At 42.7% G+C, this 144179-nt stretch overlaps 4 protein-coding genes and 2 non-coding genes across 6 annotated transcripts in view; 2 read left to right on the plus strand and 4 right to left on the minus strand.

Moving 5' to 3' along the window:
- Positions 1 to 5347: 5347 nt before the first annotated feature.
- APEX2 (apurinic/apyrimidinic endodeoxyribonuclease 2) lies at positions 5348 to 21957 on the minus strand. The gene is made up of 7 exons (XM_063431499.1): positions 21783 to 21957; positions 20627 to 20757; positions 19380 to 19463; positions 11957 to 12137; positions 10161 to 10307; positions 10001 to 10070; positions 5348 to 6715 (listed from the first exon to the last, which is right to left on the minus strand). Exons 1-7 carry the CDS (start codon positions 21809 to 21811, stop codon positions 5753 to 5755), a joined length of 1605 nt encoding a protein of 534 aa, XP_063287569.1. The 5' UTR covers positions 21812 to 21957; the 3' UTR covers positions 5348 to 5752.
- Positions 21958 to 32991: 11034 nt separating this feature from the next.
- Positions 32992 to 51086, plus strand: PFKFB1 (6-phosphofructo-2-kinase/fructose-2,6-biphosphatase 1). Its single transcript, XM_063432731.1, has 14 exons — positions 32992 to 33281; positions 34787 to 34912; positions 36926 to 37022; positions 38887 to 38953; positions 40393 to 40467; positions 40604 to 40660; positions 40743 to 40864; positions 43759 to 43966; positions 44852 to 44998; positions 46558 to 46662; positions 47836 to 47965; positions 48245 to 48307; positions 48819 to 48883; positions 50853 to 51086. The coding sequence occupies exons 1-14, from the start codon at positions 33122 to 33124 to the stop codon at positions 50910 to 50912; spliced, it is 1482 nt and encodes a 493-aa protein (XP_063288801.1). The 5' UTR covers positions 32992 to 33121; the 3' UTR covers positions 50913 to 51086.
- Positions 51087 to 65760: 14674 nt separating this feature from the next.
- On the minus strand, positions 65761 to 77072 carry LOC134572501 (non-structural maintenance of chromosomes element 3 homolog). Its single transcript, XM_063431500.1, has 10 exons — positions 76654 to 77072; positions 74176 to 74280; positions 72215 to 72278; positions 70937 to 71016; positions 70430 to 70524; positions 68813 to 68892; positions 68570 to 68612; positions 68226 to 68288; positions 67692 to 67806; positions 65761 to 65977 (listed from the first exon to the last, which is right to left on the minus strand). The coding sequence occupies exons 1-10, from the start codon at positions 76711 to 76713 to the stop codon at positions 65885 to 65887; spliced, it is 798 nt and encodes a 265-aa protein (XP_063287570.1). The 5' UTR covers positions 76714 to 77072; the 3' UTR covers positions 65761 to 65884.
- On the minus strand, positions 68039 to 68164 carry LOC134573816 (small nucleolar RNA SNORA11). Its single transcript, XR_010085374.1, has one exon. It is a non-coding gene; the product is annotated as a small nucleolar RNA SNORA11 (small nucleolar RNA).
- On the minus strand, positions 75298 to 75432 carry LOC134573817 (small nucleolar RNA SNORA11). The gene has a single exon (XR_010085375.1). It is a non-coding gene; the product is annotated as a small nucleolar RNA SNORA11 (small nucleolar RNA).
- A 33427-nt stretch (positions 77073 to 110499) lies between the features above and the next one.
- The window catches only part of ITIH6 (inter-alpha-trypsin inhibitor heavy chain family member 6), a 71244-nt gene continuing 37564 nt past the window's right edge, over positions 110500 to 144179 (plus strand). Inside the window, exons 1-5 of the mRNA XM_063432714.1 lie at positions 110500 to 110755; positions 119648 to 119683; positions 134846 to 135000; positions 141825 to 141935; positions 142779 to 143026. Coding sequence (XP_063288784.1) covers positions 110612 to 110755; positions 119648 to 119683; positions 134846 to 135000; positions 141825 to 141935; positions 142779 to 143026 — 694 coding nt within the window. The 5' untranslated portion in view covers positions 110500 to 110611. The remainder of the gene's footprint in view (positions 110756 to 119647; positions 119684 to 134845; positions 135001 to 141824; positions 141936 to 142778; positions 143027 to 144179) is intronic.

Raw genomic sequence — 144179 nt, forward strand, 5'->3', positions numbered from 1 at the left:
TGCAGCTTATTGTATTTGTGCTGATGAGTATAATCATTAACTTCAGGCTTTGGGCAGTAAACACTGTCTTTTTAGAGAAAATGCAGTTTTTACATTACAGCCTAGGAATACCTCCACTGGCTGCTAGAGGGCCTCCTGGGGCAGTGCTGCACAGTGCGCAGCAGTGCCATTCAGGGTCTCCACTCTCTGCATGGAGACACTGAACTTTACTCATAGAGATGCATTAATTCAATGTATCTCTATGAAGAGATGCTGATTGGCCAGGGCTGTGTTTGGCTTGTGCTGACTCTGCCCCCTGGTCTGCCTCCTTGACAGTCTCAGCCAATCCAATGTGAAAGCATTGCGATTGGCTGACAGAATCACTTCTGATGATGTCTGCCAAGCAGGAAGATCAGGGGCAGAGCCAAGAGCAGCAGACTGGGGTAAAGGTAAGATTTTGCTAGGTTTCAGGGGGCTAGATAGTGTTATGAATACATGTTTGTGTTCCTGTGGCTGTCAATCTGATAAAACATTTATCTGAAATAGTAATGCTTTACATTTTCAGTAAAAAAAGAAAAAAAGGGTATGTTGTATGCCAAAAAAACCAATACACAACTACATAACAATTAAGTGGTTTTGGTGTTTAGACTGTCCTTTCTTGTCCAAAACACTAAACAACACTGTTATTATTATTATTATTGCCATTTATATAGCGCCAACAGATTCCGTAGCGCTTTACAATATTATGAGAGGGGGGATGTAACAATAAATAAGACAATTACAAGAAAACTTACAGGAACAATAGGTTGAAGAGGACCCTGCTCAAATGAGCTTACAGTCTATAGGAGGTGGGGTATTAGAAACATTAGGATAGGAAATATCAAGTAGGAGTGATAAATGAAAAAACAAAACATATATATACACACACACACACACACCTTTTAGACTTCTTCCATTGTCCAACACAACTCAAACAAAGACAAAAAAGTTTGTCTGTGCTTTTCCCCATCAAGTGTTCCACAGGTTATCATCTAAGTGAATGACATACACAGCTGGATATCTTATGAAATGTACAAATGTTTAATCGAGAAATCACTGAATGCGGATCACCTGTGCAAAGAACTCAGATACAGAAATTTTCGTACATTTCCAATCAGCCTATGCACAGGGACTCATGTGAAACCTTAAGCTGTTCCATTAAAACACAAGGAAGGGCTGGGATTGCGTGGGGGAAAAAGGTCAGCTGTAAAAGAGGGATGTTCATCGGAATATTTAGTGTCCTTTTTAAAGACACACAAAAGTCCATAAAGGGAAAAACATCCAGTGACACCAAAGTGATCATAAATATATCTTAATACAACCCGACTGTGGTAGTCAAAATAGCAAAATTATCTGTAAAAAAAATACAAAGATATATAGTGTAGTAATCTAAGCACAGGGAATAGGCTGGGGATGGTAGAAAACTCACAAGAGAGATCAAAATTCAGGCATATCTCCCTTTAATTGGGGTATTGGATTGAAAGTTGTTCTTAATAGAATCTTCTTAATCTCTCAAATTAGAGCAGAGGGATTAACAGATAATTCCAACCAGACTTAATTACGGAGAGACCACTCAGGAATAAACGATTAGAACAAAATAAAAAAAATAATAGGAATGGGTTCTTAATTTCACAGTGAAACTTACACAAAATATGGACACAAAAAAAAACCATACGAAACAATTTTATTCATATTACATTTTTGTATAAAACAATTACATTTCTTTACATCTAGTAAATCTTCTACATCTTCAACATTTAACTGCTGCTGCAGCACAACCAAAGCTAATCTTGGATGGAAGTACTAAGTACTAAGAGTCAAGTTTTAAGTGCGTTTGCTATAAACCGTGAAAGGCGCAACATTTTAAATTAGATAATTAAGAGTCATTTTTTTTTTTTGAAAATGTAAAAAACAAAAAATGCATAGAAACACTAGACATGATTAAAGCTACAAGGCATTATATCAGTAAACTCTAAGAGCAAACGAGGAATATAGTCAGCGGCTGTCTCTTACTGTTAGGAGGGGGGGGGAGGGGTAGTCATTAAACCAATAACAGACCAGTAATTTAAGACCAGTATACACAAAATGAAAAATCAATGACTAAGTCAACTATTATTTCAATGTGGGATAAAATTTGGTTTAGTAAAATGTCCCGGTGTATAAATAAGCACTCAGGACTCGCCGTTGAAATAGTGGACGTTTTGCCCGGGGGAAGTGTGGAATTGCCCCTCACTGCCTGGGAAGACTCTGGCACACGACAAGGGGCCAATTGGCACATGGCCATCAGGTGTAAATGAATTAATGCTGACAATATGCAGTGAAGGGAATAGTTTGTGCATAATTTGATATTTAATATGCAGCTCTAGACTCTAAACCACCTCCTGCAGCCAACCAGGTGACATGGGGGTTGCTGCCCAGTAAAAGGTATTCTTTGCCGCCTCTTGCACAGGTACAACAAACACTAAAGGAGCAGCACTGTGGCAGGTGAGAGAACTGCAGGTAACTGACGTCTCCAGCAGTAATTTTCTAAGACACCAAGGCCAGCAGTTGACAGATTTACAGGAAGGCGAGATAGCAATTTTCTCTCTCTTGGCATTAAACACCTATAGACACACACTGTCAATTGTCAGTCACAATAGCATAAGAAAAAAGTGCATCGAGCACGAAATGCATTAGGTGAAAAATTGAAAGGACGCTCCATTGCCCAAATACAGAAAAAAAGTCACTGTTTAGTAGATATACCCCAAATGAAAACATGTATAGAGGGTATATCTTAAAATAGCTTGTGAAAACTGCATATCTCTTATCGGCTGCTTTTGCAAGCCCTCCCCTTCTAACCCCACCCAGATTTTCTGTGGCTGTCCAATCACAGACTTCCCAAAGCAGCTCAATGAGAAGGCAAGGCAGGTGTTCTAAGCAATTGCTGCCTCATGAGATTAGCTCCACTGAGCTAACCAAACCAGGAAGCAACAGGACCAGTTGTCTGATTGACAGCCTAAGGGGTGTAAAAAGGCTCATTTATAGAGTGACAATTTCTATTGAAATCTGCACCCCCTACCTTTAAAAAAAAAAAAAAAAATACAAGGACACACTCCTCACACAAAGCACCTTAGCAAGCTAAAGTGCTTTAGTGAGCTGGACTATCCCTTAAAGTCAGGATAAATTTCCTTTCCATTGGGGTTTTGAGCTAGACATTTGATTGAGATGAACATTTACATCTGGCAAGGATTTATGCCGCCCCCCATATGACATCACAATATCCCACCCATATGAGCCAATGCCAGTGCTGCACACAGTGTCTTTTCTCTGTGTTTACATTAAAAAGCCTACAGGGACAGGCTATGTACACCAGAACCACTATTAAGCTATACTGGTTCTGGTGACTACAGTGTCCCTTTAATGTAAATTAGAGAATAGTGAGACTATAATATACTGGATTGCCTACTTACCACCAGATGAGGACAAGAGTATGCCCCGTCAAGGCCCTTGCACTCTGCCGAAGACATATGTCTATCCTCTGTCCGTACTCCCACCTCTGATGCTCGCCTTCAAGACTTCTCCAGGGCTGCACCTTTTCTGTGGAACTCACTTCCCTTCTCCATTAGACTTTCAGCCAGTCTCCACTTTCTTTAAAAACACACCTTTTCAGGACAGCATATCATTTAAACTGTTAGCGGATTTTCATTCTCTCCCCTCCCGCCCCCCATGACTCTTCTCCTGCAACTGTCAAAAATAACCTACTAAGTTCCCAGTGAATACTTTTCTAGCAACCTATTTCATTACCTCTACGTATAACCTTTGTGTCACATTACTCCACTCCCTCTAGCATGGATGCTCATTGAGCAGGGCCCTCAACCCCTCTGTTCCTGTGCATCCATTTGTCTGGTTATAATTATGTGTCTGTTAGTCCACACAATTGTACAGCGCTACAGAATTTTGCTGGCGCTATATAAATAATAATAATGATGGGCTCAGGCTGCACTCTGTGTCTTACTCTTCCCAGCTCCTTGGTGTGTCTCTTTTCCCCCCCAGACCGCTCTGTGTGTCTCCCTCACAAGCGACTGTGTGTCTCTGTATCCCCTACCAGCCCTTCTGTGCTTCTCTTTCACCCCCTTTCCTCAGCCTCTCTGTGTCTTACACTCCCCCCGTCCCTTAATGATCTCCTTAATGGAGTCCCGCCCCCCCCTCCCCCTCGTGTCCCTTAGTGCCGTCTCTCCTCTCCCCAGTGTCCCTTAGTGCCATCTGCCCTCCCTTTCCCTGTGTGTCTCGTACCACTTTGTAGCGTGGCAGGGTAGTGCGGACCGCAGTACAGGAGCTTCAGTTTCCTGTACCCAGCCAGACTGACAGGAAATGCTCACTGAGAGAGCACTTCCTTTTAATCCGGCCTGATACAGGAAACAGAACTCCTGCACCGGGGTCCGCGCCGCCCGGCCACGCTACACTGAGTAACTGGTAGGAGGGAGCGCAGTACACGTCTCTCCTACCAGGTCTCTACAAATCTGGCACCCTCGGGCCAGTGCACCCTAGGTGACTGCCTACGTCGCATATAGGACACACCGGCCCTGCACCTGGCTCCTTCATGTTGTGAGCCTTAATATGTATACATAAGGATTTATTTACTCAATCGATAATTGTGGAAAACCGTTATGAAAATTTCACAAGAGTCCATGAAAAGAAATGCCATGCAATTTGAAAATGCACTTTTTTCCCCAAAATATTTTTATGCACATTTTAAAAATATTTTTTATGAAAGGGATAAATTAAGTTTTCAAGCTTTATTGGCTCTTTGAAGAGCATTTTTTCCCCAAATAATATCGTTATTTATTAAAGGGACACACGAGACACCATAACTTAATCTCACAAAAGTGGTTATAGTACCTGGAGTTAACAGTTCAATGTTAAGCTGTTTTCCAAGGGTCCCTGGCTGCCCCCAATCATGTACCTACTAGAGGTACAGCTAAAGTGGAGTTACACTCTGCCCTAGCCATGCCAACTGAAACCAGTGATGGGCAGCTGTCATAAACTGAGAGGGGTCAGCTGATGCTCTCGGGCAACGGGCTAATGCAGAAGGCCTGAGCACCCTCTTTTAAACCATTCAAAAACAGTTTAAAACCCATGAGCAGTTTGTCGAGTCACCATAAGCACTCTAATGAGATTAAGTGTATGATGCCTAAAACGTCTCTCTAAAATATCAGGTAGCCAAGAAAGAAACACACACACACACAGTGGACAAAGTGGGCTGTGGTCAAAAGGCTTTTTGAACTATACTTTATGTTATAAGTACATTTAATGGCAAATGACTTGCTCGAAAATATATATTTTAAAAAAATTATTATTATTAAACATGTCAACACAATTGGAGTATAAATGCCAAAACCATTATTAGAAATGCATATTGTATAGCAAGGATACTTGTATATAAAAAAAATTATTGCATTTTGGCCAGAAAAGGTATGACCAAAAGGTGGACCCCCTAAAACTACAGTTTAACACATTCTGGTAAAACCAAACGTCATCTGAATGTTTTTTTTTTATTAATTAGCACCCTATTCAGAGTTTGGTTCCAAATAGTATAATAGTCATCTCTATGCACAATATAGTGGGTTGTGGATCTCAAACTGTTGTCTGATAAAAGCAAGAGGATGTGGATGTAAACTTCAATTGTAAGATAGGTGGAGGTGATTGTAAGCTCTGCTCTCATTTTCACTTTGAACAGTTGGAATAATTACAATATTTAACTTGCATTCTCATGTCCAGTTTTCTTGTTAACCCAAAGGAAAAAGTTGCACCGTGCCTGTGGGTTGGATGAGTGACCGTCGGGTCTTGCACATGTGTAGAACTGACGGCCACAGTTGGGTCCAGCTTTCTTTACTGTTCGCAGGACACAGGGTTCACCATGGCCTTTACAATTGGGTGGGGGAGGTGGGCCCTTCAGCAAGGACTTCCAGAATGCTGCCTGTGGTTGAGTTCCTTTGGACATTATAGAAAGAGGTTCAGGATCCTGCTGGACTGGGTTTTTCGGTGTGTTCTGTTCAAAACAGGTTTTACTTTTTGTCTGCCCTTGTGATTGGTCTGGTTTGTGAACTACTGGCTTAAAAAATCCCAGGAGGCTTCCCTGTCCCCCCTTCACAGCTGGTTTGCTTTTTTTAACAATATTTCCATTAACCTTCTCTGAAGGCCGTTTCCGAACAAAAATTGATTCAGTTCCTTCCGTAGAAGATTGCGAATCTGGCAGTTCTTTGTTTTCTCCAAACTTGCCCCCCAAATCCTTGTCATTTCTTACCAGAAACTGAGAAAGCTTCTGCTGCTTACCTGCAAATTCTGGGAGATATTTGGTGCAGAGAGGAGGGCACTTGGATGCTGCCAAAGGATGGCATTTCAAAAATGCTTTAACAGGACAGTGGTCTGATCCTTCCACCTCTGGCATGATAATGGAATCCAAGAACTGCAGTTCAACAAGGCTTTTGTTTCCTAAAATGTAGTCTAGACGGGTTCCATAATTGGTTTTCCGTGCCCCAGACACTGAACACCAGCAGGTAAAGGCATTTCTCTGAGTGGGGTGAAAGTACCGGAAACTGTCCAAGAAGTAACCCATTTTAGATGGAGTTACAGGATTGGAATCCTCTCTTTGTACTGCTTTTGGCTCAACAAGAAATTGGTTCAACCACTGACGTCCTGGGTTCTCCTCAAAAGCTTCCTAAGTAAAAAGAGAATTGTACGCAAGATAAAAGTAACCTACAACAGATTGCAGAAAAATAAAATTATATGCAGCTTCTAAGAAATTCTGGTAAAGCCCTGGAGTTTTCAATTAAAGTGAAGTAAAGTGGTAAACCTTACAAAGACACTCCAGGCATGCTTTGGGCACCAACACAGCAAAGTGAATTTGATGGTTTTGGCCTCATATGTATATGTATTTTTTTCTCCAAATTAAAATCTCTTTAGTTTTACTAAAAAAAAACAAAAACAAAAAAAACATGTTTTGCTGCCTTCTGCAGCATATATCCAGCTCCTTAGCCTCACCTCCCCTTTTCATAAAACACAAAATATCTTATCAGAACCCTTCGTGCGTACTCAACTCAGCCAATGAAAGAGTAGAATGAGCCAAATTGCTGACATGACTCGCCCCAGAGCCAATCGCAACATTTCTTCTTTTTTTTTTTTTTTTTTTTTTTTTTTTTTTTAATTTTTTTTAAATTCTTTATTTTTCATGTGCATATAGTAACATAACATAGGGACCTGTAGCGCCACAATAGCGAGTACAGGCTTTTCAGTGTCAAACTTTGTGGCATGGATAAACAGCACATTTTTTATGAGATATAACAGTTATAGACATACTTTGTAGGATAAGATAAAATAGATTGGCCTAAGCTTTCACAGGTTAACATTATTTAGTCATGCTTCACCACTCAGGCTCTATCATATACATCGATATGAGTTGTAGTCGCAAGCTAATACTTAACAGACCCTAGAGTGAGTAGACTAACGGGCAGACAGAGAGTGTACTGACTAGCCATGCTTTACTACTCCAGCCCTGTCTAACATATTCATCAGTATGGGTTACATTTGCAAGCTAATACTTAAGGTTTCACAGGCACTAGAATGAGTGGACTAATAGGACAGCTAGCATACAGAGGTTTAACTTAGCTGTTCGCTGTAGGCTGAGTGGTGCGTGCTTAGTGAGTGGGGTTCGTGGGTTAACCACTATATTGTACCGATTGGCTCAATTTACTAGTGTAGCATATAAGTATCACTGGTATGCTAAACATATCGAGAAAAGGAGCATGGCTAACTAGCAGGTGGTCAGTCAAGTATTTAAACTATGTGCAATTGTCAAGCAATGAGAGTTAAACTAAAACGTAGGTCACATTGATCGTGTACCAGCTAATACATTATAACAGTGGTAAGAGTTTCCCCTTGCCATATACAGGCGAGTTCAGTGGTGCATGGGTTACCAATCCGACAAGGTATCTGGGTATTCCGGTAGCAGCTGTGACAGCCGAGGAGTGTGCTCACACGGAGCGGTTCCAGGTCAGTCAGCTGTGGGGCAGGGTGGAAGGCATTTCAGCCGATGCCCAGTGTGGGAATGTCTCGATTGTCGGCAATTGCCCCGATCAGGGGTCGAGCAGGGTGGGGTGGTGTGGGTGCCGTCGTTTTCCTCGGCCACCTGTCTTTACGCAGGTCTGTGCTGATGTTGCCGGTATACAGTGTTGTCGGTCGGGTGGATGGGGCGCTCTTTGGCAGTTGCTGTGCTCGATGCGGTGTGGTAGGCCCGCTTGCTGGTGGTAGCGTTGTGGTTCTCTGCCATGCCTTGGGTCCGGTGTGGGCTCGTTGGGGCTGTGCAGCTGCCCACCATGTGTTCCCATGCGGTGGTGTTTTGGTGCGACGGATCTCTGGACGTGATCGGAGTTGTCGAGGTGGGTCTTTGGGCCGGGGTATGGCTGCTCTCAGGGTGGAGGGTGCGCTTGGTTTCGGCGGCATTTTCAGTGTTGCCGTTCTGTGCCGGTAAGATGGCGGTTTGGTTCTCCGTCGCCTTCCCGCTTTTCTGGGTTGTTGCAGGGCTGTAGGTCTTTTCTGTGGGTCAGGCGGTGGGCGACAGGGTGTGCAGCTTGAGGCAGGCCTCATCGGTGTCCTCTGCCGAAGTTTGTGCTCCATTCTGCGCCAGAAGTCTGTGAGGATTTGCTCCAGGCTGATCAAGGAGCCCTGCCTTATTGCGTGGCAGCCGTCAGGCCGCATGGTCTCTGCCATCTTGGGCGGGTCTCTCGGCTCTCCGCCCGATTTCCCTTTCTCTGCTGCCCTATCTGGGAGGACTCCCAGGGGTGGACCGTGATCTCCCTCACAGGTCCCAAAGGGGGGGAAGCGGGGAACCCACTTGCAGCAGTCAGTCCCCGGGCTGCTCCAGGCTGGGAGCTCGGCCGCCGCTCCCATCCAGTGCGCTCCAGGCCTCATGCCTTCGCAGGTTCTGCCTGCAGTCTGTCGTCCACCCACGGTCCGCATTACCGGTTTACCGTGGGGGCTGATTGCCAGTAAGTCGTGTGGGGACATTATCTGTCGTTTTTAGTAGTTTAAGGGTGCCTTTAGAATCGTGTTTTCAGAAATTTTTAGAGAGCTTCAGTCAGGCACGTCTTCCCTCCATGACAGTCAGGCCCCGCCCCGCAACATTTCTTCTTATTCTCCCAAGTTCCGCTTAGCACAGCTTTGAAATACAATACAGATAAGAAGAAGAAAGTGATTTGCTGTGGGTTGGAGACACGTCAGCAACTCGGCTCTCACATTGGCTGAGCTAAACTGCTTACCTTCCAGTCCGAAAGTGGTTTTCTGAAAATAAGGTGTGGCTACTGGGTTGGAATTATGTGGCCGAAAGTGGCAACATTTTTCTGGGGGTAGTAGCACTAAAGCGTTTTGGAGTATGGAGAGAAACACATTAAGTATCCAAAACCTATCAAATGCACTAAAGTTATATTGATAGTGTACCCAGAGCCTCTTTAATGTTTTCCTGCTCTACAACGCAAGTTTACTTAAATGGAATAAAAAAAGGACAAAAGACAAGAGTCTGTGAATAGAGGATATTGTTTATGAAATAAACAAAGTTAGCTAGACGGCCTAGAAAGGAGTTGAGTAGTTGAAGGATAAAGAGAAGAGTCTAAAAAAAAAAGTCTAGGTTGCATTTCCCAGGACTAACATAGCATAGTACCCAATCTTAGTATAATTAAAAAGGTAAAACCGAGGCAATGTGCTAGATAAGCAGCATTAATAAAATTAAGGAACCTTTACAATGTATGCTACGACGGAGAATTTTTTTTTTACGTATGTCTTGGGGTAAAGATGGTATTACAGTACAATAGTACATTTTCAAAAATCAACCCCAGAAAAATAAAACAAATTGTTTCCCCGACTGGTAAAATAAATTGCAGTCAAGAGGTTTCAAAACAGGTCTATACACAGGAAACAGACATTGGATATCAGAAAAGGATTCCCAGCTCACCAGATCCGTTGGGTCACAGTGATCGAGAGGCCTGTGGGAGGTGTTCACATCTCCTAAGATAATGACATGGCTGCAACAGAGAGATCAGACATTTTTAGCCATTAAGATTTATTTCACTGCTATAATAGGTCTTAACATTTACACTAACCCAAAGTCTCACCTTCCCGACTTCAAAATGGCCTCTGCTCGTATCTGCAGCAAGCGATAGAAGCGCAGTTTGTAATTCTTCCGTTCTGGCTTCTCAGGGTCAGCCCGAGGGCAGTAAACATTGATCACAGTTAGTGTTTCATCTTTACCTTCGGAGGTTCTGAAACAGGAAGACTAGCATCAGATTTTAAAGACTAGGCCAGAATGGCAGATTTAGAGCCCTTTCTGATATTTCTAAGGTTAGGCTCCATACAAGCTAACTCTTCACTGCACTAGAATCACAAGAGATTATATGCCACCACACTGCACAATCTTGGTAAACTCCTGATAGCCCACTTGGAGAATTATACCAAGTCTTCTATTTACCCTAAAATCTGCAATCCCCTTGTAACGTCTCCACTACTGCAAACGTTCAAGCAAGGACCTTTCACCAGAGAGAAAAATTTCCCAACCAGCAAGACAAGATAAAAAAAAAAAAAACTTAAAAGAACTCTGTACATAGACAATTTATATACACATATATATTATTTTTTAACAATCTTAAATGTTTCTATACTTTTTTTTTACGTATGTCTTGGGGTAAAGATGGTATTACTGAATGCAGTACAATAGTACATTTTCAAAAATCAACCACAGAAAAATAAAAACAAATATGTTTCCTCGACTGGTAAAATAAATTGCAGTCCAGAGGTTTCAAAACAGGTCTATAGTTGTTGCACTAACCAGCTAAGCTAGCTACATATAACTATTGAATTGCACAAGCCGAATAAGAAAAAAAATATATATAAATTTTTTAAAAGGTATCAATGGCATATCTTAGAAAAGTGATGTGTAGTACAGCAACATACATTTAAAATTAATAAAAATACTCTTGGCAGCCAAACCATCAACCCATGTAACCAAGGCCTGCCTGGATGTGTATTGGCACTCGGAGCGACAGACTCACGTTCTGCCCCTAGGAAGATCCCAATTAAAAATGCCACAAACCTAACTAGGATAAAATGCTTTATTATACTATAAAGGCAACAATCAAATGAATGTGGTGCCCGGGAGCACTATATCGGGATTTGTACAGATGTTTTATGTCATGACAAAGCACTCTATCCACAGTGCTATCGTGTTTATGGTGCAAGGAGTGACCTGCCATCCCCATTGCTAGAGCTTCAGTTATTTTAGAACGGCCTGATTGCTTACCTGGAGTCTACCAGACGCCAATCCCTACCTCCACTATTTCCATGAAGAGACCAAAGTTTTCTAGGCACGACTTGGCTCAAAAGAGCTAAAGGAAGCTCTAAGTTCTCCATAGGAAATAGTGCTGGCGAAAAAGTCACATATTGACCACAGGTGCCATAAGCACTACAGCATGTTGTAGTGGTTATGGTGCTTGGAGTGTTATTTTAAGGAACAATGGCTTGCCAAAAATGATAAAGAATGATATGCCTACTCCTTGATTCTTAAAGACGTTCTATTCTAAAAGGACAATCCCTAATTGCTTCAAATGGGAAATGTAGGCTAAAATAGTCAACCTGTTACTATAACAGAGTTGGGGAATATTTCTAACTCGGCTGTTAATGGCGGAGTTTTACATTCCAGTTTACAATTCTTTGTGTGAATAAAATGCTATGATTAGAAACATGTAAAATCAAGACAATTTTGAAATAAACATCCCCCCCAAAAAATAAAAAAATAAAAATACATTTTGCACTGTCTTATATTGGATACATATTTTTTTGAAAGATATCGTTACCAGGAATCACACAAGAGTGGGATCAGAGAACTAGGATTATGCAGTTTATTCTGCAGGCTTACTGGATCCTGTGCTGTGTTATAACGGTTCTTCCTTCCTGGTCCAAGGAAAGCAGCTCCTCTTCCAAAAACTCCTCTGTGTTCCCATAGCAGCCAATGGATCCTTTGTGAGCAGTCAGCTGCCCGGAAAGTCCTTCCTCCGCTGCCCATGGCGTTGTTCTACACTTGCAGAAAGTCGAAACTCCTTGAATTAAAGGGAAAGTGATCAAGTGAGAAGGAGCTTAAAAAAAAACAACAACAAAATTTTTGTTTCACTAAAGTGAGAATTCAAAGTGAACTTTAAATTTAAGGCCAGAGTAGTCGAACTGAAAGCATGGCTGACTTAGAGAATATTTCCAGTTTGGCTAGTTTGACCTTAAATTTGAAATTCACTTTGAATTCTCTCTCACTTTAGCGACCAGTCCTGTAAATCTATTCTCTAAATTATATCAAACGATGCGTGGCAAAAAAAGAACATTAACAGAGGTAATGTAATTATTATTATTTTTACATAACGCCCGCATATTCTGCAGCACTTTGCAATTATACAAAGGGGATATTAGAGGTAAAGATGGCCCTGCTCAAATGGGCTTACAATCAATGAGGAGCAGAGATTACCCAAGGGCACCTACTGGTAAGGTGGTGTAATGACTGCGTTGATCTACAAGGTTTATGAAAATTATTTATGGTGCACAAAAAAAAAACACAACAAAATAAAAACACAGACTTTATAAACGTTTGCCAAACTCGACGTTGTCCATAAGTCAAAGAACACCCTACTTTGTGTTATGAGCACTTTTGAATCTGACGGACCTTCAATTAAATTCAAATGCAGTTACAAATATTATACCTTTATGAAATACTCACAACTGACAGTGCCAATTCAAAACATTCACATTTGATTTTTCTGTTGACTTTCTAAACTTTTGTAGGCTTTCCACCAGCACTTAAGTAAATAGAAAGGTCCTACAAAGTATTGTGTGATTCTTGATGGCGAAGGAAGCATATCTTAATACAATGTGTAATTGATTTCACCAGAGAGTCATACACAGATTAAAACTGCGAAGATCCTGAAGGTTAACGTATTACCCACATGATGGTATACAAACGGCTCATTTTAAAGGGACACTCCAGGATGCTAAAGCACTTTAGTTTGCTGAAAAGCTTCATGTGCGAAGAGTGAGGCCTATTTTGTTTTCCATTTTGTAGTAAGTTCAGATTTCAGTAGAACCTGACACTTTTATAAATTATACTGGTTACACCAGTATAGACAGCAGGTCCTGTTACTTACTTCCTGGTTTGGTTAGCATATTCTCACTCAAGAGTCAGCACCTGCCTTATAAAGACTTTGCATTGAGCTGCATTGGGAAGTCTTTGATTGGACAGCCACAGAAAGTCTGGGTGGAGTTACAAGGGGAGGGTTTCCAAAGGCAGCAAACAAGAGATCTGAAGTTTTTTGCAAGCTGTGTTTAGATACAACTCCAGTGCAAAATGCATAATTAAATGCATGCACATTTTAATTTGGGATATTACTAAAACAGTGATATTCATTTATTTGCTATTTTAGTGTAGCTCTGAATTATATGTAATTGTGTTTGGCAGAAAAACAATGGGGGTTATGTGTAATGTGAATTCACTTTCATGTATGTTTTGTGTGCATGCTCCATTTTGGTATGTATAAACCTGTTACTCCACCTTTATACGGTGATGACAATTTTCTGCATTCTCTATAATGCAGCAAAATAATCCGTCTTACTCATGCTTTGTAATCCTCTTTCAGAATTTTTTTTCTCTGATGATTTTACCATTGACTACATTCACAAAATAAGACTAATGAGTAATAATACTATGAAGAAAAAAAGAGGAAAAAAATGCATTTCGCAATTTAAAGGCTTTTTAAAGAATTTTTTATTATTTTTTTACAAAAACAGCAATTTTACTTACCGTAAATTCCTTTTTTCTTTGTATAGTGGCAGTACTCACAGTTGGGATGTTCCTTCCTATCTGGGACAAGAAGCTCCCCCTTCTTCCGGTTTTTATGCCTGTGCTCCGCCTGCTGCCTCCATAAATCCTGTATGCCCTGTACACTCGCCAGTAATAAAAAAGAACCCAAACGGAGACAGAATCATGCAAAATTCATTTAATCTATACAAAAAGTGGAGGGAAAGCCAGTACTGCCACTATACAAAGAAAAAAGGAATTTACGGTAAGTAAAATTGCTGTTTTTCCCTTCGTATAGTGGCAGTACTCACAGTTGGGATATATCAAGATCCCCGTAAAAAAGAAAGGGTGGGAACTCAGCAGGCCACAGCTTGCAACACCTTACGCCCAAATTCAGCCTCAGATGAAGAGAATATGTCCAGCCTATAATGCTTGATAAAGGTATGCAATGAAGACCAGGTAGCCGCTTTGCAGATGTCTTCAGGCGAAGCCGCAGCTCTTTCAGCCCATGAGGTAGCCATAGCCCTAGTCGAATGAGCCCTCAATGGAAATTTTAGGGGAATCCCTTTGGAGCGATAGGCCAACCTGATGGTATTGGTCAGCCATCTAGCTAATGAGGGTCCAGAGACAGCATTACCCACACCTTTGCCTTGAAAGTAGATGAAAAGATGATCTGAGGATCTAAACTCCCGAGTTTTATGAAGGTAACATTTCAGGGATCTCCTAACATCAAGGAAATGCAATTTCTCTTCCAGCTTAGACGTGGGCGATTGACAAAAGGCTGGCAGAACAATAGGCTGGTTGATTGCAGCACTTGAAATAACCTTAGGCAGAAAAGAAGGTCTGGGATGTAGAACTACTTTTTCTCGATGAAATATGGTGAATTCCGGCGAAGAAGATAGAGCTCGGATCTCACCAATTCTCCTAGCGGAGGTAATTGCCACCAGGAAGGCCGTCTTGAGGGTAAGGAATTTGATGGAGACTTGAAACAAAGGTTCAAAAGGAGGTTCACAAAGGGCTTGAAGAACCAGAGACAAGTCCCACGTAGGAAAGGAAACCAGCCTGGGAGGCCTCTTCAACCGTATGGACTTAATAAACCTTCGAACCAGAGGGTTAGAAGCAATATCCTGAACCAGGAAGTGACTAAGCGCAGAAATCTGGCCCTTGAGTGTGGATACCCCTAGGCCGGCTTCAAACCCATCTTGCAAAAAAGAAAGAATTTCCGGAACTGAGGCATTGGCCGGATCAGAATTCCGGGGACGACACCAGGTTCTGAACTTCATCCAAACCCTGAAATAGATTCTTGAAGTAGACGAGCGGACAGATGACAGCAAAACGTCACATAGACGGTCAGAAAGACCCTGACCTTGGAGTATCATCCTTGCAGCAACCATGCCGTCAGGTGAAACATTGACAGAGTTTCTTCTGGAAGCTTCACGTTCTCTAAAATGTGAGAAGAGACCGGGAGGTGCCAATGAGAGATGGCCATGTTTTCTACTTCCGAAAACCAACTTCTGTTCGGCCAGAAGGGCAGGACTGCCAGAATTCTTGCCTTCTCCCATCTTATTTTCTGAACAATTCTTGGGATAAGGGCTATAGGCGGGAAGACATAAGCCAGATCGAAAATCCAAGGGAACGATAGACCGTCTAGGACATCTGGGTAATCTTCTGAATGAAGTGACGCAAATCTCCGCACCTTTCTGTTCCTCCTTGTTGCCAACAAGTCCATCTCTGGCCTGCCGAAGCGTGCAACCAGCTCCAGAAAAACTTCGTTTGATAGAGCCCAGTCTGCTTGAGACCAATGTCTTCTGCTGAGGTCGTCTGCAATCACGTTTAGAGACCCTTTGATATGGGTAGCTGATATTGCGCGAAGATTCGCTTGGGCCCAAGACATTATGTGGTAGCAAAGATCTTGAAGAGCTTTGATCTTTGTGCCCCCTTGGTGATTCAAGTAGGCCACCGTAGTGGCGTTGTCCGACTGAATCCTCACCGACTGATTGGCGATGAGAGAACGGAAGGCAATTAGGGCTTCCCAGACCGCTTTTAACTCCCTGAAATTCGAGGAAGCGCATGCCTCTTCTTTGTTCCAAAGCCCTTGATGGAAATGAGAGCCTAGATGAGCGCCCCAACCCTTCTGGGAGGCATCTGTGGTTATTGTAATCCATCGTTTCAGAGCGAACGACAGGCCCTTTGAAATGTTGTCTCTTACTTTCCACCAGTTCAGCTGTCTTTTTACCGTGTCGGATAGACGGAATGGGGCGTCCAGATCTTCCTGTTTTCGCGTCCACTGGGACAGAATGTCCCACTGTAATGGTTTGGATTCCGCCTTTGCCCAGGCGACGGCCGGTATTGAAGACGTTAGGAGGCCTAGCAACCTCATAGCATCTCTGATTGAGCTTAGGTTTCTTTGCAGCTTTGATACTGCTTTGAAAATCCCCACCTGTTTCTTTTTTGGAAGAAAAAGAGATAGGGACTGGGAATCTATCCGAAGCCCCAGGAATACTAAACTCTGGGACGGGGTTAATTCGGACTTTTCCAGGTTCAGGATCCAACCGTGATCTTTTAAAACCTTCATTGCAATCTCTAGATGAAGTTCCAGCAGTTGCCTTGACTGTGCCTTCAGGAACCAATCGTCCAGGTATGGAACGATTGCAATACCTTTCAGACGCAAAACTGCTGCCACGGGTGCCAGAATTTTTGTAAAAACTAGAGGAGCCGAAGATAGGCCAAAGGGAAGCGCCTTGAACTGCAAATGGAGAATCCTTCGCCTTCTCGTTAGAACTGCAAATCTGAGAAACTTCCTGGAAGGTTCTGCCACTGGAATATGCAGATAGGCGTCTTTTAAATCCAACTTTGCCATGAAATCTCCCTTTTGTAATATGTGTGTTACAGACAGAATGCTCTCCATACGGAACTTCTGGTATGGTATGCAGGTGTTGACTTGCTTTAGGTCTAGGATCGGACGAAAGGATCCATCTGGTTTTTGCACCAGGAAAAGACGTGAGTAGACTCCTTGAAATTCCCAACCTTTGGGTACCTTCTCCACTACATTTTTTCTTAAAAGGATGAGTGCTTCCGTAAGCAGGGCCTCTGATTTTACCTTTGAAGGATAGCTTGACAGAAGGAAGGATGGTCGAGGACTTGAAGAAAACTTTATCCTGTAACCTTCTGAAACGGTTCTTAAAATCCACCCATTTGAAGAACTTTTTCTCCATTCGTGGGAGAAGAACCGAAGGCGTCCTCCCACTTTTTTGGCGTCAAAACTTCCTCTTTTTATCTTGTTTGTTGAATTCATGCCTAGACCACTGGCTGTTATTGCCACCCTGTTTGTGGAACCTGCGAAACCGCCCTTGGTAACGAAAGGACCGCTGGTTCTTGTACTGGAATCTCTTATATCCCTGGGCTCTTGGTTCCAGCGGAAGGGCTTTCTTCGTATCTGACATTTGTTTAATAATGTCTTCCAAAGGGGTACCAAACAGCTTGTTCCTCTCGAAGGGTAATTCACATAACGCTGCCTTCGATGCTGAATCAGCTGTCCATGTACGAAGCCAAAGGGCCCTCCTGGCTACTGATGATAACCCCATAATTCTTGCTGAGAAACGAAGACACTCTTCAGCAGTATCCGAAAGGAATTCATTGGATAGCTTCAGCAGGAACATGAGATGGGAAGGGTCCATATCGGATTTTCCCATAAGGGAATCTTCCAGTGCGTGAAGCCAAACACTCTGGGCTCTGAGCACTGCCGAACCCGCAATTTCAGCTCTGCACTGAAAGCCTGCGGCCTGGTATATTCGTCTACATGAAGTTTCGGCTCTTTTGTCCATAGGATCCTTGAGGCCAGAGACTTCGCCAATAGGTATAGTGGTCTTTTTAGATAGTTGGGCAATTTGAATATCTACCTTAGGAAGATCTTCCCACTTTTCCTCAGACTGTAGCTTGAACAGTAGTTTAAAATGTTTTGAAATGAACGCCCGCCTTTCAGGATTCTTCCATTCCCTGTGAAGGAGATCCAATATTTTTGGAGACATAGGGAAACCTTTAACCTTCACATTGGTAGGTTCCGTCTCTTGAAAAGCCGCACTCACTTCTTTAATGAATCTTTTCAATTCTTCTGGTGGAAAACCCTCCTCCACACTAGAAGTCAGGCTGGAAATATCCGAAGGGGAAGAAAGGGAACATTCTCCAGAAGAGACGTCCGACTCAGAAGGGGATCTATTCCTCCTACGTTTTTTAGGCAATTTCTCTTGAATTGCAGGGTCTTTCTTCATGGTATCCTTAAAGGACTCAAATGTCTGGGACAAATTTTCCTGAAACCAGCTCAGGAAGGATGTCATATCCGATTGTTTTGTTTTTTCAAGTAATTCAGAAGCGCACTGATTACACGTCTTTTTACGACATCCGTCAGGTAGAGGAACAGCACATTCCAGACAACTTAAGTGCTTAGACTTGCTTGTGGCTTTTTTGGGCACAGAAGTAGACATCTTGTCCTTATCTGCCTTGTCCGGAGCTATAGGGCTGGACATATCTGTAAACCAGAATAAGGAAGCAATTAATAAAAATTTAAAATTTAAAATTTACGCATGCAATTTAATAGGTATTGATAAAGAGGAGAGTTTAAAAAGTTAAACCTCACCTTTATCCACCTGAGATCCGTGCAGGAGGGCTGGTGACACGGAGAAACCGAACTGTACACCCACCTTTGGGGCCAGAAGGGTTTAGCACAGCTTATATACCGATTTTGAATTTCGCGCCAAAAACTCCGGATCGCGCATGCGCAGTAGCGCGATACCGGGTCTGGTGGAACGCAACGCCACCCGGGCGTGCGTTCCACTGCTGTGCGCATGCGCAAGTCCCACGAGGAGGACCGCCCGGGAACTCCAAAGGGGAAGCCACATAAAAAGTCCTACCTGGTCTGGTTCCGTAACGCCAGACCGGAAACCTCTCAGCCACTCAGCTCCCACCCGGGGAGCTATCGGGCGCACACCTCCTCGATCAGCAGCCTGTGCTGATCGCACCATCTCCACCAGCTGGGGAACCTGTCCGTCCCGTTATCGGGACAAGAAGAACTGGCGAGTGTACAGGGCATACAGGATTTATGGAGGCAGCAGGCGGAGCACAGGCATAAAAACCGGAAGAAGGGGGAGCTTCTTGTCCCAGATAGGAAGGAACATCCCAACTGTGAGTACTGCCACTATACGAAGGGAAAAAATGGAATTATTGTTTCCCGCAAATCCACCACACTGACCATAACTGAATATTTTTAGAAATAAAGGCGCACTCATGCACCTTTTTCCCCCCAAAAAATTTATTTGATAAGGGAGAAAAGTTAACTCCCCTTTTAACTCTACAGAAGGGGGGGAGGCTGCTTACCTAAACAGCAAGTTTAACACTATAGTGTTACTCTAAAGACCTGGAACAATCTACAAAAGGTTTAGGATTTTATTATTAATACATTATAAAACTCTTACATACACAAAAGGAAAAAAAAAACTGCCCGATATCTTACCAGAGTACCCGCTCCTCACACGGCAGAAGCTGAAGTATGAGTTATATCCTTCGACTATAGCAGTGGGTTCATCTAAAAGGTCTCCTAAACACAAACACAAGCATATTGTCCTGTTAGTTCTAATAAATTATAGAAAGGCAATGAATGCACAGGGAAGGTCCATTGGTGCCAAGAAGACCCCTAAAATCATGTCAAACCATTGTGAAAAGCTTTAATGTTAAACCAAGGATGACAACTTGGAGACTTAAATTAAAGGGTTACTACAGCCACCACGACCACGTCTGCTTTTTGAAGTAGTCATGGTGTTGGGAGTCTGGATGTGCAGTGTTCCAGCTTAAAACACTGCACATCTAGAGTTATCTGCCCTGGTGTGCTGGGGGCTAGTTGCACCACAAGCACACAACGCTGTTCTGGACAGCCGAGACGGTCAAAGGGACACGGTAGGCACCCAGACCACTTCAGCTAATTGAAGTGGTCTGGGTGCTGTGACCCTTTTGCACTTCGTGCTGCAATGACATTGACATTGCAGCTCTAAGTCTGCCCTATGTGGCAGTCTAACAGACAGCCACTGGGGGCGCTTCCGGATTCATAGCAGACTTTTGGTCCGTTATCTGACGCTGGATGTCCTCACGGACCTCGAGCGTCAGATTTTCCCCATAGGAAAGCATTGTAATGGTCTAATGCGGGTGCGGCCATTGCTGCGCATGCGCATTAGGTATTCCCCGCCGGTTTACGGCGGAGAGGAGCGTGGGCAGAGCCTGAACCAGTGCAGAGGGACATCGGCTCTGGATTCAGGTAAGTGGCAACATGGTATGAGGGGGCAGGAGGGAGGGGGGCACTCCAGGGTTCTCTAGTGCCAGGGAAACAGGTTTGTTTTCCTGGCACTGAAGAATCCCTTTAAATGGTTGTGTCAGATGAGAAGCCTTGACTGGAAGCCTATGAGAAGTATTTGATTGGATGGACCACTGTATGGCTCCTGTGACGTCAGGTGGGGGCTATCGAACAGCATCAGGAGCTTTGCCTGGCACTGGATTTAAGTAAATTTTACAGCTATTTTTAGAGTCGGGTGGGGGCTAAAGAATAATGTCCTATTAGTAACCTTTTAATATAAACAATACAGCAGTTATGTCATTAATCCAAAAAAAATCTAAACTTTAAGTCCTGTGGTTTTAACAATAGCTATTTCACCCCTGTTCCACATAAATTAAACTGCAGACACAATCTAACAATGCCTTTAAAGCACTCACTTGTCACTTTAGTCTCCTGCAAACAGATAATATCTGCATCAAGCGAGTCCAATACATCTTTAATGCCTGCACGGGTGGCTCGAATGCCATTAATATTCCAACTCACAATCCGCACGCCTCCAGCTGTGTTCCTGACATAAAAAAAAACCAACAACTTTTGTTTAATAAAATTGACTGCAGAACTGAAGAACAGATAAGTTAGCCAGATCTTTGTTTTCAAGGACAAACAATTTCTTCATGCAATATGCTGCAGGATCCCTCAATGACTAAGGGATAACTAACATTAAAATGTTGCTTGGTATCAAGTTGCATGTGACGTTAAATGTAAAGACCTTGAAAAAAGAAAAATCGAATGGAAATGTCTTGATGTCTGTCAAAATGTATGTTTTCATTGCTCAGCAATGTTTTTACACACGGCAAAAAGGGTAGTATATATAGGGCACAAAAAACAAACAAAAAACACAAGATGTAGTAGTTTTATTGCTAAGTGTCTGTTTAAAGGGATACACACACAAAAAAAAAAGCATTTTAACAAAACATTGTTTCAGGTTGCAGTAACCATTGGTGGCATGGTCCCCGCCTGCTAAAAAGAAAAATTTAGTCAAAAAACAACCTTGAGATCCAACATCCAAGTTCTCCCCGCAGCTCCACCCTCCTTTAATCATGTCCTAGCTGCAGCGAGAGGAACGCTCAGGAAGCTGGGCCAAGAGAGGACTTGGACGGCGGGGTGCGTCGCGCTTCCATTGGTCACCCGTCACCAGCATACAGACGCACACTTTTTGACATTAGCCTCTCGGAACTCTCATTACGGAGAGCTAACGAGACCGGCGGAAGTCCAGCCACAGCAAGCCTCTGTTTCTACGTACCTGCAGCATTTCTCACCGGAAAAGCACCATAACCACTTAAAAATCACTGAAGTGGTCATGGTGCTTGGAGTAACCATTTACTGAATATCCAACCTATAGCATTTTATTTATCAATATTTACAGATTATATTTGTCCATGAAAACACAGAACATCTGACTTGTTACATTTATGAGATATATATATATATATATATATATATATATATATTATTATTTTTATTATTATATAATTATTAATAGTATAAGAGGACTTTAGTGCTACGAAGTTGTCCTCCATAAACTTCACGGACCTACAGCTCTCCTCCGAGTCTCCCGACATCACCCTAACAAGTGTCAGATCAGATCAGACCTCCAACAAGAAACCTGAGCCATCAGCATGGCAGCTCCCACTGCCCGCCTCCTGGCAGGCTCCTCTGACCACGCTGCTGCGCGACAGCGGCGCGGCTAGAGCGCGTCACGGCGTGTGTGGGCGCGGCCTGCGAGCACGTGCAGCAGCAACAGCACAAACAGCGCCAGCAGCATCACGTGACCCGCCAGGGAACAGGGCACATGAACACGCTGCTTGTGGGAGGCTTCCGATGACGCGACGGGCTGTAACACATGCCAAGCGGCTCGCATTCAGCGGAGCAGTCCCGAGCTGTGTCTCAGTCATGCTGTACCAGCACCTTTGTCAATGTTCACATTCACATTGTAGCTTAAAACCAGCTGTCTGTGCATCACTTTATACCTGGTCCACAATATATTACATATGTTTATATCAGAAAAACAGTGCATTGAATACATTGTATTAGGGTTATTCACTAAAGTGAGAATTTAAGATTAATTTAAAGTTGTATTTTTAATTCAAAGGGATACTATAGTGCCAGGAATTTAAATCTGTATGCATGCGCATTAGACCTCCCCATAGGAAAGCATGGGGAAAAATCTCCAGCGTCAGATACCGCACCAAAGGTCCGTTTCAATCCAGGAAGCGACCCCAGTGGCTGTCTGGTAGAAAAAAATAGTTTCTCTGGAACTGCAATGTTTAACATTGCACCACTATGTGCAATTGGGACACAGCACCCAGACCACTTCAATGAGCTGAAGTAGTATGGGTACCTATAGTGTACCTTAAATATACATGATATTTCCATACCAGACAAAAAATATAAAAACTAATCAGATTTTAACATACAAATGAATAATAGCACCACCCATAAAGTGGGCAGTTCCGCTGTAAAGGAACACTCTAGTGTCAGGAATACAAACGTGTTCCTAACACGATAGTGTGAAACTAACTATTTAGGATTTCTGCCCCCCCTTTGATAGCATGGAATAGATGACTTTACTCACCTTTTCTCCCACACTGTGCCGGTCTCGCCGCTGCTGGCCCTGCTTACATGGCTGAGATCATCAAACTTGATGATCTCAGCCAATCCAATACTTTCCCATAGAAAAGCATTGGGAAGGGTATGGTGCATGTGCGGAAAAACGTCTTGTAGAGAAGCATCGATGCATCTCTATGGGGAATGTTTAGCGCCTCCATGCACAGCTTGGAGATGCTGAATGCCAATGCTGCACACTGTTTAACACTGGAGTAGGAAACACCTCTAGTGTCCGTCTGAGTGACTGCACATATAGCTGTTCCTAGGCTCCAATGTAAATGCCTGCAGGGACTGACTATAGATACCAGAACAACTACATTAAACTGTAGTGGCTCTGGTGACTATAGTGTCCCTCTAAAAAAAATGGGATTACTCCAAGCACCATAATCAAGGTGCCTTGAATCTTCATAGTGAAACGCTGCACATACAGAATTTAACCCCTTTGCTGCCAAGGTCTAACTCCACTTATGGTCATATCATTAGCCAGCCCGAAACAAGAGTTGAGGACTGGCCAATGCCAATTCTGTGCAAAGTTTCATGCACAGTGTGCCATTCATTAACTGAGAGTGGTCGGCTGACGCTTTCAACCAATGAATGGCGACTGGATTGGCACCAAAAGCACTGAAAGGATCCTCATACGGATTTGGATTCCGTACAATTCAGAGTTTAGTGACTGAAACCACTTTAAAATCCCAACATTTCACACTTTAGGGATTTATTCACTAAACACCGAATTGTGTTGAATTGAAAATCAAATTGTAAAATTTAGGCAAAGATTCTCCAAACTCACAGCTCGTATTCACAATTTGGTTATGTAGCCTAAATTTTACAATTTGGCTTTCAATTCACTACGATGTGGTGCTATATTGGTGAATAACTGTGCAAGTAGGTAAAATGTTTTTTCATGCTAAAATGATCTAAAATGGCCAGAGAGACCCGAATCTCGACAGAGTTATTGATAATAAATGTGTTGGATACTCCGAACTCATGTAAGTCATTAGCCATGATAGCGTGCGTCACTCTTTGATCTTTAAAGGGTCAGTAACACATTTCTACTTTAATTATCTGCTTATTGGGCTAAGTAGAATTTAACAGCATGCACCTGGCCTTGTCCTCCTGACTGGAGTCTCATTTGAGTAACTATTCTTATAATTAGTACAGGGGTGCAGTATGTCTGTTTTCAGTTAGTGAGAGATACTTCCATTATGGGGTCTTCTGAAGGTATGGGGGCTGTGATTCTCCTATATACGGTTTATTCTGAATTTGCTATTTTTTTACTCCCCTCTCCCCTACTGCTTTGTTATAACACAATTGTCTTTTGTGGAATAAGTGTGTCTGTGTATATATAGATCTCATTCATGTTGTCACCATGGGTCATTAATATATTGATTCTACTGCAGCCTGTGGTATGAAGTGCTCCCTAATCTTGTTTTAGATACAAATTATCACCTGAACTTCAATATTGACAGTGTACATTCACTCCAGATATCCTTGTCTGTAGGGATGAGGTGGGGGGACTCTAAACGTCTTGCTTTGATTTTTTTTTTTTTTTTTTTTTTTGTGATGTGCACTATTTGTTTAACGTTTGGAGAGACCTATCTGGAACCTCAATTGTGGAGCAAACTGGTCAATCCAACCTTTATGCATGTACCCACAAAAAAAAAATAATGCCTGGTTGGAGTGACCTTACAGCAACTCGTGTGACTGGGTAAATATTTATTGCTTTCCAGGCATTGCATAGAGCTGCAAGTCTGTTTGTATAAAAAAAAAAAAAAAAAAAAAAAAATGGAAGTCTGTGGCTGGCCAATATACCATAACTACTTCAAAAATAAGAAATCAAACACCAGACATGTAGGTGCATATCATATTAGTGCTACACTTACAATCTTAATGACTAGTTATTGTAGCTGTTATTCCTTCTAGTATACATTATCCACCATGTGAGTTAGGCATATATTAAACACATGTAGTGTTTGTTTTTCCTTGTAGCTATAGTCCATGCCTTTCTGTATACACGGCTATAAATCACTCCCATACCCAATGACTGTGACCTTGAGAGCCCATTTGCTGAAGGCCCAGGAGGGTGTGAGCAGCACTGGGGGGGCCCCCATTCTGGCTAGCTGGGCAATGCATGGGTTAAACTGGCAGGCATGCTGAGATGCCACTATCCCTGTGCAAGCTTGGCACACCGGATCTCAGGCCGGTATGGGAGTGGGTAGGTCCCCTGTAGGTTGCCAGAGGATTACTGCATGCTGCAAGGACAGCAGGTGCTGGGAGAGGCTCCTGAGCTCGCGTCAATAAGACCTAAAGGGCAGGCTCTGGTTTTATTTTTATTCCTCCTGGCTGGCCCTTCATGTCACTGCTGACCTTTCCCACTGCCTGAGCCCAAGGGAGCTGCAGCCTGTCTGTCCTGGGCCACCGGTCCCCAAGGCAAGGAAGCCACAAGATGTGGGAAGAGAAGACCAGCAGCAAAATCCCAGGTAAACACTGGGCCAAGAGGTAGACTTCCTCCTAAGCTGACTTGGAACTACAACTCCCATGATGCTTTGCCACCCCCAAGTGGCAGATCATCATGTGACCTGTAACAATAAAACAGCTTGGGTCTGCTTCCAGGAAACCTTGTCCTCTCTCAAGGTCTTTAGATGTGGTTTTGTGTGGGGGTGGCTGTTTTTTGTTTTGTCTGGTTTTTGTTTTCATCCTTTTTCCTCTAAACTCAGGAACACTCTCAATTGAGCTTTCTGCCTTGCAAGATTGTGATTTGTGTATAAATATTGGTTGTACATGTAGCCTGACACTGAACAAACTGGTACTAAAGAAACGATCACCATGGAAACGATAGAATGTCTAGCAACACTTTCCCCCCAGAATAGTATCAGTGTCTGTCAGCCTTGCTGAAATAAACCCTGACTTCAATGGCTTTTGGGGAAACTGTAGGAGGGCTGTACCTGTCTCTAACCCACAAGCCATCCTACTGCTAGAATTCATATGGAGGAAAGCCTGACCTCTTCCATGACTGGCAGGGTTATTGACAAAAGGGAGATTTTTAAAGTGAATGAAGACCAGAGTAGTTGCATAGATTTCTTGTTTTTTTTTTTTTTTTTTTTTCCAGTTTGACTAACTTGACATTCACTCTGAATTCTCACTTCAGTGAATAATCCCCGATGACCCTTCTGTGTCCTCCCCACACACTTTTAAAATGTCATAATCAAATGTTCGCTACAACCTGATGGGCATATGGGAGCTGTAGTCCCAAAATCATTCATATTTTGATAAATGGAGAAACTTGTAAAAGGTGACATTAAATACAAATAATATATTGTATTATATCTATCTCCCACACCTGCAGAACGGTTAAGGATTTGTGTGGGACCTGAAATTTAAACCGTAGTTCAATAATCTGGGTAGGGATGACACCGAATTGGGGTGGGGGCAGCCATTCATAATACAATCTGACTTGTGGAGCATACACGTATACCAGTTCCTAAACCTGTGGGTTCAATCAATGGCTGCCTGTAAACCAAGTCACATGATTATTCTAGGGATCTTGCTAACAAAGTAAGCTAGAGATTATTTGAAATTTTCCTCCGAACTAGTTTAATATACAATTTGGCAATGGAATGGTTAATGTAAAATAGTGCCGTGTTCACACGTCTAGCAATCTTTCCCAGAATTATTGTATGAATAAGCTTTCCTTAAATCTGGATTTCAAAACCTGTAGTACTTGTCTAGAACAGATATTTTGTAATAGCGCATAAGGCTCTTGTGCTCAAACATCACTCATCATTTATGAGCTGGAAGTGATTTCCACATTCTGTAATCCAGTTTCGAATCCTGTGTACTTGTATCTTGCCATAAGTGAATGGCTGCCAGAACATCTCAGACCGGGTTAGAGATGGAATTATTATATAAAGGTAAATCATTCGGGGTTCACAATGCTCAGATGGGTTCGCAAGCTTTGGTCTGATTTGGTTTAGGATTAAATGGCCTGCCTCCCTTTCCTATTGGTTCAGAGACAGGGTAAATCATGAAGCATACACCCCAGTCAGGGCAATTGGAGCAGAGTCTACAGGCCCTTACTTGACTGAGGCCTAAAGTAGCAACAATGTTTGTTACTAGGCACAGGGGGCGTATAGTTCCTTGTCTGTATGCGTGGAAGGAACTTGGGGATCAATGGTTCCTCCCTCAACTCTTCCTGGGTTTGGACTAATCCCTGGCTGAGCTGCCACAGTGCTTCCCTATTGGCTGGGAGTCAGGGAACTTTTGCCTTGCGCTGTCCATTTAAGCTATCTGGGAGGTAAATCTCAGACCGCCAAAAAAATCTATGCAGCTTTCCTCATGGGGGAGCTACTAATTGCATCTCAAAAATGGCTCTTGGCTGAGGATGGTTAGGACTGGCTCAGGCAATGTCCAGTGCCTGCAGTATTGCCTCCTTAGGTGGAGCATGGTTCAAAAACTGGTAAATCAAAAGGTTGCTTAAATATGTCTCTAGGCAACAAAGTGATGGTTAAAAAAAATGCAATTCTTATTAGGGCTATGTTGTTTTGTAGCTCGAGTTATGCCCATGGGCAGAGTAGTTTCTATAAACCTTGCAAGAGCTTTTGCAAAAAAACTGCAGCATTTTCATGTTTTGGGTTCAATGGGAATAAGACACGAAGGTCTGGGATATGTTCTCGGACACTTTCAATGGTTGCACTCTATGGCATAATGATGATCTAAACAATGAGTTAATTGGCTTTAATATGGACACTGCTGGTTCCAAAGGTATTGAATTGTTTTGGCACAACGAATGGGCATTGGGTAAATGGTCTCAAAATTGGTCTGCTGCAGGTTTGTTGAACATGGTTTTATTTAAAGCACCACTATAGGGTCTGGAACACAAACCTGTACTGTATTCCTGACCCCATAGTGTTAAAACAACCATCTAGCCCCCCTCCGATCTGATCTCAGCCAATCACAATACTTTGTTATAGGAAAGCATTGGATCCAACACAAACACAGCCCTGGGCAATCAGCATCTCCTCATAGTCTGTAAAATATAAACAAATACAAAAGGTAGGGGGGGCCTTACCTGTGAGCAGAGATCTAGCCCTGAAGATCTTGTCCAGAGTACTTTGATAAATAGCCTGTGACCTTACAATCTAAAGTTCTGTTCAAACTCTTTCCTATTGTAAACAAGATCCAAGTCAGCAGATGGAAGTATGCAGACTATCTGCCCACAAGCCTCCACTAAATCTATATGCCAGGGGGACACTCCAGAAGTGTCTCAGGGCCTAACCCAATAGAATTAATGAAACAAGAGAAGACCACAAGGTTTGAATGTTGCATTCTTAATTATACATAATATAAATAAACACAAGGCCACTTCTTTTATCCAACTTGTTTATTCAATACTTCAATATTACACCTTGGAGAATGGCTATGAACCTTTATTACGGATTTCATAATTCCACTTTAAACATAAAACCATAATTTTAAAACCAAACTGAAATATTAACCATTAAAACATTCCAAGCCTTCGCCCCGCTCCCCCTCCAAATCCACCCTCCAGTGATGCCCAGGAGGGCGACTTGTATCCCATAATAAGGTCACGGCAAGAAGGGTGGGAGCAGTAGCTCAGTTATATTTCAGAACTGCCAACCTTGATGGTTGTCTGGCACAAGCTGAGGTAAATAATTTGGCGCCTTTAAATTTATACTCCTTTTTCCGCCGCTGGTTATCTTGTGCTGTGATCCTGCTCTGCTAATAGCGCGTGCTACCCTGCACCTAATCCTCAGTGTGCTCTGCTGCTAACCTAAACTCACCAATACTTACCCAACAGCCTCTGCTCCCTCAAACCTCACAAGGCTTGCTCCTTATGCAGTCCGCGTGCCGACGTTACACTCACAACTGTGAGAGAAAATGTCACCTGGAGATAAAACCGTATCCTTGAATAAAAATAACTGATACTATAACATCGAAACATGACGAAAATATATATATAATTTTTTTTATTTTTTTTTATCCCTTCTCAATGTTATTTCTTGTTGCATAGTATCAGTTACTTCAAGGATACTTTCATCTCCAGGTAACATTTTCTCTCTGTGAGTAATTGTCGTCTTTTCTTCTTTCCTATTGTAGCATTGGAATTGCGGGTTAATCAGTTGGCTAATAAAAAAAGCTGCTATATAAATGTGATTACATGTGTAGTGTGGGTCATTGACACCTTGAAGGTAAAATCACAATCTGTCATTTGCTGAAACTGGTTCTTTATTACATATTGGGATAAATGCATGTCTTAACCCCAGTAAGAAAAATCAGACTCTCATGCTTTGGGGTGGGTTTTAAAAAAATAAATAAAAATAAACCGTATGTATGTATGATTAAAGTGCCAAACCATAAGGGGAACAACAATCAGTAGATGGCATATGGTTTTTGAACTTTTGAAGAACTCTCTCCTTGTCTACCTGGGCAGTTTATTTAGCTGCTTGGATGGTTTGGGTAGAATTTTGTCAGTCCACAACGTGACCCTTATGGTAATTCCTTACAGGCTGCTTTACCATTCATTTTAGACATAATGGCTAAAGGAACGATGGTCTTTATTTAGCAGAAATTTCTGGCCATTAAGCGAGTGATTTTTAAAGTGTTCCTATTTACAGCTACTGAAGGGTTAGGAACGTGGATTTGATACGCTGTAGTTTGTTTGGGGAAAAACAGGCATTCTGTAAAACAACTTTTTGTAATATTTCAAAATTGTTTTCTTTACAGAATGTCTACTGCATTTATTTTGGCCTTATTTTTGGTGCTTTTAAAAGGGGTGGGTGAACTGGCTTCCCACTTGAAAAGTATTAATCTGTGGCAACTTTGTGCAATCTTTTATTACCCTCTTCCAAAACAGATTTGGTAAAGGAAGCTGGCTTAGTTTAAACCGTGGGTAGTCAACCTGGTCCCTACTGCCCACTAGTGGGCGGTTTGGGATTTCAGGTGGGCGGTGGTGGGTTCGGCAGAAAACGCCCAGTGGGCCTCGATGGCCGTGGACCAATGCCGGCAGGGAAGATCCTTTAATCTCCCCTGCCAGTCCATGCAGAGTCGGCCTTGCTGTAAGACCTCTCGGGCTGGTGCGGAGCTCAAAGATCTCCCTCTCCGGCCCGCTGGCACTTAGTTCCAGCAGAGGGAGGGAAGGGCCTGGGGGGCTCTGTGTTACTCCCGCGAGCAGGCTGGTCAGAGCATTGCCATGTGCTGCGCTCGCAGGAGGACAGGAGTGTCAGCCTGCAGGCTAAAGTGAACATGCCACCACTGGACCACCAGGGCTTGCAGTATTATGTCCCCCCTGCCCTGGTAAAAGGTAAGAAGAAAGGAGGGGGGAGACATTAACATAGATTTTTACATCTCACCCACCCACACAAAGCATAGACCTTATGGACCCTTCACACAAACACACACACTGCCCCTTCACACATGTACTGCCCCTCTCACAAACACACAGCGCCTCACACACACTGCACCCTTCACCCACATACAGCACACCACACCCTACACCCTTCACACATAAACACACACAGCACCATTCACACACTTGGCACCTCAGACACACACATATAAAAAAGGGGGAAAAATAGATTAATGTAAGTACTTTAAAAAAAAAAAAACTCATTTCTAAAAAAAATGAACATGTTAAATTGCACCTGCGCTATAAAATTAGTTACTGTGCCCCTGGTGGGCGGTATGGAAATGTTACCATCCACATACAAAAGTGGGCAGTAGGTATTAAGAGGTTGACTACCCCTGTTTTAAACTCTATTTTGTTTGATTTGTAGGTATGAGATGACTTTCCTCACTCTTTCAGAGCCTACTGATGATGCTAAATTTGGATTTTTAAGACTAGATTTCTTTTATTCTGGACTAGTTTGAGGGGTATGCAAGTGACTCTTGTTTGTGTCTGACCATTATGGATTGTGCACATGGGTTGCCATGGCCTAATGCCATAGTGATTGACTCAGGGGAAAACTGTTGTATCCACTCACATTTTATTTGCTCTCAAATCAATGTTTGAGTTCATACCAGTTCAATCTCCAGGTGTTTTTATTAGTATGGTTCAGGGGTAGGCAACCTTCGGCTCTACAGATGTTTTGGACTACATCTCCCATAATGCTTTTACAGCCATATTGCTGGCAAAGCATCAAGGGAGATGTAGTCCACAACATCTGTAGAGCCGAAGGTTGCCTACCCCTGGCCTAGATAAATGGAGTGGTAACTTTTTTTTTTTTTTTTTTTTTTTTTTTTTTTTTTTTTTTTAAATATATGGTATTGTTGTACAGGTTATTAAACGCCAACCATGTTGTTATTCCATGGGTGTTGAATGCCAGGGATGTGTTACAAGTTATGATTGCTTGTAAAGTTCTGTAAATTTACTGGAAGTTTAATATTTTAAAATCCCTTTCAATAGAGGACCACAGCCTTTATCATTCTATTTAATACATTGAGATACAGGTTTAAGTTTCCTTTCCATAACACATCTGTACCGCCTGGTGGCTGTTTCCTGTCTGAACACAAACAGTTTTTTACGTCCATGTGGATCACTTTTGGATTTGCCATGCTGCTGTGACAAGTGAACTTACTTATAACTAGGCTAATTACTTTCAGTTTCAAGCCCATAACCTCTTAAATCCAGCCAGGCTATAATGGTCCTCATTTTGTCCCAGGGCCACAAGGAAGCAGTCCCCAGCAAATTACAAAAAAAAAAAAAAACTTAGAAGTGCTAGCTCTGTGCTCAAGCACAATGCTGTTTTTTTTTTGGGGGGGGGGGGGGCTTCCCCTTCCCCTTCCCCTTCCCCTTCCCCTTCCCCTTCCCCTTCCCCTTCCCCTTCCCCTTCCCCTTCCCCTTCCCCTTCCCCTTCCCCTTCCCCTTCCCCTTCATACAAAAACTGCAGATCTAAGGTTTCTTTAGGCCTTGCTGCTACAAGTGACATTGTGGAATCAGGCATGTTCCTGCTGACTATGCAACATCATTAAATGGCTGTTCTAAGCACCACAGTAAATTGGCCAATGGTGAATTTATAACTTCTACTATATGACCTGGTTTAAAACCAAATGCAGTAACTCCTTCAGGACAGGAGTTAGGACCATCTGGACAGGATCAGAACAGACTGCTGTTCTGGTGCCAACATGTCCTTAACATCTTTCCTTGGCTCGATCTAAGCAGTTTGATACAGAGGGTATATTGTCTTAATATTTTAGCTCCAATTCATTCTATGAGCAGGAAGGTGACCGAAGTCACTCAAACCATGATCCTACATGTTTCTATAGGACTGCGACATTGGTATTCTAACAATGTAATAAAGGCTACATAATGCTTTGGCGTTAAGCACAGTCTATGATGCCACGAACTAAACTTTTTCTCTTGTTTATCAGCTCTGAATAGACTGTCCTTGGGGCCCCTAGCAGGAATGTGGCCTTGCTAACCCCTGTGCTGCTGGTGTTGTGTTTCACCAGACTGCATGGGTCAGAATATTTAAAGTTTTATAGATTGTACAGCAGGGATGGCCAAATGTAGCTCTATCCATTATTGTAAATCTACAAGGTGCAATAATTACTCAGGTTGAGGGGGGAGAGGAGGGGGAGTGTTCAAAGTAAAACATATTGTAATACCTGGGCCACCACTATGTTAGAAACCCTAATTGGTGAATCCCAGCATGGCCATATGGGGTGATGACATCAGCTCCTCCCTCCAGGTCCCCCACCCTGCCTTGGGAATGTAGATTGAGATCTCATTGTTTAAACAAGGGATTTCAGCAGATCTATAGTTACATTGTATAACTCTCTATTCTGATTATGTATCCATTTACGGTCTGCACTTACTGTCCATTTATCTCTGCTTTGTGGGATTATTCGTTCCTTGTTTAGACTGATTTGAATTTTAAGAGTGCTAGTTATTCATAAATGGTGAATAAAACTCTCCTCTCTATTGTGAGGCTGGTAGGTGTAAAGCCTGCTGATCTGAGGAGCTTGCAATCTATGGATCTCTGGGATTGTCTCCACATGCAGTGACAGCTTGGAATATGCAGAGTATTTATTATTTTGTTAGCTTGGCTGGTTCTCCTGTCCCTCCCATCCTTTGGCTCAGTCTGATTTGGGGAGGGAGGGAGGAGGCCGAGTCCCCCAGTGTACACTCTCCCTGCAGGCTCCCCTTGGCTGGGCTGCCCTGCTCACAGCACGCGCTGAGCACACACTCGGCACACCGGGTCAGGTGACCTTCCCTGGTCATAGGGAGCCCGGGCACAGCGCCGACCATGCATTCTGAGGCAGACCAGGCGGCCGCAGCGCACACAGAGCCACCGGGAAGGAGCCCCAGGCAGCAGATGGCAGACAGGCTGAGAGAGCTCACCCAGACACGGTTGCAGAAGATATGGATTCCCCAACAGTGCGAGAGACTGCAGCAGAGGAGAGGATGTGAGTCATAGGGGGACAGTGACTGCTGCCCTTTGCACCCCAGGGGTTTCTTAACTACAATTCCCCTAATGCATTAAAGCTGTCTGGGCATTGTGATGAGGGTAGTTCATGGTTAACCATCAATGGTGGCTACTAGCTATATTGTGGACTAATGATTAACCTGTTGGAGGTGGCTGTGGATAGTGGGAGTTGCAGTCCCAAACTGTTGGCGTGCCAGTTAACGTTCCATGCTGTAGGTGCACACAATGTAATTTGTTTTGTTCTGAGCTTCCTTTACTGTGGGAAGAGCCTGGGAACCTGGCAGGACTCCATACTGATAGCATTACCCTGCTCAGCTCATACTGACCACTGCTCTCATGCAAGATCACTCCTCAATTCCTATATACATGACTGCACCCCTGAGAGTTAAACACTTTGTTGATAACTGCAAGGCCTTGATTAAAATCCATACATTTTTTTTTTATTCTAATTCAGAATGAATATTTGATGTTCTAGACCAGTAGTAGCCTTTGGAACTCCAGATGTGGACATCCCCCTGATGCTCTGCCAGCTGTAAGATCATGTTGGTAGCTGTAGTCCACCTCCTCTGGAGTGCACAGAGGCTGCCTACCTCTGCTCTAGACTGTAAACTGTCTGGCCCAGGGTCTCAAACTGCAGGAGTATTTAATCCTATAGAAGTTTATCAAATTTCCACGAATTGTTTAAAGTTCTAAGTTGGATCATCTGGCAACAATGTGGGGTTGTGTGGTTTGTTTGTTTGTAAGTGTGTTGTGTGTAAGTTTAGAAAAACAAACCGGATTACTTGGTAAGCATGTCGTGTCATGTGAAATGCAACATTTAAAAGACTAAACATTGTGGTAAATGTTGCGCGTTAACAAGAGTAAAGACTTGGTTTGCATGAGTGGCCAGAAACTCAAAACCTCTCCCACTAAACATGACCAGTCTGTGCCTCCAAAAAAAAAAACCTGGGAACTGGCCAGGACCTGAAGGCCATGACTAGAGGCGCCTAAACTTTGCAAGAAAAACACAATGTAATAATTGCAGACCTTGCTATAGAAGGTTTATCAATATCCTAGATTGTGTCTCATAGCTGTCCAATGTACTGATCCGGGAAGCAGAACTGCACAACCGCTGCTTTAACTTGAAATTTTATACTACTGATCAAAATTTGACTGTAGCTCCTTAAAGTCAAAATTAACATTGATCATAAAACTTTGCTGTTGGAGTGTTAATTTGGTAATTGACCCAGCATAGGCGTCAATAAAACCTTTTGTTATGCCTGAAGTGTACAGTTGCCTCTTTACCCAAAGCAGCAGGACATGTCCAAGGGAATATCTTTACTGTTTCTCTTATCTGGTGTGCAGTTCTGATCCATAAAGTCCTTCCTGGCTTTTAATATCCGTTGTTGCAGGTTGCTTCAGGAATCCTGTGTTAATGGTTTAGCAGCCTGTGTGCTATAGCTGTGCACATGCCTTGTCGTCATCTAAAATTCCTGTCTGTTTCAGCCTCCGTCCCCCAGTTCACCAACTCTCCAACTATGGTGATAATGGTTGGACTTCCTGCCCGTGGGAAAACCTACATCTCAAAAAAACTGACTCGCTACCTCAACTGGATCGGAACACCCACTAAAGGTAAGTGGTGCGCAACCTGTATTGGTATATGTATGCATAGAACTGGTCTTGGCAAAATTGCACCCAAGACACCCCTTCCAACACTAAAAGGAATATACATGGAGCTAGTACCAGCCGTCTCTGAAGGTTTTTTATTTTGTTTTTTGTTACACTATTGGCAGACAAAACACTTCTTCTGCCTGAATGGTGTTGGATAGTAAAGTGAAGGCCGTATATAATTCACCTTAGTTTTGCAGTCTAGTAATGTTGACATAGAGTGGTACTACCTGTCTGGACTCCCTGACTTTCTCTTGTACTAGAACTGTGTGTGTGTGTGTGTGTGTGTATATAGAGGATAACTGTTTTTTGGCCAGTCCCTGCAGAGTCTGGGCTGTAACATCGGTTAGTGACCTAATCTCTTTAAACATTAACTGCAGATAAGTTTAAATACAGATTCTATTGTAAACTCACCAGTAGAGTAGGCAAATCATTGCTTGTCTCAGATTTGGTTCATTTTTGTAGAAAACAACTTTCAGCTGGAGTCGAAGTTCTGTGACTTTAGAAACTTGCAGTTCTGCCCTATTGAGCCTACATCTTTAGCCTGGTTCACTGTTTAGTGATCTGAGCAGTATTGAATGGACACTCCACTTGTATAAAGCATTTTTAGCTTGCTAAAGTGCTTTGGGCAAATGGTGGGTCTTTTTATTTTTTGGTAAAAATAAATCTTGGGTGGGGGGTTAAATTTCAGTAGAAACTGGCAATTTTGCCAATTAACCTTGTTGCTCCCCCTGGCTGTCAGACAACCGGTCCTATGAATTCCTGGTTTGCTCAGTGAAGATAAACTTATGAGGCAGCAACTGCTCTTGCAAAGACTTTTCATTGGGAACACCACAAAGTATGGGCAGGGTTAGAAGGGGAGAGCTTGCAAAGGCTGCAGGAAAGATCTGCAGCTTTTGCCAATCTTATTTTATTCCCCCTCCAACTCCAACTTTCCATAGGGAAAGCATTGGGAGGCTATTGGCTGTGCAGCAAAACGCCATGCTGTACCAATCAGCATCTCGTCATAGAGGAGCACTGACACAAAGTGCCTCTAGTGGCCGTCTGAGTAACTGCCACTAGATGTGTTACTAGGCAGAGTTTGCATTAAGGTCTGCAGGGACAGGCTATAGACACCAGAACCATTGCATTAAACGCTAATGCTTTTGGTGACTACAGGGTCCCTTTAAGCCATTGGTGAGTTTCCAGCTCTGGGTTCGTATATCCCAGACTTTTTTCATATTGTGGATGGATTTGCGGTGAGAACTCTATTGTCTGGTTCTATGTGGCTGTCTGCATGCGTGCGTGTGTGTGTGTGTGTGTGTGTGTGTGTTTTTTTTTTTTTGTTTTTTTTTTTGTTTGTTTTTCTACATATAAGCACTTAATATTTGTGGGTATTTTATCTGACTGTATCAATAAAAAAATGTAATCTGAAAGGTGTGCTTGGAGTTTTTCTATATGACTTGGACCTGTAGGGGAACGGGTTATCTTATTTAGCACTTGGAAGGCTGCATGCGAAGCACACAAATACACAATTTTGTATGTATATAGTGTTGTTGTTTTTTTGTTTTTTATAAATGTATACAGTCCCCCTTCAGCTGTGCTGTCAATTAGCTAGCCAAAACTAAATGGCTTAGACCTGACCGATTTTAAAGTTATACTGCGGTGTTTCAAAATAGAATGTAACTTTCCTGATTTCTTAGGAGTTCCAATGACTGAAGTTATTGCACTTCAAACATCTGCCCATATACTGAGTGCACGGAACATTATTACACGCTTTAACAATGTAGTTATCGCTGCCATTACTGTCAATGAGTTTATATTGAGACGTTCCTGATTAACATTGTTACCAAGGCTCCTAAGGTTAAGAGCTGATTGCAATGTGCTCTGACCCAGTTTTACATGAGCAGTATAATCGATAAGTACAAACTAGGCTTGCATAAAATGAGGCATCAGAGCAACTGAACTACTAATTTAACTTTCTCTGTTCCCCCTCAGTGTTTAATGTGGGTCAGTACCGCCGTGAAGCTGTGCAGACTTACAAAAACTACGAGTTTTTCCGTCCGGATAATGAAGAAGCGATGAAGATCCGCAAGTGAGTCTTCACTTATGTGCAGTCTCTTATCTGACTGTTTACTTGCTGTAAGTTGACATACTTATTATATAATGTGTAGACTCTGGTAAAAAGACAAACTTGTATCTCAAAAGCCCACAGTTGGTCGATAGATCCCTTCAAACACTTACTGTAACCTCTCAATTATGGCTTCTTGCTTGATATATACCAAGGGATAACAAATGTTTGGTCCCCATTAAAGGGGCTCTCTAGGCACTGTGTACCAAGAAAACTAACACTGGGCCAAAACCAATTGGGTGCACAAAACTCTTCTCAAAATTAAAAGCTCTCTAGCTTTTTTTGTTCTATTGCAGTGTTAACAGACCTCTAGTGGCTGGCTATTCCGTTGAGAATCTAGTCAAAGGTTCTCAATCCAATGCTGTGTAGCATGTAACTGGCACAGTGTAGTAATTTGCTGTAAAAAATGTTGGTATAACCGATACCTGTTTGTCTGTTTTCTCCCGAACTGCCAGAGCATGAGTGATTATAGCTCTCAATTCGGGTATTGAAGTGAACGATTCTCCATACGAAATAACCGCCTCCCAAGTAGATTCTCCCACTAAAGCAGATGGGTACCCAAACATCAGCCGAAACTAGATGAAGGGTGTAACAGGACTGAATTTTAATGGTGCCACACTGGCTTTTGCGTAAGTCCCCATGCAAGGGGACCTCCCACGTGGACCTTGTGGGGGACAGACACAAAGCATACAGCCAATAATAATGCAGGGGAAACTGTGACACTCCTAGTACAAACCTTTAATCCCCTTCTCTCTGCCTGGAAATAATTGGGTCAGATAAAGTAATAACATAACTATCTCTAGGCAGAAAAATTAAAATTTCCCCAAAACTTGAAATGTGTACCCTAAAACACAATATTCCCACAAATGCCATATCCACTGATAGCCCTGACCTGGGTGACCAACATATCCAAAAATCACCCAGATCAGTTCAGGGGTTTTCGAATTCTATGGAAGTCTTTGGTGACCGGCCGCACACAAGGCTCCTGTCCAAAATGGTTCTATAAGTTTTGGTGGTTTGGCCGGTCTATTTCGTCAAGTCTGAAAAACTGAATAAATGCACAAACTGCTCCCCTTGGCTCATAGCAGCGATTGTTCTCCTAGTTCGTGGGAACAAAACTACCGAACAGAGCTCTCCTAACTGTTCGGGAAAATGAAGCAGGGGTTCGTACAGTTTGGACCGGTATTCGGGAAGTCGAGTGTCCGATTTTAGTTCCAGACACTTGACGACCAAGTCCCGCTGCCCCCTTTTCGTGCGAACAAGATGGCCGCCATTTTCTGATACACGTGGCGTTCAACTATACGAACGGCGGCCACACAGGGAGAGGGCTTAAACGACTGTTCTCTTTGAAGTTAATGAGCCAGGGGGATGGTCGGTGTTCGGTAGTTATAGCTACCAAATGGAATATAGTAAAATAAACGATTTCTTCAGTTGCAAATGTGCACTGATCCGATGCATCTCTACAGGGAAGCATTGGAGGAGATCATCCAGATCTCTGCCAAGGAGGTGGGATCAACAGCATGGCAGAGAGGGGGAAGTAGATCTTGCCTATCAAGTAAGCAAAGGGGCAGACACCTAAGCATCTTCAGGACACTTGACATTGTGAGAACCAGTTTCTATTAACTTTAGTGTTCCTTTTTAAGAACTCTGCAGATTTTTGCAGTGTAACCCATCCTTGGCCACACGCACTTCTCACAAAGCAACTTCTTAATTAGATATACTCTTGAGTACACACTTGGCCGATGACAGATCATTGTGAGCTGAGACTCACCTGATTGTCCCACAACAAATGACTTGTCTAACTATATAATCACTACTTACTTTGTAGGCAATGCGCCCTCAATGCTTTGAAAGATGTCAAGACTTACCTGTTGGAGGAGGGAGGCCACGTGGCGGTAAGATCTGCCGTCTTACCTGTGTACTGTTTCCTGACCTGTTTGTGGGGTACATGCATAAGCTCATTTGACCCAAAATGAATGAAGTCTGCTTTTCACACACATTGGCTGTCCATCGCTTTAAATGGAGTACACTTCAGAACTTGTCTTGTATAAAATAAGATGGCATATTGGAGTTCACTCTATTGCCACCTTTTCACAAACCTTCCATACAACCAAAGTTAATTTTTTTTTATTAAATATATATGCTCTTTAATTGAAGGGGTATCTACTGGTGCAGGACTGCCTTGCAGACCACAGCAAAGATTCTATATTGGAACTGGCTTGATATGTTCCCATGCCCAAACGTAGACTCTTACTTTTTTCAGGTCACTACTGAAGCAGCCAATTAGAAATGAATATACCGTTCCACTTGGTTTAAAAAGTCCCTATTTGGACATGGCTCCAGAAATGGTGGGCCAGATTCTACTGAATTCCTACGTTTGGGGCAGTCATTAAATTAGCCATCCCATTCTTTGAATTTCTGATCTGCAAAGGTCATTCTATTATGATGCAGAGCTTTTTATTCTTAAGCAGTGTGGTCTCTTAGGAGAAGGCAATGCTTGTTTAAACAGAATGCAAAAATAGCCTAGTTCTTCATGGAGAATAAAGTCTTCTGGATGAATCTTATTGCATTCTTGTCTGAAGACCTAATCGGGTCTAAAAGGTTCAAACAACCTATATGCAAATCTTACGAAGAACGAAGTGAAGAATGTGTTTCAAGCTAAACACTCTGTGGCCTCTGAAATACCCTGTTTCAGAAACCTTGGCTAGATAACAAGCCAAGCTGAAATGCACTCAAATATGCCATCGTATGTTCTACAAATACCAATCTGATATTGGGGAATTGGACAAGCCACCTGGACACTCCTCATGGTGGTGTGGTGAAGCGTTGGCCATGCACTATATGTAGAAATCCAGCTAATGGAATGTCTAGCAGGGGAAATGAACTGTATCACTCTCTCGGGTGATTGTCCAATCTGTAACCAAAAGGGGACCATGGAGCTCTAAAAATGAGATTGGAATTTATCCAAGCTATTGCAGTCTCGGTGTTGCTTATCATGGACCCTCCCTCCATATATACCATAAGAAGGGAACGTGTGCTGTACCTTTATGGAAAGATGCAGAGAAAATAAACAATCTGTGTATCAGACTAGGCCTTGCCTCAATATTTTAACCGGTAGCTGTCCCTAAAAGGGTGTGAAGGTGGTATAAAGAAATGCCAGGATAAAAGTGTTAAGCTATGATTAACTTGCAAATGTAGTGGTCATAGAATGCCAATATCTAGCATCTCCAATAGATATGTGGGTCTGTTATCTTGCAGCATAGACCACTTATAGACTTGTAGAAATAGGAATTTAAAAATTTATTTAATTTTTATTTATATTCCTTTGTTGCAGGTGTTTGATGCCACAAACACCACAAGAGAGAGACGGTCTATGATTCTGCAGTTTGCCCGGGAGAATGGTTTCAAGGTATCGATATAGTGTCTGGTAATCAGGGTATGAAGTGTTTTGGGGGTGGGGGATGGCTAAAACATGCTGCCTCTTGCTCTTCTCGGGCCTTTTTCCCATAAACACTTATTTTTTTTTTATTTTTTTTATTACAAAGGTATTTTTCATCGAGTCTGTATGTGATGACCCTGGTATAATCGCTGAAAATATCATGGTAAGGATTTCTGGAAACAATGAGTGTCTTGTTACCATGTGCGTGACATATTTAAATCTCTAAAGGTGTATTCTCCCCACAGCAAGTGAAACTGTCCAGCCCTGACTATAAGGACTGTGATCGCGAGAAAGTGGTGGAAGACTTCCTGAAGAGGATCGACTGTTATCAGATCACCTACGAGCCTCTACATGAGGAACACGACAGGTATCAAACATCCAGAGTTGTAGACGTTAAGACTTGCACGTTTTAAAACACAATATTGGGGGGGAAAACATTTTTTTATCATGGCAACACCAATCATGCAGGGTACTTATTAATTTTTTTTTTTTTGTACAAGGTAATTCCATACATGCGAACTAGTTTGCATAAACTGATGGACTTGCCTTGTTTGGCCGTTAGATGATCTCAAGGTATCCAGTGTTTACACAATCCTCTAAGTGACTGTATGGGTCACTTTGTCTGTATTCACAGTCCATGCATCACAGGACACTTTACGTTGAGAATCTCGCTATCACTTTAGTAAATAGCTTGTGTTTATCAGCTGAGTTAATAAACATCTCACCATTCCAATGATGGTAACATGTTTGCAAATAGCTGTCATTTTAATCCCCCCCCCCTGCCCAGCAGTACAAGAGTTACTCATTCCAGGTTAAGAACTGGCCCCTAGCCAGCTAGGGCTGGATTATAAAGGATGGGGGATGAGTTAATCCCCCTCCTTGTTATATTTCCCTGCTCCTGCGTCTAATTCCATAACCTTTCACACCTCATCCGATACTGCATGCAAAGCAAGACTGCGTTCTGCATCACTAGACTCAAAGTAAACCGTAAGTTGCTACAATTACCTTCTGGGCAATGTGTGATTATATCAGACTATTGATCTGTTTAGATATTACTTGAGTTGACCGGATAATGGTGTGTGTGTATAATTTTATTTTAATTTTTTTGCGCATGGGGCTCTGGACCTAATTAATAAAATCATAATAGACCATCTAATCTGTAATGTTATTAAAGTCTGGGCTCTGTTTTTACCAATTACCAAAATGCATACTTTGAAACCTCTTATTTCATTGTTTGAATTACGTTAAGTTGCAAATCTTGTGTTGTGTAGATAAGGGGATGTGTGACTAGGGCTGTATAAAATGACCACCTAATTTGGCAGTGAGACTGCATGGGCATGATTGCTACGCCCAAACCACTTGGACTAACTGGATTTTAATAGTTTTTGCACCAGTAGTCAATTTCTGTGTGGAGGTGCTTACTGACATTTAATGTTGCTGGATATTCTACAGTTATTTTTTAGCTATTGTGTTGAGTATACTACTCGTACTGCTGTTGAATAAACACTGTCCTAACTAGCTCTCCAGATCACGATTTGAGTAATGTAGATTCTGCCTGGTTACAATGAGCTTTCCTAGCTTGTATCAAAGTGCTCGAGGCAACATTGTACAATTAATATTGATGCATAAAGGTTGAACATTACTCCCACAAATTAACTAATCTGTATAGATCTGAAGCACTGTATTGCTGCTGGCTGATATGGGTTCCTCCCCCCTCACTTTTTAATTCTGATTACACTGCTAGAGCCATTAGTCTTTCTGCCATAAATTTGTTAAAGACCATTCTAGCTCTGGTTTAGAGACTAATAGAAAGATTCATTAAAGGGACACTATAGTCACCAGAGCTACAGCTTATTGAATTTGTTCTGGTGAGCAGAATCATTACCTTCAGGCTTTTTGCTGTAAACACTGTCTTTTCAGAGAAAATGCAGTGTTTACATTACAGCCTGGTGATAACTTCACTGGCCACTCCTCAGATGGCTGTTAGAGATCCTTCCTGGGTCATGGCTGCCTAAAATTCATCCAAACATTAATTATCTCCTCCCTCTGCATGCAGACACTGAACTTTCCTCATAGAGATTCATTGATTCAATTAATCTCTATGAGGAGATGCTGATTGGCCAGGGCTGTGTTTGAATTGTGCTGGCTCTGCCTCCTTGTCAGTCGCAGCCAATCCTATAGGGAAGCACTGTGATTGGATCAGGCCACCACTTCTGGTGTCAGCAGGCAATGGGCTGGTCTATAGGAAACTGGGACAATGCAAGCAACTCCAGACTTGGGTGAAAAAAGTAAGATTTCTATATTTAGGGAGGCATGAGGGGACCAGGGTGGCTAGATGGTGTTTTTAACCCTGTAGGGTCAGGAATACATGTTTGTTTTTCCTGACCCTATAGTGCTCCTTTAAGTCCGTATTCTGAATGGGAGTATAACCTTGCGTTTCAATGTTACAAAAGTGTCCAGTCTTAACCTCTTCTGCTCCGGATAATAAGACCATGCTCCTTTCAGAAAAGGCTGACCTGGGGACAATTTGTTCAGTCTTATTTAATCTATGGACTCTGCAAACAAAGTGTATCTACATGCCATTCCTCGGGGCTAAAAGGACTGAAGACCTCAAGACTTCTTTGGATTTATCTGAGATTACAGCGGATTGGTAGCAAAAATCCCTTTACGGCCTTCACATATTTACCTCTCTGATGAATCTGTTTACAAACTCTGGCCATATCTTGTATTGAAACTGGTAGTTTTGTTAGGATTTTTTTTTTTTTTTTTTTTTTTTACACCAATGAGCAGTGGTACAAAACCTTCAGACCTCCAGATGTTTTGTACCTCATCTGATGCTTTGCCAGAAATATTGCTGTTGGTGCAGAATGGGAAATGTAGCCCAACATCTTGAGTGCCAAGGGTTGTTTACACCTGCCCTAGAGGACTCTAAAGATCCTCAGCCCTCATCCTGCTTGGTCGTCTCCTCCCCCCCCCCCCCCCCCCTCCTCCAAGGTTTCCCAATTGCTTAACAAAAAGGTTTAAAGAAAAAAAAAAAACACTACACAAAAAGATTTATTCCACCTGTACAGAACTGGTAACATTTTGACCCAACCCAAAGGGCTAAAATTGTTAAATGTTGCAGCTGTTTGACAGTTCTAGCAATCTAACTTATTTTTTTTTTTTTTTTTTAATAGAGGTAACGTGTTTTTGTTAGGACAGTATAGTGACTCCATTACTGCAAAGACAAAGGTCCTTTACCTGTCTGCTTCTGTGTTCCAGGGCTCTGTCTTACATTAAAATATTTGACGTCGGGAACCGATACCTAGTGAACAAAGTACAGGACCACGTGCAGAGCCGTACCGTGTATTACCTCATGAATATACATGTCACCCCGCGTTCCATCTATCTGTGCAGACATGGAGAGAGTGAGCTCAACCTCCTGGGAAGAATTGGGGGGGACTCTGGACTCTCACAGCGTGGCAAGCAGGTGAGGCTGATATCGCCAAAGTAGTCAGTCACAAGCAGCATCTAGTGACCCATGTATATTTTTGTCTACTGAGTTTCTTTGCCACACTTTTCACACTCTTCTTGCTAATGTGGAGTCACTGTTTCAGACACACTGCTGACCGCGTGCGAATGAATAAAGATGGCCGCCGCCATGTTTGTTTGCACGAATGGCAGCCACCCAGCGGTCTGCAATTTACCTACAGCAGGCTCCCAGCCTGGGAGGTTAATTAGCTGCACGCTTCCACTTCTGGGTGGTCTGCCTGTGTGGTACTTGGTTCAGTAAGCCCCATTTACTGAACCAAGTGGGAGAAAGCCATGCACAAAGGATTTTAAAGGTCTGGGGGCATTGTCACACAAAGTCTCTATGTCCCCAGACTGTTCTTAAAGGGCCAGCACGGTCCAATATAAGTCCGTAAGCCCAAATGCTGTTCTTAAAGGGCCATAGTCCCAAGGCATGAGGCTGGCAATCAGTCCCCTCCAAAAACCAGTGGTGAGGCCGCTTTCGCCACGAGCTCTATAGACGATTGGTCAAGGCTTGCCTAAAAGTATAAACAATTGGTTAAAGCATAGCTAAAGGTGTAAACTACACTTCAAAGTCTCGTTCATTCAGTATGCAGACCCAGCAGTCACTCTCATGTGATGGCTAGATCTTGATTGACAACTAGTCTGTAATTCCTTGTAAAGACATTACTGACTTTTCTCCTATTGGAAGTTTAGTGCACCCTACATAACCCAATATCTGAATGAGCTGCAAAGCCATATTGGAGAACTTCGAATACACTCCTCTGCTGCACAACATCTGTACCTCTAGAGCTGCTGCAGTCAAACCACAGTTAACGCTTTCACCTTTGACTTTCATCTGCAGTTTTCAATTGCACTGGGTAACTTTGTAAAGTCTCAGAAGATTCCAGACCTGAAAGTGTGGACCAGTCACATGAAACGTACCATCCAAACGGCTGAAGCGCTGGGTGTCCCCTATGAGCAGTGGAAGGCACTAAACGAAATTGATGCGGTGGGTAGAGGACTGTCCTTGTATGTTTTCTGTAGACTCCTAGCTGGTTCATCTTATCCCTAAAGAGAGGCGTTGACTATAAAGCCAGATTGGCTTTAAGTGTGTGTGTGTGTGTGTGTGTGTGTGTGTGTGTGTGTGTGTGTGTGTCAGTCCTCATCCAGGACTTTCATCAGGAACATTAGCCATATGTACAAAGAATCAACATATATAGGGGAAACAATCATTCGAAAACTAGCTTACCCCAGGTGTATACATTCTCCGGTACCGCCGGCATTCTAAAGTGCCCCGTGCGCATGCGTGTACGTGCTTCGCCCATCAATAGCGTAACCACATGGTATACGTTGCCGTGACAACCGGACACAAGCCAAGTCACCACGGCAACCATTGCGATGCATATCATTAAAACAAAACCTAGACCGTGCATATTATGGTGTAGATTATAGTGTAAATCACGTGTCATTTACTGAAGTATTAGACGTGATAACCCAAATTGATAAGTATAGAATATATAAAAAACACAGCTACTAGTTCAAATTCCTTTAAAGGGGTCACATATCGATGTGAATAAAGTATTATTTAAAGTGACAATTGCCTATAGTCGATAATAATACATAGAGGACCGGGCAAAGTGTACAACCAACCATAAATATATATAAATTTTATGTGCAAATAGAAGTGCAAGGTAATTAGTAATACACTGCATTTAAATTCCAGTGTGCAAAATAGTGCAGAAATATCAATTTTAAAGTGCATGGAAAAAAGTATATTAAAGTGCATAGTGATAGCACCAATTAATAATTGAATTCTAATACCACTGTTTAGGTATACTCTAGATGTATAAGGCAGAAAAAGCATACCAAGTAAAGGCACAGGAGAAGGATGTTAATAGAAAAAAGATGAAAAAAACAGATACTATAGAATATTTGAGAAGTAAATTCTACAATATATGAAAAAAATATTAAAACAAATGTTACAAGCAATTCATATGAATGAATGAATGAATGATATGCGATCATATCATTCAGTCCTTTTGGGGCTATAGTGTCCAATGTAAAGATCCAGAATGTCTCTCGGTTCAGAAGACGTTTGACTGTGGGATATGGTCAATTGCCAAAAACTTGAGTGCTGAAAGTGGATGTTGAAAAGCAAGGGAAGTGCTTAGCAACTGGCTGGTCAGATGTACCATCCCGATAAGCCACCCGTATGCTTGATCTATGTCCCCTAATTCTTTCGCATAGGGGTGTCTCGGTTTTGCCAATATATGAATTGCTTGTAACATTTGTTATTATAATTTTTTCATATTTTTGATTAATTTTTTAATGTATTGTAGAATTTACTTCTCAAATATTCTATAGTATCTATTTGCTTCTTATTTGTGGTTTTTTTTTTTTTTTGTTTTTTTGTGTGTTTTTTCTTTCTTTGCTATCAAATCTCAAACTACGTTGTGTTCAAAGTTAAAACACAACTTTTATCCCCATTACTGGAGTTTCCTGAAGCGTGTTTTTTTTTTTTTTTTTTTTTTTTTTTTTTTTTTATATAAATGTGAATGTCTTTTGTAGGGAGTCTGTGAAGAGATGATGTATGAAGAGATACAAGTCAACTACCCTGAAGAATTTGCACTGAGAGATCAGGACAAATACCGTTATCGATATCCAAAGGGAGAGGCAAGTACTTGATAAGTTAGTAGGCTTTGGAATTGGGTTAAAAAAAACTAACTCAGATTGGAGTGACTAAACACTGGGAGAGCCATGGCTCGCAGAACACCAGGAGTGTAATGGTACATCTGTATGTCCTATGTACCTAGCTGGGAAGAACTCCACTGTATTGCTACAAAGTGCCAAAGGCGCACTACCCCAGCCATGTCTAAGTGACTTGCGTTAAACCTCCCCAAACATTACCAAATGTCCTCCCCTTGATTAACACCACTTAAATCACTGTAACGAAGTGGGGGTCTAGTGCAGGGATAGGCAACCTTTGACACTCCAAATGTTAGACTACATTTCCCACAATCCTGACAAAGCATCAGGGGAGATATAATCTGGAGTGCCAAAGGATGCCCAACACTCCCATATTGACCATGTGCTCGGGATTCTGCAAGTTGTGTTGTATTGTGATTGCCTGTGTTCTAGAACTAGTAAAGTCCGATGAATGGTTTGCTAGCCATGCCAACTTGATAATGCAAAGAGAGGAACAAATTCATATTGGCACAAATCCTGGTTGTGGTCAGAAAAGCCATACAGCCAAGCTGGTTTGCCAGGTACAAATACTCCAAGATGTGTTGCTCTGACTTAAAGGGAAACTCCGGTGCCAGGAAAACAATGAGTTTTCCTGGCACTGCAGGTCCCCCTCTCCCTCCCAATCTGTGGTAGCTGAAAACCCCTTCAGGTCACTTACCTGAGACCCTGCCGATTTCTTCTCGCCGCCGCTCCTCCCAGTCATTACATCGGCCGGTGGGCGAGATTGATACCGCATGCGTTAGGCTGGGTGACCTAATGCTTTCCTATGGGGAACTGAGCGACGCTAGAGGTCCTCACACAGCGTGAGGACGTCCAGCGACACTCTAGCACAGGTTTTCTGTGCTATAGAGCAGGAAGTGACCTCTAGTGGCTGTCTAGTAGACAACCACTAGAGGTGGAGTTAACCCTGCAAAGTAATTATTGCAGTGTGGGTCTAGTGCAGGGATAAAAAAAAAAACTGCAATAATTACACTTGCAGGGTTAAGGGTAGTGGGAGTTGGCACCCAGACCGATCCAATGGGCAGAAGTGGTTTGGGTGCCTGGAGTGTCCCTTTAAGAGAACAATTTGCTATGATGATGCTTATGTGAATCTTCCTTTAGTCCTACGAAGACTTGGTACAGAGACTGGAGCCAGTGATGATGGAGTTGGAACGTCAAGAAAATGTCCTAGTGGTTTGTCACCAAGCTGTCATGCGATGTCTCCTGGCCTACTTTCTGGACAAGAGTGCAGGTGACCACACACTTCAATTCACAAGTTAATCTGTTAACATTATCTTAAACACGTGTATTTGTATCACTGACCTGTATTTTAATCGCCAAGATAATTTTTTTTAATGTGGGGGGTGTGGGCGTCTGGATACAGGGAAAAGTCGAACTCTTTGGTACTATAGGTTCCCTTTTAAGTAAAAAAAAAAAAAAACAATGGTCAAATTTAGAATTCCCCTTGTATTCCAGCGTGGGATGTTTTATCTTGTCTGTCTAAATGGATAAATTTCTGTCTTTCCTCCAGAAGAACTGCCCTATTTGAAATGCCCCTTGCACACGGTGTTGAAACTGACCCCTGTGGCTTATGGTGAGTGGTGTTAATAGTTTTCTTGGGTACTTTGTTTTATTCCAGGGTCAGAAAATAAAATGTTCCATTGCAGCTATTCGTCTAAGAAAAAAAACACACAATGAGTTGATGCTTAATATCCCGTTAATTTATCAGATAACTGGGTCTAGCTGACAGTTTTATTAGCCTGCCTTATGACCTGTCGTGTAATTTGGATTGATCTACCGGCTGTTGGCTTCAATTATTGATCTATTCTATTGCTGACCATGGAAAATGCATGCTGCTTATCTAAAATACACAACGTAAATAAATGGATTCTAAAATATACCTCTGTTGAACTAACTTGCCAGCTGCTTCCAGTATTCCTTTCCTTAAGTTCTAGATCAGGGATGCCCAATGGTAGATCCCAGAATAGGTGAATCTGGATTCCTAGATTTTTATTTTTATTCTCTCCCTCCCTTATCTAGGCTTTGTGTTTAAACTGGTTGTGGATAATCCATTCAGACTAATCCCATGCATTCTCTCCATCTAGGCTGTAAGGTGGAATCAATTTACCTGAATATAGAAGCTGTGAACACCCATAGGGAGAGGCCTCTGGTGAGTAAACTCTTGTCTCAGCCATGGTTCTGTTCTTGGGAGACGTCGTGCAGCCATCTTGAATTACACTGTGCAGTAGACCTGTTTCGTGATATCTGCTGCACATTGTCTTGCCGATCTCCATGCAGTAGCTCTTGTCTTTACTTGACTGAGATGGCTGGCCTGTGCAATGTATAGGACTTCTGTATCCTGCCATATATTTCACTATTGCTCCTGCTTTTAGCATCTATCCAGAAAGCCCAGACAGGCACCACTGTATCGTCCCGATCATGCTGTACCCTTAGCCAGCCCAAAGCCCACCAAAACACCCTGTTTGAAGGACCTGGGTGTGGTAGAGTCCCAGTGCCTGCAGGTAAATGGGGTCTGAAATACTCACATGCACCAGCAGCACTGAGCATGCCAGGGTGGTGTCACCAACTAATGGCTTGCATTGTAACCTCTAATAGGTTTAAGTTGCCTTCTTGTCACATTTCAACCCACCGCTTGGCCTCACTAACCCGCTTTTTATTTTTATTTTTATATCTAACTTGTATCGAGGAACACGCTAGTCTTTCAGCACACTTTATGAATGGCTGCCATACTGTGACAGTCTTTGGCTGCACAGCTCCAAAGTTTGTAAACTAGGCCATTCTACCATCTTATCACCAGTATCTCCGTTTTCCTCCTAACTATCCAACATTCAATGTTCCTGCTGTAATCTAAAGTGGTCTACATGCATACCACTCTGATACGGCATTCTATGGAGTGTCCAATGCAGTATGCCAGACAGGAATTGACTTTACTGGATAGAAGCAGCTCCTCCTCCTGGTCAAATTGTGTATTACAGTTCTCACTTCACAGTGGCACAAATTGCATACTGCACTGACCATTCTCTTCTACGGGTTTTAATAGGTACCCACATTTTGTGAAACTCTGACCAGTGCCTGGTATACCTGGGTCTCATTTTATTTTTTATTTCCATTTCCCATACATAATTTCTTTCAGAGGCTGTTGCAATGTGGCTGTCATTTCACTGTTTAAATGAGGAATAATTCAACCCACTCTTTATTATATGAAAAGCCATTACATTTAAGTTAGAAATTGTAAAAGCTTTATTTGTGCTTAACATTGTCTTCCAGTTGGGCAACACATTGCATGGTTCCGTAAATAAGCATGCTGTATTTTTTTTTTATTTTGGTTGTGCAGGTATGCGGTTGACAATGTGTGTGAAACAAATGCACAATATCAGGCTGCAGTAAAACCTTAAATGTCATGAGTGGCTGCACTTAAATTAGCGTCTAAGCGACACCCAATAACCACATAAATAAAAAGGTGTACACGTCGGCATTATATAAAAATGCAGAATTTTTTTTTTTTTTTTTTTTTAAATACAAGTTAAGATTGGTAGTTATATGCCCCGTGATGTGTGGGATTCTGTTTACCAGAGTGTGGTGACCCATCTTGAGGATATGTCTAGGGTATGTTTTTTTTTTAGCGCCAGGTGTGCATGCTGTTTTATTTGTACTACACAAACTAGTCTTACATTTTGTTTTGGCTTCACCTTTTCTTGCGTGTTTAAAGTTTCAAACTTCTATTGGTCTCCAATCCCTTTTAATTTGTGCACATGCTTTTATTTGCCGATAGTTTCAAAGTCTCTAATGGGGAAACTGGGCGCCAAAGATGTTGGTGTGGGCGAATCATAAGGTTTTGAGACCAGCTTAATGGGCATTTGATGCAGAAATCTGTTCAAAACCAGCTGAACTGCAAAGATCCACTGCCTTGTGCAATAGAAAGGAACGTTGTGATCTTAGACTACTTGCTCAACACTGGCCAGATTGCTAAATCTATTCAGACACTGGCAAGATACAATTCAAGGCTTAGCCAAACATCCTATAGTACTGTAGACAGCCGATTCCTACTTTGCCAATTGTGATTTCTCGTGATTGAATTTCTCCGAAAATACTGACTAATCTCATGTCTGGCTTTTCAGAATGTGGAAGTGTCACGAGACCCAGAAGATGCACTGCTTACTGTACCTGAACACTTTTAACTGGACTGATTTCATTTTTTTTTTTTTTAACTGCAATGTGTGCATTTTTTTAAACTTCGTTTTGTTTTTAATCTGGTCAGTAACCTGAAGGAAGAGTAACTGGAGCAATCATGACAAGTTCAAATGCCTGCGAACACCTATTTTATCTGCATTAAACAGGGGTGTTTGCAAGAATCTCTGTCTCTATGCCAATCTGTTATCACTGGTTTATTCATAAGCTGGAAATGTCCAACCCATTGGAACATGGAAGTCTGCAAACTAGTTACAGTGCAGTCTGCTTCAATCAGAAATTACTCTTGCGCAGTGGGTGCAGCCAATTTTAAACAAAGGTAGAATTTATTTGCCAAGACCGCACTAAACTTGTGAATTTTTGCTTTTCATGAACTTGTGAGCTAGTTTCATACAAACAAGCTGGTACCTGAATGGTCTTTGGAGGGACGAGTGGTACTTCTGACCAAATCACTTTTAAAAGATGGCTGTCCCATTGGGCAAGATTAAACATTCCAATGGAACACTCCCAATGAATTGTGTGGTGTCATATTTTTTTTTTTTCTTCAATCTTCATTGGGGATATCCAAAAACTGCTTAAAAAGATGCAGTTCTCTTGTCTGCTGCTTTTTCAAGGCCTCCCCTTCTACACCACCCCAGACATACTGTGGCTGTCCAATCACACTTTACAATGCAGCTCAATGAGAAGTCTTTGCAAGGCAGGTGCTCTGGGCAACTGCTGCCTCTTCAGGTCGGCTTCACTGAGCTAAATAAGGGGACGGTTTTGACAACTGGGGGTGTAAGGTGAGTTGACACTTTCTGTTGTAAATCTGCACTCCTTGTAAAATGACTCTTCAAACAAAGCATGTCAGCAAACTAGAGTTGTTTAGACCACTCCTTAGTGTATTTTTATTTATTTATTATTGCTATTTTTAAAGCGCACACAGATTCCGCAGCGCTGTACAATTAGTTGAGAAACGTACAATATACACATACAAATACAAGGGGTAAGAGAGCCCTGCCCGTAAGCTGATATCTAGCCATTGGAGCTCTTTTATACAAAGTGCTTGGCTAGATGGCCCGTGTAGAAGAGTCACAGAAGACGACTATATATTACATGTGACCTCTTATGCTAACCATTGAAAGGACGCACTGGTAGACCTCCATTTGTGATGGGAAAGAATGCAAAGTATTTGATCAGGAGGAATATTCCTGCCAACTGCCCCAGACTTTTCATGACCATAAATAAAAATTAAAGGGACACTATAGTCATCAGAACTACAACTTAATGTAGTTCTGGAGAGTAGAATTGCCTTCAGGCATTTTCATGCATATTGTCTTCTCAGAGAAAAGGGAGTGTTTACATTGCCCACTAGACACCTTCTGTGGCCACTGGAGGAGCTTCCTGGGGGCAGTGCTGTTCATGGAGATGCTGAAATTTTCTTAGATGCATTAAATCAATGCAGCTCTGAGGAAGTGGTGATTGGACAAAATGGCATTTGGCCAGACCCCATCCCACCTCCTTGCTGATTTCAGCCAATCCAATGCTTTCCCTATGGAAAAAGCATTGGGCTAAAAATCATTGGATTGTGTGTATTTTTTTTTTTTTTATTCTTTTACCTGTTTTAAAGACATGCCTGCCAATAAATCCAAACCAAAACATGGAAAGCAAGCTTTGTCCTACGCAGCCCTCCTGTTGCCATAAATGGCTGTAAAGTCATCTGACCAATGACAACCTAGCAAGATTGTGCTAGAAAGCAGGTCTATTTTGTGATTTACACCTCTCCCTCCCACGATTCATAGAGTGGTCTGGGTGACTTTATTGGTCCCCCAGTGGCCAGCTTTCATCAAACTAACTTTCAATCTCCCTTGTAATAGTGTGGTTATTTTTCCCACATGCTGCAAGTATATGGGGGGGGGGGGTATATGCCAAACTGAGGTTGCTGTCGGCATAGTAAGCCCTTGATTGGCAGGCACCCTGAAATGTATGCATGCAAAGCTGACTTAATTCATCAGGCAGATAATTTTCTTTATTTTTTTTGGTATGTTCGCCCCTTTGGGTGCTTCTGGTTACATGATTTGTGTCAGTGGCCCACTCTCCTACCCCACCCACCGAAATCCTGCTTCACTGGACACTACGGTCGGTGGGGGGGAGAGGGAGAAGAGATAATGGTCTTGCATGAGAGACTAGCAGAGGGTATGTTTTCTGATGGCTATATCCTGAGTTTCTCTCCAGCAACACCTCCACCAGGATTGGTAAGGAATGACTTTGCGTTTTTACAATTGGGCCCATCACTTTCAAAACCAGGCCCACTGGGCTCTTAATCTAGCCCTGCACATGGAGTCTTGTGCAGAACCTGTTCTAGATAACTTGCTTTCATAATCCTATGCTGCAAGTAGGTTTATCAAATATCCTAGTTAAACACTAATAAAGGGTTGAAAAGTACAAAATACTACAATCACATGGTCTAGGTCACCCAAACCACACCAGAATAGTAATTAAAAATACAAAATGTCTGAGCGCACACAACCTACACATGCAATATTACCATAAATGGGTAGAAACCTAGACAAAAAAAAACGGTAGACCATAGTGAAATCTGTATGTACAATAAAAAAATATACAAATTTGTCTCACTCACATGGCTCAGACTCTAAGCACCTTGGAATAAATAAGGTTGTTGAGATACGGTACTGGCACCAAAAGTAGGATGCTCCAGAGTGCTGGAGACTGAATCTTCCCTTTGGGTTACCAAGATGCAAAAACTGAACGTATATTTGAGATTTTTTTTTCCTGGTTACTTTCCATTCAGTTTTTGGCTTCCTGGTAACCCAAAGGGAAGATTCAGTATCCAGCACTCTGGAGCATCCTACTTTTGGTGCCAGTACCGGATCTCAACAACCTTATTCCAAGGCGCTTAAAGTCTGAGCCCACTTTAGCCGGCTCAGCAATGTGAGTGAGACAAATTTGTATATATTTATTGTACATACAGATTTCACTATTGTCTTTTTAGGTTTCTACCTATTTATAGTAATATCGCAAGTCATATGTACACCACTAGTGTGCTCTCACCGACATTTTGTATTCTCTATCTTGAACTTGACTGAAAATGATACTTCGACTGATTTAAAATTGAGTTTCTGAATTGGCTTTTTTTTTTTAATATTCATGAAATGGTGTGGCTTTCACTTTTAGGTGACTTAATATCTGAGCAGGTGGGCTTTCTGCAGGGATCTGAATTATGTTTTCCCTCACCTGCTTTAAACCCCCATCCCAACTAAATCCCCCTCCATGCAGCAGGTAAGATTAATAAGCTGCACTAGAATAAGTAAAAATCTGTAAATCCCATACCCTGTGCACATGCTTTTATTTGCCGATGATTGATTTTAAAGTCTCTAATGGGGAAACTGGGCGCCACATGTGAAATTTGAGAAATGGCCAGGTCTAAAGCTGCAAGGCATGAAATGGGTTAATTAGTTCTTGCCTTCGATCACACTGAATGCAAATCGATCGAGGTAGTTTTTCTCCTATTCTAGTAACAATGTTAGTCCACAATATTAACACTGGTTTGCAGCACTGTTGGCCTTGGCATAACCTGCTATGCTTCTTCCTTATTGATTTACACAGGTGCTAATTGATTGTCCAATGCCATGAGATGTTGGACTCAATGTATTGTCAATCTGATGTCTCCTAGAGTGCTGGTCTCCTTGCTTAAGATTTATTTTTGATGTAGTGGTTTTAGATTGACGTTGGTACCGTAAGGAGCAAATGGCATGCTGGCTTGCAACATCTTATCACATTTTATGAGAAGGGTGCTCCCAGCAGTTGCAAGAGTGAGCACTCCTAGCATTGCATTCTTACAGAATTCTACACAATGCAGTATTGACACTTGAGGTTCTATGTGCATACAGCTTATGTATTCATGGTCATTTCAGTATAAATACAGACTGGCACTGCCATACAGGATGGAGACTAGCTTAAAGGGAAACTCCAGTGCCAGGAAAATAGTTTTCCTGGCACTGGAGGTTCCCTCTCCCTCCCAATCACCAGTTACTGAAGGGGTGAAAACCCCTTCAGTCACTTACCTGATTCTGTGGTTAATGACATTTACTGTCCACACAGGAAAAGTTGGGCCGAGCAGCAACCTAATCCACAGAAGGGTTAATGCTGAGCAGCAATTATGCAAATGAAACCTGGTAACTGAATTTGGGGTCAAAGGCCGGTTACAGCCTATCAGAACTAGAGGAGGGGTATTTAGGCCCAGTTCTCATCTTGCTCAGTGCCCTGTCGTGGTTTCCCTTGTGGTTGTCTGAGAGCGCGTTCCTGTTTATAGTTTTCTACCTGGTTTTTGACTTTGGCTTTGTTTATTGACTTTTCTGTATTCTGGTATCCTGACTCCTGGCTTTCCTCATCGCTGTTACTCTTTCTGTGTTCCCTAACCTCGGCTAGTATTTTTGACTATTCTTTGTATGTTACATCCGGCCATTCTAAGGACCGGTAATACGTTACTTATTTGTCATCCGTGCTATACAGTTCTACGTGCTGGATCAAACAGTAATCCTGACATTACGACATAGATCCTGTAGAACTGTGTCAGCACATAGCTGCTTGCGAGAGGAAATTAGAGGACAATGATCACCGCATGGATCAATTCGCTCATGCTTTCAGTACGCTTCTTGCTAGAACGGCGGATCTGCAGCGTCTCCTCCTATAGCACCTCTACCCTGTGTACCTCCACCCACTGTAATAGGACTCCAAGCATCTCCTTATCTCCATCCCTACAGTTTGATGGCAATATCCAGGAATGCAGGGGTTTTCTTAATCAGGTGGAGTACCATTTTGAGGCCTTACCAGGGTCGTTCCCCCACGGACAGAGCAAAAATTGGTTATCTAATGAATCAATTAAAGGGCAAGGCCCTTGCCTGGGCTAATCCGTTGTGGGAGAGTAATCGGAGCATTGCTCATAATTACCAGGAATTCCTTGCCGAATTTAAGCTCACGTTTGAGCCATTGGGTAGAGAGGACGACGCCTCCACTGCCCTAATGCACATCAGACAAGGTAACCAGTCTATCTCGGATTATGCTATTGAATTCCGTACCTTAGCTTCTGATGGGTTAATCTCAGCATTCAAAAAGGGTCTCTCAATAAATTTAACGAATTTATTACGTTTGTCATGCATATTGATAATAGGTTAAGTCTCAGAGAAGTCACCAGAAGCAAGACCAGATGTACGGCTATGTCCCTAGCACCTCGATTCTCTAAACCTGTTTTGTCTAACCTCCCTGTACAGTCCGAACCTGAACCTATGCAGTTGGGGGTCACTAGACTGTCGGAGGCTGAAAAACAGTATAGGAGAAGGGAGGGGTCATGCCTATATTGCAGTAGAAAGGGACATATGATAACTAAAAAACGTCCGCACCTAAGAACCATAAGGGGACAGATCTTAGGTGTGATGGAGTTGTCCTCTAACAAAAACAAAAGTAGATTCCTCCTTGAGGTATCTATTTCCCTTGATAACAATAAGTTTTCTTGCAGTGATCCCCAACCCCCGGGCCGCGGACCGGTACCGGTCCGTGGATCAAACGGTACCGGGCCGCCCAGGGGTGTTCGAGCCTGCCGGCTAATGCAGGGCTGACATTGCCCAAGTGCCAGCCCTGCAATGTGCCTGCGGACCGGAGGGGAGATCCGAGATCTCCCTCCCCGGTCTGCAGGCACTGTGCTGACAGCCGGCAGCGGAGGGAATGAGAGAGGACCCGGGAGCTCTTACCTGCAGCTCCTCCGGGTCCTCCTCTCGCGAAATTTGGAGCGTTGCCGCGGTAACCACGGCAACGCTCCAAATCTCGCGAGAGTGAACTCTAACCCTGTAACTGGGCTAGAGTTCACCTCACCACCACCGGACCACCAGGGAATCCCCACCGGACCACCAGGGACTAAGAAATGTCCCCCCTCCTCCCAGTAAAGGTAAGAGGGGGGAGAGGAGGGAGGGGGGACATGAATATTTTAAGTTCAATTAAATAAATTTAAAAAAAAATCCTCCCTACCCTTCTTACCCCCCATACACACACTGCCCCACAAACACTGCCCCATACACACACTACACACACTGCCCCACAAACACTGCCCCATACACACACTACACAACATGCCCCATCCACACACTACACACACTGCCCCACAAACACTGCCCCATACACACTACACACACTACATACACTGCCCCACAAACACTGCCCCATACACACACTACACACACTGCCCCATACACACACTGCCCCACAAACACTGCCCACATACACACACTTCCCCGCAAACACTGACCCATACACACACTGCCCCACAAACACTGCCCCCCATACACACACCGCCCCAAACACACACACACTGCAACTCTCACACACACTGCCACCCTCACATACACACTGCACCGCTCACACACACATACACACAATTTTGAGTCTATGTCTTTATGTGACTGTGTTTGTGATTTTCTGACTATGTATGTGTCTGCGTGTTTTTTAATATATGTGACTGGTTTTTTTTTGTCTTATTAAATCAAAACAAGCGGGCCACGGAAAAATTATCAAACGTTTGCCGGTCCGCGGCGATAAAAAGGTTGGGGAGCACTGCCCTAATGGACTCAGGTGCTGCTGGACATTTTATTGATGTCCACTTTATTAGGGGTAATGAGATACCGGTCAGGGAGAGACCTACGCCGCTAGCTGTAGAGGTTATTGATGGTAGACCACTCACACAACCGCTTATAACCCACGAAACTGTCCCTATTACGATCTCTATTGGGGCCTCCTATAGGGAGGAGATGACGTTTCAGGTTATTACTTCTCCATCATGTCCTATCATATTAGGGTTTCCGTGGCTGAGTAAGCACAATCCCTATATTGACTGGGCTAATGGGGAGATATTCGAATGGGGTAAAGAGTGTATGGGGAGATGTATAAAACCAGTACTAAAGAGATTGGGTACTATTGACCTACCCACTACCACTCCCCACACTCCTAGAGTTCCCATACAATACCGAGAACTTCAGGAGGTGTTTAACAAGGCTCAGTCTGATGTATTGCCTCCCCCCAGAGCATATGACAGTGCCATTAACCTGTTTCCAGGCCCTATGCCACCTAAGGGGGCAGTTTATGCCTTGTCTCCCCAGGAGAGTAAAATAATAGAGGAATACATCACAGAATCCTTGAGCAAAGGGCACATAAAGTCATCCTCACCAGCTGGAGCAGGATTCTTTTTTGTTGAGAAAAAGGGTGGTGAGTTACACCCTTGCATAGACTACAGGGCACTTAATAAAATCACTGTAAAAAATGCATACCCTATCCCACTCATTTCCGAATTGTTCGATAGACTTCAGGGAGCTAAAGTATTTACTAAACTTGACCTTAGGAGCGCTTACAATTTGGTTAGAATTAAAGAGAATCATGAGTGGAAGACGGCATTTAATACCCGTAGTGGACACTATGAATATCTGGTAATGCCATTTGGGTTATGCAACGCCCCGGCCGTATTCCAAGACTTTATAAATGATGTACTCAGGGAATTCATTTACTCATTTGTCTTGGTTTATTTGGACGATATTTTGGTGTATTCCCCTGATCTTCAAACTCACCACTCCCATGTGAAACAGGTTCTGCAGACGTTGTTGAAAAATAAACTTTATTGTAAATTAAAAAAAGTGCATATTTGACCAGCCTGAAGTCCACTTTTTGGGTTACAACATCTCTGCATCGGGATTTCAAATGGATCCTAAAAAACTAGAGGCTGTACTACACTGGCCATTACCCTCTAGTTTAAAAGCCATTCAAAGGTTTATTGGTTTTTCCAACTATTACAGAAGATTCATCAAGGGATTTTCGTCTGTAATAGCCCCCATCACTAATATGACTCGCAAAGGGGTCAGTAGCACGGTATGGTCCAAAGAGGCTATGAATGCTTTTGAGACTCTTAAACAAAGATTTGCCTCTGCGGACATACTAAAACATCCCGACACCAGTAAACCTTTTATATTGGAGGTTGATGCATCCGAGACAGGGGTAGGGGCTGTTCTCTCTCAGAGAGAAAGCCAGGGAACACCATTGCATCCTTGTGGCTACTTCTCCAGAAAGATGTCTCCTGCTGAGCGCAACTACGATATTGGCAATAGAGAACTGTTGGCCATTATTCTTGCCCTTAAGGAGTGGCGACATCTTTTGGAGGGTTCCAAGGACCCCTGTTGATCATAACTGACCACAAAAATCTGGCATATATAGGGGATGCCAAACGTTTGTCTTCCAGACAGGCTAGATGGTCACTCTTCCTTTCACGTTTTAACTTCCTCATTACTTATAGACCTGGTTCTAAAAATACCAAGGCTGATGCCTTGTCCAGGCAATTTGATAATGAGTCAGCTCCAGAACAGGTGACATTTCCTATTATTCCACCAGAGTGTATTATTGCTACTACTGTCCTCTCCACTGCTTGGCACCATACTGGAGGCCCAGCCTCAGGCGCCCAGTGGTAAACCGTGTGATAAACTGTTCATTCCCCTATGTGAAAGGGTTAATATCATGAAAGTGTTCCATGACAATATAACTGCTGGACAGCCGGGCATCAATAAGTCCACTGCCGCAATCACTAGATCATTTTGGTGGGATTCACTCAGGAAAGATGTAAAGGAGTATGTGCAGGCATGTTCTGTGTGTGCAGCTTCTAAGGTGACTCATGCACTTCCTTTGGGCCTATTGCAGCCTCTTCCAGTTCCTGAGATTCCATGGTCCCACTTATCCATGGACTTTATTGGTGAGCTTCCTAGCTCTGCTGGGTTCACTACTATTCTCATGGTTGTAGACCGATTTTCTAAGATGGCTCACTTCATTCCTCTCAAGAAGTTGCCATCTTCGCAAGAATTGGTCCTAATTTTCATACGTGAAATTGTCCGTTAGCATGGCATCCCTCACAATATTGTGTCTGATAGGGGCTCTCAGTTTGTGTCCGATAGGGGCTCTCAGTTTGTGTCCAGGTTCTGAAAGGCATTCAGTAAACAATTGGGAATTGATCTCTCCTTCTCCTCCTCCTACCATCCACAGACCAATGGTACAGCTGAGAGAGCTAACCAGTCATTAGAAGTTTATTTGCGTTGTTTTATTAATAGCACACAGGACAATTGGTCCGAACTACTCCCATGGGCCGAGTTCGCTATAAACAATGCTGTTCATGACTCCTCTGGGCACAGTCCATTTTTTGTCAATAATGGTAGGCATCCTGGGGGGCGTGGTCTGCAGCCGAGCGAGCTGGACGTGTCCGGGTAGAACTCCGCTGCGACCACGGTGCCAACAGCATACGAAAGCGGAGATAAACCCTTGAACAAACCGAACTAGTCGTGGGAGCAGTGATGGACCGGAGAACGACGAAAAATAAGGTGAAAAAGGCGGTAGAAACGGGTGTTGTAGTACCGGAGATGTTTGTGGCCTCTCGCGCCGTGCGACTAAGCACACAAGATGGCGGACGAGAAGGCCAAATTACGCCCCGTTCTCCTGTGAGCCCAGCAAGCGGTGTGGCATCGGATTCCGACACCAGCCAAATATTGGCGAAACTGTCGGAGGTTCGTAGCTACCTTGCCTCTGAGATGGTTCGTACCACCTCAGAGGTGAAAGCTGAAATACAGGCTTTGGGGGTACGGACGGTGGTGCTCGAGCAGCGGGTTGAATCCACGGTTATAGCCCATAACGCTGCAGCCGCTCAAATTAACCACCTCACCTCCCAACTACTCACTGCAGAAGCAGCTATAGACGACCTGGGGAACAGAACATGGCGCAATAATATACGCCTTCGGGGATTACCCGAACAAGAAGGGGAAGGGTCCCTGGCAGAGGTCATTCTGGAGATTTTCAGGCCGCTACTCCCCGACATCCCAGAGCACTTGTGGCATATTGAACGGGTGCATAGGGCCCTCAGGGCCAGAAGAACGGAAGATCGGCGCCCGAGGGACGTGATAATTAAATTCTTGTCGTTTCAAACGAAAGAGGCTTTGATGAGGCATGGCAGAGATCGTCAGATCCTCTATAACGGGGCCAACCTCACTCTCTACCAAGACCTTACCCCGCTGACGTTGCAGAGGCGCAGGGACTGGCGCCCGATCACGGAACTCCTACAGCGCCACACCATCAAGTACGCTTGGGGTCATCCCTTCCGGCTGATGGCTTTCAAGGATGGCCGCACGAAGCTTCTATTCCCGGACGGTGACCCGAGGAAGTTCCTGTCCGAGCTGGGGATCCAAACCCCTGATGACTTCCCGGTGTCGAAGGGGGCGGCGGAGGCTCTAGTCGCTCTCCCCCGAGAATGGTACACATCAGATGAATGAGGAAGGGGGCTACGCTGTCGCCATGCCCGAGCGGCGGGCTGTGTTTCCAGATGGTAAGACCTCACGGGCGGGATCAGGTTGTTTGGGCGGGTGATTTCTAGGCCCCGCTTGAAATGCCTTTTTGGGCTTTTGGTTATTGGCTTTTCTGGTGGCGGCAGGCCCTGGATACTGGGTTTTTTATACGAGGCACATTTGGGTTAGCGGGCTCCTTGACCCGCGGGTGGGCTTGCTTATTATGGGGAGGGTTAGGGCTTATTTTTGCTCCCGGGCCTCGCCCTGTTTCCCATGTCCTGACTCGTTGCAACCCCTCTCCCGGTGGACCTTTTTTTGGGACTGCCCACCATTTTTCTTCTCATGATTCTGGGGATTGTATCTGGTCCCTCGGTGCAGTGGGCTACGGTTATTTAAACACTGTTTTTCCTGGGGACTGGGATCAGAATGGGGAGGCGGGTAATGTGTTTTTTTTTTCCCTCTTCTTCTCGCTATGTATATGTTATATATCGATTGCCCCCCCCCCCCTTCCTCGGGGACACTTTGTAATATGGCTTACTGTATTTTGTAATACGATTTTTAGGTTCTTGAGCCTGGTCCAGGAGGGTCGGGGGCAATATACAATTATTCACAGTTTTTCTGGGGAGCGGGATCGGAGTAGGGCGGCGGGCGGCGGGTAACGGTTCTCGGTATATTATTGCTGCTTTGTTTCTGTTTGCTGCCCCCCCCCGTCCGGGTTATTTTTGTCCCCTATCCTTTTGCATCAAGTTCTGACTTTTATCAGGGGGGGTTCAGGATGGGGCAGTGGGACCTGGTTCACGCTATGTCCACAATTACTTTTATTGTTATGTTTATTTTTATGCTAGGTCCACTCTTAAGCCGGGTTCTGTTTCTATGTATTATTAGTTTCGGGACGGGGGAGTGGGGGCGGGTTCAGCGGTATATAGGTGTCCGGCTCTGGCACTTGCGGGATTTTTGGAGTCTTGAATGTGCTTTTTCTTTTTAGGTTCTGAAAGTCACCTGGGGACGGCAAAAGGGTCTCCCCCTCTATCTCGTTTTTTTATTTACAAAAGTTTTTTATCTCCAATTGGGGATAGTCTGGCACCCTGGGGGTGCTATTCGTGGTTGGTCTATGTTGAGGCAGTTCTGGGGCCGTATTGGTTCTCTGGAAACGCCTAGACATATTTCCCATTTGGTCCTGGCAATAGGTAAGTCCAGGCTATTGTTTTTTATGTTTTTTCCTTACTCTTTCTCTTCCTTCCTTCACTGTCCTCTCACCTCTTGTCATCCCCGTTACACTTTCCTACCCCTATTCCCTGCTCGGACCCCGGTGGGGGGAGATGTCGTGATACCCACATTGCATTCTCGAGATGGATCCGTAGAGGATCCAACTTGTGTGACAAGCCGATTCCCTCCTTCATTGCAATGCCATTGAAACTGTTATCCCTGAATGTCAAAGGCCTTAATGCCCCGAGTAAAAGGCGCCTTATGTTTAGGGAACTTAAACGCCTGAACCCTGATATTGCTTTTCTACAAGAAACGCATATACCTAAGCCAGCAAAACTAATGTTAAGGGACCACACGTTCCGCGTTGTACATGAGGCGAGAGCTCTAAATAAGAGGAACGGAGTAGCTATACTAATTCATCATAGGTGCCCCTTTCGGATAGGGACGCTATTTGTTGCTCTCCGGGAGCTTACACTCCCACACGATCCACTTCCTCAATATTTACGCCCCTAATGTTCCATCGGCCGAATTCTGGGACGCCATGGCTCAAATGGTCAACAGCCTACCGCACGGCATGATCATTGTGGGCGGAGACCTTAACGCCACCCCGTGCCCGGCAGTTGACCGGAGCCGTTGCAGTGGGCTACCGAGATCTCACGGTAGAGGGAGTCAGGACAAGATACTCCGCACATTTATACAGCGTACAGGCCTCATAGACATATGGAGAGCTCACCATCCAGACGATACGTTCTATTCCGCGCCCCATGATTCTTATTCTAGGATAGATTTATTTTTAGTTAATTCGCATGCGGCGTCCAAAGCTTCTGTTTCCACGATTGGATCTATATCCTGGTCAGACCATGCAGACATTTCACTAACTATGGATAAATTATGCGTTGCGTCTCCGTGGTCCTGGAAGCTGAATACTTCGCTTTTACAGGACCCGGCCGTGGTGGAAACGGTCCGTCAAGAATTATCCGATTATTTTCTCCGGAACGCAACCCCAGACCTCCGACCAGCTACGGTCTGGGCCGCCCACAAAGCGGTTATCAGGGGAATTTTTATCAGAGAAGCGACGGTAAAAAAGAAACGTAAATTGCAACTACTGTCCTCCCTTCTAGAGGCCCTGGGTCGTGCGGAAGAGAAACATAAGTCAGCCCCGTCGTCTATCACATTGGCGGACGTACAGAAAGTGCGTATGTCAGTGCGAGAGTTACTCTTGGACGACACAGCCAGGGCAGTGGTTTGGACTAAGAGGACATTCTACGAAAAGTCTAACAAAATGGACACGTTGTTAGCTAGGTCCCTCCGCCCGAGACAGGGTCACTTTCATATCACGAGCATCAAAGACGCTGCAGGTAAGCGTTGTACGGATCCCACGGATATCGCGTCGGTATTCACAGCATATTACTCCAACTTATATAACCATTCTGGAGTAGTAGACGGGGAACGACAACAGCGTGAGATCGGGGAAGCAAGAGCTTTCCTTGATCGATTGGCCTTACCAAAACTAGAGGGCGGCGATGTACTTTCCTTGGGGGCTCAAATCACGGCCGACGAAATAGACGCGGCAATTTCATCCTTGAAATTGTTGCAGGGTTAAAGGTAGTGGGAGTTGTCACCCAGACCACTCCAATGGGCAGAAGTGGTCTGGGTGCCTGGAGTGTCCTTTTAAAAGGAACGCTTAGAATTTAGATATAACCAATGAAAAGCATGCACGCTTTTCATTGGTTATATCTAAACAGCTTGCATTTATAAAAAGTGCATGTTTCACATTGATGCAGACACTTTTATAAAATTCTATTAAGATGGGATACTACATCCATAAAGCACTAGAGCTCATTGCTTATGAAGTGGTTCTTTAAAATGAATCCATGGCCCGCGGATACGATTTCAAATAAGGTACAAGCGGTTACCACAATGTTTTTCATTAAAGTAACACTAAGTACCGTGCGGATACCCCATTGTATAAGTGTTTCAGAAAGGTTTTATTTCTTACGAGTACAGGGGATGCTTCTCTATTCATCCATTACATCTGATAGAGCCAGAAGCTCCTGAGCTAAACCCTGCACTGCCAGCCTTGGCTCACAGCTTTGAAACAGTAGGGGATGCAGAGGAATGTTCCTTTAGATTGTGCACACACTCCTCTACGGTTTCACTCTTTAGCTAATCTAAAGTGTAAAAAAAAAAATTTTATAGTGGGAAAACCTAGACCTTACTATGCATTTTTTATATATATACCCATTCTATTAATTATGGGTCTAAAATTACAAATATTTAAATATACCAGGCACATGCTCACTTTCAAAGTTACTCACTACATTCCAAGTACCAAATTATATTTGAGTGGCAAAACAGGATAAAGTCTGGTGTGAAAGATTCATACTGACCACCATTAGAGGTGGACTTAAACCTGCAACAAACATGGCAGCTTCAAAAAAAAAAAAGTCCATTTAGAGGATAGGGACTCTGCACCGAGTCCATTGAGATGTAGTGACCTGGGTCACGACTAGTCCCTTTAAGATCAAAATAAGCTAAACTGGAAACATTTAAATTCCCAGCTACTCTGGCCTTAAATTTGAAACGGTTTGCATTTCCATGAATTTAGAAAGTAAAACCCATCTGTAGCTCTCATAGTCCTTGACTTCTTTAATGGAGTTGCACTTTTAGTGTTTTATTTAAGCCATGGAGTTCCGCCACACACATATTGCCAGGAATATTCAACTCCACTAGGTTTCCATTTCAGCCTAAGATTTGAAGCTCCCTCTGGTCTGGCGTAAGTATGGTCTGTATACAAAAAGCAATAACTCAAATACAAGAGACAAAATCAAAAGTAGGGTGAAATCTTTTCCCCCCCATTCACATTTTATTGAAACTATAAATTTAGAAATATAATTAATTACTTTATTCTCTTCCTGCTTAATTTTACAAAGAACTAACCCTGAACAATCCATCCAGTCCTGGCCCCAAACATCACCACACCGTGTGCTGGCTCTACAAAACTAATTAGGCAATCCAGCCATGCACATAGAAACGTCACTTCCTGGAGAGTGACACGAAGAATTGTCTCAAATCGGAAACTAACATTTCCTAATTTCTTGTTGTATAGCAGAGGCAAGAATAAAACATGAGCCTCAATATTCTAAAGCCTTGCATATATCGTAGAGGCAAAATGTAGTTATCTGATACGTTTTGGGTAAATAAAAGCTTATTTGTACAAATGGAAAGGTTCTGCCAAAACATGTATCAGTTGATGCCTGTTACTTCACTATAAAAGGAAACGAGCTGTTCTAACGTCTTGTAACTTTAAACTGTAGAGATCAATAGAAAACATTGAAAACTCAGACATTATGGGGGTCCTGACCCCAGCCTTCAGAGAGACCCAACAATGGGTTTATGAGAATAAGTCAACTCAGCGTCCAGCAGACTGATGGAGCCACTGCAGGTTCCTGTGCTTCTCTGTACTGAGTGGACCAGGATTTGGGATCCTTCTGCTGAACCTGGAGAGACAAGAGCAGGGCACAATTAGGGGATTTATTTCCCTGTCATTTGTTTAACTGAAATGGCTAGGTTATAAAGATGCATTTTTAACCCACTCTAACAGTTAAAATATATGCACTTGTAGTAGTTTAGGGAATATTTTAAGAGAGAAAAAAAAAAAACCGCTATATTCGGCTGCGCTGTCGCACATTTAGAAATACATAAAATATACAAATGATGCATAACGTTTCTAGTGAGAGCAAGAGGAAGTCATTAAAGAAAACGAATCATTTACAAACCCATCTCATTTTCAGGTAATTGTAGTTAGAATTAACGCAGAGCTCGTGCGCCCAGGCTTTGCCACCCGCCTGTTTGTGTAAGACATTCCTGTCCCATTATCACTGCACTGAGCTGCAGTTATGGTTCTTAAAAGGGAAAGTCTCTTCCCTGTAAATTACATAATTCAATAAACGATTGACAGTCACCTATAACTTTTTTTCCCCAATAAGATGCTTTTTCTATTAAATATTTTGCAATTTACATCATAAGCCAGTCCAAACAAAGGTAACATCGCAAATTAAATTAAAGGGACACTCCAGGCACCCAGACCACTTCTGCCCATTGGAGTGGTCTGGGTGCCAACTCCCATCACCCTTAACACTGCAAGTGTAATTATTGCAGTTTATAAAATCTGCAATATTACCTTGCAGGTTTAAGTCCTCCTCTAGTGGCAGTCTATCAGACAGCCACTAGAGGGACTTCCGTGTTCTTAGAACACAAAAAGTGTTTTAAACTACGCTGGATGTCCTCACACTATGCGAGGACCTCCAGTGTGGCTGAAATCCCCATAGGAAAGCATTGAAGAAGGCTTTCCTAGGGGGAGGTCTAATGCGCATGCACAGATGTGCATTAGGTCTCCCCTGCCAGCTGAAGTCGGCAGGGGAGGAGAGTAGGCGGTTTTAACCCCTTCAGCAACATCGGATGGGTGGGAGGACAGGGGCACTGCAGGGAAAACTAATATGTTTTCCTTACACTGGAGAGTCCCTTTTAAGGCAAATAATTTCTCATCTGTCTTTTGCACTAGGCAGTCAGCATAGAGAAATTATATAAATCTTATAAACATCGTCAAAAGGGAGCTAAAGAGAGGAACCCAGTTTTCTTACATATTAAATATAGAGAAATGTATATATGTATTTGTAAGGTGTAAATAAAAAAATGTAGATATCCACACTCATTATCCTGCAACTGGGCACCTCCATCTTAGCTCCCTGTCAACCATTGTTAAACATACTACAGAGCTTATATTCCTTCTCTTCATTTGCAATGTTTTCTCTGGCTTTGCCTTGTCTGAACTGGATTATAGTGTACTTTTTCAAATATTTCATATAAAATTTACAGGAAATCAGAGCATTTTGTGGGAAAAACAAACAAACAGCGCTTGGCCATTTGTATAGAATATTAACGCATTGATAGTTATTAAGTGGTGTTCCTGGATCGCAGTGTGGCGCACAGCTTAGTTGTAGTTTATACATTAATACCAATAGCATAGATCTTCAAACACAAGGTAATCCCTTACACAGGGATCAATTAAAAGATGGCATTACAAGGAGGAAGGCAGCACAGGTTCTTATACGGACGTAGTTTACCAAATCGTGAACAAGCTCCAAGGATTCCCATGTTTATTTTTACCAATTAGTTGTGCAAGTAAGTAAGTTAATGTGTTTTATTACTCGCCTTCGAGACAAATTCCAAGATTTTCATTTTTGAGGTTTCTTTATAAGCCCTCGGCCCCCAGCGCAATTCATACTCAACAGGGTCTGTATGTGGCATTTTGTTATACTCCAGGTATCTAGATAGAGGAAAAGAAAAATGATCTTTAACACTTAATCTAACCCTACATTGTCCGGGGCATTGAAAGAAAATTCCAACCCAGTCCATATGAGCATTTCATAAAGAAGTGTACATATGCTTTAAATGTACATATGGGTTAGGTATAGTGCAGGAGTCATTTTTTTTTCCGGTCAGCAGCTGCAACCAATAGAATTTAAGCAACAGATTTGCAATGAAAAGGTTAGGGGAACAAGTGTTTGCAGTTTGTCATCCAAGCGTTCATTAGAGCGATCGACATTGACACAGCTGCACAGTGCTCTATGGTGTGATGTAAACAGCCCGGGCACTCTCTCCGCAGCCTGCTCTGAACACACCAAGTGGATCCTGACGCTGCAGGGGGTTTGTGGGAGAGCAGTGCTGCACATCCTATATACTTACTTCTGCTTTACAAATTCGTCAGTTACAAGCTTCTTTACATCGCCAAAATCAGGGTGTTTCTCCCTTGAAATAAAAAAAATAATCCTGATTAAAATAAGAGGTTAACAAAAAGTCAATGGTGAGACACTTGCTGAAGAGAACGTAAACACCTTTCACATGAAAAATAAATAAATCCTGGTGTCCCTTAATTACACGAACCTACTGCCATAATAAGTGGTCTCCTATACCAAATCCAACACCCATGCTCTTCTTACCACTAAGAAATGCTTGACCTTTTCCGGTTGTGAAGGCATACAAAAATGGAGATTTATGAAAAGAAATATGCTCAGAATAAGAGAACTCACCCAGGTTCAATGCGCAAACGCCTCAGTGTCTCCCAGATAGCCGCTGCAAAATAAACCACAAGGCATTATGGGGGAAATTCACACCAATTCGATCATTAAACCTGCAGGCCTCCATGCTTTGGACACAGCTTGGTCAATATTCTTCAAAATTTGTAAATACAATATCCACACAACAGGAAGATAAATTCATACGATAAATGTATCTATGGTTTGGATTAGATTGCTAGAGTTTTGAATACTTACTTTCCTTTGCGGTATTCCCCTTCATAAAGATGAGACTGAGAATAACGGTGAGTAAACCGAGCTTAGCCGTATTGTCGTCCCTGTAAGGAAGAAGTTCGGAATTACCAGGCAAGCTCTACAATAAATTAGAGGAGACATTTCTCGGATGCTCTAACAAAGCAGTTCCATTTGTGACTACAGAGCGATTGTGTTGTGGAAAGAATACATCACTCAAAAGGTTTGGAAGCAGTAGTTCTTTACAATGCTATATTCATAATGACGGTAATTGTTTATATAGTCTTTATAAAAGAAGAGAACATAGAATGGAGCCATCTCTGTAAATATATAACAATGCCATTACCAACAGCTCGTGGAGGAAAAGCTTTTTTCCCCCTGCTTCACCATGAGCTAAATATTGCGCATGTCACATTAACCGATCGACAATGGTGGATCTACATACTCTACATTATTTTGCTCAAAGGACATTAGCCTGAAGTTGACACATTAGAAGTAATGCAATAAAAATGAAGGGAAGGGGAAAAAAAAAAAAAAAAAAAGTTCCTGAAAGGGACACTAGTCACCTGAACAACTTTAGCTTAATGAAGCAGTTTTGGTGTATAGAACATGCCCCTGCAATCACACTGCTCAATCCTCTGCCATTTAAGAGTTAAATCCCTTTGTTTATTAACCCTAGTCACACCTCCCTGCATGTGACTTGCACAGCCTTCCATAAACACTTCCTGTAAAGAGAGCCCTATTTAGGCTCTCTTTATTGCAAGTTCTGTTAAATTAAGATTTTCTTATCCCCTGCTATGTTAATAGCTTGCTAGATCCTGCAAGAGCCTCCTGTATGTGATTACAGTTCAATTTAGAGATTGAGATACATTTAAGGTAAATTACATCTGTTTGAAAGTGAAACCAGTTTTTTTTTTTCATGCAGGCTCTGTCAATCATAGCCAGGGGAGGTGTGGCTAGGGCTGCATAAACAGAACAAAGTGATTTAACTCCTAAATGACAGTGAATTGAGCAGTAAAACATGAGAGGCATGATCTATACACTAAAACTGCTTTATTTAGCTGAAGTAATTTAGGTGACTATAGTGTTCCTTTAAATGTTGCTGTAAATATACACTCTGCCCAAGCCAGGAAGTTCTTAAAGGAAAAGCCCAAGCACTATAACCACTACATCTTGCTGTACAGAATAGCATGCATTTTGGTGAAGTCAGCCCTCCCAGCTTTCGGTCAAGCCATTTGACGATATGGACTTAATCACCCAAAGCCTGGCCTCTATGCACTTACTCTGTCCAAAACCTGAAGCAGAACAACAGGATCAGAACATGGGGAATTCTTTTAAATTTTTTTTGCATTATTCAGGGTTGCAGAAAGGCACAAGACATTAGGTGCTGGAAAAGACATGTTTGTTTGTCAAATGTAAAACTACGGTGAAAGAAGCTGATGGGGACATACCACCGCCACTCTCCCCACCCCCATATATTCCCACCTAAAAAAAAAAAAAAAAAAACTAAAAAAAACACAGCATTATCAATTAAAACTCAAACGCGGTAACACCCAGCTATTGTCAACAAGATCAAAATCTGTAAGCACTAGATATCTTGCTCATCTGAAATCACCTACTTACACTCTCATGTGATCACCAGGTACACGCTCTAATTTGTTGACAAGAATGTATATGTGGATCTTTGTGTCAACCTCCATCAGCTCAAAGCCAAACACCTGTATATTAAGAAATTGATAAATGCAAGAAGATGCTTGAATAGTTTCTACATTTAATTTTAATGAAAACAAAATGGTTTAACTTTTGATCAGATGTATCTTACTTTAAATGTTTTTATCTTCTGCGCTGTAAATTGAACTTTAATTACATACAGGAAGCTCCTGCAGGGGCTAGCAAGCTATTAATGCAATATATAAGAAATTCTACATTAAACAATTTGCAATGAAGGAAGTGTAAACATTAGATGACTCTACAGGAAGTGTTTAGAAAGGCTGTGTAAGTCACAAGCATGGGGGTGTGTCTATGGCTGCACTAAAAGTGATTTAACTCCTAAATGGCAGAGAATTTAGTTGTTTTGGGGACTATCGTGTCCCTTTAAACAATACTAAATATATCCAACAGTTAACGCACCTCCAGCAGAGTCTTCTTGGCACGGAGCAGTATTTCTGGGTATACATCTTTGAATTCCTTCAATACATTTTTTACAATATCTAGACAAGGAAAGTATTGACAATTACAAGTCTTTCCACTGAACACGGTTTATGTATGCAATATAGAACGGCTAGATCTACAATTCCATTTGTGTTATAAAGCAACCACTGCACGTCGTCAATGGTCAAACTTGCACAGCCAGCATCTACTCTGCCAACCTTTTAAAAAAGAGTGCTGCTTCCATCTTTGGACAAAAAGGATCATATGTTACACCAAAATTGGCACACTTCCAATCTTTATTAAAAGGAAAACTATAGTGCCAGGAAACCAAAGTTGTGTACCTGGCACTATATCTTACTATAGTTCCCCCCTCCCTCAAGAAAAAGTTAAAATCTCCTGTCACTTACCTGAGTCCAGCGCCAATGTCTCTCGAGGCTGCATTAGGACTTCCCCCTTATGAAAGCATTATACAATGCTTTCCTATGGGTTTTCGGGTGACGCTGGATGTCTAGCGTCAGGCAACTAAAAGTCACCCAACGACCCGGAAGTCCCTCTAGTGGCTGTCTGGTAGACAGCCACTTGGTGTGTAGTTGCCCCTTAAAAATATAAATTATTGCCGTTTATTAGAAAGCAAATGTTCAAAAACATGGTCTTATGCATTCTTGAAGCGGCACTGTCACCGACTGGGGACTTTGCCAAATTCACAAAGACGCCCAGTGGTGAAACCGCCACTGGGGATCGTCATCGCGGACGCAGCCATCTTGTTTTCACTGAAATACCAATACAGGCAAAATGAGTATTTCATAAAGATTATATCTTTATGAAATACTCCTTATTTTTAGCGGAGGGAGACAATGCAGCTTTAACCCCTTAAGGACACATGAAATGTGTGACATGTCATGATTCCCTTTTATTCCAGAAGTTTTGGGGTTAAAATTATTTTCTGTACAAGTATAGATTACTGCAAAAATACACATCTGCTTCAATGCAGAGACTTGGGGTTGGGGGGGGGAAGAGAAAATTTACTGAAAATCCACCCTTCACTACATTTTGCCATATTTCGATACTTCTACGTGAAGTAAAGAAGGGACTGATTGCACTAAAATGGGAGTTAAAGGCTAATATAGTCTTTAAATTTGTAAAAAAGAAAATAAACCATGGAAAGTAAGAGTGCTACTTTAAATGGTTTGGTTTACCATCACATAAATGGTGTCAATATTAAATAAATACAAGTCACAGTGAAGAATACAAACTCACCCGCCCGCTTGATAGGCAACTTCTTCTGATCTTTTATCAGCAGGTACTGTACTACCTCGCCCACCTATGTAATGGGATAAAACAAATAAATAAATAGTCAATGCTTTACCATTTCCAAGTATTTATGACAGTACACAGAACAGACAGAAAGTCCCAAAGTGAACCTATAGCAGGACCCAAAGGTTACGACCTACACAAATGCATGAAACCTCTCAGACTTTGCGTCTATTTGCCCCAACAACCTGCTTTTGGTTTGTTTCATGCTTCAAGTCAGTCTTGGTTAAATGCCGTTTTCAAAATATTATTATTATTTACTTGTCCATTAAAATAACGACTTGCTGTATAAAGCTATTGTGGACTATAATGCGCATCAGATTCAGCCAGCCACTGGATGAGGCTGGCAGCAGTTATATTCCACATAAGTGGTTGTCTCACTATCCCAATACACCAGATAGGCATTCTAATTCCCACCAACCTCAGTCCAACTCTCACAGAACGTTATAGATGAAGTCTAGCAGGGATAGGCAGACTCTTGCACACACTTTGATGGGATATCATTTCCACGAGTGCCAAAAAAAGTTGCACAAAACCAATAGTGCCACGCAGGGAAATAGTATTCCAGCTGACTGACAGTCCAGGGAAATTAAGTGGTTATGGTGCTTGAAGTGGCAGTGGACCCACCGTACTGGTTTCTTTGTTTTATATTAAAACCACAGATCTTTGTCACTTTTAGTTCCTGCATTCCTGAATTATATTGTCATCAGCTACTTGTTTTGCGGAGCAATTGTAAGCAATGCAAGATATCTTGGCACTCATCTGCCAACCATATGCCCTTTTGATTTTCTTCTCCGCAAGATGAAACACAAGACATATAAACCTGACTGTCCTTAAAAAGAGCCATATGGTCTTCATCTGGCCTACTGTTTTAAGAGAAAACATCACTACTGAAGGATTGCTGTAACAGGTCCAACACATGACTCCTAAATTTCAAGGGATGGCAATGAAAAAAAAAGAAAACAATTTTTTTTTTAGGTTCATGCTTTGTGTAAACTCTAAAGCAGGCTTCCCCAAACTCCGGCCCTCCGGATGTTGCTGAACAACAGCTCCCATGATTCTGTGAATGAAATAGATCGGCTGAGAATCATGGGAGATTTAGTTCAGCAACATCTGGAGGGCCAGAGTTTGGGGAAGCCTGCTCTAAAAGCTGCTGTGTTTACTACAGAATACTGGCGGTCTCTACATGAAATGTGTTCTTTAAGACCGATTAACGGTCCTGTTGGTCTCAGATGACTTCTCAATTCCAGGAACTGAATAATGATAGGAGGTAACCAGATTTGCTTTGGTTTTGCATTATAAAGTGAGCAGCAGTAGGTCTGTCCCCTCTGTACTGGGGTAACAAAGCAATCGTTTGTCCTACTTAAACAAGAAACTGTGAAATTTGACCAGACACCCCAAAATGCAAACGGACACTGGTAACTCACAGTAACCACAAAATAAATTCTAGGTCACTCTCCATCAATTGATGTTTATGTTCTCAAAGTTGAGGTCTGACCCTGCACCTGGTGGCACACTGTACATGCTGCCAGGGCCCCTCGCGGTGTCAAGCCCTCAGGTAACAATGTACAATCCAAAAGTCCTCAACTTTAGGAGTCTTGGATTAAATATACAACACATACATATAAACAAACAATTAGTTCTGCATCTGATCACCTAACTGCCTGTCAGAAAAACTTCACAAATAATGCTGGTATGTGATGAATGAATTGCACCAGTGTGATATCACTATATTGCAAAGTTTAAACATTATGGTGACTAAAACAATATTATTCAACTTCAATCAACATCTAAGTATTGTGGATCAGCAACCGCCCTTTTTAAATTTTACCATATTCTGAAAAGAAAACAAAATTCAGCTACCCCAACCACCATATATGTCACCAAGGGGCTCATCTAAAGATCACCTTAAGATTGAGTTGATCTGGTGAATGTCTGTCCAGATTTTTCTGCACCTGTGATGCAGTCTGTGTCTGAATGATAGAATCATCTTCCATATCGATATCGTCACCCTAATGAAAAACAGAAGTGAATGAGTCAATGCAAATATTGCTAATGGCTTATCTTGTACCCGCTGGCCATTATATTTAGTCCTTACAAATGGTTTGCTGGGCTCAAGCCATTGATAAAAGCACAATTTCATTGTTCAAGGCACACGGACATTAACCAGGATATTGACAAGAACATTGTTCAAATATATTTATGAGCAGAATACAGTACTTACCTAACAATCAACACCCGGCCCTACAGTCTACACATTACCAAAATTACTGGTTGGCAGTCATTGCCACTATGGAACATTACTATATGAATAATATGTATAAATAATACATTTAATTGACATACAATGTTTTATTTCAAATACATAGAAAATAATAGATCTTTTGCAGAACCACAATTAAAAGTGAAAAGCTGTGAAAAAACTAAACAAAACATATTTTATGAAATTACCATAACCACCACATCTAGTTTCATTAAAGGAAACCTCCAGGAACAATAACCACTACAATGTTCGGAAGTAGTTTCCTGGCGTTGTATAGAGTGTGTGCATTATATTTTACTGGCCGTATGTGTGATGTGTTTGAGCTCCTGATTACCTTTCTGCAGGGAGGAGGGTTGCGATCCCTTAATGGTACAGGTTAGGAGCATACCCACAGTAATCACTCTCATGCATTCTAAGTCAGAATGCATGCTGGGAATCCCAGAGGCGCTCACTAGTGACCGCCACACCTCAGGGGACGATTACTGTGCTCTACAACCACTGTAAGTAGAGACCAAAGGCTTCCTGCCTTGGTATTGTCCTCACTACAGCAGCCAAGCAAACTATAGTGGTTACGGCGCCAAGAGAGTTCTGTTAATGAAAATCATTACAATACAAGAATAATCATTTGTATACAAAAATTACACAAAGCAGCCAATGGATTAGTTAGACTTGGAGAATTATTCACTGCAACTATTTCGGCCAAAAATGTGCAATTTCAACAATAAACATGAAAAAGTGAAATTCAGAATTGACATTTTTGGAGATGGTATGTATGCCGTCAGCTAGGACAGGAAAGCCACCAACTTTGATGCTTCCTGAATGCAGCGGCATTTGGATTCTCTGGGGTGTGGTATAAACAGCCTGAGAGGGGACTCACCGCAGGCTGCTCTGAGCACACCCAATTAACATGGGAACCAACAGGGTTAATATCAAAAGCTATGTGTTCTATACCAGAGACTCAAACACTAGAGAGAAAAACACACAAAAAATCATTCCTACAATTCATTAGCTTAGTGAAGTCAAATTCAAGGCTTGGAGTAAAAGTATTTTGCAATTTTACATGCTATATAACTGATCAGTGTTTCAAGGGTTACTCTAAAGCACCACAGGCACTTTGCCTTACTGGAAACGGCATGGTGGTTATGGTACACTGAGCCTACTCACAACAGCAGTAGGTTAAAGCAGCAATTAATGAAAAACAAAAAGGGCTTGGAATACTTTTTTTCTTTGTTGTCAGTTGTCCATATTGTGCATGCAGACCAGGGGTGCCCAAAATGTAGATGCCCAGATGTATTAAAACTACAGCTTCCATGATGCGTTGTCATTCTAAAAGACATGCAAAGCATCATGGGAGTTGTAGTTCTACAATCTCTGGGGATCTACCTTTTGGGCACTTCTGATGGAGACTAAGAAAGACTCTCACTCACTCTCTGCTCCTCACCGCAATCTGCTGCTTTTCATAAAAGTAGAAAACTGACCTACCTACTATTAAGTGAAGTAGCGCGGTGTATAAATTGATCAAATCCGTGCTATGGCTGCTATCAATTTCTTGAGCTATTCCAATCATCCTACGCGATTACTGGAACTACTTCTTGGGGATAAACTACTAAACATACTCATTGGTGGAGATTGTCAGCTGAGCGTGGTCCTGTATTTCTCCTGTGCTTTCCCATCAGCTGCAACGTCATGTGACATGATATCAGTGCAGTGACAGCGAATAGAGGTTTTTTTTTAACCCTTTAAAAAAAAAAAAAAACATTGCCTTTCCTGCAAGAACAGCAATGATGTGGTCTGAGTGACGTTAGCTGCCCTTTAATTTTCCAATTTTCTATCAATGTGTTTTCCATGTAACAACAAAAGGAGGTGCTGTTACAGACAAGCTTTTTTTTTTTTTTAATTCATAAAATTTACAGTTAAAGAATTAAAAGAAAAATATTAGAGATATTGGGTAGACTTTTTCGGTCTTTCCCCAAACATACAATGTGGGGTACACCGCTGTAACCCACACATCCTTTTTAACGCTGATTCTTTTCAGACGAGTAATGAAAATTCTGCCCTAGGAAAGTAGTGTCATTATTGCAAAATCGCACATTTATTCAGTTTAAAACTCAAACGCCTTTACCTGCAGCGTGGATACATCTCGATTCATGCTTGGTCGGACCCTCTTTTTTGGCTGAGTCATGGTTAATGTATCCAAAGGAACTGCTCAAAGTACCAGTGAAGAAAACAAAATGTGTGATTCAGAGCCTGCATGAAATAAACAACATAATGCATGCAATTATCTACAATTGAAGATGTTACAGAAAACAAAAATATTAATTTAAATTGAGGGCCTCAGAGGAGTACCACTGACTACAGAGCAAGTGTAGGTTGTAGCTATCGTATGTGTGGTTTTAAAGGGTCAGTGTAGGTTCACTATAACGGCCCACTGTTGTGATTATGGTGACAGGAATGGAATTGACAACACAAATACAGGAATGTTTCCAAAACCAGTCCTCTAGTGCAGGGATAGGCAACCTTCGGCTCTCCAGATGTTGTGGACTACATCCCCCATAATGCTCTTACACACATAATGCTGGCAAAGCATCATGGGAGGTGTAGTCCAAAACATCTGGAGAGTCGAAGGTTCCCCACCCCTGCTCTAGTGCATGGATAGGCAACCTTTGGCATCGCAGATGCTGTTGACTACATCTCTTCTGATGCTTTGCCAGCATTAGGACATTTTTGCTGATTATTAAAGTACCATATTTGCTGGCGCTATATAAATAATATTAAAGAGCAGAATGGGAGATGTAGTTCACAATTTAGAGTACAAAAGTCGCCTGCTCCTGCAATAGACCCTTAAGGACACACTATGGAAATATCCCGTCATGATTCCCTTTTATTTCTGAAGTTGTGCCCTTAAGGGGATAGAGGAATGGTTTCAGACAAATGTAAACACTGCCGTTTCCCAGTGCACAAAAACTAAACTGACATTCACTACAGCAGGTGTTGGCAATCTATAGTAAGCGGAATGTCTATGCATGGCTTGAGAGGCTGCTGGCCCAAATGGAGAAATCAGCGAGTCTCCCTAGCCCTCCCAGGTTGCCCGGAGACAAAGGAGTCCTGGACTCTTTACTCCCAGCAGGTGCAGACACTACAGGAAACTCTCCCTCCAGGAATGGAGTGAGAGCAAGTAGGGATATGCCACAGGTAAAGACTGCAAGTTCCACCACTGGTCTTCCAGAAATGAATGAGGATTCCTGTCCCCTCCCTGGTCAAAAGATAGGCAAGATTCTTTTAGTAAAGAACCCACCCACGAGGCAACCCTTCACACAATATACATATAACCGCACACAACCACACCACAGACAGCCCCCAGCACACACCAAATACTACAGGCAACATGCACACAGCCCACAAACATAACAGAAGAGGCAGGCTGTACCGCACACAAAAATACTACAAGCAACCCACGTACACACACAAAATCTTAGACAGTCCACATACAAACCACAGTCGGTCCCCACTGCGCTACAATTTAAAAAAAAAAAAAAAAAAGAGAGAGAATGCACCCTTCATTAGGTGCAGCATGATGCCAAACGCATCCAAGGCGCCTCATAGAAAATCCTTGGATTTAATGCTTCTCTGTGAGAAGCATTTTATTTGCAAAGCTGAGTGATTGACGCGCATGCACACTGTGCCCCCGAAGCTCTTCTATGAGAAGCATTGGACTGGACAAAAGTTATAACAATTTAGGATACTGGCTTACCTCCACAATAAAGATACATTTTCTGTCTTATTCCCAGCTTCCTTTTAAATGGGGGACCCAGTATACAAACACTCATGGAGACACAGTGTTTCTGTCAGTAATATAGTGAGGATAGGTCCGTTCAGGTGAGGCAGCCAAGCAATAATGGGCAGAGCAGGCACACCATCTCACTGTCCCATGGGATCCACCCATGATGCTCAGCCAGCCAGTCTCCATGGAGACCTGACACAGGTAGATTGGCCTGCACAGCCCTCTGGGTGAACCCCTTACATGCAGCCAGAGAGGCCGGGCAGAGGGAGCCCCTTCCATGGGCAGTAACACCATGCCCCCCCCTCCCCCTCACAGCCCAGCAGTCACGTAGTATCTGTCTAGTAAAGGGTTAACGGTAACCTGCGTGTGAAATAATACCGACCTCGCTGCACCGAGACCCCAGCGCTATGTACAGAGATACCGCCAACAGAAACCGAAACAAGCGGCTGACTCCGCCTACTACTCCCATAATAACCTATCAGGCTCCCTAACTCCGCCCTCAACCGGAAAGGCGCCTTATAACCCCGCCTACTACTCATATAACCCCGCCCACTACTCCCATAATAACCTATCAGGCTCCCTAACTCCGCCCTCAACCGGAAAAGGCGCCTTATAACCCCGCCTACTACTCATATAACCCCGCCCACTACTCCCATAATAACGTACCAGCTTCCCTAACTCCGCCCTCAACCGGTAAAAAAGAGACTAACTCCTCCTACGACTCATTTAACCCCGCCCACTACTCCCATAATAACCTACCAGGTTCCCTAACTCCGCCCTAACAGGAAGTGGCGATCGACTCCGCCCACGACTCCACTAATAGCCCACGAAGCTCTCTAACCCCGCCCCCCAACTCTCACCTCACTCCCAGCCTCCCTAACCCGCCCAAGCCGCAATAATTGCGTATAATTCTCAATAACCCAGCCCCCCTAACCCCGCCCAAAGCCTCAATATTGTGTATAATGCTCAATAACCCCGCCCCCAGCCCCCCTAACCCCGCCCAAAGCCTCAATAATTGCGTATAATGCTCAATAACCCAGCCCCCCTAACCCCGCCCAAGCCTCAATATTGTGTATAATGCTCAATACCCCGCCCCCAGGCTCCTTAACCCCGCCCAAGCCTCAATAAGGGCGTGTCATACTCTGTAACCCCCCCATGCACCCTAACCCCGCCCAGGTCTCAAAAGGGCGTGTCATACTCTGTAACCCCGCCCCCATGCTCCCTAACCCCGCCCAAGCCTCAATAAGGGCGTGTCATACTCTGTAACCCCCCCCCCCCCCCCCCCCCCATGCACCCTAACCCCGCCCAGGTCTCAAAAAGGGCGTGTCATACTCTGTAACCCCGCCCCCATGCTCCCTAACCCCGCCCAAGCCTCAATAAGGGCGTGTCATACTCTGTAACCCCCCCCATGCACCCTAACCCCGCCCAGGTCTCAAAAAGGGCGTGTCATACTCTGTAACCCCGCCCCCATGCTCCCTAACCCCGCCCAGGTCTCAATAAGGGCGTGTCATACTCTGTAACCCCGGCCCGAACTGAGAAAAGGCCTTCCAGGCTCCCTGGTCCCTGCACTCCCTGCCATAAACCACGTGACTGCTTCAGGGAGAATCATAACCACTTCACCAAGGATCAGTGTGGGAACCATAACCACTTCATCCAGATTAAGTTGTTATGGTGCCAGCAGTCAGCCCCTGTTCCATTCAGTCAGTGTTCCAGCACCGGATCTCGCTGCCGCGAGAGGCTCGGGCAGGGGCAGCGCTGATTCTGTATCTCCCCAATTATAGGAACGGGACAGGAAGCTACGGATTGGCTTAGAGCGGCGATGGCTAACCTTGAGACCATTAATTGTTTCTGGACTACATTTCCCATGATGCTCAGCTAGTGTTTAGACTCTAAAAGCTACCTGAGCATCATGGGTAATGTAGTCCATAAACAATTTATGGTGTCAAGGTTAGCCCTCGACGCTATAAGCCAATCAGCGTTGCCCCTGCCGGATCCTCCCATTATGGAGGATTTCAGATATCGGACAGGGATGCCCTGGAGCACAGACCTAGGGGTAAAACCGTTTGTGAGCCTGGGACCTACAGGCACCATAACAACTTAATTTCAATGAGGTAGTGCCCAAGCTGTTTTTTTAAAGGAACATTGTAGGCCCCATAACTGCTTCATCAAAGTGGTTATAGTGTCTGGAGTTCCCTGGCCTTCCATCCAACATTAAACCATTTTTAAAGGACTATTAATGTCATTCAGACCACTTCATCTCCATGTCTGATACGCTCGCACTATGCTTGTTGGGGACAGTTCCCCCTCAAAAGCGGGACACCAGGAACCACGCAAGAGCACATGTCCAGAGATAACACAGGTTTATATAGGCCCAGGTTGTGCATCAATCAGGACACCGAGAATTAAGATATCTAAAACGGAGCGAACATTGTGGCGAATGTTATTTACAATAAAAAATGAAATGTTATTTACATTTGCTCCAAGCTAGAATCACGTGGCCATGGACTACTGAAGATGATGCAGCGTCCACATTTACACGAGTGTGAATTTCAAATGCACATGGCTGCATTAATAATAGGCTGACTAAATTAACACGCATGCGTTAAAAGATGCGTGAGTAACAAAAGGCTCGAATTGTGGCTGGATTGACGCAGCTGCGTTAACACTGGTACTTGAACTTACATACATGAGTACGTGGGAAGACAAGAAATACTAAATAGCGGAAAATTAAAAAAACATTTGCAAAATTTGAATAACACTATTAGCAGAAATTAGCTCTTAGCGTGCTGTATTGGTTATGTTACTTAGAGAGCCTATCGGGCCACTAGAGGCAGCCTTATTACTGCAACGTAAACATTGCAGTTTCTCTAAAATGGCACTGGTTTACAATTCAGGACTAGGTACACTGCACAGGTACACTGCACCCTGACAACTTTGATGAGTTAAAGTGATTTGGGTGCTAATAGTGTCCTTTTCAGGACAAATGAGGAAATTATTTGGTCATGGCTGTCCTAGCCATAGGCACGTATGACAGAAGAGTTTATACAGCAAAAATACAATTAGAAACATCATAAAATAAAAATGAATACCACACATTTTGGAAGGAAATCGTGCAAAACTGGCACTCACAATAATATGTCTTAAAACTACAATACATGTGTTTAGAAATCATTCTGTGCAAATAAGATACAATTAAAGTGTCCTCCTTTGCCCATTTCAAATATTGGGAGGAATGATAGACTCATCTCTGATTTGTCAATGCAATGGGCATTTTCACGAAAAGTGAAAAGCTTATAAAAAGGGGGTCACACTGTACTCAGGAGATACGGCTGAGCACATTTTGGTGATTTTTATTACAGTAGCGCATGTCAAGTTTACACAGGCCCGTCGCTACCGGACAGGCAAACCAAGCAACTGCTTGGGGCCCCGAGCTGGCCCGGGGCCCCAAGCAGAGCCGGCAGGGCCGCCATCAGGGCATGACAACCGCAAGGGTTGTCATGGGCCCGGCGGTCCTGGGGGGCCCGGACTGCTCAGGTCGTCCGGGCCCCACATTCAGTGGGTACATACCGGGTCGCAGGGGGCCCTGCGACCCCGGTATGTACCCACTGGGCCAGCCTCTTCTCCTGGGGGGCCCAGCAGCCGGTCACCTCAGGGCCCCCCAGAGGCTGGCCCTGCTGACACCCGGCGGGCGCGCGAGGGAGCACACCGTACTGATGCCGGAGCCGGAAGATGACGTCATCTTCCGGCTCCGGTATCAGTACGCGGCGCGCGAGGGAGCTGAAGAGGAAGCACTCAGCCAGGGAGAGTGGTCCCTCGCGCGCCCGCCGGGTGTCAGGGAGGACATTTCAGTGAGTGGGGGTGGGGGAGAGGGAGGGAGGAAATTTGAGGGGGGAGGGGGGGGGAGGGAGGAAATTTGAGGGGGGAGGGAGGACATTTGAGTGGGTGGGGGGCGAGGGAGGAAATTTGAGTGGGTGGGGGGGGGCGAGGGAGGAAATTTGAGTGGGTGGGGGGGAGAGGGAGGAAATTTGAGTGGGTGGGGGGAGAGGGAGGGAGGAAATTTGAGGGAGTGGGGGGAGAGAGGGAGGGAGGAAATTTGAGGGAGTGGGGGGGAGAGGGAGGGAGGAAATTTGAAGGAGTGGGGGGGAGAGGGAGGGAGGACATTTGAGGGGGGAGGGAGGAAATTTGAGGGGGGAGGAGGAAATTTGAGGGGGGAGGGAGGAAATTTGAGTGGGTGGGGGGGAGAGGGAGGAAATTTGAGTGGGTGGGGGGAGAGGGAGGGAGGAAATTTGAGGGAGTGGGGGGGAGAGGGAGGGAGGAAATTTGAGTGGGTGGGGGAGGGAGGAAATTTGAGGGAGTGGGGGGGAGAGGGAGGGAGGAAATTTGAGGGAGTGGGGGGGGAGAGGGAAGGGGGAAATTTGAGGGAGTGGGGGGGGAGGGAGGGAGGAAATTTGGGGGGGAGAGGAAGGGAGGAAATTTGAAGGGGGGGAGAGGAAGGAAATGGGGGGAGAGGAAGGGAGGGAATTTGAAGGGGGAGAGGAAGGAAATTTGGGGGGGAGAGGAAGGGAGGAAATTCGAAGGGGGGGAGAGGAAGGAAATTTGAGGGAGAGGTAGGAATTTGAGGGGGGAGAGGAAGGGAGGAAATTTGAGGGAGGGGGGAGAGGGAGGGGAGAGGAAGGGAGGAAATTTGAGGGGGGAGAGGAAGGAAATTTGAGGGAGGGGGAGAGGAAGGACATTTGAGGGAGGGGAGAGGAAGGAAATTTGAGGGGGGAGGGAGGAAGGAAACTTGAGGGAAGGAGGAAGGAAATTGGAGGGGGGAGAGGAAGGAAATTGGAGGGGGGAGGAAGGAAATTGGAGGGGGGAGAAGGAAGGAAATGAGAGGGAGGGGGAGAAGAAGGAAATTGGAGGGGGGGAGAAGGCAATGAGAGGGAGGGGGAGAAGAAGGAAATTGAAGAGGGGGGGAGAAGAAGGAAATTGACGAGGGGTAGGGGGAGAGATTGACATCCATCACACACACACACAATGCACCCCTTGCACACAGAAAAGCACACAATGCATTACACACAGACACACATACACAAGCAATGCATCCCTTACACACAGCAACACACAATGCACCGCTTCCACACACTCAGTGCATCCCTTACAGCAGTGTTTCCCAACCCAGTCCTCAAGGCACACCTACCAGTCCAGGATTTAGGGGTGACCCAGTTGTGTCTAAGGTGTTTTTTCTTTTTTTTCTAAAAACACCTTAAACAAAACTGGGTAATCCTTAAATCCTGGACTGGTAGGTGTGCCTTGAGGACTGGGTTGGGAAACACTGCCTTACAGACACACACACTGCATCCCATACATACACAAACTCACCTTGCAGCCCTTACACATACAAACACAGATTCACACAATGCATTCCTCACACACATCAGGACATCCCCCCCATACACACACACACCCCTGTGAACAAACTCATTGGTGGAACATGAAAGTGGACCCTGGGACCCAGACCTTGAGCTGTGTAAATGGCCCTCAAAAAATGGAGCTGCTTCCCGTTCTCCCAGAACATTGATTTTTGTGACCACAGTTACAAACCGCCTCCAGAGAGCCTGTTCTACACCAGACCAGTGGAGCCAGACGGCAGCTGAAGCCCATCATCATCCTCATCTGGTTGTAAGTAGGCAATCTAATATATTATTCGTGGCACTAATCTCTAATTTACCTCACATTAAAGGGACACTATAGTCCCCAGAACCACTGCAGCTTAATGTAGTGGTTCTGGTGTCTATAGCCTGTCCCTGCTGGCCTTTTATTGTAAACACGGCGGCACTGCAGCACTGTGTTAGGTAACATGGCAGATCATATGGGTGGGGCACTGTGATGTCACATGGGGGGCGGCAAACTTTACTTTTGCCTAGGGCGGCAAAAATCCTTGCACCGGCCCTGCAGACACTGCATCCCTGTGGGTGGACTCGGGGGGGGGGGGGGGGGGAAGGACCCGGGTGCAGTTAGCACTGCAAAAGGGGTTAAAACCCCCTTCTGTCACTTACCTGATTCCAGTGCAGATGTCCCTCTGAGCTGGTTCAGGCTCTACCCCCGCTCCTCTGACTTCGGTGAGGGAGAACTAATGCGCATCCTCGGTTATGGCCTCTCTTACATTAGGACTTCCCCAATAGGGATGCATTGTATAATTGTATAATGCTTTCTTATGGGGTTTTGGGTGACGCTGGATGTCCTCATGCATAGCGCAAGTCACTCTAGGGCTGCCTGGAAGGCAGCCACTAGAGGTGGAGTTAACTGTAATAATTACCTTTGCATGGTTAAGGAACCTGGGACACTGCACCCAGACCACTTCAATGATGGTTTGGGGGGGCCTCCATGTCCGTTTTGCTTGGGGCCCCCAAATTCCTTCAAACGGCCCTGAGTTTACACAAAATAAAATACTATATTGGGCTTATTGTTTTATTCAGAAAAGTTAGCTGAGCTTAATTTGGTGAGGTTAATCAAAGCGGCACATATCAGATTTACAAAATGCTGAGGAAAAATGCAATTAAAATAAATTACCGCAAACTTTGACATTAACTGGTGAAAAAAATGGCATTACGATACGGCACAATATACTCCGGAGTGTCTACTTTAACGAGTGATAGGCCTGTGTGGGATAATTTGAACAGCCAAAGTGCTACAATGCCTGAAAATCCATCAAAATTGTAACTGTAAAAACTAAAATGGCCAAGTCTCATATTGCATAGCTTCACAGGATGGTAGCAAAAGCATACATCGAGGTGTCATTGTACTCAGAAGCTGTAGCTGAATATAAAGAAAGGAAGAAAGGCAAGCAGTGACACATTCTAGGAGAGCAAGGAAGAGATAAGGGAAGGAAAGATATATCTGGGTGTCATCATCGTACAGGTGGTAGCGGAATCCTAAGAAATTAAAAAGTTTCCGAAGAGAGGCAATTTAAAGAGAAAACAAAAGGCGGCAAAGAACAGAGCCTTGGTGGACTCCAACCGTCTCTAGGCCGCTAGAGCACCCCCCTCCCATCGACCAAAACCTTCATGTAACAAGATGGCGTCTTCATCCGGAGCTACACCTAAGATGATGATGACATCACACCTTGGAGGAAGTACATCAAGATACAACACTTACATTTAACCAATTAAAAGTTTACTCTTCATGTTTGCACACGATGCATTCCTTTGCCTTTATAAGGGGCTATGCCGCCCCCCCCAAATAAACTATTCAAAGTTTTCATTTTATCTGAACTTGTTGTCAGTGTGATTTCTTCAGCGTGCACGCAATACCTCACTTTAAAGATCTGGACAGGGGCAGATACTCAGGCAGACACTTGATCTGGTCCAAAACAAAGCCACTAGTCACTGATGTACTGGCTGTAAAGTTGCTGGAAATATCAGCTCACCTCCTGCTTTCAAATAGTACAGGATGTTTAAATGGACCATACCATTCCTATATAGACAGGAGGGGTAGAAGTAAAAGCACTCTACAATTTTACTGTTAGCATAACATTAGCAGTTTAGAGATTGATATAGGTTGCTATAGTAGTTTAACATACCTTTATTTTAGAAATATATTATTTAACTGCATTTACTCTATGTGGACTTGATGCCCAAATGCAGACATTCGTTTTACATTCGGCTGCCATTTCCAATAAGCTATACTGCTAGTAATACCTTCAGTGTCCTTACAAATACCTATAAACCAAATTTTTGACCATTTTATTTACCAATTTCGTCACACCTACTGTATGTGAGAAAACTCATTTTTGCTTTCACACTAACGTTTCAGACTCTGTGTGAAATATTGCGAGATAAAGGACATTGTATACGGTCTAGAGCTGTTTATTTCCCAAATATTTTTTTTATGAAGGATGAACGAACGAATAAGTGAAAAATAAAAAAAATGTGTAAATTTATATCATTTAAATGTTTACGTTTGTCTGCAAAGCAATCTATTCACACAACTGCCGTGTTACAATATGTTTAAACGCTAGCTATGCATCCCTTGCTTCAAATAAATGTAACGCTTATATTTTTTTTCAATGGAAAAGCCCTCTGTAGTGAAGGGGTTAATGACTCTCCCCTCTGCACAGTTCATTAGAACCCGTATAATTGAGTGCGTCCTTGACAAATTGCTCATACAGTTTAATTGCATAATGAAGACAATTGGGACTTTCTCATGACCTCATTGCTATGCTATATGGAATATAATAATTATATCACCAACATGGATACATCCAGCTTTCGCTAGTTTTCTGCTACCTCCTGGGTATACATTGTCTCATTATTCAGAGTCTTCTAAATATTTTTCCGCTGACGTAGACATTTAGTGCGCTAGACGGCCATTTCACTCAACAAATTCGGTGACATAAGACAGAAAGGGGTCCCATGTATGTATTTGTTTCACCCCTTGCTACGGACTTCCAGATGTCTAGTGTGCGGGAGTCTGAGATATATTGCCCCCAATATAGCCATGATTTCTATTCCAGTTTCTTTGTGTGACTCGGATCTGGGAAAAATTGAGGCTGCTGAGATATAATGACATTATCTCGAGCCTGCAGTCTGTAGTAGTGTGCTCAGGAGGTGGGGGGGAAGTGGAAAGGGATGTGTGTAACTTGGGGCTATCGAAATTGTTTTGCATTATGAAGAAAAAAGAAATTTGGAGAAATGTTTACTATATAATTGTAATGAGCAGACTGCATGGGGTAGAGTAACTGAAAACTAGGGAACACATGTCACAGCCATATGATGACCCCACTGCCTTTAATGAGGTCAGAGAGAGTATAGGCCCCATATATTAGATGTTAGCACCAGCACTGTCTGTATACATTAACTTTGTACAAGAAAACAGAATTCAAGAGACCCGTTTAATACAGTGCAGCCGTCAAGGCAGCCAGTGTTAGAAATGGCTAGACACATAAAGTGATAGAAGAGAAGCTATGAAAAAGAAACCAGATATCAGTGGTTTTATTCACAACAAATGGAGGCAAACGTCAAATTGGAAAAGAAAATTGCAAACGGCCTACTTTGTAGATTTTCTAGTTTCACGTTTTTAATCAGACCATATTAGGATGTGGGCGGATTTTGGGAAAATTAACTTACTTGGTTCTAGTAAGGACATTAAAGGACCACTATAGGCACCCAGACCACTTCAGCTCAATGAAGTGGTCTGGGTGCCAGGTCCCTCTAGTCTTAAAGGGAATCTCCAGTGCCAGGAAAACAATCCGTTTTCCTGGCACTGGAGGTACCCTCTCCCTCCCACCCCCCAATCCCCGGTTACTGAAGGGGTGAAAACCCCTTCAGTCACTTACCTGAGGCAGCGACGATGTCCCTCGTCACTGTCTCCTCCTCTGCGCCGCTCCTCCTCTGCATTGCGTCGGCCGGTGGGCGAGACTGATTCCACCCATCGGCCGAGGAGACCTAATGCGCATGCTTTCCTATAGGGAAATGAGCGACGCTGGAGGTCGTCACACAGCGCGAGGACGTCCAGCGACGCTCTAGCACAGGTTTCCTGTGCTATGAAGGAGGAAGTGACCTCTAGTGGCTGTCTAGTAGACAGCCACTAGAGGTGGAGTTAGCCCTGCAAGGTAATTATTGCAGTTTATAGAAAACTGCAATAATTACACTTGCAGGGTTAGGAGTAGTGGGAGTTGGCACCCAGACCACTCCAATAGGCAGAAGTGGTCTGGGTGCCTGCAGTGTCCCTTTAACCCTGCAGCTGAAAACATAGCAGTTTCAGAGCAACTGCTATGTTTCACTGAGGGTTAAACCAGCCTTTAGTGGCTGTCTCATTGACAGCCTCTAGAGGCGCTTCCGCGATTCTCACTGTGAAAATAAATGTGCATTTAACGCTGACGTCGGCAGGAGGAGGAAAGTTCCCCAGCGCCAAGGGAGCGCGGCGCTGGAGAAAGGTAAGTGGCTGAAGGGGTTTTAACCCCTTCAGCCCAGCGGAAGAGGGGCCTAATGACCCCATAGTGGTCCTTTAAGTGGTATAAATAGAGGTATTTACACATGTACAGCTAAAAGCACCTGAGGAAGACCTTTGTATTTAGGTCAAAACACGTTGCTCTATTTGGCTTGGTATTTTTCCTTATATTATTACAGGAATATTGCTGTTCTCTGGGGGACCTGACATCAAAGTACTTTAACTTGCATCAACTCAAGATTGATGAAATGCCTGCATAGTTTATAGCCAACTTATATTGACTATGTATTTTTGAGTGCATATCCTACAATATATGAATATATACTACACCATGATGGTTTCTTTTGTTTGTTTTATCTGCCATTGTCTGCTATCAAACAATTTTAACCATTTTATGCACAATCACCTTGTTCTTATCTTGTCTTTCCTTTTTTTTAAAGGACTACTCCAAGGACACTGAAGTGGTTATGGTACCAGAAGTGACCTGATGTCCTCCTACAGTAAGTAGTCAAACAATTTGCAAACAGTTTGACAGCACCAAAATCTGCAGGAGAGCCGGAAACTCTCTACACTGACCTACCTCGGCCGACGCTCTCAGCCAATGAGTAACCACTGCATGGCAGGGCTTAGCCCAGGGAAGCCAACAGTAAAGCTCATGGCAAGCCACCATCTTTATAAACCAAGGACAACCAGTGCATCTTCCTTATTATAGAGTGCTAGCTAAACTGTCCAAAATAGAGTACTAACCTATCTGCACATTTGTCCTTAAATTTCTCAAGATAACGTTTAAAATGAAAAAAAGGAGAGTTAAAATCTCGACATAACTACATATCATTGTTTAACGGGACAGTTAAATAATATTATATATACAGGGAGTGCAGAATTATTAGGCAAGTTGTATTTTTGAGGATTAATTTTTTTATTGAACGACAACCATGTTCTCAATGAACCCAAAAAACTCATTAATATCAAAGCTGAATATTTTTGGAAGTAGTTTTTAGTTTGTTTTTAGTTTTAGCTATTTTAGGGGGATATCTGTGTGTGCAGGTGACTATTACTGTGCATAATTATTAGGCAACTTAACAAAAAACAAATATATAACCATTTCAATTATTTATTTTTACCAGTGAAACCAAGATAACATCTCAACATTCACAAATATACATTTCTGACATTCAAAAACATAACAAAAACAAATCAGTGACCAATATAGCCACCTTTCTTTGCAAGGACACTCAACAGCCTGCCATCCATGGATTCTGTCAGTGTTTTGATCTGTTCACCATCAACATTGCGTGCAGCAGCAACCACAGCCTCCCAGACACTGTTCAGAGAGGTTTACTGTTTTCCCTCCTTGTAAATTTCACATTTGATGATGGACCACAGGTTCTCAATGGGGTTCAGATCAGGTGAACAAGGAGGCCATGTCATTAGATTTTCTTCTTTTATACCCTTTCTTGCCAGCCACGCTGTGGAGTACTTGGACGCGTGTGATGGAGCATTGTCCTGCATGAAAATCATGTTTTTCTTGAAGGATGGAGACTTCTTCCTGTACCACTGCTTGAAGAAGGTGTCTTCCAGAAACTGGCAGTAGGACTGGGAGTTGAGCTTGACTCCATCCTCAACCCGAAAAGGCCCCACAAGCTCATCTTTGATGATACCAGCCCAAACCAGTACTCCACCTCCACCCTGTCGGACTGGAGCTCTCTGCCCTTTACCAATCCAGCCACAGGCCCATCCATCTGGCCCATCAAGACTCACTCTCATTTCATCAGTCCATAAAACCTTAGAAAAATCAGTCTTGAGATATTTCTTGGCCCAGTCTTGACGTTTCAGCTTGTGTGTCTTGTTCAGTGGTGGTCGTCTTTCAGCCTTTCTTACCTTGGCCATGTCTCTGAGTATTGCACACCTTGTGCTTTTGGGCACTCCAGTGATGTTGCAGCTCTGAAATATGGCCAAACTGGTGGCAAGTGGCATCTTGGCAGCTGCACGCTTGACTTTTCTCAGTTCATGGGCAGTTATTTTGCGCCTTGGTTTCTCCACACGCTTCTTGCGACCCTGTTGACTATTTTGAATGAAACGCTTGATTGTTCGATGATCACGCTTCAGAAGCTTTGCAATTTTAAGAGAGCTGCATCCCTCTGCAAGATATCTCACTATTTTTGACTTTTCTGAGCCTGTCAAGTCCTTCTTTTGACCCATTTTGCCAAAGGAAATGAAGTTGCCTAATAATTATGCACACCTGATATAGGGTGTTGATGTCATTAGACCACACCCCTTCTCATTACAGAGATGCACATCACCTAATATGCTTAATTGGTAGTAGGCTTTCGAGCCTATACAGCTTGGAGTAAGACAACATGCATAAAGAGGATGATGTGGTCAAAATACTCATTTGCCTAATAATTCTGCACTCCCTGTATATGTGTGTGTATATATATATATATATATATATATATATATATACTATCATTATATATTTATCTAACATGCAGTTGTGAGATCTGTAGAAAAGAATAAACAAATAAAAAGTAAAAATTCACATTAAGTATTTAGGACTTTCCTGGAACTGAGCGGCTCCATATTGGCTCCCTATTAATCCCTGTTCTAAGCCACTCCCCTTTTTGGCATTGTAGAGTAGTAGAAGCAGTAACAATGTATTATGTGCCCTGGCTGTGCCTTGACTTAACTGGATTGTGATGTCACTTGCTAATATAGTATAATATACATTTAAAAGAAAATGGAGCAGAACATGAAAAAATGTTAACACAAGGTGTAGTTGTATTTTAATATTATTTAGTGGTGTACCTTTCCGTAGAGGGACAGTATCCCTTTAACACGTGGTACATAATAATATTCTTTACTAACGGATATTTGCTTTGGGTATAGCCAAGCTTCTGCATGCACAATATGAAAGAACCTTGTTTTACTCCCTAAGTCTTGTTTGTTTTCTTTGAGAAATAATTTGTCACCTTTAGCCTCTGCTGGTTGTAGCCAAAACATCTGTGGAGGTTGCGTGATGATGGCTGTTTAAAAGAGATGAGGCAAGACTTGCAATAAACAAGGCGTGGGTAGTAGGCTTATGTAGACCATCTGCAAAGTCCAACTATCGCTGTAATACTTAGAGAGCAACATGTGGCATTGATGATATTTGTGTAAAATTTGGAAAGGGAATATTTTTTTTTCTTTGTTTTTGTGTAATCGAGGGTTGCGTAACGCACAATGCTTTGCTTATTTCTCTTGCTCTTACAGAAGCAGTAAACACCTTTTCTTTAGATTTATTTTATTAAATATTTTTAGGGCATTGTCAATATATGCCTCTACCTCAACGAAAATGATGGAGGCACCGCCCACTGCGCAGATTATTAATGGAACACTCAATGACAGTTACAAAGAGTGCTGGGGGAAGGACTGCCCCTCCCAGTCCCCGTGCGTATGCTATTGGTACCTCTGGTCTAGACCAATACACTTACAAATTATATTTTAAAAGCAACATGCTATTTATATTAGGTTTTCGCTTTTTTTTTTTTAAATAGGAATGAAACTGGCTAAGATTTAACACATTGTCTATAGATCGTACATTGACAGGCTGTCCGATGTTTCAAGAAACTATAGGGCAGAGGTAGGCAACCTTCAGCAATCCAGATGTTATAGACTACATCGCCCCTGATGCTTTGCCAGCATTATGGAAGATGTAGTCCACAACATCTGGCCTACCAAAGGTTGCCTACTCCTGCTATAGGGTCTTCTCTAGGCTCTTCATCTTCAGATGTGTGTCATGGTATATAATAATATTCTACCAGATCTCCCAATGAGTAAAGTATCCTCTACAGCAGTGCTCCTCAACCCTCTCCTCAAGGCACACCTAACAGTCCAGTATTTAGGGATTACCTAAGGTGTTTTTTGTTTACACCCGGGTAATCCATAAATCCTGGACTGTTTGGTGTGCCTTGAGGAGAGGGTTGAAGAGCACTGCTCTACACTAGTGGTTCCCAACCCAGTCCTCAAGTACCCCCTAACAGTCCAGGATTTAAGGATTATTCAATTGTGTCTAAGGTCTTTTTTGAAAAAAAAAAAAAAAAAAACACTTTAGACACAAAAGGGTAATCCCTATATCGTGGACTGGTAGGGGCGGGGGTACTTGAGGACTGGGTTGGAAACCCCTGCTCTACACGACTATTAGGAGACTGATGGGAGCTAATGCTATATTTTATAAGCTGCTATTATTTAGAAAAATACCAGGATCTGGAATGGTGAAAACCGTGAATAATGTTTCTTGCGAAGCTTAAACCATTCATGAACTGGGTTAAAATAATTTTTTCTTGTTTAGTTATTTCTTTAAGTATTATGTTTTAATGTAAAAAAAAAAAAAAATCAATGAATAAAAATGAATACTTTGTCATGAATTGTCCATAAACATTTGCAACAGTTTTGTGCTCAATGCCCTGCAATTCAATATATAATACATCTCTATGATAAATGATATACTCATTGTTTGCATGTACAGTGAACCTGTAGAAAAAAAAAAACGCACTTCTTTTTATAATACACAATATATTTACTCGATATGTATTTTTTTAGCCTTAAGTTGTATGTGGTAGGTATAATAAAAATGACAAACGAAACTTCTAAAACCAGTACATTTACAACACCCCTTATTGTATGACCTTCGACAGGCGTGCTGGCATTCTGCTCCAGGCATTGAAAGTCGGTAAATGCACCTGAATCTGTGTCTGTCCATTAGAGTGGCCATCTTGGAAGAGTTTTATTATACGAACGCTCCAAGCACCATAACAACAACAGCAGGGAGGTTCGGCCCGCCTGCCATCCTTCTTGCTCCTGGCACCTGGGGTGGAATGCACCTATGTCTTTCCACCACCTCAGTTGGCTCCTTCCTTGGTATCAATAGCAGCCTGATTTGTGATTTCGCAAGAGGTGTCGATACCGAAACTTTTACGTACCCTGAGTAAATAGCCCTGGGTAAATTATTGAGTAATCATCTGGAAATCATTGTGTTAGGACATATTTGGCTTTCTGCAACATGTCTTCATGTAAAAAAATCACGCTCCATTAATTCGCAGTCTGCCTTCACTGACTGAAACCAATGACACACGCCAACTACTGTAATAAATACTCATTTAATTATTCAGCGAGGACCATTCAGATCATGGCAGACCCTCAGCGCAGGGACCTACAGCAGTTAGAGTAGTATTTTATCCTATACTTCTAGTCCACATGTTGCTGGAAGATACATAAATAGTGCTGCTTAGATTATTATTTTATTATTTATATAGCGCCATCAGGTTCCGTTGCGCTGTACAATAGATGCAAATATATGTCACACACTGAAGAAACCGGTTCATTTCTCACAGTGGTTTCTATTGGATCCATTGGACCGACTAGTTTGTGCATTATTTTGTTGGATACTCTAAGGTTTTTAAAACTCCAAATGTTTTTTTTTACTTATTAAGCTGGTTCTAAGTTTATTTTTAAGATCATTTTAATAAAATAGTTTTAATAACGGTTTCTGTCTTGGGTCTCTTTTTATAATAAGAGTGTTTGCGATGTATGGTGATTATGGATTAAGAGAGACGGTTTTTCCTTTGAAACCAATTTCCCATTCCATACTGTAAACCAATCACCCCATATCTGCAAAGAGGATGATCCATTGCCTGAATCCGAGAGAGGCACTGCTAAGGTTTTTGACAAAAGTGGACACATACATACATCCGCTCACGGCGGGTACAGATACCCAAATCTACAAATATGCTTACAGTGACAAATACCTGCACACATTTAGGCATGCAGTTTCTGCCATGACAGTGACAATGATGCTCTGATCCCTGAATGACAAATCAAATTAAATGCCTCCTTCCCCTTGTCTCTGTTACAGGCTTAACAAGTGGCCGTAGCACATGTCTTAACAACTTGGATGCAAATTTGGGGATAGATTGGAGTTGACACCTCAGTTAACCCATGCTGCCAGTTTGACAAATTCCACTGGCCTCTCAGGGGGAGCATTTGCCCTGGTGCTCCCTTCCTTGAATCCGCCAATGTTCATGCAGCTTACTGCTATTTGAAGGATGCTTGATATTGTTACCAGGGCAGAGACTCAGTCCTTGCAGCAACTTCTCCTCCTCCCCCCATTATTCATTTTGCCTGCTGACTCCTCTTCATGAGAAAGGCTTGGTAAAGGATCTGTTAGGAGCCAAAACGTTGCTGCTAATCACCCAATAAATCTCCCTGCACCTTACCTTCGACATCTCGCCTAAGCAGATGCATCATAGAGAAGCACTGTGTAGGAGAAGTTCATGTGCAACTCCAATCAAAAGCTTCTCATAGATCTTTCAATGTCCGAGCATGACTTGCATGATTGTGGGTGCAGAAGCACCACCTAGTGGCTGTCAGGGAGAAAACCACTAGAGGTGTGTTTAGCCCTGCAATGTAAACGACAGGGACATTGCACACAGACCACTTTATTGAGATGAAGTGGTATGGGTGTCCTCTTACATTTAAAAATCACGTTGAAATCATGACAGTTCTCACTTTAGTAAATAACCCTGTTGTCCACATCAAATGCAGCACGAGCACATCTTTAAATGCACTTGCACTGCCCAAACTGCACTCCGAGTATTCAGCCAATGGGCAGAGCATTTTAACACTGCTTTGCATGTGTGCAGCCATGAGCTGGGCTGAACATCGTGATGGCCAGTCAGACTGGCGTGATCCATGCCAAGCTGACATGCCCATTTTTTAGGGCCCTCTTTTCAGACTAGCCCACCTCTCAAGGCATTGCCGGTGACACATGCTGCATGAGTCTCCCAACTCTACAGGTCTGTCCCCGGCTACCTTAATCTCAAACATGACTAATGCCTCCAAAATCTTAGAATGTGCCTTTCACGTTCGTGTGTTACATTAAATATATCCAGTTATCTCACGATAAGCATCTGTTTATAATATATGGTTTTAATAAACACAGTTTGATATAAAGCTGTACATTTTTTCTATATATGCTTTAGTTTTGGTCTTTTAAATAGTATATATATATATAAAAAAAATTTTTTAATGAGAAAATATAAAACATCTGAAAGTATTTGTTTAAATGGATTTATGAAGTTGCTATGCAACATTTTTTATTGTGTTTGGGATATAATGATGTTTTAGGATAAATGAAAAATGTATCAAGATATCCTGTATATCATACACATAGTAAGACATTACAGACTATATGGTGCTTTTTTTAGATGGTATCTATGATCTGAAAATGCTCGTTCAACCAGGAAAACAAATATAGTTTTTTCTATATCTGAAATATTTTTACAGATAGGAAGTTTGAGATCAAATTGGAAATCGGAATTAAACTGGATGTTCCCACCAACAACAGTACGATGTTATTGAGTCCAACAGCAAAATACCACTCCAAGCTTGTAAAAGTTAAAGCATATAGGAGGAATTTGGCTATTTTGAAACGCTCACATTTCCTGTTTACCTGGGAGAGAACCAACCCAGGATGGAGAATGAAAAAGCAAGTGTTTAGCAAGTCTCTGGAGAGACCAGCGTGGCTGTGTAACAGGAGGTGCAACAAATGGAACAGGAAGTGGGAAATTTCCTAGAGGCAGTAAGGAATGAAAAAAATGAAATGTTTTCGATAGACCTGAAGTATATAGAAAGTCTAATGGGATATTTTTTTCAAACCACCAAAGCCACGGAAAATAAATACGGAAAGAAGAGGAACGTATATGGTGGGCATACCATGCAGAGGTGGAAGGTGATAACAACACAAGCCATGATTTACCGTAAATCTTGGCAGGGTTATTTACTATAGTGAGAATTCAAAGTGAATGTCAAATTTAAAGGGATTCTATAGTGCCAAGAAAACAAAGCCCCCTCCCTCATACTACCCTTCTGGGTCAATGGCCACGCTCGCATTAGGATTTCCCCATAGGAAAGCATTATTCAGTGCTTTCCTTTGGGGGAAAATCTGACGCTGGAAGTCCTCATGCAAAGCGTGAGGACGTCCAGCATCAGATAACGAAAACAAGGGTCCGTTTCAAGCCAGGAAGCCCTCTAGTGGCTGTCTGGTAAACAACCACTAGAGGTGGGGTTAACCATGAAACTGCAATAATTACCACTGCAGGGTTAAGGGACGTGGGACATTGCACCCAGACCACTTTAATGAGCTGAAGTGGTCTAGGTGCCTACAGTGTCCCTTTAAGGCCAGAATAGCTGAACTGAAAGCATAGTTGGCTTATTGAATTATTCCACCTGGGCTGTTTTTACCTTATGGGAGACTTCGGTAACCATAACAACTTTATCTAAATTGTGTTGTTATGGTGCCAGGAGGCCCCCGGGTGCACTCTCACCTTAAAGAAAAAAACGTTCTCAAATGGTTTAACCCCAAAAGTTGCCTCTTGGTCTCCCGGGTGGCATCCGGCTTCTGAATCTCAGTTACAGGAAGCGTGGTGTCCCAGAGGTCAGCGGACACTCTAAGCCGAACAGTAACTGCCCATTGATAAAAAGAAACATTTTGAATATGTGAAAAGGTCTTAGAAAGTTAGGAAATGTTCCAAGGGAAAGTCAGTTCTAATGTTGATTTAGAGTCAGGCAGTGAAAAAGCAATGCTAGTTTTATAAGAAATGTACACTTTCAGGATCTAGAAATGATTCCTGGTCATTTCCACACAGCCCGGTGGGAAGACTCGAGTTTAACAACTGCAAAGGAAAATGTACAGATTATATAAGGAACTCAATGATCCTAATAAACTTTTGTGTTCCTTATTTTAAGAAAAACATGACTTGCTTTATAGAATAGAAAAAAAAGGGACCGAGGATGTGGAGTTATAGTGGAGGAGATTCTTACAGACCAAGTGACCCAGTTTACGTCAAATATAATGAAGGAATCGCGTAAACTTTTCAGAATTAAACAGCTTAGAACGTCAGTTCATCGCCTCACAACTGATGGGCTTGTTGACAGGTTTAGTAAAACACTGAAGTCCACACTCCGGAAAACAATAAACAAAGATGGAAAAAATTGGGATTTTTTTTTTATTGCTACATCTTGTGTTCTCTATTAGAAAGGTACAACAATCTTTCACGGGGCTTTGGCCATTTGAGGTGTTATATGGTAGACATCCCAGAGGTATATCGGATGTTGCTAAAGAGACATGGGAACAGGCAGTGTTGTAGAACACATTGCACAAGTGCAAGAGCATATGGAAGCCATAATGGATGCAGTAAAGTAGTAAAGGAAAATGTGGAAAAGGCATGGAAGGCTCAGAAAGTTTGTTACAATCGGGGAAGGGTCTTCCAACTTGAGGAAAAAGTTCTAGTACCGATTCCTTCAGTTGAATGCAAGTTCCTTGCAACCTGGCAAGTACCGTATGAAAGAATTGAAAAAATCAGTAAGGTATATATTACGAAGTAAGACAACCAGGCAGAAGGAATATCTGCTAGGCAGGAAATTTAAACTGATTACCGATTGTAGGGTGATGCAACCCCTATTTGACTGTTTTCTTTTACCTTACTCATCTCACTCACACTAATTCCTGTGCTCCCCTTTCCTACTTCAGATCTCATAGTTTAGATAGATAAGAGGTATATTATTTTTAAATGTGCTCAACATAAGAGAAGAAAAAGTGAGGGAATGTGGTGACATTCTGTCATCAAACTAACATGGTGACCAGGGGTCATGTGACCAAGTTCATGTAGATCTTTCTTACAGGGGGATAAGCTTAACCTTTGATATGGTAATTCAATACCTTTACAAGTCAGGAAAGAGATAACCACTCCCCCTCTATCCTCATTCCTCTCTGTTCCTTCTTGGCTCTGCTACTGAGCAGATGTGCAGACGCCAGGCCCGGACTGGCCATCGGGCACACCGGGCAAATGCCCGGTGGGCCGCGATGGCCGTGGGGCCGAGGCCGGCAAGGGAAGGTCCCAGGACTTCCCCTGCCGGTCTATGCAGGGCCGGCACTATCCGAGCGCCGGCCCCGCTGTATTCCATGACGGGCCGGTGGGGAGATCAAAGATCTCCCTCACCGGCCCACTTGAATAGATATGCGGCCGCCGGCGGGGAGAGAGGGAGGGAGCCAGCCCTCCCGGAGAGAGGACCCGGCGGAGCTCTAACTTGCAGCTCCGCCGGGTTCCTCTCGCGAGATCCGGAGCGTTGCCACGGCAACGACCGGATCTCGCGAGAGTGAGCTCTAGCCCGCAGGCTAGAGTTCACTCACCACGAGGACCACCAGGGAACACTGCCATTCAGCCTCCCTGCCCCAGGTACCAGTCCCCCCCTCCCAGGCTAAAGGTAAGAAGGGAGAGGGGGAAATAATGCCTGTTATATTATTTGTTTACCCCCCCCCCCCCTACACACAAAATCCATTCTAACATTTATACAGCACTCACACCCATCACACTCAGCACTCACACACCCATCACACTCAGCACTCTCACACACCCATCACACTCAGTACTCTCACACCCATCACACTCAGCACTCTCACACCCATCACACTCAGCACTCTCACACCCATCACACTCAGCACTCTCACTCAGCACTCACACCCATCACACTCAGCACTCTCACACACATAACAAACAGCACTCTCACACACAGCATTCTCACACACACACACAGCACTCTCACACACAGCACTCTCTAACCCATCACACACAGCACTCTCTAACCCATCACACACAGCACTCTCTAACCCATCACACACAGCACTCTCACACCCATCACACACAGCACTCTCACACCCCTCACACAAAGAATTCTCACACACATCACTCTCACACACAGCACTCTCTAACCCATCACACACAGCACTCTCACACACACACAGCACTCTCACACACATCGTATACAGTACTCTTACACACATCACACTCAGCACTCTCACACACAGCACATTCAGCACTCACACACAGCACTATCGCACTCTCACACCCATCATACACAGCACTATCACACACAGCACTCTCACACACATTACAAAGAGCACTGTCACACACATCACACACAGTACTCTTACACACCACATTCTCACACACATCACACACAGCATTCTCACACACACCACACACAGCACTTTCACACACATCACACACCGCACCCTCACATACCGCACCCTCACACACAGCACCCCTCACACACAGCATCCATCACGCACACATACTGCACCCCTCACATACACACAGAACCCCCCCAACACACTGCACCACACACATACACAATAGTTCCAAACACACACATATATATATATATATACATACATACACACACACAGCACCCCTCACACAAACCTGCACCCCTAAACACATTACATTCCAGACACACACTAGATCCCTTACCCAACTCTGGATCATCTACACACATATACACACTAGATCCCTATATACACTCTGAATCCGTTATAAACACACACTCACTAGATCTCTTACACATTCTGGGTCCTTCAAACACACACTAGACTCCTATACACATACACACACACACACACACACTACACTCTTAACATACACACTCTGAATCACACACACACACTAGATTCCTTGTAAGCAAACACATACTACACCCCTAAACACACACTTTCTACAAACACTACATCACCTATACACACACTCTATAGCCTGTTTGCACACATGCTACATCCCCTTTACATACATTCCCTACAGCCCCTAGCCACATATGCATCACATTACACCACAGACACAACATGTCTAAAACTAACCTTATTACACAACACCACACCACAATCAGCTCACTCTACACACACGCAATTCCACAAGCAGACTCCAAACACATGCACAATACTCTTTCCTGGCATTTTTGTCTCCTGGTATCCAGTTATAGAGACACCAGAGACAAGTTGCAAGGAAACACAGTGCAAGCATGTTATTAAATTTGCTTGCACTGTGCAGAACAAATACAGGTTTTTTTTTTCTCATGCTAGAGCTCTTCAACAGAGCTCTGCGCATGGTCTGCCCTGGAAGAGCATTGAACCAACATGCTCACTTTGAGAGAGGGCGTGCTTGACATTAGTGATGACAAAACACACCTCCTCTGACCCGCCCCCTTCTTAGTGGGCCGCTGGGATAAAAAAATGCCCGGGCCGAATTTTTCTCCCAGTCCGGCCCTGGCAGACGCCATGTGCTATCTTGGTGAACCATGTTATACTCTGTTGCTTCCTTTTCTTCCTTGGTGGATGTGATGTTGGACTTGCAGCAGTGAGCCATTAATAGATGTGAAGGCCTAACCGTGGGTGAGATCAAACGTGTGGGGAAGGGGATTACTATATAGATAGATAGATTTAAAAGGGTTGTTGCTCCGTGGGTCTGGGCTGTGTGTTTGTGATACATTTATAGTATTGTGTTGTTGCCTTCTAAATAAATACCTTTTAATGTAGACGAACCTTGTGTAATATTTATATTAATTTGCTGATACACCACACCGATAATGCACCTTCAGCTTGGATGAGGCAGAATAAAAAGAGAACTGTCGGAGTGACCAGGTGGTTTCTGAGCCATCAGCCATTGAATTTTTCCATGGTGATGCAAATGGTCTTTCCCATGTGCATTGCTTATAGTTAAAAGTAGCTCATTCCCGTAGGTCGTAGCTGCGTGGAGAAGATGTCACAGTGTCGGAAAGGGTAGTGGATGGAAGGTATTTAGAACACAGAATGCTTCATAGTTTCTATCCACTCACCTCTCGCTAATTAATTAATTCTCAGGCTGCTGACTCCAAAAAAAAAAAAAAAAGGTTTGAACTGCTGAAGCAGCAGTGAGCAGGGAAACTTAACAGAAGAAAAAATAGATATTTTGTTTCTTAGGTTATTCTGTCTGGGATCGTTACGTTCGATAAATGTTTAGTTACATTACTGCTCCTTTCTGCAATTTCAAGTCCGCGGCTGTTTATGCCCTAGAGCAGCGATGGCGAACCTACGGCACGCGTGCCACAGAGGTCTCTCAGTTGGCACACGAGACATAAGCTTGCCACGTCTTTTTATACCACAGATTGAGAAACAAGGGTGTAAAACCTCGGAATAGTGGGAGTGCCATGAAGGTCAGTCTAGAGACGTAAAAATGAGAGATAATGCAGTAAGTTAAATTCAAACATATTCAACAATCTGTGAAACTGGGAAAAGCAATAGTGGCACTTCATCCAAAGAACCTAACTTGACATCTTTAGAAAGGTGTAATATTCCACGTGAGAAGCTGGTACATACGTACCTTTACAAGTGGCCATTTCTATTGAAGTATTTTTATAAAGTAAGAAAGCAGGGAACTCTGGTAGCTGCTAAAGCTCTTAAAGGGACACTATAGTCACCTGAACAACTTTAGCTTAATGAAGCAGTTTTGGTGTATAGAACATGCCCCTGCAGCCTCACTGCTCAATCCTCTGCCATTTAGGAGTTAAATCCCTTTGTTTATGAACCCTAGTCACACCTCCCTGCATGTGACTTGCACAGCCTTCCATAAACACTTCCTGTAAAGAGAGCCCTATTTAGGCTTTCTTTATTGCAAGTTCTGTTTAATTAAGATTTTCTTATCCCCTGCTATGTTAATAGCTTGCTAGACCCTGCAAGAGCCTCCTGTATGTGATTAAAGTTCAATTTAGAGATTGAGATACAATTATTTAAGGTAAATTACATCTGTTTGAAAGTGAAACCAGTTGTTTTTTTCATGCAGGCTCTGTCAATCATAGCCAGGGGAGGTGTGGCTAGGGCTGCATAAACAGAAACAAAGTGATTTAACTCCTAAATGACAGTGAATTGAGCAGTGAAATTGCAGGGGAATGATCTATACACTAAAACTGCTTTATTTAGCTAAAATAATTTAGGAGACTATGGTGTTCCTTTAAGAAAGCTGAAGTGCTTTACACGTTTGGAGTGGCACGGAACTCTTCAATCTTGCGGACTTTCTCTGCGATGTCTAATCCATGATCGTGGAACAGATTTTTGAACAAAAGAAAAGATGCTTTTCTGAGGACTCGCCTATTTGAATATCCCCTCTGTCTTTGTATAACATAAAATGAACTCCCACTTTTTCATTTGTTTTTCTTCTGCAAGACTTGTTACATGGAAACGTCCCTGCTTCCCTGTAGTTTAACAATTTAAATCAGAATTACAGCAGGCATGCTCTGATAGACAATGTATAAAATCTATCCTATTAAGTTTGCTATTTCCAGGCATCTAAAAACCATTGTATATATTTTTAAAAAGGGTTCTTGGGAAACAGGAAGCTAGGATTGCCGGATCCATCAGGGTTCTAGGTTATATGCCTTCTTCATGATGATGGGCAGCCAATGAAAATGTTGTCCTGTATTATATAGCATTCACATACAGCTCTTCTTTAAAGCCAAACACATGGAACTAATAAACACAAGAATAAAGATGTTAAATTTCGATGTGGTCAATTGTGCATAATTTGGGGTAGTTCTTTCTACAAACTCATTTAAAAAAAACAATTTTTAGAACCCAACAGGTTTCCAATCGGCTGGCAAACATTAAGTGTCACCGATGGTATTTTTCTTTTAAATACATTCCTCTTCCTGACCATAAAATCAAATCTAGATTTTTTTTGATTCTCATTCAAAAAAAGGTTTATTTAATATTGAGTAAGTATTAAGCTTCCTCGGATTAGAGTAAACAAAAGTGGGATACATATTATGTCATGAACCATTATAAAATGACCTCGGGCTTTCACTATAGTATAAACAACCTTGATTCTAATTGACACATTACAGTATCCTTCATTTACAATTCACTGGACGTTATATTTGTGTTTTTATTTCTCCCATGGCTTCCCAATGACACCTTTCCGTGGCCGAACATCAGTCGAGGTTAATTTCCCTTCACAGAGGCAGTGGCTTGTTACATCTGTCCGTCAATCAAAACCAGCTGACAGGGAAGAAGATGAAGAATGGGGCCAGGCAATAGGGAAGGGATACGAAACGACATGCCTTGTAAAATAAAAACGTATGGTACATGATGCATAAATAAGGATACATTTCACGCCTTTAAGAGGAAGTATCTTAGATTAAAAAGGAGACCCAAGGAGCGTTAATTCATTTGACCCCATAACTGCATGACCTTGAGTCCTCATTATGGGCTTACAGCAAGACTTTGCATCTCCGTTACAACATGGGAAAACAATCCAAAGAGTGGGACAGGACTGGGGATAAATAGAAGCTCTGGGATTAATTTTACATCAGCCCTATATTTAATTACATCTCTATAATGTGCACATATGCAACTAATGCAACATTGCACAGCATTGGAATAAGTATGTATTTGGGAGGAAACAAAACCATAGATATTCCACACTCCTTGCATAGGTTAATGTGCAAAGAGGTCATCTGTTTGTATCTGTAAGCCCATCCCTCCACACATATGTGTCATTGCCAGAAGCTTCTGCTCCCCCTGTGAGTACAAGTAGATGTACACTATACATGTTCTCACCTTCTCAAACTGACTGTTTGAGACCAGTGGCTCCATGTTTGCATTTATAGCTCTGTTGAGAAAACTTTGTGTTGGGGCTACCATAAGCTTGTGCAAGAGGTCCGTTTATCCATTCTGATGATGGAACCTCAGCCTAACACTGTAATAATACAGACAATGTGGGAACATAATAGCACTGCCATAATGACGGCCAACATTTCATAGGAGTTTTTTTTAATGAATCCTTTAAGTTAATTCCCACTTTGTGCCCAAGGAATTATTTACTATATTTTATTTTCGATCCCTTCTTTCTTTGGCTTCCATCACACCTGTTCTTAATCTTTACCATAACTCCATTATCTATTTGAACACACACACTCACCCCAATTATTTTAACCGTTCCACACTGTCCATTATATAATTATTCTTTAGTAGATGTCTCTAATCTACCTAATTTTACGCAATGTTTACTATTTACATTTGATAGCCGCCAAAAAAAGTCAAAGTTGACCTAAGCTGGCTTATTCACGATCGAATTGTTGAGAATATGTCAAGTCTTGCTATTCGATGATCAACAGAGTTAAAGGGACACTGTAGGCACTATAACAGCTTCATCTCATTAAAGTGGTTTTAGTGTCCGGAGTTCCCAGGCACTGTCCTTCCATTAAGTGCTAAACCATTTTCTACTGTTTTAATGCTAAATAGGGTCCTCAGCAGCCCATTCCCCCTAATAACGAACATAAGTCTGAACAGCAATAGGCGGCTATGAGTGGCTGAGAGTGTCAGCTGACCGTTTGAATTGGTATGGCTAAAAGAAGGTGTTTAATATGTGCCTTAGTCTCGCCTCCAGTTGGGCAAAGTATGTGGATGGCCAAGGACCTTTATTTAGTGTTAAACTGTTTGAAAACGTTTTAACATTGAATGGTGGGACAGTGTCAGAGGATTCCAAGCACTATAACCACTTCAAGGAAAAAGTAATGGTTACATTGCCTACAGTGTCCCTTTAATTATCCACTACACCACCCAATTGTGAAGTTAGAACTTCTAGTCAAACGGGTTGTTTTGACTCCTTTACTTGTCACTTTTATCCTTTTTTTTTTTTTTTTTTTTTTTTTTTTTGCGGTTAACTATCCAATATTTTCGTAATTGCTGTGTGAACAAGTTTGACAAAATAGTACCTTTCTACTTATAGATGTTCCAAACCCACATCCAATGCTGTCTTATAACAACTGGCTTCTGCCATGGGTGTTTTCTTTTATTGTTATATAATCAAAGCATTCTTTAGAATCTTTTCACTTAAAAAGAGTGTCTAGTTTCTTCTTCAAAAACACTTTGTATCTTTCTATAGGTACTGAAATAGATATCTCACTAGGTGTCTTGCGCATGATCACTGGGTGATGAACATTCTATTTTAGCAATGAGGTTAGAGTTCCTGGTGCCATGAAGAGATCTGTAATCCTTAATGGTTTCCTTGAACTGGGGACAACATATAACCACTATATATTCACTAGACAGAGCTATTGTGGTTGTGTTGTTGCTTGGAGTATCCCTTTAAAATAATAAGACTTTATCTTTCTGTGTACTAGAAAGTAGATATGTGCAAAGATTTGTTTCGTCCATCAACAAATCAAATCAAAATTCTTTTAATCAACACCAAAGCCAATCGATTCTCTCAATTCGTTTATGGACGAAACAGATTTTTGCACATGTTGAGTGGAAACAACATAAAAACGATAGACTATATCTCAACTAGTCCAGCATGAATCCCAGATGGGACAGTTCTAAGATCAAAACATGGAGTTTTCATGGAACCAAGATGAAAAGCCATCTCATTGTACGCAGTAATGGAAACCGTACCTTCAGAAGGATATTGATACCTTAGAGAGAGTTCAGAGAAGGGCTACTTAACTGGTTCATAGATTGCAGGATACAACTTACCAGGAAAGGGTAAAGGATCTTAACATGTATAGCTTGGAGGAAAGACGAGACGGGGGGATATGATAGAAACATTTAAATACATAAAGGGAATCAACACAGTAAAGGAGGAGACTATATTTAAAAGAAGAAAAACTACCACAACAAGAGGACATAGTCTTAAATAAGAGGGACAAAGGTTTAACAATAATATCAGGAAGTATTACTTTACTGAGAGGGTAGTGGATGCATGGAATAGCTTTCCAGCTTAAATCGTAGAGGTTAACACAGTGAGGGAGTTTAAGCATGCGTGGGATAGGCATAAGGCTATCCTAGCTATAAGATAAGGCCAGGGACTAATTCAAAATATTTCAAAATATTGGGCAGACTAGATGGGCCGAGTGGTTCTTATCTGCCGTCACATTCTATGTTTCTTTGTTTCTATGTGAAAGATCTTATATATGTTCTGTGCAGTAGCTATATATTTATGTGTTAAGAAAAAAAATGTAGCAAACGTAACATAATCAACCTGTAGGGGGTATGCTGGACAAGCAGCCTTAATGAAGAACATGAGGTTGCAGACCTACGAATACTTCAGGATGATGGATCACATTTGGATACGGCTTTTTAGGACATGTACACGGCGGAAGTCAGGGAGCAGCCCCAGGATCGGACATAACACGGGGTTCAGTTTGTGAGTCACTTCCTGCACCACATACAGGGGATTTTCATAGAGTGTTTACAATAATACAAGGGACATAAGATCGTTTGGCCAGATGTGGGCTCCAGGGTCGCTGGGGGGAGAAAAGGTTAAGCAAGCTACCTCGGTGGTGCCAGTGAGTACAATAGACGAGGCTGGAGCAGTTAATGCGGGTGGCGATTCGGTCGAGTCTTCGTCAACGTCGGTTTTAACTGAATCAGCGACTGAAAGGGTGTTGTTGATAGGGCATATTCCTGAGGCTGCTTGCCAAAACGTGCACGTCTCTTTTGCCAGACCTTTGGGCTGCCATCTGAAGCCCGAAGTCAAGGATAGGATATGGAAAGGTGAGTTTGTGGAGATTTTCTCCCTCCTCCCCCTAGAGGAATATTTAGACTTGAAAGAGAAGGACAAGAAGGACTGCAAGAAGGAGGAGGAAGAGAAGAGACGTAAGTAAAGAAAGATTTCTAAAACTTGCGGAAATTGGCTTAGGGCTTTCTGTATCCTGGCTAGCATGTTGGGAGATGCTTGACATATGACTAGCAGTTCTGCCAGCATCTGTCGGTCAATCCAGGTATGCGTTGGGATCAAATATACCTGACGCTCTGGATGAAATTGATGATGTCTCAAAAAGCAGCCCCCTTTTAATCTGGAGCTGGCACCAGTTCCTCTTCCACCTAATTGGGTATACATAGGAGGGAATATTGCTGGCTCTTCAATGATGCCGCTTTAAGCATGAATGTTCAGGTTGTGGCGGTGGACACGATTTCAATCGTTGCTTCAACCAGGGGAAAAAATGCGCCAGCCAGAGTCATTGCAGTTGGCACGGCATCATCCTCTGCCAATGGGGTTCTTGCTGGTGAGGGTCATGCGATGCTCCCATGGCTAAACAAATACGGTAACCGTGAGGATGCAGTACTTCTTCGGGGCGGTTTCACTGGGGGGTTCTGTTTCAAAATCGGGTGGAGGTTCGTCGTTTACATAATCTACGTTCCGTTGATGACTTTCCTGAAGTCGTGCGTGACAAATTGATTAAAGAGCTACATTTGGATTGGATGGCGGGGCCTTTTGTGGAACCGCTGATCCAGGATTTACGAGTTTCACTCTTAGGTGTTGTGCCCAAGAAGGATGCAGGCAAGTTCCATTTGATACACCACTTCTCTTATCCTAAAGGGTCATCAGTGAATGATAATATCGAAGCGTCACTCTGCTCGGTTTCCTATACATCATTCGACCAAGCAGATGAGTTGGTTAGGAAGGCGGGCCAGGTGCGCTGTTGGCAAAAGCTCATGTGGAATCGGCATACTGCCTGTTGCCCATTCATCTCGCGTGTCACCATTTATTAGGTTGCTTCTTCAAAAACTAATACTACATTGATCTCTGTCTGCTCATGGTTTGTTCAATCTCATGTGTGTACTTTGAGTTGGTATGGGCACTAAGTTGGTGGTCCATTACTTGGATGACTTCTTATGCAGCGGTCCCTCCAATTCTAATGCCTGCAGGATCGGTTTAAGAATGCTGGAATGGGTGGCGAATGTTTGCGGGGTGCCATTGGCGGGTGACAGGTAAGGCCATCAACGTGTTGGAGTTTCTTGGGGCTTGAGATCGACACTGTGGCAGGCGAATGCCATTTACCTCAGGACAAATTGGTTGCACTAAGGGGATTCATCACGAAGGTTCGGGGGTCAAAGAAAGTGACCTTACATACGCTATAGTCGAGTTCAATAGATTCTTGGCAAAAGTCACCTGTGGTGTATGGTCACCACATAATTTCATCAGGGTGTCAGGACCCATGAAGGAGGACTTGGGAATTTGGTAGCGTTTCTTGAGCGAGTTTAATGGCCAGGTTTTGGATACTCCAGAACGTGGAAGCCAAGGCAACACCTTGAACTTTGTCATGTTCATAAAACCAATCCTGAACAATTTTTGCAGTGTGGCAGGGTGCATTATCCTGCTAAAAGAGACCACTGCCATCAGTAAACACCATTGTCATGAAGGGGTTTATGTGATCTATAACAATCTCTTGGTAGGTGGTACATGTCAAAGTAACATACACATGAATGCCAGATCCAAAGGTTTCCCAGAAAAACATTGCCCAGAGCATAACATTACGTCCACTGGCCTGCCTTCTTTACATAGTGCATCCTGCTGCCATCTATTCCCGAGGTAATTTACGCACATGCAACCGGCCGTCCACCTGGTTTAAAAGACAACGTACTACATCAGATCAGGCAATCATCTTCTATTATTCCTTGGTCCAGTTTCGATGCTCACATCCCTATTTAAGGCACTTTCGGTGAACAAGGGTCAACAGGGATAATCTGCGGCTTCCATAAGCAACAAACTGCGATGCACTGTGTGTTATGACCCCATTCTATCATGGCCGGCTTCACGTTTTTCAGCAATTTGAGCTACAGTAGCTCTTCTGTGTGATTCCACAAGATGGGCTAGCCTTTGCCCAATATTTATTAGTGAGATTTGGGTGCCCATAACCCGATGCCAAATCGCTGGTTGTTCTTCCTTGCACCACTTTTGGTAGGTATTAACCACTGCATACCATAGTTAGTACAACATCCCACAAAACTTGTCATTTTGGTGATTCTCTGACCCAGTCATCTAGCCATCACTATATGGCCTTTGTCAAAATTACTCAGATCTTTTGCTTAGCCATTTTTACCGCTTCCAACACATGAAATTCAAGAGCTGGCTGTTCACTTGTTGCCTAATATATCCCAGCCTTTGACAGGTGCCATTGTAACAATATAATCAATGCTATTCACTTCACCTGTCAGTGGTTTTAATGTTGAGGCTGATCATGTATAGCATTTGATCTAATTTGTGCATTAGAACAACTTAATTTGAGTGAACTTGTTACGGTGCAAGGAGGTTCCCAAGCGGTTAAACCATTGATGAACATTGTAACCTTAAAGCGTTGAAACGGTTCTGCTCACAAACATCAGCAGCTCCACATTCACAAAATGGCTTGAGAAAAATACATACATTTCTCAATATATTATATGAAAGGCGAGCTACTGACGCTCACAGCTTAGCAGTGGCGCCTCTCTCCGAGGTTTCCTTTTTCAAGCCTTGGAATCTGGTGGATTTTTGTTGGGAAGAATGATTAACACTGTATCCAGCACTTTGGGGGTTAAACTGTCTGATAATGATTTAACCCTTTAAGCTGAGCAGCACCCAAGGTCCTCCTTGCACCACAACAACATCACTCCAACTCAGTTGTTATAGTTCCTGGTGTATCCCTTTTAAAGCAAAATTTTCAGTTACTTGTCAGCCACACTATGTAATGCTATTGCAGCATTTACCAGGGTGTAAAAGCAGTGGAGTTAAGTAAAAACACACTTCACCTTCACATCCTCGTAGGGAAGTGATACTTCTGGCACGCATAATGACAGTATGAACACATACTCAGATATTCCCTTAATAGTCCCACATGTTTGCATGCACCGTGTGCATGGCACCCCAGGGGTCAATCTAATATTAACGCTGCGCCTAGAAAAGAGTGCATGTTTTCTAAAAAATAAATAGCAAAACCAATAGCTAAATTTAAGTCAGTTATTTAGATCTACAAACAAAAATCCCACTAGTGGCAGAAATGCTTCCACAATTCTTGCATTAACCCCTTAAGGACCAAACTTCTGGAATAAAAGGGGATCATGACGTGTCACACATGTCATGTGTCCTTAAGGGGTTAAGCAATCTTACAAAGAGGTCTAAGAGAAGCAGACGATGCCCAAATATTGCATAAAATTATATAAACGTCAGAAAATAAAAGTCATTTCAAAGTAACAATAAGAAAGGAACGTGTTTTCCTATAATCAGTACACTGTACTTCTTCAAACAATTATTCACAAAATAAAATGTTATCCTACATGCATTTTGTCATACTGATCTATTGGGCAGGTCATTTCTTTAAGAGGTTGGTAGCCAGTAGTCGATTAATGGCACGCAGGCTAATGCCACATTAGACCTAACGGGAAAATTTGCAAAAAACTGCCTGTTTCTTTGATGATTTCCACTACATTTGACTTAATTTGAAGAGCTATTGACATACTTCAGAAACTGGGCAGTGCTTCAAAATATTTTGGTTTCATTTAGAGACGGGGGGGGAGGTTTGGAAGAAACCTGGCCTGCCTCCAATTAAACGTCCCGAGTCTAACTCATCTGGACAATCATGACTTGTAAAGGAATGAATGCATCTTTTATAGACCTTAACACCCAAAAGAAAAAATCCACAAGGTTTAAAAGTGCAAAGGAAAGTCCACCCGAACGAAGAGAGTTTAAACCCCAGAGCCTTCCTTAAGATGCTCCTTCGATATTTTCAGAACAGTTTTGTCATGCCAAGAATGGGGATGTTGTCAAGTCGTTGCTGCGCACTTTTTCTTACGGTTATCCTCGTACACCTGACCCTTATAGGATGGACAAGATCAGAAAGTCTATACCAACAGGTGAGCCCCTAATACATATTAAATGTATCTAAGAAGTCCTTCTTGGAAACAGTATATGCCTTCTTCTCTTGCATACAGAATGAAATATGTTTGTACATTTTTGAAATTCTATGAAAAATTTGCTTATAGCAATATCCGATCCAAAACAACCCTGAATAATGTTCTAATTTGCTTTTTTCTATTTTTTATAATGAGACATTTTTCTTTATGTCATTAAACACGGATGGTAAAGGGAGATTTAACTAGGTTCAAGCAGGATTACATTAATCGAAAGTAACTGACGGAATATTTACCTTCTGCGTGTACACAAAATGTGATTTATTGCACACTTAACTTGCAGTGTACATGAAGATTCAAATATACCAAGAAGAGATAATAAACAACGTATTCTGGTTTAAAAAACAAATGCAAAGCTGTGTTGTGATATAGGGGTTTATTGACTAAACTCTGAATTGTATCAGAGTGAAATTAAAAATTTGGGATAAAAGACAGGTTTGAAAAAAAAAAAAATCTGCAGCTGATTTATAGTCACAGTTTGGTTATTTTAGTCAAGCTTTTACTTTTCGAATTTCATTATGCCCAAATTCCAAGTTTAGTTAATATGTCCCCTGGAGTTCTTATGGTATATATTATATATTTAGTACAGATGGACTATGCTCCCTGTAAAATATCTAGCATGACAGAAACTGCAATCAGTTTCTTAAAAATAATTAAAAAAAAAAAAAGTTTTTTCCCTTAATGTTTATGGCAACAGTACTGGTGGAAACTTGTGCAATTACGGCCCATTTTACTGTTTTATCTCCAGGGTATTTGAAAAGTATTTTGTGAAGGTTTCCCAGATAATATCACGAGACGACTGTTTACATGGAAATCACTGATCCCATGAAATAACTTGCTTGGAACTCCTGAACATAAGAGTTTTAGGGATTTGGATTTAATATATATCTGAAAAACAACTAGTCAACTAATGAGCCTATAAATTATAATCTGTTTATCAGTTAATTGTTGCCATACGATGTCCCATCTTGGAAACAAATGTGTACGAGAAGAAAATAGTATCTGGGGAAATATAAGCAAAAAAAATAAAAAAAATAGATGTCTAGCATATATAGTAAAGTAAAGCGGAACGCTTCGGACCTGCACAAGGCAAGCCTAAAAAATAAATAAACAAAATCAGCCTTGGATTCCATTCTGCTCAGACCAGATCGGGGAATCGATTCTTATCTGCCATCACAAGCTGTAATTGAAAAACACAAGCGAAAGTCTATAATTCTTTTATACGACATGTTAATTTGACCTTGTAAGTGTTAGCACAAGTCAATGTTGTGTTAGAGAAGACAATATTTATTCTTCAATAATGCACTATTTTTTTCATTTTGGAGTTTGTTGATTGTTGTGTTGAAAACTGGAGAATTATCTAATTGTAGTCTTCGTGACGATAACCTACATTATTTAAAGATACTTAGAAAGAAGTTATAAAAATGTGTTCTCGCTTTTTTTTCCCATGGCACAAGTAAATTCTTGAACCACGCTTACTAGAGCGAAAAAACAAAATCATGACTGACAGTTCGTATGTAAGTTAATCTCCCTTCCCATACTGGCATGAGTCCCACAGAACTTCCAACCTGGAGCTCAATCCTCCAGTACTGGAAAAAATGCTGGTGATCCTAGTACTTCACAAGGGTATTAAAGGGACACTCCAAGCAGTAAAACAATTTTAGCTTAATTAAACTGTTTAGTTGTAAAGATCACGCCACTGCAGTCTCACTGCTCAATTCTCTGTCCTTTAATTAGGTAAATCGCTTTGTTTATACAGCCCCAGCCACACTTCCCCAGGCTGTGTCTCACATAGCCTTTATGAAAAAAAAAAAAAAAAAAAAGAAAGAAAAAGAATATTTTTCAATCAGGTCTTACAGCGCAGTGTGTTTAAGTTAGACCTTCTTATCTCCAACAACTTAATAACTTGATAGCCATTTCAACCTAGATTACAATGTAAGTATGTGAGGAGCTACTGGCATGACATCCAACTGATGTGATGTCCAACAATTCTCTGTTCCAGCTATGAATCGTGTGGAAATCATTGGTAGATGATACTCATTATCCGCAACTATGACAACATTAAATAGTCCCTAGTAGGTCCTGCTGTGTTTCGGATCATGATAACTTTACTCACTTATGAACCTCCACTGGCCAAGGGGGTGGAAGGAGGCAATGACTATCCAAAATACACGTGGAGGTGGGTTTACCCACTTTTGTCACCAAAGTGAGAGTTATTTGAAAGCATGTTTATGATTACTATGTATATAGCGCCAACATGTTCCACAGCCCTTTGCAATTACTAGAATGCGGATAGATCTGCTCAAATAAGCTTGCAATCTTTAAGGAAAGGGTATAGACAGGGCCGGCGCGTCCATAAGGCGGCACAGGCGGCCGCCTAAGGGCGCCAGAGGAGGGGGGCGCAAAAATCCGAATCCCCTGCCTCTGGCTGGAGACTCGGATTTTTAATCTCACCTCTCTCCCTGCAGCCAGCACACAGGAGCCTGGCAGTGAAGTCAGCCGTCCTCCTCTGATGATGTCAGAAGGGGGCGGGACTTCTACTGCTTCCAGACTCCCCAGCGGTCCTGACTCTATCTGCAGCAGCTCCAGCCTGTCCCAGCCGACCACCAGGGATAAGGTAAGCCCCTGGGAGGGGGAGGGGAAGGGGAATAACTTTTAGTATGTTTACTTTTATTTTATTTTTTTAAATCAAAAGTTTTTTTGTTTTTTGTTTTTGCAGCCCCTCTCTACTGCCCCCACTATACTACCCCTGCCCCCACTATACTACCCCTGCCCCCACTATACACTATACTGCCCCCACCATACTGCCCCCACCCCACCATACCACCCCTGCCTCCACTATACACTATACTGCCCCTACCATACTACCCCTGCCCCCACCATACTACCCCTGCCCCACCATACCACCCCTGCCTCCACTATACACTATACTGCCCCTACCATACTACCCCCTGCCCCTACCATACTACCCCCTGCCCCTACCATACTACCCCCTGCCCCCACCATACTACCCCTGCCCCACCATACTACCCCTGCCCCCACTATACTACCCCTGCCCCCACTATACACTATACTGCCCCTGCCCCCACCATACTGCCCCTGCCCCTACCATACTGCCACTGCCCCCACCATACTGCCCCTACCATACTGCCCCTGTCCCCACCATACTGCCCCTGTCCCCACCATACTGCCCCTGCCCCCACCATACTGCCCCTGCCCCCACCATACTGCCCCTGCCCCCACCATACTGCCCCTGCCCCCACCATACTGCCCCTGCCCCCACCATACTCCCCCTGCCCCCACCATACTGCCCCTGCCCCCACCATACTGCCCCTGCCCCCACCATACTGCCCCTGCCCCCTCTACAGCACTTCTATTTCCCTCTATAGCCCCTGCCCCACCATACTGCCCCTGCCCCCTCTACAGCCCCTCTATGCGTCTTCCCCCACTATACTGCCCCTGCCCCCTCTATAGCCCCTGCCCCACTATACTGCCCCTGCCCCCTCTATAGCCCCTGCCCCACCATACTACCCCTGCCCCCTCTATAGCCCCTGCCCCACCATACTACCCCTGCCCCCTCTATAGCCCCTGCCCCACCATACTACCCCTGCCCCCACCATACTGCCCTAACCATACTGCCCCTGCCCCCACCATACTACCCCTGCCCCCACTATACACTATACTGCCCCCACCATACTGCCCCTGCCCCCACCATACTGCCCCTGCCCCCACCATACTGCCCCTGCCCCCACCATACTGCCCCTGCCCCCACCATACTGCCCCTGCCCCACCATACTGCGCCCCCACCATACTACCCCTGCCCCCACCATACTACCCCTGCCCCCACCATACTACCCCCACCATACTACCCCTGCTCCACCATACTACCCCTGCCCCCACTATACACTACACTGCCCCTACCATACTACCCCTGCCCCCACCATACTACCCCTGCCCCACCATACTACCCCTGCCCCTTAACAGCCCCTCTATAGCCTCTGTCCCCACCATACTGCCCCATGTGCCCCTCTACAGCACTTCTACTTCCCTCTATAGCCCCTACCCCCACCATTCTGCCCATGCCCCCTCTACGTTCCTCTATAGCGCCTGCCCCCACCATACTGCCCCATGTGTCCCTCTACAGCACCTCTATAGCCCCTGCCCCACCATACTGACCCTGTCCTCCTCTACTGCCCCATGTGCCACTCTACAGCACCTCTATTTCCCTCCATAACCCCTGCCCCACCATACTGCCCCTCTACAGTCCCTCTATTTCCATCTACAGCCCCTGCCCTGTCTACAGCCCCTCTATTTCCCTCTAAAGCCTCTACCCCACCATACTGCCCATGCGCCCCCTATACAGCCCATGCCCCCCCTCTACAGCCCCTGTCCCCACTATACTGCCCATGTCGTCCTCTATTGCTTCTGTGACCCCCTCTTTATCCCCTGTGCCTCCTCTATTTCCCTCTACAGACCCTGCCCCCTGCCACTGCCCCCCTTTCACACGCCTCTACTGCCTCTGTCTCCCCCCTCTACTTCCCCTACCCCCTATACAGCCCCTGTTCCCCCCATCCCCCTCTCTACTTCCCATTTACCCCCACCATACTGTTCCTGTGACACTGCTTTATTGCCACAGTGTCCCTCGTTACAGCCTGTGCCCACACCATTCTGCCCCTGTGTCCCCCTCTACTGCCCGTTTCCAACCACATTGCCCATTTGCTCCCACCACAGCCCCTATACTCCCTTCTACAGCCCCTAACTCCCTTACTTCACATCCCTTCCACTCCCTTGTACAGCCCCTATTCCCTTACTACAGTCCTTACCCCCACTACAGCCCCTCTCCCCCAATTGCTGCCCATATCCCCCACACTACAGCCCCTGTTCCCACTTGCAGCCATCAACCTACTTCAGTCCCTAACCCCCTACTACAGCCCCAATTCCCTACTACAGCCCCTAATTACTCAATTACAGCCCCTAACTCTCAACTACAGCCCCTGTCCCCCTGTCCCTGGGGGGGGGGGGGGGGGGGGGGGCGGCAAAATTCACCTTCGCCTGTGTAGCCAAAAATCTTTGCACCGGCCCTGGGTATAGACAAACGAGAGGAGTAAAAGCATGTCAGAGGGGAGGAGGGACTGATGGATTAGATGCCTCAGTCAAAATAAGCTAGTCAAAGTGGTTTGTAGAAGAACCGAATAATGGAAGGAGGTAGAGTGAACTGGTATATGGAGGCGAAGGTACCATGGAGGGCAATTATAACGAGAGGAGCATGACCCGGGAAGATGGTAAGTTTTCCTAAAGAGGTGTTTTTCAAGTGACTTCTCCAAAGACAAGGGGCAGCCTTTAAGAAATCCTGCAGATGAGAAGTTGGCGGTAACGAGAAGACGTTACAAAAAGGTCATTCACAGACCAAAGATACCGAGAAGATTTGTTGAGTAAAGAGGAGATATAGTGAGAGCTGGAGTTGTTGAAGTTTTTGTAAGTAAATGTTAGCAGTTTGAGTTGGATCCCGAGGGGTACAGGAAGCCAATGTAGAGTTTGGCAAAGGGGTGAAGGGCCTGGCAGCAGCATTTTTCAGTTTGTCACCTTGTGGTGCCACTCTCAGTTAAGCACATGTTTGTATGTAGGTTACCTGTGTCTCCAGGTGCCAAGACTGATTTTCTGTTGTTTAGTGGCTACTGGTAGCTTTCAGAATCACTCAGTGCTGGACTGGCAGTGTGGTTGGGCACCATCCAAAATTTAGACATATGATCCAGAAGTCTCTGTCCACATGTAGGCCGCAATGAAAAGAAGAGCTCATTGGGCTTGAATCGGATTGAACAAAGTCTGAGAAGAATTTCTTGATAGAAGTGAAGACCAGTAATACCTTCACCAAACACAGGGATACTGTCGACTGTGCGTACCTAACATACATTTCAAATGGACAAAAAGGCACACTGTAATTTCAGGGATGTGAGTGGGGTGTGGCCAAGGGAGGGACTGTTCTGAGAATTTTTTGGTGACTGATCATTTTTGCAACTAAAATGTAATTGAGAACGAGAACAATGTATCTTATTTACACAGACTTATTTCTAAACATGTTTATTGTAATTTAAAGACACATCATTGGTAGTATTATTGCTGTGGAGCTCTGTTATACACTCAGACACACCAACAATATGGAGCTCCTAGAAAAGAGGGACATTAGCATAGAAAAAAGTGATAGAGGGACTTGGACCCAAAATAGGAACTGTCCCTCCTAAATAGGGAGACTTGGGAGGTATCGAGTGTTGGATGCAGCAATATCCACTCAGGAACCAGCAGGACAACCCTGCTTATTAATTTCAAAGTTGCTGGTCCAAATGGCAGTTCAGGCTTATGTTACAAAAAGTCTGAGATATTGTACCCCCACATTTTTCTCAATAGTCAAACCTTTTCTTCATAGATTCCCCTCTCCCGTCTAATCTTAAAATCTTGTCTTCCATCTCTAATTTAACCCTATCAAGATGGCTTCATTCTCTGGAGGAAAGCTGCAGTTAGTATTATTTAATACTACTATAACACTATTAATTGACAGTATATATTTGGATAGTTCATGGTGTATTTCGCCTTATTTTCTTTTCTGGCCTAATTTCTTTCTGCTTCAACTCCACAGGGTGGCCTTCTCCCACCCAGAATGGCGCACACAAATAATGCACCCTAATATGTTCCATATTCAGTGAACCTTCAGATTATTCTTTTTCATTGAAACCATGATGTGAAGGGGATAGACATGTCAAACATTGAATACAAAAGTAATTCATTCACAAAGTTTTGTCTCTCTCGCCCCCTCAAGTTTACCCCCTTGAATATTGAGGTTCTTACTCTACGAGTCTTAACTGATGTAGATTCCTTTAAATCTCAACTTAAGCCCGAAACTCAAATATTATGTTTACAGATTAATCTATTATCCGATTTATACTTCACATATAAACTAGTCTAAAAACCACCTTTAAGTCATAGTTTGATAACCTTCAGGGTTAGCATGGCTATCTAGTCAAAGACGATGTACTTTTTGCAGACAAGTTCTGCTTAGGTGAACCCATATGTTAAGAGACTCCAAAAAGCCAAACTATCACCACTAACGAGTTGGCTCTGGAGTTTGTTTTATCTTAAGATTTATTTATCTAATCTACATCTGCCCCTTCCTGTGCTGATGTCACACCCACACCTATGTTGTGAGATAGGCATCAAACTTCACGTCCTCCTCCTCCGAAACATATTTGCAGATAACTCCTTTTTCGATAGTAGGTTCCACCAGACAGGAATTTGCTGTGCTGTATGTTCATGTGTATTGTACCCCTATTATACCATCTGTCTACCTACTACCCTTCCACTGTTGCATAGCCTGTTAATAAAATATATATACTTCAATACTGGGGCTCTAAATTAACAGTTCCATGTTGCATAGATTGGATACCAGGTAAGCAATTTGATTGACATGGTGTAACTCTGTATCGGAGTAGATTTGTTTTTGTTAGACATTACTCACAGAAACAGAGTTTATGTTGGGTAAAAAGGAGAACAAATGTCCTCTGTTCTATGACTCTGCAAACACCAGTCGACATTAAAAGCCACTAGCCAGGACTCTCCCGGAGAGACTATCCAATCTCCAAAATTATAAATCCAATATCCCACAGTTTGATGAGTGTCTTATACTTAGTTTGAATCTACTGTATTTATTAAACTGTGAATCACTGGGAATTAAACAAGTTATTTTCAGCCAAAATATCTGAATAGGAAAATAATTCCAATTCAGATATTTTTCCAGTTCCCATAAGTTGTAGATATATCTTGGAATTCATAGTGTTGCCATTGACCAAACTCCCACATGGACATTGACCTTGTTCACACTAGATTTCACTTCAGTAATAAACTAGAGGTCTTTTGATTGTATGGGTATTACTTGCGTGTCATAGATGTTGGGTAGTACCACTAATATCACTACCACTATGATAGGTGGACACGCTCAGCCAATCACAGCCACACATTGCTGCTCAAGCTAATTCTTCCTTATAAGCCCAAGCAACACATAGGGGATTGGCTGCTCAGGACTATCTTTTAGCATTTAAACATTAAAAACTGTTTAACCCCTGAAGGACCAAACTTCTGGAATAAAAGAGAAACATGACATGTCACACATGTCATGTGTCCTTAAGGGGTTATGGCTAGAATGCTAAAGGAAGGAAGGTGCCAGAAGACTCTAGACACTATAACCACTTCAAAGAGATAAAACAGTTACAGGGCCTCCTCTTAAAGGAGCACTATAGTGTTAGGAATACAAAGCTGTGTCCCTCTGCCTCTGTACTCCTCCACTGCCAAGTAAAGGGATAAAAAAAAAACCTTAAACACTTACCTGGTCCGTTGGTGCAGGGTTGGGCTCCTCCTCCTCGGATGGGGAAACCTAATGGCTTGCGTGGAGAGTGCCGCACGCGCTTTAGGCCTTCCCTATAGGAATCTATTAACTCAAAGTTTCCCTCTGTTTTTTTTTTTTTAAACATGTTGGGCATCCTCATGCAAAACACGAGGACATCAAGCATTGTTTCTTGGAGTGAAACTCCGTCAGAAGGGAAGTAGCGTCTCTAGTGGCTTAACACTGCAATCTGATGATTCATATTGCAGGGTTAAGGGAACACGGACAGTGCACCCAGACCACTTCAATGAGATGAAATGGTCCGGGTGACTACAGTGTCCCTTTAAACATGGTTTGCTATGCTATAATCGTTTAGAATTTCCGCTTGTTGACTGTGAATTAACATGAATTAAGTCATGATTGTTTAGGAAATTATTCTAACGTGTTTTTTTACCCTCCTCTTACAGAGATTTAAGCGTCAAAGCAGAGCATCCAAAACAGAGGTAAGGAGAATATTGCAAGCACAGCATTTTGTAATTTTTTTAATACATAAGTTTTTGTTTTTTTATATTAGTGGTAAAGAAACCCCATAAAGAGATATTGATGTTGAAGACAATGATACAGAATAGTCACCAATGATATAACAAAACGTCCTGACTTAGATGCTGAATTCCAAAGTGGATCTGCTGCGTATAAAAATAGTTATAGCTACTGTTTGTTTTAAGACTGTGACAGTGGTTTTATCAAAATAATTTATAGACACTTTGTATTTGTTTCATTACCAATAGCATTTAATAAAAGGTCACTCCGAGTGCCGTAATAAAATTATTATTCTATTCTTACTATTTGGCTTAAAGCAGGCCCGGACTGGCCATCGGGCATACCGGGCAAATGCCCGGTGGGCCGCGATGGCCGTGGGGCTGAGGCCGGCAGGGGAGATCTCAGGATCTCCCCGGCCGGCCGCTGCAGGGCCAGCGCTATCCGAGCGCCGGCCCTGCTGTGTGTCTCCATGGGCCGGTGAGGGAGATCAAAGATCTCCCTCACCGGCCCAGAAACACTTCCAGGCGGCCTCCGGCAGGAGAGAGGACCGGCGGAGCTCTAGCCAGCAGCTCCGCCGGGTCCTCTCGCGAGGTCTGAGCGTTGCCGCGGTTACCACGGCAACGCTCAGATCTCGCGAGAGTGAACTCTAGCCGGCAGGGGCTAGAGTTCACTCTCACCACTGGACCACCAGGGAAGGATGGCAGCATGGCACCCCTCCTCCACCCAGGCAGAACGGACCCCCCCCCCCCTCCCAGGATAAAGGTAAGAAGGGAGGGGGGGGATATAACTTTTTTTTTTTTTTAATTATTAATAATAAAAAATACATTTAAATAAAAAAAAATCACACTAACAGCCCCCTCACACACACATCACCCCCAGCCACACACACATCACCCCCAGCCACACACAGCACCCCCAGACACACACACAGCACCCGCAGACACACACACAGCACCCCCAGACACACACACAGCACCCCCAGACACACACACACAGCACCCCCAGACACACACACACACACAGCACCCCCAGACACACACACACAGCACCCCCAGACACACACACACAGCACCCCCAGACACACACAGCACCCAGACACACACACACAGCACCCCCAGACACACACACACAGCACCCCCAGACACACACACACAGTACCCCAGACGCACACACACAGCACCTAAACACACACAGCGCACCCAGACACACACAGCACCCTCAGACACACAGCACAAATCACCTTCAGACACACACATCACCTTCACTCACACACAGCACCCTCACTCACACACAGCACCCTCAGACAGACAGCACCCTCGCTCACACACACACACACACATATATATATATATATATATATTATATAAAATAACCCTCAGTGAGTTAACAGACAAAGAAAATTAGAAACCTAGAATGTGATAGCAGATAAAAACACCCTCACACACAGCACCCCTCTTACATACACACACACTGCGCCCCTCACACATACAATACGTCCAAATATATATATATATATACACACACACACACACACACACACACACACACTACAGCACCCCTCACACTGCACCACTACACACATTACGCTCCAGATACACGCTAGATCCCTTACCCTATATGCACTCTTAATCCTCTATATATACACACACACACACACACACAAACAGAATCTCCTATACACACTCTTGGTCCTTTACACACTAGATCTCCTACACACACACACACTGCACCACCTACACACACACTACATTCCTTGTCAGCAAACACATACAACATTCTCTAAACACACCCTCTCTACAACCCCTACACACACTACGTCACCTATACACACACACTACAGCCCGTATGCACACACTCGCTACATCCCCTATAACACTATGCCCACTATACACACACTCTCTACAGCCCCTAGCCACACATATTACACCACAAACACAAATTAAATTGACCTATTTACACAATACCACACCACACTCTACACACACGCAATCCCACATGCACCATACACTTTCCTGGCCCTTTTGTCCTCTGGTATCTCACCTGTGGAGACACCAGAGACAATTTAAAAGCAAACACAGCGCAAGCATGTTATTAAATTTGCTTGCGCTGCGCAGAACAAATACAGGGCCTTTTTCTAATGCCAGAGCTCTTCAGCGGGGCTCTGTGTATTGAACCAACTTGCTCACTTTGAGAGGGGGCGTGATTGGCATTAGTGATGACAAAACACACCCTCTCTGGCCCCGCCCCCTTCTTAGGGGGCCGCTCTGATTGAAAAATGCCCGGGCCTAATTTTTTTCCCAGTCCGGCCCTGGCTTAAAGAAACATTGACGCATCCTATTATCCTATGGTCATTGCATAGATTATGGTACAAGTTGGGTCTGTGTCTCTGTATACGTATCTACAGCTACTGCACCAAATGTGGCAGGTCCAAATTCAGGAAGATGGGCCTAATACATGGGCAGGTTTGTGAAGGAATTAGCATCAGGGACGATGGGCTCTTTGAAAAAGGGGGCATGTCACGCCTGCACGCATAAGCACCAAGATGGTGGGCTAACTGTACTGTCCCAATCAGGGCTTCCCATTGGCTGAGTGCCCCTGAAGGACTTACTTATGGGTTGAAATTCCCAGAAATTTACTTAAAGTGCTCTTTCTAGCAATCCTACAGACACCGTTCTGTTTGGGGATCAGGAGGACTTTTCTGAACATCTTGCGTCCCGCCAGGGAACGTGAGACTTCACAGGTCTGCAGTAAAAAGCTATATTATTTCCAAATATTTATACACGGTGCACGCTCTGGGATTTCTGCATTTGGAAGAGAAACAAACTAGCAACCGCCCGGTAGTGTAGTAGCAGAAAATGAAATGAAACATATGGAAAATTGATTTGTTTCCATAGATTTTGGGAGGGAGATATGTCCTAACAGTAGGAGCAACTATATAATATTACCACCCGTGTAGGACAGCACAAATTTACCAATTCATGTTATAAAATCTGTTGCTTCCATTGAGTTATTTATGATTTGCTTTTAAATTCTTTAATGGCAGGAAAATAGTCCATTAGGGAACTCAGCTTGACCCTAAAGCGTTGGCGTTACTATACAAAAACAAACTGCTTAGCTGAAACCAAAGAAATAATTTTCTTAAAACAAATGTTAACAGCCCCCTCTACTCTGGAAACACTGTGTAACTACATGTTACCTTGTCTAGTAGTTTTGACTGACCTTTCCCTCTGTATATTATAAATAAATATTGGTAATGGCATCGACAATGAACAAAAATACAAAAAGTGATGATTATCTTTACATAGATATGTAGATTTTTATATTTTGTTGATTAACGTAAAATGTTTTCTCGGTTTTTGACTTTTAGAAAATATGTCTAGATTTAAAGGAACATTTCAAGCACAATAACCACTACAGTGTTCTGTAGTGGTTTTGGTGCCAGGGGTGGCATGGCAATAACCCCATGTAAGTAGTCAAACCGTTTTAAGATTTGCAAGTTGTCACTCCCCTCCTTCACTACAGCCATCGGAGGGCCGAAAGCGCTCTGCCTCTTCTCGGCTGCCCTGAAAGCTCGAAGGTCCTCTCGAAGCTCGAAGGCACGGAGCAGCATCCAGGCAGACATATGGCGAAAGACAAGTTGCTCTAAAACGGTTTGACTAGTTACAGTGGGGGAGGGTGCCATTTCCACCTGGCACCAAAACCACTTATTGAACTATAGTGGTTATGGTACTTGGAGCGTCCCTTTATGGTTCTTGGAGAGTTGCACTCTTAATGGTTAAACATTACTTTCATTGATTCGAACTGTGACGTAAATGTGCCGCTATTTCTAAATAACCTAGTATATCTTTAGATTAACTGAGAATTTCTGCTCTGCTTGTGCACACACAGCTTTACTTCTTCAGCAAGTCACATGCATATCCTTTCTAACTCGTTAGACAGTAGCACTTGTAAAAAAAAAACATTCCTCTTTCTAGTTAAAGAAGGAAACATTTCAGGAATGTGAGGTGGGCAGAATGTTTACTCAATAACACTGTGGTCCCTTCCTGCTGGGACAGGACACAGAACTTCCAATCATGGCAGAGCCTCAATGTTCCAAAATCGTCTCGAGAATAAACATAATCAGGAATGCGCTCGGTGATACGTACCACAACTCTGACACTGCCTTTAGTATAATAAATACAATATCTTATAAGGCAGCGGTGCCCAAAAGATAGATTCCCGAATGTTATAGAACTACAGCTCCCACAATGCTTTGTCATTCTAAAGGATTCTAAAGGCATGTAAAGCAACATGGGAGTTGTAGTTTTACAATATCTGGGGATCTAATTTTTGGGAACCCTTATTATTATTATTTTATTATTTATATAGTGCCAACAAATTCCGTAGCGCTGTACAATGGGATATAAGGAAGAGACAGAATTTCCGCCATTATTAATTTGATTGTAGATTGTAAAACGTACCCTAGACAAGACACTGTCGACCCCCCCTAGAAGGCTCCCACCCATACCCATTACATATCTCCTAATGCTAGAAGGTAAAGTTACATACAGCAGGTAGCTTCACAGGAAGATGTCCATATAAATGTAACACTGTTACAGGGACAGCACAGAGTTTTATAAGCCGAAACAGTCATTTACACAGATTACGCCACTCTGATTAAACAATATTACATAATAGGTAAATTGCAGATAGCATTCATTACTGTAACGAAAGCAGATTGAATCAGTTAGTTGCAATGATTATATCACATTAAGAAAAGTACAACTACGCTCTGACATCTGCTACAAATCTTGGGTACATGTTTAATATATCTCTTAGAGATTGCTGATGACATAATGCTAAGATGACACACTACAATGATCTTTTATTTAAATGTTTGGTATTCGACACATTTCTAATAATCGTTAACCCTCTTGATCATTATTAGAAGCATCTATAACTAATACAAACCATTACCTCTATATTTTACTGTGCGATGGTGACTTTGGGTTTCATGAATTATGCCCAAGACTTTTATTCCAGTTGCCTGAATTGCCCCTGGAATTATATACTGGATCGCAATTTTCACCATCTCTGTGTCCACGGTTTTTATTTTGTATTTCCATTTAACCCCTTAAGGACACATGACATGTGTGACATGTCATGATTCCCTTTTATTCCAGAAGTTTGGTCGTTAAGGGGTTAAATTCCACCATCACTACTGTTTACATACGTTTGGACACTTTGGTCATAACAGATTCATAAAAAATGTGGTCTGCCCTAGTAACTGTGACAAATAACACGTCCGCAAAAGAGGTTACCATAAAAATATACAGCATATATAAATCCTTGATGTTTTTTTGCGGAAAAATATAACTTTACTACTCTACTTGAATACATAGTACGTTAATAGAAACTTTTCTTTGAACTGAGAAAATGTAACTTCATGTGTATAGCAATAACCCAAATATACAAAGATCCACGTCGATGTATGCTGAACAGTATGACTTTATCATTTATATGAAAAAAAAAAACACTGATTATTTATTAAGGAATTTCTGCTAAAAATGCATTGCTCAGACTAACTTATAGTTTACTATTTTATTATAAAAGTCCCAAATGATTATGTAAGAATTACAACACAGGTGATCCAAGATGATTTACCTATGGGAAAATGATGGTAGGATCCAAAAATCCTCTACTGAAAAGCAAGTGCCAAATTTGCTGCAATTATAATGGTCCAGGCTTTCCATGTATAGAAAATAATGCCAAGAGGGGAGCCAAGATCATTTTTCCATAGAAAACAATGGCAGTGTCATCAGAAATCCTATTCAAAAGTCATTGAGTTAAGAAAGCTTGTCTCCACTATCACTTAATTTTGTAAAAAAAAAGTTTTTAAATAAACCTGGTAAAACTTTTAATTAGTAAAAACTGTTTGACTTTTGAGGAGGTGGGGCAGGAGGGGGGGGGGAGGTGTGGGAGGGAGCAGTCGTCAGTTGTATTATATAAAAAAAGTTTACATAATTTTTTTGTTTTTTAAACAATAGAGATGAATTAAGGTGTTTTTATGTTCCGCAAAGAACGGGTGTCCACTTTCTTGATGAGAAACCATGTAATGGAGGATTGGTTATTTTTCAAAAGAAAGATTTTATTCAGACTTGAAGGCACATGTTTTCTGACTGAATTTTAACATACTTAAAGGGACACTCAAAGCACCAACATAACGTTAGCTGAATAAAGTTGTTTTGGTGTATAGTTTATGTCCCTGCAGTCTCACTGCTCAATTCTCTGCCATTCTGGGGGTTAAATCACTTTGTTTATGTAGCTTTAGCCACACCTCCCTTGGGAGGGGAAGACTCACGCAGCCTAAAGAAGCAGATTTCACTCGTAACGGCAAAGAAAGACAGACTTTATTTAGTATTTAGACTTTATTCTGTTGGTTCAAGCATAATTTCCGACTCCGTTTTAATCTACTTAAAGGGACATTCTAATCAACAAAACAACTTTAGCTTAATGAAGCAGTTTTGGGGTATATATCATGCCCCTGCAGTCTCACTGCTCAATTTTCTTACATTTTGGAGTTAAATCAATTTTATTTCTGTTCATGCATCCCTAGCCAAACATCCCCTTGCTGTGACTCGCACAGCCTCCATAAAAAAAAATGATTTCATTTCCAATCAGATCTTACACAGTGTGCACAGTGTGTTGACTTTAGAAGTTTGTATCTCCCACTCTGTTAATTAAACGTTAAGTCGCAGGTATTGGAGGTATGACTAGGGCTGCATAAACAAAATTATAGAACTTCTAAATAGCAGAAATTCAAGCAGTTTTCGTTTTCGTTTTTGGTGCTTTATAATATAGTTTACGAATAATAAGCTGAATAGATAACTAGCTTCTATCATTGAAAAAGAAGATTGCTGCATAAGCTAAATTCAGAATAAAGTAATTATTATAATGTGTTATATTACTGTGAGTGGGTCTGTCCATTTTACTATATGTCTATGAACCTGGAGATATACTTTGATGCAGGGATAGAATTTTGAGTTTGATTTACTGTGTGGCTGTGAGTTGGTCTGTGTGTCTATCTGTATAACTTGGAATCTTGAAGTAGTGGTTTTTACATCTGTCAGTTTTACTGCTGTGAGCGGGTCCGTATGTGTTACCTTATGATTGTGAGTCAGTCAACGTTCCAAATATAGTGGAACTTCATTAACTACTTCATATCTGGGTGATGCACATTCTGTAATGGTTCTTTCTCTTTACAGTTTAATAATGTACTTCAATTTAAAATGTCACTATCACGCACAAAAGTCTTTGTAGCATTTTGTACATTTGATAATACTTTATACACAGATCGTTTGTATTAAATATGGTCACCGAAGAAGCTATACCAACACCGACAATAACTTCTGAGTTCTTCTATTCCTAGACCCAATGCCTCAAGACATTATTTGTGTTTTCTCCATGAATTAAACCCTGAATTGAACCCTGACTGAGGCTCAGGTTATGTTTATCAGGCAACATTACTGGTTGTTAAGTTTAACCCCTTAGTGACCTTGGACGTATCAGGTACATCCGACAAAACATGGTCGCTAATGATCTCGGACGTACCTGATACGTCCACAGGAAATTTGAGCGCTGGAAGCAATATATGAAATATGTACTATAGCGTAACCCCAGAAGTAGAAACGTGCTATCACCAAGAGTGTACCTCACTCACTCAGCATAAAATACAAGAGAAAAGCAAATTAGCTAATATAGCTTAAAAAGCAACATGAGCTAAAAAAAAGTGGGATAGCACATATAATATACAAAGTACAGAATAGAGGATACAACCTGTATAACAGGACGTGATCTTGAACAAATCTAAAGGATAATAAATAATATATAGTGAAGTATGTATTTTTATTTTTTTTAAATTCTTTATTTTTGCAGTGCATATAAGTGGTACAAGCAGGCCTGAGGTGCCCCAAAAGCAGTCCTCAAGCATTTTCGTCGCTTAATATGAGGGACATACGAGTAACATGCACAATTTTATAGTATAGGTAGGCTTAGGTAGTGGTAACAGTAGCGTATCGACTTTAAGAATAGGTTTATGCTGTGAGCTGGCTTGATCGCTACAGAAATTAGTCTATTGTCTACACAAGTATTGCAGATATACAACGCTAGATATGCAAGCAGGCTAGTGCAGTTAGACCATAGAATAACATGCATGCTAGGGCTAATAATATTGTTTTAGAGAAGTTGTCACCCTGGTATATTGGGGTTGCCTGCGCCGCAATAGTAGGGATGGGCCGTCAGCATGGTGGTCCTGAGACCTCACAAACAGGGGGAGTCCCATAGCTATCCGATACCTGCTCTGCCGTTTCTGTGTAGCAGGGAGCGAGTGTCCATCAGAGCAGGCATCAGAGTATAGTCCTTCCGTGTTTTGCACTGTGCATCTCGCTGGGTTCCCTTGGGCTGCAGCCGTGGTTTTTTGAGCTTGCCACTGATGTGCCTCTGGAGGCTTGTGTCAGCCCTGTAAGGGATCTTGGTGTTGTCCGTATGAATTTGCAGCCTCCTGGGTCGTCTTGGTACAGGCTGGGTGTGGGTTGAGTATGAGGTCGGTCTTCCCGCAGGAGGGTCTCGGTTGGCGGCTGGCACGGTTATCTGAGCTTGGAATGGTCGTAGCACGGCGCTCTTCCCCCACAGTGCTGCCGCTGTTGTCTGCTTGGGTCACCTGTGCAGCTCGACTTTGACTTGGTTGGCCGCTGGAGCAGGTGAGTGTTATTCCGCCTCACTGTATTGCAGGGTCGGAAGACCGGAGCCGCGTTGGTTTCTGTGAGCACGGAGAGGGAGCAGGTGTTCTCCTTGTCCCCTGCGCACATGGCGTCTGCCATCTTGAGTGCAGCGTTCGGGCCCTTTAGCCTTGATTGTGAGCTCTCAGTCCGGGCCACAGGGTGAGGATCGAGATCACCCCCCGGTCCACAGGGGAGGGAACAGGGCCGGGTCCGCCTGGTTTTGCGCCTCTGGTTGGGGTCTGTGATGCAGGATAGTGGGGCAGCGGCCGTCCGCCCCACTCACCGCCGGAGAAGGCCTCAGTTGGGGCAACGAAAGTCTCTCCTCCAGGGGCTGAAGCCCGGTGAGCCAGCCTCTCCCTGGATCCAGCAGTCCCCTTGCTCTGGGCACCATCGCAGTTGGTCTGTTTTTGGGTGGAAAACTAAGTTTGAGCAGTTTAATCATGGGTTTGTTGCAGGAGCCGCTCTTGTTTGCAACCGTACAGCTCGGCGGTCCAGCCCCGCCCCCCGTGAAGTATGTATTTAAAGGAATTATAACATCCAGGAGGTAGAGAACTTACAAAAGGTATTGATGGTCTGCGCCTATCTCCCCTTAAGGGTGTCTGTTAGTAGAAACGAAAATTCTCTTCAAATATGAGATCCTCAAATGGATAAAAAGAGAAATATACATAGAATAGTACTGTTAAAAAGTATATAAATTTATTGCACTGATTGCACTTACATTCAGGTCGCAATCAGCAAGCATATCTCCACTAACAAGTGGACCAAGATGACAAAATGGGTCTATGCAGAAGATGGAACAACAGCTGATCACACCACACTAAGTGCTAAGAAAATAAAAATAATAATACAATTATGAAATAAAATGAAAATAAAGTCTTTCCAAATACTCAATCCAACGCGTTTCATCAATGCTGACTTCTTCAGGGATACGAGTACAGTCCAAAATCATTCCTTTATATATCCTTGAATGCAGGTATTTCTCATTAATCAAATTTTTCCGCGATGTTGGGTACTTCCGGGGTCTGACATCAGTCGTTTTTTATTGGACGAGTCCACACAAACGTCATGTGACATACGATCTTTGTAACTTCCGCGTTCCAAGGTGGAACGCACACCGGAACCTCCACTACAGCGCTCCACAGTGGAACGCATATCAAGAATAGAAACCAACGAGAAAAAGTTCGAGGTGGCAGTGGTGAAAAAAAGCAAACCCACTGTCATCTTGAGCATATATGCCCATGTACCGTATATCATCACATATATGCAAAATACAAGAAAAGAGAATATATATGCGGATTCACAAGAGACCCAAACCTTAAAGAAATATACATATGTATACATAAAAAATAATACAAAAATAATAATACAAAAATAATAAAAATATCAAAAATAATATATACATATATCAAAAACAATACATATGTATATATATATATATATATATATATATATATATATATATATATAAACTATGCAATTTCTGGCACTCCCAAATAATAATACATACCAGGTGCTTCTCTGTGCAAAATACTATAAACAAAGCAAGAAATGTGAGCACTCCATGGATTTGGTAAATCAAATTACTGTATTCAAATAGCACGCAAAAAAATCGACGTTTCGACCGTCTAGCGGTCTTTATCAAGATTGAAGACCGCTAGACGGTCGAAACGTAGATTTTTTTGCGTGCTATTTGAATACAGTAATTTGATTTACCAAATCCATGGAGTGCTGTCATTTCTTGCTTTGTATATATATATATATATATATATATATATATATACCACAAAACCTATATATATATATAAAGGAAAAAAAGGGAAAAAAGGGGGAAAAAAAGGATATAAGGATATAAAAGGATATACATATATTGCTAAAAAAAATAATGAACCCACCAAGTGAGAGTAGGAAAAAAAGATGTAATCAAATTATACGCATGTAGAGCAGGTACCACATTTATGAAATCCTGGAGTTTTATGGTTGATAAAAAATATTATTAGAATTTGTAATCTGTATAATTAAGAGGCTGGGTGCTAATTGATTTTTAAGATTATCAGCTTTTCTATAAATAACTGTTGGTTTTTCAGGTATAATAACATTACCTAGAATTTCGTCCTTTTTTAAGATGGACCAATGTTTTTTAAGGATATTTTCTATTTTTTTGGCATGTGTATTATATTTGGTGATAAATGCAAATTCTACATTTTATTTTTCAGTCTATTATCAACAAAAAATTCTGAACGTTCTCTTCTTTTTATTTGTGTAATTTCCCTTTCCATCTGTTCTATGTTATATCCTTTTTCAGAATATCTTATTTTTATTATTTGAGATTGTTCTTCAAATGTTTGAATATTAGAACAGTTTCTTCGCATCCGGGTTACCGTATTTTCCGGCATATAAGACGACTGGGCGTATAAGACGACCCCCAACTTTTCCAGTTAAAATATAGAGTTTGGGATATACAGTACTCGCCGTTTCTGTGTATGTGTGCAAAGGATGCATTGTCATTATGTGGGTTGCAAGGGTTGCATTGTGTGTGTGTGTAATGGATGCATTTTGTGTTTCTCTGTGTGTATGGGAAGCATGTTGTGGTTCTGTGTGTGTAGGGATGCATTGTGTGTTTCTGTGTATGTATAGAGATGCATTCTGTGTGTGTTTGTGTGCGCTTAGTGTGAAAGAGCTCCCTGTCTTACAGAGCTCTCTCTTCCGTCCCTTAGAGCTCTCCCCTGCCCCTTAGTGGTCTTTCCTCTCCCCCACCTTCCCCTACCGGTCTCTTCTAGCCCCCCCTGTGTTTTCCTCATCTCCCCTTCTCCTCACCCCCCTCCCTGTGTTCTCCTCATCTCCCCTTCTCCTCAACCCCCCACCCTCCCTGTGTTCTTCTCACTCCCCCCTCCCTGTGTTCTTCTTACTCCCCCCCTCCCTGTGTTCTCCTCATGCCACCCCTCCCTGTGTTCTCATCTCCCCTTCTCCACGTCCACCCTCCCTGTGTTCTCCTATCCCCCCTCCTTGTGTTCTTCTCACTCCCCCCGTGTTATTCTCACTCCCCCCCCGTGTTCTTCTTACTTCCCTTCCCTCCTCCCCATGTTCTTTTTAACCCCCCTCCCCTTCCCTGTGTAGCATGGCCAAGCTCCTCTTCCTCCTGTCAGTCCGGCCGGGAACAGGAAACTGAATCTCCTGTACCGCGCGGTACCCGGCCGGACTGACAGGAGGAAGAGGAGCTCGGCCACACTACACAGGGAAGGGGAGGTGAGGAGACAGGCAGTGTTGCAGCCGCCTGAGGCTCTCTATAGAGCATTCAGGCGGCTGCAGTGCCTGCACCCGGCGTATAAGACGATAAGAAAATTTTAAATGGTCTGGTCACTAAGGGGTTAAACAGAGAGAGGTTCTGGCTGCCAAATATTCCAAGAAGCTGGCTTAGCAACAATAAGTTTTCATCCAGATGATAATAATGTCTATCCATTGGCATTGCATCTCCAGCTCCCTGCGAGGTACATGTGCATCCAACTTTTCTACACTTATCTACTCAAATTAGAAGTTTTGGGCATTTTTATCTGGCTTATGGTCCTCTCATCATAATGAAGCAAATAAGAGTATGAAATAAAAGTTATAAAAGGATCACTGTGATCCTGGATGCTCTTGGATTCATGAACCTTTTAACCCCTTAAGGACCAAACTTCTGGAATAAAAGGGAATTATGACGTGTCAGACATGTCATGTGTCCTTAAGGGGTTAAATATTCCAACCATCAGTTGCTTTTGCAGTTTTGTGACCTGGCCTTAACTGGGATAACAAAGATCTCAACCAGTTTAGTGTCCATTGTACTGGTTTGTAGACACATCAGTGATGCAATCATGCCCAAAACTACTAATTGGACTCTATTAATCCTTAAAAACCAAACACCTATTGCTTAGTTCTTTTCATACTTCAGTATCTGTATCCAAACACACACAAAAAATATGTCCCGCTTTTGACCTTCCTACCAAACCTTTTTATGATGAACTCCATTCTGTACTATCTGTCCTGAATTATGGACTCTCTTACTACATGTCCTTGATCACCCTTTTCAATTCTCTCCTCAATATAATCTTTGTTTCTATTTGAAATTATGAAATATATAATGTTTGTTCCAATATTTAGCCTCCTTAGGAAGTATTTTTTATAAGGTTTGCATCTCCTCTCAAGGGCTCCAGTCGACAACTTCTGACCCTTGTTTATACCTCCAAGTTCCGATGCTTAGTCTTCATGGTTACCTACTCCACCAGAAGCAGTTCTGCACAAGTATTTTTTTTTCTAACTGTACACTAGATGTATTTTTTGGCTACTGTGTTATTGGACTGAGTTGCCCCTCATGTAGAAAGTTGTCTTCCTCGATGGAATGATGGCTGGTTTTATCCTGGCTGGCACAAGCTGTAGTCTCCTGTGAATTTGTTCCTCGAGCATATAGGAAAGATAGAAAGTCATTTAAGTATGTATTTTATAACTTAGGTAATGGATAATTTCACAGAGCCAAGTAAGTTTTCCAAAGTTCAGCCCAACGGGAGCAGGTGTTTTAATGCTTCCTGTGACGCCGGTGTAGAGTAACATCCCATACCCTTCCTTAAACGAGAAGTGTCTGAGAGCTAAAACATATGGATTGCTAAAGAAAAGGTTACTTATTTTAGAGAGTTCCCCTTTCTCTCCCTCCAAAAGATACATAGATATATAATTATAATAAAAATATATAACAGGAAATAGTTTCGGTGCAAATCTCCAGTAATTTTGAGATTAAATAAAACACTGAAAAGTTTAAAGAAAAAAAAAATCTTAAATATTATCTCACACTATTGGGCCAATTAGTTTTCTTATATAGACACGTGTGTGTGTAAATGTTTTCAAATGTAAAAATAAATTATATCTCAAGGCAACTTGAGAATACCTAAGGCAATAGAGATCCGCCCTTAAAATTGCATTCCATTGCACATGAGCTAATTTTTATTGACCTAACTCAATGGAATGGAAATTTATTTTATGGCTGTATTTATTTTACATATATTATAGACATTTATTATATACATGTATTGTATTATACTGTAAAAAGAACACTTCAAGCTGCATAACCTCTACAGGCTGCGTGTCAAGAACAGCAAAGAATCCTCAATAAGACCCACACAGCCTCCCTAAACACTTCTTAAAAAATTGTTTTGTTTTTTTTAGCTTCCTTGTTGAGCAGTGTGTTTAATGTGTCTAATATGGTTAAAGTTTCATTAACAGAGAAGGAGATAACTTCTGAAGTAAACACACTGTGCTGTAAGATCTGATTGAAAATGAATGTTTTTTTTTTTCATGGAGGCTGCTTGAGTCACAGCCAAGGGAGGTGTGGTTAGGGCTGCATAAACTAAGTGATTTAACTCATAAATGGCAGTGAATTGAGCAGCGAGACTGCAGAGGCACGATTTATACACCAAAACAATTTCATTAAGCTAAAGTTGTTTTGGCTCTGTCAGGATTATATTGATCCAGCATACAGAATAGTATCATACCCTAGTACTAAGGTCTTACCGGGCAGGACTTAACGTAACTGAGAAAAGTCAGAAAACTAGCCTAGGCCAGAGACACAGAATGATACACAGCGATAAGGAAAAGCCAAAAGTCAAAGGCACCAGAAATCAGGGAAGTCGAAACGAAGCCAAAGTCAAAAACCATAAAAACTGATCAGGAACACACTCTCGGTTAACCATCTAGGGGAAACCATGGCAGGGCAATGAGCTAAGGGAATATGAGTGTTCAAATAACCATTTTGCAGATCCGATTGGCTGTACCTAGCCCTTGACCCCAAAATGTGCGTGTTCGTCTTTTGCGTGACGTCACCTGCACGTCAACATCGTCTTTACCGTGTATGGACGTGGGGCTATATAGTTGCATGGGTCCGCAGCGGCCATCATCCACCAAAATGCCGCAAAAGCCAGGCATGATAGCAGAAGACCGCCGAGCGGCACTCCCCTCTATCTTCGGAAGGTTATTATCTCCGCTTTTGTCACATGGAGACGAAGAATACGTGACAGGTTCCTAGAGAGTCCCTTTAATTTTATTTGTCTATTGCGTCTTGTCCCTTTACAAATGTAGCAGATATTAAGTATTCACTAACAAGGCATTGTGGTAACTTCACGAGCGAATTGCATGTTTTAGACCAAAATGACGAAATTGAAAAATATCTTAAACCCCAAGTTATTTTCCCACTTGTGCTAATTTGGCATCAATAATGGTTTTTGGCTCACCACTATTCACTATTGAATGACTGAACCCCCTTTTCAATATATTTTAATACTAATTAAAATACTTTTTTTAGTCCTTATTTTTTTTAATTTGTTACATTTGTTTCCCCTCTTCTAGTTGACCATCAGCAGCCTCTCCATTCAGTCCACTATAGTCTCCCGATATGCTTTCACAAAGGTGCAGACTGTTATGCTCAACCCTCACTCTGAAGCTAAGGACGCCATCTTTGATTTGGATCTGCCCAGCTCAGCGTTCATATCTAACTTCACCCTGTAAGTTTCTCACCTGGTATTTTAAAAACTTGCCAAATCGCCGGATATTACTATGCACTGAAACATTGCAGTTGAAGCAGCTTTTAAATTGTTACTTTAAGGTTGTTAATATTATTACTGGCATTTATGAAACACCAACATATTCTGCTGCACAGTACAATAAACACAAATACAATAAAGGGGGATAAAGAAGGCCATTAGCTGAGATTTAGCAATTGAATCTCTTTTATCCAAAGTGCTTAGTTACATACCCCATGAGCTTACAATCTAAAGGTTAAAATGAGGCTTATAGGAACAGTCCGAGCACCATAACCGGGTTATAGTTTAGCCACCGTTAAACTATGTGATATTAAAGATATGCTAGGCTTAAATGGCTGATCCAAGCACCATGATCACTTCAGTGATTTAAAATGATCAAGATGATTGGAATCTTGCTGAACAGTGACTGGATTGGCTTCTGGCTTCAACAACTCTGCAGAAGCCGGTTGTCATCACCAGAGGTGAAAGGACCCTCAGAGTCCAGCTGGACCCATGTAAGACGGCAAACCATTGCTATATGGCTTGCCCCATTGCAGATGAAGCGGGCCCGGTTACTCCACTACACCACTACAGTGTGCTCCTAATTTGCAGTGAATTAACTCCTAGACTGCAGAGGTATGATCTATACTCCAAAACCACTCGTGAAGCTAAAGTTGTTTTGGTGCTTCGAGTATCTCTTTAACCCCTTAAGGACACATGACATGTGTGACATGTCATGATTCCCTTTTATTCCAGAAGTTTGGTCCTTAAGGGGTTAAAGTCACACAACTAACATCATCTCAACAGCAGCTTATGACAGAAATGCTTTTGTGTATAGTTATATATCAGCCATTACTGTATGAACGTAAGATCCACAGGGGGGCCATACAGGACTCAATATCCAAAAACTAGTCTCCTTAATTCAAATACTAGCTTAAATAAGTTTCTCAAACATATTCAGCATGCACTGAATAAAAGTAAATAATGCATAAACAGAATTGTGAAAACAAGTTAAACATACAGAGATCTGCCTTTTGAGCACCCGTGATCTAAAGAGAATAGGGTATAATTCCCTTGTATCCAGCGTGAGCATATTACTAAGAGCACTTATGTATACAATCTGAGCTTAGGGCATTCAGCCCATATGAGAGGCTTCAACAGCAGTTTTCAATAAAGCAATTTACCGCACTTACCTAAACTCTATCAACAATCTGTTCTCCGTCCTGTTGCCCCCCCTCCTTGGCTAAGATCTGTCTTTACGATCTCAGCCAATCAAATGCTTCCCCATAGGGAAGCATTTGGAGGCTAGTGCTCATGCGGGCAAAATGCCACGCTGCGCCAATCAAATGCCCTCCAGGAGCAGCATTTCATTGAGAACCGAGATTCAGTTTTAGGGAGGACAAGCACCTCTAGTGGCTGTCATAAAGACAACCACTAGTTGTGTGTTAACCCTGCAGTCATGACAGTGCTCTATCCAGGACTAGATTTATCCTCATTGCTGGTCCAAAGCCACCCCCGACCACACATATACATAACAAGTTTGGTGTATGTGACTGGACAGGTGAATGTGATGAGTTTGGGATAAAGTTGGATGGTGAACGTGATTAAGTAGGTGATTGGATGATAAGTGGGACTGGGCTGTGTGGGGGTAATGTGTGTGGAGGATGCTTGTGGGGTTGTGTGTGGGAGCGGGTTACTTGTAGTTCTTTATGTTAGTGGGGACATTAATTGTATGGTTTGTGTATGTTGTGGGGGGTATGGCTGCTTGTGATGCTGTGTGTGAGTAAAGGCTACTTCTGGCATGTTTCTGTTGATGCTATTTTTGGGCTTGAGTGTGTGTGCAGTTGCACGAATAGGGAGGCTGCTTGTACAGTTGCTTATGTGGGAGGAAGGCTTTTGTAAGGCTGTGTGTTTGTGCAGGCAGAACTGTTTGCGGTGTAGTATTTGTGTCCATGTGAATTGTGGACAGAGGCGTAACAACAAACCACGGGGTTCCGGTGCGAAAATTGCCCTGGGGCCTCCCTAGGGACGTTTTAGCTGCGAGGCAAACAAGGCATTTGCCTTGGGCGGCATTTTCCAGGGGGCGGCAAAAAAAGCCACCCCCAAATGCCTTGCGACTAACTGACAATCCAGACGGGCTGCTGGGCGGGCGGCTGGCGAGGAAGCACTTTCCTCTGAGCGCTCTGCTCAGCTCCCTCGCATGCCGCCTAGGGCAGCACAAAACCAGAATACACCACTGGGCCTCCCCCCTATAAATCTACCCCCCCATATGTCTACTTCCCGCCCCCATACATCTACTTCTGCCTTCCCCCCATACGTCCACCCCCCTCCCTACACACACACATGCAGACAAACAGATACATATGCAGTCACACACATAGACACACACACATATACAGAGACACACACACACATACATACAGACATACACACAGACATACGTACATAGACACACACATACACACACACACAAAGACACATACACACATAAAGACAGACACACATACATACTGAGAAATATACAGACACACATACACAAACACACACACATACATACTGAGAAACATACAGACACACATACACAAACACACACACACACACACATATAGAGACACATACGTAAAGACACACATACACTAACACACACACAAATGCAAAATGTTTAAGTCACCCTTCTGTTACCTACCTTTTAGCTGCAGGAAGGGGACTTTCCCTGGGGTCCAGTGGTGGCTCAGGCTGATGGGAGTCAGAGTTCCCACTCTGACCCCCTCCTCTCCATCCTGTTCCCGCTCCGCTCTCTCTGAAAGCTGTGAGGAGTGGGAGGACGTCATCACAGGGGTCTGGTTGCGCTGTTAAAGCGCTGCAACGCTGACCGGGCCCCCTAGATATTCATTGCCATCGGAGTGACGGGCCTGGTCGCAGCTTCGACCACGGTAGTTCAAAGACATTCTTGTGGCATTAGTAAATTTGTCTCACTGTTATTCAGGGTGTTGTGTAGCATTTGCATAATAATTTTAATAATTCAACTAGTTTAACTTAGATGATATTTAAATATATAAATTGCTATCTACTCCCTTCTAAAGTCCTATTGCTGGGTCTTTGCTCCATGTGATAGGTGTTCTTTTCAGAAAGCCGATCACCTGTTTGACTTATTTTTCAAACATTTTGATTACTGGGTTCTTCTGGTCGATGTCACCATAGAAAGTGGCTGTTCCACCAGAGTCTGTCTCCATGGCAACTCCGGACACTTAACTTCAGAGTGGGGCTTGGAATGCAAAGTGGAAAACTTTAGTTCCCACTCTGATTAAATGTGTGATTTACCCCCACCTCATTCCCCCCAGCATGAGAATTGGCTGGCAGGTGAGGGAGACTTTTGATCTTTCCACCAGCCTTGCCGACCCTCTGATACCTGCTATAGAAGGCCACGGCCTTGGTGGCCTTGTGGACAATCCAGCCCTGGCTGTATCTACTAAACAGCAATGTTTTAGATTGCAGGGTTAAAACTAAAGGGATAGTACATCCAGATCATTAAATTGAGATGAAGTGGTCTTGGTGCATTTAGTGGTTCTTTAAAACAGAAACAAACACTAACTGCCTCACCTGTGATGCACATCACAGAGCTTGCAACCTACCTGTGGCCAAAGCGTAGATCCTCAACTGCCATACAACTCAATGATGCTAATGTGCATTGTGTACCTTTTCGTCCGTAGTATTGGAGTTTGAAAGCAGGGGTAGGTTTTTGGGTAGTTTTAGGGTTTGTAGATTTTTACACACATATTCTATAGGGTTTGAATTCTGCGATGTGTTTATTTTGTTAGTGTTTGCATTCAAAGGTGTGTTTGTGTTTGAATGCTGTGGTTTGTTTGTGTGTAGTATTGGCATTTCAATGTAGTAGTGCGTTTGCGTGTAGTGTTAATGTTTGCATGCAGTAGCATATTCACTTACAGTCACAGACATTTCATAGTACCACACACAGAAACACACAAACACTGCCACACAAAAATGCACATAGGCAAACACGCACAGTAAGATAAAAAAAAATTAGAACGGGTTAGAACAGTCAGGAGGTGGGCAAGAAATCCTATCAATGTTTTTGTTAAATAAAAATATATAAAGTTAAAAAGTTTTGGTTACCTTATTTTGTGCAATGTGCTACCTCTACAGTACAACAATGGTTAAATCTCACAGCCACAATTTACTTCTGTTTGCCAACAGCCTAAAGGATGTTTTTAGGTCAATACTCAAAAATAGTAGTTTGTAATTTCACTTCTAAGCAAGCGCATTGCCATAATGTGTAGTATATCTTCTTTGGTAAACAGAACAGTCATCTGAATGTCATATTTTTAGACTCAGCAAGTTTATTTGTATCTAGGAAAAACAATCATCTCCTTTTGCCCCCTAGAATAAGCATGTGTAATTCAATTTAATTAGAAGATTGGAAATTTTTCACAAAAAACACTGCAGCAACCCTTTCCACACTATTTTGCCGATGCTGGCTGTAGAAAAATAATTCAAAAATAACTTTCTCTTTGAACTGATGGCTGGAAACCAACCAAGGATAAACAGAGGAGAGTAAAGAAATGGTGCAAAGCATCCCGGTACACACAACTCTCTGTCACAAGGAAATGTTTTGTCCCCGTGGCCAAGTTAATTTTGGCCAGCTTGTATCCTTCAAACATTTATGCTGGCAGCAATCTATGCGTGTCTCTCTTAAGACATCAGCTTGCTTAGAGACACGAAAACAGAAGGACTGCTGTCTTTCGGCTTGGGAATTAAAAAAAAAAAAAAAAATTGTTTTAAAGAAATAATTAACAAAAAAATTGAAAAAACCAAAGTCAACATTATTTGTTCTTCAAAAGGTGCAAGGTTTATTTTGCAATCAGATAGACCAATAAGTGATGTGAGATTCTTGTGTCAATGTGTCTATTGCTAGACGTATTTAGCCCCTGTTTAGTAACTGTTAGGGGTTCTGCACAAGTTAGGACAGGATGTACCAGATTTAAATTCAATGATTGAGATACAAAGGATAGTTTATTTATGTGTATGTTTTTACTTTGATCACGGACGTGCTTGCTTAATAATGCACTAATAATGTTTTTTTTTAGAAGAAGAAAACTCTTAGAAGAAGAAAGATCTTTAGAAGAAGAAAGATCTTCACAGACAGATTCTTTAAAGGAACACTATGATATTAGGAATATAAAGCTGTGTTACTAACACTATAGGGTCCTTCTGCCCCGGCAGCGCTCCCCCCCCCCCCCCCCCCCCCTACAATGAAAGGGGTTAAAAATCCTTTAAAGCATTTAACCAATTCCAGCGGTGAAGTCCTTCAGCGCTGGCTCGGTCTCTGTCTCCTCCAACATCATTGCGAGGGGGAATCTAGTAGCAAGCTCAGAAAACGCCATGCGTACATTTGGCCTTGCTCGTAGGAAACTATTGAATCAATGCTTGCCTATGGGGTTTTGCAAGACATCAACATACAAAGTGTGAGGACGTCCATCGTTGTTTCATGGAGTTAAACTCTGTGAAGCAGCAGGAAGCGCCTCTAGTGGCTGTCTGGTAGACAGTCACTAGAGCAGTCTTAACCATACAATGTAAGCAGCAGTTAGGCAGCAATGGCCTTCCAGTGACTAGCTTTAAACAGTTGCTGCATGACAGGTAGGGGCAAAGGGACGTTTTAAACTTCCTCTATAGTAATATAGGGATCTTATTGACGCCCATTGGGGTGAATAGTGTGAAAAATTTCAGGACTTTGCTGTCCGAATTGCCCCGGATGGTTTTCATTTTGGGATTTTAGTGATTAACCCAATAAGAGTAATCTTTTGTAACACGTTGACTGCATTTATTGTAAATGTATAGATTTTCTAAAAATAATCTATACAGAAAAATGTCCCACTCCTTCCAAAATTTTAATCACTTCCACCAACATTGTGCGTGCTGAGGAGGTTCTCCTGCCCCTCTTTACAACATCTACAGCGTAGTCACTCAACTCAGACGCTAATGTACTGGCAATGAAGGATAGGTGCGCTGTGCTTTGGAAAACATTTTCAAACAAGGTCGTTTGTGGCTTACGGAACAGGGTTTTGTGTTACATTACATGTTGACAATTTTGTGTCAGAGTAGAGCAGAAAATTGAGCAGGAGAACCCTCCTACAATAGTGTCTCCTGGTCTTTGCCACAGTAGTATTCCCCCAGCTATAAAGCCTTCTGCCTGCTGGAGTAATATGGTAATGGAATTACTGCTGTCAATCCATTCTGACACCAATATACTGGCACTGAAAACCTCTGAAATCACCAAGCTGTCAATCAGACAATTGACCTGTTACTTCCTCGTTTAGTTAACTCAGTGAAGCTGAACTCAAGAGGCAGCAACTGCCCAGAGCATCTGCCTTGCAATGATTTCCCACTGAGTTGCATGGGGAAGTCTGTGATTGGACAGCCACAGAAAATCTGGGCAGGGCTAGAAGGGGAGGGCTTGCTAAGTCAGCAGACCAGAGAACTGCAGGTTTTGCAAGCTGTTTTTAAATATACCCCAATGAAAAACAAATGCAGCAATTAATGCATGCATGTGTTCATCAGGAGTATTTCTACTAATATATATATATATATATATATATATATATATATATATATATATATATTAATTTATTTAAAAACTTTTTTTCCTGTGGCATGTTTTTCCTGTGGCATCAGTATATCACTGATGTTTTAATGACCAGAGCTTTATAAATAACAAAACTTATTTTATCCTAACTGTTTGTTGATGCTGGAAAAAGCACCAATGCATTCTGGTCTCTCTTTGCTTACAGCACAGTTAAAGGTAAGACGTACATAGCCGAGGTGAAGGAGAAACACCAAGCCAAAAAGATGTATGAAGAAGCTAGAAAACAGGGGAAAACTACAGCCCATGTCGGGACCAGGTGAGAATTCAAATGGTGGACTCGGGCTTCCAGACATGCTCAAACTGGGTAATATTGCATTTAAAGGGCTAAGTCTCATAACAATCTATAGCAAAGGTCAAGGATAGACAACCTTCGGAACTCCAGATGTTGTGGACTACATCCCCTGATGCTTTACTAGAATTTTGGCTGTGACAGCATTATGGGAGGTGTAGGCAACCTTCGCCACTCCAGATGTTGTGGACTATATCCCCTGATGCTTTACTAGAATTTTGGCTGTGACAGCATTATGGGTGATGTAGGCAACCTTCACCACTGATCCCTTCCTTCTGGATATTCAAGATGCCCTTAATGTACAAACTTGTTTAGGGTCATATATTGTCTCTAGGCACATGCCTAAACTAATTTGGAAAGTCAACTAGTAGCTTCAAATAATCTATATGTAACACCGTTAAAATAATGAAAAAACATTTCTACTTTTCTTTAAAACTTATTATCTGTTATGCATCAATATACGGTATTGTACTTTATGTTATACATAGTTGATGTTTAACTTTTTTTGTTATTTTACACGTTCCATGTTGTACCTGGCCACCAAAGGTAATTTTGTAGGAAATACTGTTTGGGGACCAATAACCCCTTGGAAGCGGGTGTTGATTAGTTTTTCTGTGACGTTAGAGTAATTACATGAGCAGGAACAGGCCTGCTAAATATTATTTAACCAGAAAACATTAAAAATGAAGGAAGCGATGGATGCTGAGAAAGTAACAGAATGATCTTGAACCCAAGAGGCTTTCATTTAAATATTGTAGTCTTTGTATCTTTTTTCCAAAGTGTAAAGGTTTAATTTAAGATTGTCTCCAGGGACAGAGACACCGAGAAGTTCCGAGTGATGGTAAATGTGGAAGCAGGTGGAGAAATTGGGTTCACTCTGACCTACGAGGAACTGCTCCGGCGGCAACTTGGAAAATACGAGCACGCTGTGAGTGTGAGGCCTGGGCAAATTGTCCAGAATCTTAGCGTGGAGGTGACTATCTCTGAACGCACAGGGATAGAATACGTCCAAGTGCTACCTCTGCGTACTAGTCGCCTGATGACAAACGCAGTGCGAGGTACGTGCATTCTACGAGAAATCGGTTGGTTTATTCAAGAGGAAAGATGTTCGAGATTTTATATGCCTTTGGATTCCCTTTAGGGTGAACCTGTCGTGTTAAATGCAGGTTTGCCGTTTTCTAATCACCTGGCTTGAATTATGTTATAAAATTAAAAGTTTTGTCTCTTAATACTGTTAAAAGCTCATATTTTAATATATATCCATTACTCCTGTCTCCTGCTAAGACCATCAATCATGTTTTCAGTGGGTGTTCTGAAGGACACACCTCTCCTGGATACCGCTGTTTGGGAAGTACCGTATATTTCCGTGTATTAGACGCCCCCATGTATAAGACGAACCCTGTTTTTTGAGCCCAAAATTAAGAAATTAATATTTTAAACATCAAATAGAACAACTTTGATATTTTAGAGGTGACTTCTGAGAAAAACAATACACTTCTCATGCCTCCCCTGTGCTAAGGTACTCTGTGAAGTTAATGGCTCTGTAGTACATGCTGGGAGACTACAGCTCCCACAATACAGCAGGTGGTGTGAGGGCATGCTGGGACATCACAGTAGTGTTCCCTCTGCTCCCTGATCCCCATTTCCTCCCCCATAAATATAAATCAGAAAGCAAGACCTACCTGAGGTGGAGCATGGCTGCTCCTTTTATGGTGTGGCATGTCTCTGGAGCTCCGTTGGTGGTAAGTGCTGATGTCTGCTGCAGCTCCCACGCATATAGGGACCTCTTCCTCCTTGCCACAGCATTCAGAAGTGGATCGGGCAGGAGGTAGGCCAGGTATGTGTGTGAGCCGTGGCACACTGAAAAGCGACAGGTGCCATCTTAACTTAGGTCCCGCACACAAGTGTTTATTTTTAACCCCTGCAGTGACATTCCGTGTATAAGACGAACCCCAATTTTAGACAAAAAAAAAATGTAGAAAACAAACAAACAAACAATCTTATACATGGAAACATACGATAATTCACTTCACCTGTCTACAGCTTTCATGTTGTGGCTGATCAGTGTATATACAAGTTAATTTAGTTATATATATCATTTAATAAAATAAAGCTTCTTACTTAACTTTTTTGCAGCACCAAGTCTCCCTGCTCATCTCTCCACCTCCCGCAACTTAATCGAGAGAGAAATGGCCTTCTCCCTCAATGGTC

This window comes from Pelobates fuscus, chromosome 9 (assembly GCF_036172605.1).
Source record: "Pelobates fuscus isolate aPelFus1 chromosome 9, aPelFus1.pri, whole genome shotgun sequence".
Lineage (NCBI taxonomy): Eukaryota > Metazoa > Chordata > Amphibia > Anura > Pelobatidae > Pelobates > Pelobates fuscus.

What these genes read in the sequence shown, in the direction of transcription:
- APEX2 (XM_063431499.1), bottom strand. Translation starts at nt 21,811, where the DNA reads ATGTCGGGAGACTCGGAGGAGAGCTGTAG. An exon ending in ATAACACAGCACAGGATCCA is followed by an intron (nt 10,308 to 11,956) that starts GTAAGCCTGCAG and finishes TTCCTGTTTCAG; the next exon opens with AACCTCCGAAGGTAAAGATG. An exon ending in GCCATTTTGAAGTCGGGAAG is followed by an intron (nt 10,071 to 10,160) that starts GTGAGACTTTGG and finishes TCTCTGTTGCAG; the next exon opens with CCATGTCATTATCTTAGGAG.
- PFKFB1 (XM_063432731.1), top strand. Translation starts at nt 33,122, where the DNA reads ATGCATTCTGAGGCAGACCAGGCGGCCGCAGCGCACACAGAGCCACCG. An exon ending in GAAGCGATGAAGATCCGCAA is followed by an intron (nt 37,023 to 38,886) that starts GTGAGTCTTCAC and finishes CTTACTTTGTAG; the next exon opens with GCAATGCGCCCTCAATGCTT. An exon ending in CCCGGGAGAATGGTTTCAAG is followed by an intron (nt 40,468 to 40,603) that starts GTATCGATATAG and finishes TTTATTACAAAG; the next exon opens with GTATTTTTCATCGAGTCTGT.
- LOC134572501 (XM_063431500.1), bottom strand. Translation starts at nt 76,713, where the DNA reads ATGACTCAGCCAAAAAAGAGGGTCCGACCAAGCATGAATCGAGATGTA. An exon ending in CAGATCAACTCAATCTTAAG is followed by an intron (nt 72,279 to 74,175) that starts GTGATCTTTAGA and finishes CCCATTACATAG; the next exon opens with GTGGGCGAGGTAGTACAGTA. An exon ending in TCTTGGAATTTGTCTCGAAG is followed by an intron (nt 65,978 to 67,691) that starts GCGAGTAATAAA and finishes TTGTCTCTCCAG; the next exon opens with GTTCAGCAGAAGGATCCCAA.